Source organism: Mobula birostris, chromosome X (genome assembly GCF_030028105.1).
Source record: "Mobula birostris isolate sMobBir1 chromosome X, sMobBir1.hap1, whole genome shotgun sequence".
In the NCBI taxonomy this organism is placed as follows: Eukaryota; Metazoa; Chordata; class Chondrichthyes; order Myliobatiformes; family Myliobatidae; genus Mobula; species Mobula birostris.
The window spans coordinates 20547779-20691957 of NC_092402.1; the positions used below are offsets into that span (position 1 = coordinate 20547779).

The 144179-nt window shown below is 42.7% G+C and overlaps 1 protein-coding gene, 1 long non-coding RNA gene and 1 other non-coding gene across 5 annotated transcripts; 2 read left to right on the plus strand and 1 right to left on the minus strand.

The window, feature by feature from the left end:
• The first annotated feature begins 23560 nt into the window (after positions 1-23560).
• trnac-gca (transfer RNA cysteine (anticodon GCA)) lies at positions 23561-23632 on the plus strand. Its single transcript has one exon. It is a non-coding gene; the product is annotated as a tRNA-Cys (tRNA).
• Positions 23633-52805: 29173 nt separating this feature from the next.
• On the plus strand, positions 52806-61578 carry LOC140191330 (uncharacterized). Its single transcript, XR_011883814.1, has 3 exons — positions 52806-52975; positions 55065-55260; positions 61407-61578. It is a non-coding gene; the product is annotated as an uncharacterized lncRNA (long non-coding RNA).
• A 2217-nt stretch (positions 61579-63795) lies between these two features.
• On the minus strand, positions 63796-110738 carry arl5c (ADP-ribosylation factor-like 5C). 3 transcript variants are annotated; one of them, XM_072248629.1, is made up of 7 exons: positions 110341-110351; positions 109082-109166; positions 87997-88057; positions 85422-85569; positions 75061-75144; positions 70175-70326; positions 63796-69178 (listed from the first exon to the last, which is right to left on the minus strand). In XM_072248629.1, the coding sequence occupies exons 2-7, from the start codon at positions 109131-109133 to the stop codon at positions 69130-69132; spliced, it is 546 nt and encodes a 181-aa protein (XP_072104730.1). In that variant the 5' UTR covers positions 109134-109166; positions 110341-110351; the 3' UTR covers positions 63796-69129. The 3 variants fall into 3 exon arrangements, with proteins under 3 accessions (XP_072104730.1, XP_072104731.1, XP_072104732.1); XM_072248630.1 differs by lacking the exon at positions 109082-109166 and having other exon boundaries at positions 110341-110738; XM_072248631.1 differs by lacking the exons at positions 87997-88057; positions 109082-109166 and having other exon boundaries at positions 110341-110400.
• Between the last annotated feature and the right edge of the window lie 33441 nt (positions 110739-144179).

Genomic DNA, 144179 nt, shown 5'->3' on the forward strand with positions numbered 1-144179 from the left:
CTCTATGATCCTATGACATAAATTATGTGAGAAAATGGAAAATAAAGTGCCATGCAGTCCCACCACCAGAGAGATCTGACAGGGTATTGTTATTGATTTACTATTGTCACAGTGAAAAGCTTGTCTTGGCTATTGTTCATACTGATCAAATCATTACACAATAAGGCAAAGCAATAACAATACAGAATAAAATGTAAAAGCTACTGAAAAGCGTAGTGCATGCAAGTAAATGAATAGGTGCAAGATCATATTGAGGTAGATAGTGAGACCAAGAGTTGATCTTATCTTACAAGAGGTCCATTTAAGAGTCTAACAACAGTAGCATAGAAGCTGTCCTTGAGCCTGTTGGTACACGCTTTCAGGTTTTTGTATCATCTGTCCAATGGGAGAGGGAAGAAGAGAAAATGTCTGGGGTATTGGACTGAGAGGGCTTTGCATCATTCATTCTGACTAGAAAGGTGGCAGCTCAATCAATGAGACACCCTGTTAGTACTGAACTTGAACCAGAACAGAACGGAACACTGGCTTTTGTACACAAACCTCTAACTCAGTGCAAAGTTTTCTACAAACAGAGGAAATGCAGACGCACAGTGCAAGACTTTGGCCTTTTCTACGTTCTGCAACTAATTTACACAAATGACTCTCCTTGAGAACCACCCCGATTCTGTCAACATAATTAGTTTGGTTTATGACAAATATTAGCCATGACAGGAACTAAACACTGGATTCAGCTGTTCACCTGGAACATGTTTGTCAGATGACACTGTCGATTTCTTTTGAATGCACTGAAAGTCATTGCACAGAAACAGGTGGTTCGGCCCACCTATTAGGCACCCTTCCATATTAACCCCAGATTCCAGTACTTGGCCTTCAGCCATTTACAGGATATGTGTCTCGATCTGAATTATCTCTTACATCACATGTGAAGTTAGAGGCTAGTTGATTAAGGAGGGACTTAAAGTAACTTGCCAGCTTTTAGGATGTAAATCTGGTTTTAATGTGATGTTATCTAACATTATAGTCACTTGTCACATATGACCAATTAAGGGTCCAGAATATTTCTGCTTGGTTAAAAAAAATGAGTACAGGAGTTGGGATGTTATATTAAAGTTACATAAGACAGTGGCGAGGACTAATTTGGAGTACTGTGTGCTATTCTGGTCTCCTACCTACGAGAAAGATATCAATAAAATTGAAAGAGTATACAGAAAATTTACAAGGATGCTGCCGGGACTTGCAGACCTGAGTTACAGGGAATGGTTGAATATGATAGGGCTTTATTCTCTGGCGCGTAGGAGAGAGAGGGGAGATTTGATAGAGGCATGCAAAATTATGAAGGGGTATAGATAGGGTTACTTCAGGCTTTTTCCTCTGAGGTTGGAACTACAGGTCATGGGTTAAGGGTGAAAGGTGAAATGTTTAAGGGAACATGAGGGGGAGCTTCTTCACTCTGAGGGCAGTAAGAGTGTGGAATGAGCTGCCAACAGAAGTGTTGGATGTCCTTTTAGAACAGAGATCAGGAGGAATTCCTATAGCAAGAGGGTGGTGAATCTGTGGAATTCATTGCCACAGACAGCTGTGGAGGCTAAGTCATTGGGTATATTTAAAGTGGTGGAGGTTGATTTATTCTTGGTCAGTAAGGGTGTCAAAGGTTACAGGGAACCTGCAGGAGCATGGGGTTGTGAGGGATGATAGATCAGCTGTGATGGAATGGTGGAGCAGACTCGATGGGCCAAATGGCCTAATTCTGCTCGTACGTCTTATAGTCTTATGGTTTTATGCTCCAAGGAGGATGATCCAACCTTCTCCAATCTTACAATATAGTTCATCTCCCTCAACCTAGCTAATAAAGGAATTGTTCAACCAGTAACTCCTCCCAGCTAATAAACTATGTGCTGGAGGAGCTCAGTGAGGCCAGTGGCACCTGCGGCCAGGAAAAGATTGTAAACATTTTGGGTCAAAGCCCTGCATTAGTTTTTAATTTGAAACGTTGACAATTCCTTCCCTCTTCACAGAGGCTGTTCGACCTGCTGAGTTCCTCTAGCAGGTTGTAGCTCCAAATTCCGGCATCTGTAGTCTCCAGTTCCTTCCAGCAGACGTGATGTCCAGTGGCCAATGCCACCGTGCAGCAAATCTCTCCTCATGTAACAGCAGGTAGCTTGAAACTCTGTGAGGTAAACTTCTGATAAGAAGTGCAGCTTTGCTGAAACCCTCCCTGTGTACAGTACCGAGGAATGTGTTTGGGCTTTGTGTTTCAATCTGCAGATTAGAATCTTCAAATCTTCTTGAGTTTTTGTCTCTGTCAAAATGAAGATTATAAGGGATAAGGCTCACTGTGACTGGGATTGCAAAGAACTTTGCTTCATGCCAGTAGAGAGCAAAGAGCCTCTGTAAAAAGTTTCCCCAAGGCCTGTGGAAGCTTTGGAGGTGCATTACATCCATTTATCATAACCCCGTTAATTCATTTCACTGTGTATTTGACATTTTTCTTCCCTTAATTCTATCCATTAGAGCTGTTTAAAATCTTGGACAGTCACTTTCCTCTTTCTGCATCTGCTCCATCCTCTCAGCATTTGACTCAGAGAGAACCCCATTTGTTTCCTTTCTTCCCCCTGACTCTTTCTCTCTTCCTGCTTGTCGGCAGCTTTCTCTTTCCTTCCATACTTTGCTTTTCTCATGGTTAAATCCTGGTAAGATCATCCCCTTTGCCATCTTTGAACCCAGCTCAATCCATGTCCATAGATCTCTAAATGTTGCAGTGCAAGTTGATAGGATGGTTAAGAAAGCGTATGGTGTGTTGGCCTTCATTGGTCAGGGGACTGCGTTCAAGAAGAATGAGATAACGTTGCAGCTCTATAAAAACCTGGTGAGACCACACTTGGAGAATTGTATTCAGTTCTGGTTGCCTCATTATAGGAAGGATATGGAAACTTTAGAGAGGGTCCAGGATGCTGCCTGGACTTGAGAACATGTCTTATGAAGATAGGTGGAGCGAGCTGGGGCTTTTCTCTCTGAAGCGAAGGATGAGAGGTGACTTGATAGAGGAATATAAGACGATAAGAGGCATAGATAGAGTGGACAGCCAGAGACTTTTCCCCAGAGTGGAAATGGCTAATACGAGGCAGCTTAATTTTAAGGTGATTGGAGGAAAATGTAGGGGATGTCAGAGCTAGTTTTTTTTAAAAAAGGTTGGTGGGTGTGTGGAACACACTGCCGGGGTGGTGGTAGTTTAGAAACGTTTAAGAGACGCTTAGATAGCACATGGATGGAATAACACTGCTCTAAGTTCTTTCCACCCACCTCCTTTAATTCTAACCCTCCTCCTCCAGTCTTTTATACACAATTGCCCTTGCTTTGACCCAGTAATGATGGCTGGGCCTTCAATCGCAGAGGCATCACCTCCTGGAGTATAGATTCTACCTTTTTCTAACTCTCCACCTCACTCTCCTGTATTAAGAGTCCAGTTAAAACCACCCCATAACCAAGCAGTAGGCTACCTCTCTCAACGTTTCTTGCTTTTATTTGGCAAATACTTTTTCCTCATAATTTCCAAGTAACTGATTTGACATTAAAGTACTTTGGGGCATTCTGGATTTGAGAAAGGCTCTGCAGAGGTGCCTGATTTTGTAAAACATATTCTGCTATTGGGCCACTGAAGTGTAAGGGGGATCCAGGAAGGGGTCACACCTCCTGTGAAGGGGCTTGTCATGTCCATTCTGGGGCAACTCATTCATCTTTGGTCCCCAGTGGACACTCAGATCTCACCTGTGGCGGCAAGTAGCTGTTTGCACGTGACAGCGGCCACACCCCGGTACACTGCTTTGACAGGCGGGCTAAACCAGGTGAGGGTGGCGCTGGGCCTCATACCCCGATGAAATAAGGACATGCTTGTCCTAGCATGCAAAGTCAGCACCAGCAGACTGGGCAGATGAGGTCAACAGTGAGATCCAATGGTTCTGCAACACTTTGTGGAGAGCAGAGGGCATGACAAGACACAGAAGAAGTCATGGTCATCCACTGCAACCAAAGCAGACCCCAGTTGTGACGACTACTCATACCACTGGACCTGGACTTTCAAGGTTGAGAGAGTGGAACTGGGCCAGTGCAAAGGATTTTCCACTTTGAAAACTCCCCTGCCCAGGTTTGAAGCTGTCATCGTCGGATAAAGTGGACCACCAAGTCAATCAATCATTGTGATAATTCAATAATTTGAAAGCAGTAAATAAATGCAGAGTTCCTCCATGCTTCTTTCTGTCTTCTTTTCAATCAATATTTTGTCCTTTCCTGTTAACTTTTTTCCCACTTTCTCCCTCTTCTGTGTAGTCAAGCACTCTTCTTCAGGATGGAACACTGATAGTCACCAAAGACTCCAGCAAGTTTTTACAGAAGAACCGTGGAGAGCATTCCAACTGGTATGAAGGAGCCACTGCACATGCTCATAAAAAGTTGCTGAAGGTTGCAAACTCATCCAGCTCCATCACAGGCACTATTTTTGTTCTCTTTTTGCACTACTTATTGAATTTAATTTTAATATATATTTCTTATTGTAATTTATAGTATTTTAAGTATGCACTCTAATGCTGCTGCAAAACGATAAATTCCATGACATCTGTCAGTGATACTAAACCTGATTCTGATTCTAATTCCCTTAACGGTGGGATTGCTGCCTAATTGTTCCTACAAGCTTTTGCCTCTTAAAACAAACAGCCAGAGATTGAAGTGTTTGAGCAGCTGTTTCCTTTGCTAAATATTTGCAACTACAGTTAATTTCCTCTTGTGTTGGTCTGTAAAAGCTTTGGGATGAGAAACAAGGATTCTGTGAGGGGCTTGGTGGTGGTCTGAACCCCCATGGTCTCACCAGACCTGTGGTCTGGAGTGCCTCTGTGGCTAACACTGTATCACTAAAGTGTGGTAGTTAAGTTCTCCTCAAGGGACTTGGTCAGACGAATCTTGTCTGATAGTCCAGCTTGGTACTGAGCAGTATAGCACTGAGGGCACCCTGCGGCGTTGACAGTGCTGTCTTTTAAATGAAGCTTTGCATTGCTTTGTTCTTCTGATGGACATAAAAAATGCCAAAGGACCAGCAGAGAAGATATCTCAAAGTCCTAGTAAGCATTTATCCCTTATTCAGCATTACTGAAACATCACTGCATGCAACATCCCCCAACACAGCCATTGTCCTATGTTTTCATATGCCTTGCCAAGAGTCACTTTGTCATTTTATCATTTCCTTTCACAGTCACCTTATGTACACATATTCTTTATGTATATACAGTCAGTCTATGTATATAATCTAATCTGATGTATATAATGTCACAATTAATTACTTGTACTTGTACAGGGTGCTATAGCAGTGTAGTGGTTAAGGTGACACTATTACAGCTTGGGGCATTCAGGAGAACGGAGTTCAATTCTGGCGCCGTCAGTAAGGAGTTTGAACGTTCTCCCCATGAACTGTGTGGATTTCCTCCCACAATCCAAAGACCTACCATTTAATTGCAAATTGTCCTGTGATTAGGCTAGGGTTAAATCAGTGCGCTACTGGGCAGTGCAACTCTAAATAAAAATTAAAATAAAAACATCATGTTTGATAGGATTGCTTTTACACAGTATTTATATTTATTGTGTTTTCAATGCTTATTGTGCTTTCCTATGCTGCATCGGATCTCGGGTAAAAACCTTTCTGTTCTCCTTTACGCTCGTACTGAAGAATAACAATAAACAGTCTTAAATCTAGCATCTTGAATAAGAAAGATCAGATCATCTGATCATTCCTCATTACCCTTTGTGGGATCTTGCCTATTGTCAGTAGTATTGGCTGCAAGATATTTCAAAGTCAAGCCCTCCCCACCACGGAGCACTGAAAAACAGCCACAAGAAAGCAGCATCCATTATCAAGAATGCCCATCATTCGGGCCAGGCTCTCTTCTTTCTGCTACAGTTGGGAAGGAGGTACAGGAGCCTATAGTCCCACACCACCAGGTTCAGGAACAATTATTACCCCTCAACCATCAGGCTCCTGAACCAGTGTGGAAAATTTCACTCACCTCAACACTAAACTGATTCCACAACTTATTGACTGACTTTCAAGGACTCCTTAACTTAGGTTCTCAGTATTATCTATCTATCTATTCACAAACAAGAGAAAATCTGCAGATGCTGGAAACCCAAGCAACACACACAAAATGGGAGGATAGGCAGGTGATAGAGAAGGGATGCGCTCAGACGGACGGTTTGAGATGTGTCTATTTCAACGCAAGGAGTATTGTGAACAAAGCAGATGAGCTTAGATCGTGGATCAGTACTTGGAGCTATGATGTGGTGGCCATCACAGAGACTTGGATGGCTCAGGGACAGGAATGGTTACTTCAAGTGCCAGGTTTGAGATGGTTCAGAAAGGACAGGGAGGAAGGCAAAAGAGGTGGGGGTGTGGCACTGTTGATCAGAGATAGTGTCATGGCTGCAGAAAAGGTGAACGTCATGGAGGGATTGTCTACGGAGTCTCTGTGGCTGGAGGTTAGGAACAGGAAGGGGTCAATAACTCTACTAGGTGATTTTTATAGGCCGCCCAATAGTAACAGGGCGAGGAGCAGATAGGGAAACAGATCCTGGAAAGGTGTAATAATAACAGAGTTGTCGTGATGGGAGATTTTAATTTCCCAAATATCGATTGGCATCTCCCTAGAGCAAGGGGTTTAGATGGGGTGGAGTTTGTTAGGTGTGTTCAGGAAAGTTTCTTGGGCACAATATGTAGATAAGCCTACAAGAGGAGAGAATGTACTTGATTTGGTGTTGGGAAATGAACCTGGACAGGTGTCAGGCCTGTCAGTGGGAGAGCATTTTGGAGATAGTGATCATAATTCTATCTCCTTTACAATAGTATTGAAGAGAGATAGGAACAGACAAGTTAGAAAAGTGTTTAATTGGAGTAAGGGGAATTATGAGGCTATCAGACAGGAAATTGGAAGCCTAAATTGGGAACAGATGTTCTCAGGGAGAAGTACAGAAGAAATGTGGCAAATGTTCAGGGGATATTTGTGTGGAGTTCTGCATAGGTATGTTCCAATGAGACAGGGAAGTTATGGTAGGGTGCAGGAACTGTGGTGTGCAAAGGCTGTAATAAATCTAGTCAAGAAGAAAAGAAAAGCTTACAAAAGGTTCAGAGAGCTAGGTAATGTTAGAGATCTAGAAGATTATAAGGCTAACAGGAAGCAGCTTAAAAAGGAAATTAGGAGAGCCAGAAGGGGCCATGAGAAGGCCTTGGCGGGCAGGATTAAGGAAAACCCCAAGGCATTCTACAAATATGTGAAGAGCAAGAGGATAAGACGTGAAAGAATAGGACCTATCAAGTGTGACAGTGAGAAAGTGTGTTTGGAACCAAAGGGAAAAGCAAAGGTACTTAATGAATACTTTGCTTCAGTATTCACTATGGAAAAAGGTCTTGGCGATTGTATGGATGACTGACAGTGGGTTGAAAAGCTTGAGCATATAGACATTAAGAAAGAGGATGTGCTGGAGCTTTTGGAAAGCATCAAGTTGGATAAATCGCCAGGACCGGAAGAGATGTACCCCAGGCTGCTGTGGGGGGCGAGGGAGGAGATTGCTGAGCCTCTACCAATGATCTTTGCATTATCAATGGGGATGGGAGAGGTTCCGGAAGATTGGAGGGTTGCAGATGTTGTTCCCTTATTCAAGAAAGGGAGTAGAGATAGCCCAGGAAATTATAGGCCAGTGAGTCTTACTTCAGTGGTTGTTAAGTTGTTGGAGAAGATCCTGAGAGGCAGGATTTATGAACATTTGGAGAGGTATAATATGATTAGGAATAGTCAGCATGGCTTTGTCAAGGGCAGGTCGTGCCTTACAAGCTGGATTGAATTTTTTGAGGATGTGACTAAATACATTGATGAAGGAAGAGCAGTAGATGTAGTGTATATGGATTTCAGAAAGGCATTTGATAAGGTACCCCATGCAAGGTTTATTGAGAAAGTAAGGAGATATAGGATCCAAGGGGACATTGCTTTGTGGATCCAGAACTGGCTTGCCCACAGAAGGCAAAGAATGGTTGTAGACGGGTTATATTCTGCATGGAGGTCAGTGACCAGTGATGTGCCTCAGGGATCTGTTCTGGGACCTTTAATCTTTGTGATTTTTATAAATGACCTGGATGAGGAAGTGGAGGGATGTGTTAGTAAATTTGCTGATGACACAAAGGTTGGAGGTGTTGTGGATAGTGTGGAGGGCTGTCAGAGGTTACAGTGGGACATTGATAGGATGCAAAACTGGGCTGAGAAGTGGCAGATAGAGTTCAACCCAGATAAGTGTGAAGTTGTTCATTTTGATAGGTCAAATATGACTGCAGAATATAATATTAATGGTAAGACTCTTGGCAGTGTGGAGGATCAGAGGGACCTTGGGGTCCGAGTCCATAGGATGCTCAAAGCAGCTGCGCAGGTTGACTCTGTGGTTAAGAAGGCATATGGTGTATTGGCCTTCATCAATCGTGGAATTGAATTTCGGAGCTGAGAGGGTAATATTGCAGCTGTATAGGATCCTGGTCAGAACCCACTTGGAGCACTGTGCTCAGTTCTGGTCACCTCACTACAGGAAGGATGTGAAAGCCATAGAAAGGATGCAGAGGAGATTTACAAGGATGTTGCCTGGATTGGGGAACATGCCTTATGAAAACAGGTTGAGTGAACTCGGCCTTTTCTCCTTGGAGTGATGGAGGATGAGAGGTGACCTGATAGAGGTGTATAAAATGATGAGAGGCATTGATCATGTGGATAGGCAGAGGCTTTTTCCCGGGGCTGAAATAGTTGCCACAAGAGGACACAGGTTTAAGGTGCTGGGGTGTACGTACAGAGGAGATGTCAGGGGTAAGTTTTTTGCGCAGAGAGTGGTGAGTGCGTGGAATGGTCTGCCAGCAATAGTGGAGGAGGCGGATACGATAGGGTCTTTTAAGAGACTCCTGGATAGGTACATGGAGCTTAGAAAAATAGAGGGCTATGGGTAACCCTAGTAATTTCTAAGGTAGAGACATGTTGGGCACAATTTTGAGGGCCGAACAGCCTGTATTGTGCTGTAGGTTTTCCATGTTTCTATGTTTCTAAAATGCTGGAGGAACTCAGCAGGCAAGGCAGCATCTATGGAAAAGAGTACAGTCAACGTTTCAGGCCGAGAATCTTTGGCAGGACCCTTCTATGTACCTATTTTTATTTCCACGATTTCTCTCGTTTTGCACATTGTTTGCCAGTCTTTATGTATAGTTTTTCATAAATTCTATTGTATTTCTTTACTTTTCTGTAAATGCCTGCAAGAAGGTGAATATTGATGTAATATATGGTGACATATACATACTTTGATAATAAATTTACTTTGACTTTGAGGAATGTGCAGAAGTTGGTACATAAATTCATTTTATTTTCTCAAAATCCCGCAAAATTGTAAACATGGCATTTGTACTGTCCGACCAATTGTTGAACATACAATGCCAAGGACTAATTTTGGAGCTGACACATTGATGATTGCACAAGATTGAAACTCAGTTCAGGAAACAAGGTCAGAAACTCAGCTTGATATACAGTGACGCGTTGAACAAAAAATAACTCAGAGGAATTTCCCTGAGAGGAAATTTTTTGTCCTGTTGCGTCAAAGCAACATAATTTGCTTATAACTGATGATGTTTGAAGCTGTTTAATGGTGTGCATTGCTCACCCAGTGTATAGTGGTTGGTGTCAAGATAACAATTAGGAATGGGACTTCCAGTTTAATTTTAACTCTCTCCAATGTAGGACATCAGTGGGTAATGAACCATGTAAGTCACAATGCTGATTAAGATCTGTAAACATTTCAACGTACTTTACAGCTCTCTGACTGTTTGTCTTGCTTTGCAACACCCTCTGTGTCTCAGAGTGATGGAGCAGAACAATGGTGAAGCCCCTGAGGCTAAAAGACAGGTATCTGTTATGAGCCTCCAACTGGATCCTTCTCATAGAATTATATGGAGCCATCAAAATTCACTGAATATCATTAGAATATTCAGCCATCTTAGACTTCAAAGCTCAAAGTAAATTTATTATCAAAGTATACATATGTCACCATATACTACTCTGTTACTCATTTTCTTGTGGGCATTCACAATAGAACAAAGAAAGACAATAGAATCAATGGAAATCTACACAGATGGAGAAACAACCAATGTGCAAAATGAAGGCAAAATATGCAAATACAAAAAAGCAAATAATATATACAATAAATAAATAACACTGAGAACATGAGTTGTAAGACCTTGAAAATGAGTCCATAGGTTGTGGAATCAGTTCAGCGTTGAGGTGAGTGAAGTTATCTATGCTGATTCAACTAACTCTTCATGAACCTGGCTACACACATGAAAGTTGCTGGTGAACACAGCAGGCCAGGCAGCATCTCTAGGAAGAGGTACAGTCGACGTTTCAGGCCGAGACCCTTCGTCAGGACTAACTGAAGGAAGAGTGAGTAACAGATTTGAAAGTTGGAGGGGGAGGGGGAGATCCAAAATGATAGGAGAAGACAGGAGAGGGAGGGATGGAGCCAAGAGCTGGACAGGTGATTGGCAAAAGGGATACGAGAGGATCATGGGACAGGAGGTCCGGGAAGAAAGACAAGGGGGGGGGGACCCAGAGGATGGGCAAGGGGTATATTCAGAGGGACAGAGGGAGACAAAGGAGAGTGACAGAAAGAATGTGTGTATAAAAATAAGTAACAGATGGGGTACGAGGGGGAGGTGGGACATTAGCAGAAGTTAGAGAAGTCGATGTTCATGCCATCAGGCTGGAGGCTACCCAGACGGAATATAAGGTGTTGTTCCTCCAACCTGAGTGGCCACTGGGAGACCCTGCTTTCACTGACGGACAGAGCGTAGGTGTTCAGCAAAATTGTCTCCCATTTTTGCAAGAGACAGGATGAGAAGAGGAATAGTCCAGATAGCTGTGAGCAGGATCTCCCAGTGGCTACACATTTTAATTCCACATCCCATTCCCATTCTGACATGTCTATCCACGGCCTCCTCTACTGTAAAGATGAAGCCACACTCAGGCTGGAGGAACAACACCTTATATTCCGTCTGGGTAGCCTCCAACCTGATGGCATGAACATCGACTTCTCTAACTTCCACTAATGCCCCACCTCCCCCTCGTACCCCATCTGTTACTTATTTTTATACACACATTCCTCCTTTCACTCTCCTTTTTCTCCCTCTGTCCCTCTGAATATACCCCTTGCCCATCCTCTGGGTCCCCCCCCCCCTTGTCTTTCTCCCCGGACCTCCTGTCCCATGATCCTCTCGTATCCCTTTTGCCAATCACCTGTCCAGCTCTTGGCTCCATCCCTCCCCCTCCTGTCTTCTATCATTTTGGATCTCCCCCTCCCCCTCCAACTTTCAAATCTCTTACTCACTCTTCCTTCAGTTAGTCCTGACGAATGGTCTCGGCCTGAAACGTCGACTGCACCTCTTCCTAGAGATGCTGCCTGGCCTGCTGCGTTCACCAGCAACTTTGATGTGTGCTGCTTGAATTTCCAGCATCTGCATAATTCCTGTCATGAACCTGGCTATGTGGGACCTAAGGCTGCTATACCTCCTGCCTGATGGTAGCAGTGAGAAGAGAGCATTGTTTGGATGGTGGGGTCCTTTGATGATAGATGATGGACATTAAGGCAAAGGAGAAAAAATAGATCATTTGGCCCATCGAGTCTGCTCCTCTATTCAATCATGAATAATTCATTTTCCTTCTCAATCCCATTCTCCCGGTTTCTCCCTGTAACCTTTGATACCCTTACTAATCAAATAGGGTGGCATGGTAGGTTATCAGTTAGCACAATGCTTTACAGTACCAGCGACCCAGGTTCATCTCCCACCAGTGTCTGGAAGAAGGTTGTACATTCTCCCTAAGACCACATTTGCTTCCTCCAGGTGCTCTGGTTTCCTCCCACATTCAAAACATGTATGAGTTTGGTTTAGTAGGTTGTGGGCATACTATGTTGTTGTCTGAAGTGTGGCGACACTTTGGATTGTTTTTGTTGTTGATGCAAACAAATCATTTCAATGTATTGGTGTACATGTGACAAATAAAAGCTAATCTAATTTAATTTAAGAACTTATCAACCTCTGCTTTAAATAGACCTAATGTCCTGGCCACCACAGTTGTTTGTGGCAATGAATTCAACAGATTTACCAATCTATGGCTAAAGAATTTCATCCTCCTCTCTGTATTCTGAGGCTGCGCCCTCTGATCCTAGACTCTCCCACTATTGGAAACATCCTCTCTACATTGACTCTATCTAGGCCTTTCTTGTCCTTGCTGAACTTAGGTGAATCTCACTTTCTGGTTCTTTCCATGCAGGGCACAGCTCAAATTTTCATCCAGGTACTTAGCCATGGAGTCTTAGAGATATAGCATGGAAACAGGCACTTTGGCCCATTGGGTCCACACTGACCATTGACCCATCCTCTCCTAACTCATACTCTCCACAATCCCAATAACTATCCCCCAGATTCTACCACTCACGTACCTACTAGGGGCAATTTACTGGGGCTAGTTAACTTGCAAATCTTCAGGATGTAGGATGAAACTGAAGCACTTGGGAAACCCAAATGATGTGGGGGGGAGGGGAACATGTATTGTAACTCCACACAGGAGGCTTCAGAGGTCAGGATTGAACCCATGTCTCCAAAGCTGTGAGGTGGTGGCTTTACGAGCTACATGTCTCTCCCAATTGTAAATATAAATGTAATTTCAGAGTTTCAGAGCCCATAACTCTTTGAGTGGATAAAGACAATGGATGTTGGCCCTACTCAGCAGGTCAGGCCACATCCATGGTCTGTATTTCCAGCGTTTTCTGCTTTTATCTTAGATTTCCAGCATCTTCAGTTTTTCTCTTATCTTTTTTGATCAAAACACCTGTCACTGTGCTGTACTGATCTATCAACAAGCAGGGAAGCCATACTACTTAATTTGCAACTGGTTATCTCTGGTGCAATCATGCATCTATCTTTCCAATGTAGCCAGCCATTTCTGCTCTTTGTTTATTTATGATTATTATCACCTGGTACTTGTCGAATTTTTGCTTTTTATTTTAAACCTCGAACATCTCTCTGCGCTTTTTTTGTTGTCTTGGGTTCTTTTAAAACTTACTTGTCACCACTGATATACAAACCCCATTTCCAGAAAAGTTGGGATATTTTCCAAAATGCAATAAAAACAAAATCTGTGATATGTTAATTCACATGAGCCTTTATTTAACTGACAAAAGTACAAAGAAAAGATTTTCAATAGTTTTACTGACCAACTTAATTGTATTTTGTAAACATACACTAATTTAGAATTTGATGGCTGCAACATACTCAACAAAAGTTGGGACAGAGGCATGTTTACCATTGTGTTACATCACCTTTCCTTTTAATAACACTTTTTAATCATTTTGGAACTGAGGATACTAATTGTAGTAGATTTGCAATTGGAAATTTTGTCCATTCTTCCTTGATATAAGACTTCAGCTGCTCAATAGTCCATGGTCTCCGTTGTCTGATTCTCCTCTTCATGATGTGTCATACATTTTCAATAGGAGATAGATCTGGACTGGCAGCAGGCCAGTCAAGCACACGCACTCTGTGTCTACAAAGCCACGCTGTTGTAGCCCGTGCAGATTGTGGCCTGGCATTGTCCTGCTGAAATAAGCATGGACGTCCCGGGAAGAGACGTCGCCTTGATGGCAACATATGTCTCTCTAAAATCCTAATATACGCCTCAGAGTCAATGGTACCTTCACATACATGCAACTCACCCATGCCGTGTGCACTGATGCACCCCCATACCATCACAGATGCTGGCTTTTGCACCTTTCGTTGATAACAATCTGGATGGTCGTTTTCATTCTTGGCACGGAGAACTCGAAGCCCGTTTTTTCTGAAAACTAGCTGAAATGTGGACTCATCTGACCACAGCACATGGCTCCACAGTCTTTTGGTCCACCTGAGATGAGCTCGGGCCCAGAGAACTCGCCGGCGTTTCTGCATAGAGTTGATGTATGGCTTCCTCCTTGCGTAATACAGTTTCAAGTTGCATTTCTGGATGCAGCAATGGACTGTGTTGAGTGACAATGGTTTTCCGAAGTACTCCCAAGCCCAGGTGGCTATAATTGTCACAGTAGCATGATGGTTTCTTAGGCAGTGCCGCCTGAGGGCTCGAAGATCACGCGCAATCAACAGTGCTTTCCGACCTTGCCCTTTACACACTGAGATGTCTCTGAATTCTCTGAATCTTTTCACAATATTATGTACTGTAGATGTTGAAAGACCTAAAACCTCTGCAATTTTGCGTTGAGAAATGTTCCTTTTGAACTGACTAACAATCCTCTCACGAATTTTGGCACAAAGAGGTGAGCCACGACCCATCCTTGCTTGCAAAGACTGAGCCTTTGATGGACGCTACTTTTATACCCAGTCATGATACCTCACCTGCTACCAATTAGCCTGCTTAATGTGGAGTCTTCCAAACCGGTGTTACTTGAATATTCTGTGCACTTTTCAATCTTATTTTAACTCTGTCCCAACTTTTGTTGAGTGTGTTGCAGCCATCAAATTCTAAATTTGTATATATTTACAAAATACAATTAAGTTGGTCAGTAAAACTATTGAAAATCTTTTCTTTGTACTTTTGTCAGTTAAATAAAGGTTCACGTGAATTAACATATCACAGATTTTTGTTTTTATTGCATTTTGGAACATATCCCAACTTTTCTGGAAATGGGGTTTGTATTTTGTAACTCCAAAACATAAAACTGATTGCAAGAAAAAGACGGGAGCCCAGGAGAACGGGTCCTAGCTTCATTTTTACTTTAAGTGAGGCATGCAATTATGATGTGGTGGCATGATGACATATGCCATTCACATATTTTTACATATAACTCATAATGAATTATTTAAATGAACAAGAATGCTTAATCAAACAATATATTAACAATATTGTTCAAGTACTTTTGAAATTTAAATACACAGCAGTATACCAGACACTCAGAGGTGTCAGGGAAGAGAAGTGTGCACAGTCACAATTACGACAGAGAAAGTCCTCAAGAAGCTGAATAGTCTAAAGTTAGATAAATCTCCCGGACCAGATGGAATGCACCTGCGTGTACTGAAGGAAGTAGCTGTGGAGATTGCGGAGGCATTAGCGATGATCTTTCAGAAATCGATACGATTCTGGCATGGTTCCGGAGGAGTGGAAGATTGCAAATGTCACCCTGCTATCTAAGGGGAAGCAAAAAGGAAATTATAGACCTGTTAGCTTGACATCGGTGGTTGGGAAGTTGTTGGAGTCGATTGTCAAGGATGAGGTTACGGAGTACCTGGAGGCATATGACAAGATAGACAGAACTCAGCACGGATTCCTCAAAGGAAAATCCTGCCTGACAAACCTATTACAATTTTTTTGAGGAAATTACCAGTAGGCTAGACAAGGGAGATGCAGTGGATGTTGTATATTTGGATTTTCAGGCCTTTGGCAAGGTGCCACACATGAGGCTACTTAACAAGATAAGAGCCCATGGAATTACGGGAAAGTTACATACGTGGATAGAGCGTTGACTGATTGGCAGGAAACAGAGGGTGGGAATAAAGGGATCCTATTTTGGTTGGCTACCGGTTACCAGTGGTGTTCCATAGGGGTCCGTGTTGGGGCCGCTTCTTTTTACATTGTACATCAACGATTTGGATTATGGAATAGATGGCTTTGTGGCTAAGTTTGTTGATGATACGAAGATAGGTGGAGGGGCCGGTAGTGCTGAGGAAACAGAGAGTCTGCAGAGAGACTTGGATAGATTGGAAGAATGGGCAAAGAAGTGGCAAATGAAATACAATGTTGGAAAGTGTATGGTTATGCACTTTGGCAGAAGAAATAAATGAGTAGACTATTACTTAAGTGGGGAGAGAATTCAAAGTTCTGAGATGCAACGGGACTTGGGAGTCATCGTACAGGATACCCTTAAGGTTAACCTCCAGGTTGAGTCGGTGGTGAAGAAGGCGAATGCAATGTTGGCATTCATTTCTAGAGGAATAGAGTATAGGAGCAGGGATGTGATGTTGAGGCTCTATAAGGCGCTGGTGAGACCTCACTTGGAGTACTGTGGGCAGTTTTGGTCTCCCTATTTAAGATAGGATGTGCTGACGTTGGAGAGGGTACAGAGAAGATTCACTAGAATGATTCTGGGAATGAGAGGGTTAACATATGAGGAACGTTTGTCCGCTCTTGGACTGTATTCCTTGGAGTTTAGAAGAATGAAGGGGGACCTCATAGAAACATTTCGAATGTTGAAAGGCCTGGACAGAGTGGATGTGGCAAAGTTGTTTCCCATGATGTGGGAGTCTAGTACGAGAGGGCATGACTTAAGGATTGAAGGGCGCCCATTCAGAACAGAAATGCAAAGAAATTTTTTAGCCAGAGGGTGGTGAATCTATGGAATTTGTTGCCACGGGCAGCAGCGGAGGCCAAGTCATTGGGTGCATTTAAGGCAGAGATTGATAGGCAATGAGTTGCCAGGGCATCAAAGGTTATGGTGAGAAGGCGAGGGAGTGGGACTAAATGGGAGAATGGATCAGCTCATGATAAGATGGTGGAGCAGACTCGATGGGCCGAATGGCTGACTTCTGCTCCTTTGTCTTATGGTCTAACAGTCAGCACAGACACTATGGGACAAAACGCTTGTACTGATTGTTCCATTTCTAACTGCCCTCCTCATATCCTACTAATTAACTTCAGCCTCTTCAGTCTGATTTATATCATTTTTTCCAAGGGAATCAAAACCCTTCTGTTTATACTCTTATCTAAATACACCTTGATCAAGTTTCCACTCAGTCTGTACCTTGACAGCTTCTTTGCAGAGCTAGAATTCTCCAGCTTTGGCCACATCTTCAAAACACACTCTATGGGTAGATGCTGCCTGACCTGCAAAGTTCCTCCAGTATTTTGTGTGTGATACTCTGGACTTCCAGTATCTCAAGTTCAAGTTCAAGTTCAAGTTTATTGTCATTCAACTGTACATGTGTATACTGCCAAACAAAACAATGTTCATCCGACCAAGGTGTACTGCACAATACATAAAGTTTAATTTATTACACAAATAAATTAACAAGTAATTAATTACATATATTCTAGAAGATTGATAATTAGCAGAAGTTACATATACAATATAAGTTTAAACATACACAGTTTAACGTTACTGGTGCTTCATACATGATGAGACCTAGGTGGTGGCAGGGAGTTCAGTAGTCAGAAATGGAGCAGGTAAATTTGAGGGCAGAGTGGAACTTGGAGACAAAGTCGATGAAGTTGACAAGGTCAGCATCAGAGTCACTTTCATACTCTGGCTTCTTATCTCCTCCAGTCCTGATGAAGGGCCTCGGCTTGAAATGTCAACTGTTTTCTCTTTTCCATAGATCCTGCTTGGCCTTACTAAGAGTAAGTTCTCGACCAAGTCTGGGTCATTAATAGCACCACTTCACGTGAGCTACTAGAATTTAATTGGTTCCTCTATGCCTCCCTCTTAGTCCTCTAACTGCCCAATTTCCCCTTGTATGTTAATCCAGCCATCCTAGGAATCAGTATACTTGCCTGTTTTTTAATCCAGGCATTGGCATTCTCGGTGACAGACTGTGGTTTATGGAGCTTAATGATCATCTTGGTCACTAGACACTCATCCATAATGTACATCAAGTCTGGATTTTGCTGCAAAATTGCAGTCCAGAGTATCTCAAGGACATGTAGTGGTCTGGGTAGCTTCACAGAGACCTTAGGAATGATAATGATCAAAAATGGCCTATTGGTGGCATAGCAGGCTGTAGCTAAGTTATAAAGCAGTAGGGCACATCATATATGCTTAGATTGTATAAGACTCGGGTCAGGCCACAGTGTACAGCTGTGGTCAGCACATACTACAGCAGAGGTTTCTCACCTCACTCCCCTTTCTTAACCTCTCTGTCTCAATCTCTGGAGTCACTTTATCTACTGATATCTTTTATAAACCCACTGATTCTCGCAGCTACCTGGACTATACCTCTTCCCACCCTGTTACTTGTAAAAATGCCATCCCTTTCTCTCAATTCCTCAGTCTCCACTACATCTTCTCTCAGGATGAGGCTTTTCATTCCAGAACTAATGAGATATCTTCCTTCTTCAGAAAAAGGGGCTTTCCTTCCTCCTCCATCAACACTGCCCTCACCCGCATCTCTTCCATTTCACACACAACTGTTCTTACCCCATCCTCCCGCCACCGTACCAGAGATAGCGTTCCGCTTGTCCTTACCAACAACCCCACCAGCCACTGTGTCCATCACATAGTTCTCTGTAACTTCCACCATCTCCAACAGGAGATGTACAAGATAATGAGAGGCATTGATCGTGTGGATAGTCAGAGGCTTTCTTCCCAGGGCTGAAATGGCTAGCCTGAGAGGGCATAGTTTTAAGGTGCTTAGAAGTAGGTACAGAGGAGATGTCAGGGATAAGTTTTTTACACAGAGAGTGGTGAGTGTGTGGAATGGGCTGCTGGCGGCGGTGGTGGAGGCGGAAACGATAAGGTCTTTTAAGAAACTCCTGGATGGATACATGGAGCTTAGAAAAATAGTAAGCCTGGGCAGTTCTAAGGTAAGGACATGTTCAGCACAGCATTGTGGGCTGAAGGGCTGGTATTGTGCTGTAGGTTTTCTATGCTTCTATGTTTCTATGTTTCTAGGATCCCACCACTAAGCACATCTTTCCCTCACCCCACTTCTGCTTTCTGTAGGAGTCATTCCCAATGCAACTCCCTTGTCCATTCTTCCCTCTCCAATGATCTCCCTCCTGGCAAGCGGAATAAATGCTACACTGCCCTTACACCTCCTCCCTCACCACCTTTCAGGGCCACAAACAGTCCTTCCAGGTGAGGCAACACTTCACCTGTGAGTCTGTTGGGGTCATCTTCTGTATCCAGTGCTCTCCGTGTGGCTTCCTGTATATCAGTGATACCCTACGTAGATTGGGAGACTGCTGAGCACTGACACTCTGTCCAAGAGAAAAAGCGGTGGCCACCCATTTTAATTTTACCTCCTATTCCCATTCCAACATGGCCTCCTTCTCTGCCGTGATGAAGCTACATTCAGGTTGGGGGAGCAACACCTTGTATTCCGTCTGGATAGCCTCCAACCTGATGGCATGAACATTGATTTCTCAAATTTCCGGTAATTGTCTCACCCCCTCTCCTTCACTATTTCCAATCCCCATTTCCCTCTTCAACTATCTCCTTACCTGCCCATCATCTCCCTCTGATGCTCCTCCCCCTTCCCTTCTTTCCATGGCCTTCTGTCCTCTTCTATCAGATTCCCCCTTCTTCAGCCCTCTATCTCAATCAACTTCCGAACTCTTTACTTCTCTTCTCCCCCTCCCCCGGTTTCACGTATCTCCTACTACCTTGTACTTCTTTCTCCCCTCATCTTCTTACACTGACTTCTCATTTCTTTTTTCCAGTTCTGATGAAGGGTCTCCACCCAAAATGTCAACTATTTACTCTTTTCCATGGATGTTGCCTGGCCTGCTGAGTTCCTTCAGCACTTTGTGTGTGTGTGTGTGTTGCTTGGATTTCCAGCATCTGCAGATTTTCTCTTGTTTGTGGGCATGCTATGTTGGCATTGGAAGCGAGACGACACTTGTAGGCTACACAACACAATTCTCGCTGATTATATTTGAAGGAACAGCACACTTTACTGTATGTTTCAATGTACATGTGACAACTAATGCTAATCTTTAATAATCTTTTCCATCAATTCCCCATAGATTCTACCATTCACCCACACATTGCAGGGGGGGGGGTTAATTTCCAGCAGCCAATGAAATTACCAAAGACACGTGTCTTTGGGATGTGGGAGGAAACCCCCGTGCTCACAATACGAGCATGCAAACTCCACACAGACATAACGTCAGAATTGAACTTGAGTCACTGGAGCAGTGAGGCAGCAACACTTTTAGTTACATCACTCTGCCAGCTAGCAAATTCTTAATTCTTTGTTATTTCCTCCTTGGATTGAGGGTGACTTTCTTCCTGTGGAGTCATAGGGGTCTGATGAGATCAATGTGGGAGCTATGGGTTCCTCCACAGACTGGTAGCATAGTGGTTAGTGCAACACTATCACAGCTCAGGGTGTCGGAGTTTGGAGTTCAACGAGACTCTGTAATGCATCCCTATGGCATGCATGGATTTTCTTCAGGTGCTCCAGTTTCCTCCCACAGTCCAAAGGTCTACTGGGTAGGTAAATTGGTTATTGTAAATTGTCCCGTGATTAGGTTAGGGTTAATCTGAGTTGTCAGGGGTTGCTGGGGTGACATGGCTCAAAGGGCCAGAAGGACCTACTCCACACTGTATAGATAAATAAAAAATGTATATAAAAGATAGGAGGGTTGGGTGGGTAAGGATGGGTGAGTAGTTTGTGTAAGGGGCTCCTTTTGTAATTTGTGTTGGACTTCTGTGTGTTCAAAGTTCATGGATTCAAAGATCTGTTACTTGATTGTTCTATTGGAGAGTTTGGATAAGTACATGGATGGGAAGTGATATGGAGGGCTATAGTCCAGGTGTGGGTCCATGGGACCATAAAAACCCACTCTCCTGCCTTCTCCCCATATCCCGTCATGCCCTGACTAATCAAGAATCTATCAACCTCTGCCTTAAATATAACCAATGACTTGACCACCACAGTTGCCTGTGGCAACAAATTCCACAGATTCACCACCATCTGGCTAAAGAAATTCCTCCTCATCTCTTTTCTAAAAGGATTCCCCTTTATTCTGAGGCTGTGTCTCTTAGTCTTGGACTCCCCCACCATAGGAAACATCCTCTCTACATCCACTCTCTCAAGGCCTTTCATCATTCAATATGTTTCCATGAGGTTACCCCTTCAGAATTCTAGTGAGTACAGGCCCAGAGCCATCAAACACATGTGACAAGCCTTTCAATCCCGGAATAATTTTTGTGAACATCCTTTGAGCCCTCTCCAATGTCAGGACATCCTTTCTTAGATAAGTGGCCCAAAACTAGTCCCAACAATCCAAGTGAAGCCATAACAGTGCTTTATAAAGCCTTAATATTACATCCTTGCTTTTATATTCTAATCCTCCTGAAGTGAATGCTAACATTCTATTTACCTTCAAGCAACACACATAAAAGTTGCTACGTTCACCAGCAACTTTTATGTGTGTTGCTCAAAATTCCAGCATCTGCAGATTTCCTCGTGTTTGCATTTTTAAATTCTATTTACCTTCCTCACCATCAATTCAACTGGCAAATTTACCTTCAGGAAATATTGCATAAGGACTCCCAAGTCCCTTTACACCTCAGATTTTTGAATTTTCTCACCATTAAGAAAATAGTCAACCCTTTTATTTCTTCTACCAAAGTGCATGGTCATACATTTCCTGTATTCCTTCTGCCATTTCTTTGCCCATTCTCCAAATCTGTCAATTTTTTCTGTAGCCATTCTGCTTCCTCAAAACTACCTGCCACTCCACCTATCTTCATATCATCTGCAAGCTTGGCCATAAAGACATCAAGTCCGTCATCCAAGCCATTGATATATAATGTAAGAAGAAGTGGTCCCAACACAGACCCCTGTGGAACACCACTAGTCACCGGCAGCCAACCAGAAAAGTCTCACTCCTACCAATATGCCTCCTACCAATCAACCTCTGCTTTAAGTATGCTAGTATCTTACCTGTAATACCATGGGCCCTTAACTTGTTAAGCAGCCTCATGTATGTCAAAGGCTTTCTAAAAATAAAAGTACACAACATCCACTGATTTTCCTTTGTCTATCCTGCTTGCTATTTCTTCAAAGAATTCCAACAGATTAGATAGTCAAGATTTTCCGACTATGGCCTATATCATCATGTGCCTCCAAGTGCACCGAAACCACATCCTTAACAATCCACTCCAACATCTTCCCGACCACTGATATCAGACTAACTGGCCTATACTTTCCTTTCTTCTGCCTCTCTCTCTTCTTGTAAAGTGGAGTAAAATTTTCAAATTTCCATTTCTCCAGAAGCATGCCAGGATCAATTGATTCTTGAAACATCATTACTAATGCCTCCACAATCTCTTCAGCCACCTCTTTCATAACCTGAGGTGTATACCATCTGGTTTTTAAAAGCTTCCCAATCCTCTACCTTCCCACTACCTTTGCTGTTATGTGCCCTCTGTTTGGTTTTTATGTTACCTTTGACTTCTCTCATTAGCCACAGTTGTGTCATTCTGCCTTTAGAGTACTTGTTCCTCTTTGGGATGTATATTATCCTGCACCTTCCGAATTGCTCCCAGAAATTCCAGCCATTGTTGCTCTGCCATCTTCCCTGCCAGAGTACTTTTCCAATCAATTTGGCTAGCTCCTTTCCCGTGCCTCTATAATTCCCTTTACTCCACTGTAATACTGATACATCTGATTTTGGCTTCTGCTTCTCAAATTGCAGGGTGAATTCTATCATATTATGATCAATGCCCCTAATGGTTCCTTTACCTTAAGCTCTCTCATCAATTCCAGTTCATTGCACTACACCCAATCCAGAATTGCCTTTCCCCTAGTGGGATCAACCATGAGCTGCTCTAAAAAACCATCTCATAGGCGTTCTAGAAATTCCCCCTCCTGGGATCCAGCACCAACCTGATTTTCCCAATCTACCTGCATATTGAAATCCCCCATGACTATTCTAACATTGCCCTTTTGGCATGCATTTTCTATCTCCTGTTGTAATTTGTAGACTCTATTTTTACGACTATTTGGGGGTATGTATATAACTGGCCAGAATAATAGTTTGGCACAGAGTAGATGAGCCAAAGGGTCTGTTTCTGTGCCTTAGTACTCTATATATCTATGACTCTATTGTGAAATCAAGAGTCCATCCTATTTTAAGAGATAAGTAAGAGGATGTTTCCCTTCTAGAACTTCTATAATAAGCTCTTATTAACATTTTGATTGTGAGGTAAAAAGTCCATTTTATCATTCAAGAACTCCATTCAAGTGTCTGATAACAATGAGGTAGAAGCTGTCCTTGGGCCTGGAGATTTGTGTTTTCAGGTTTTTGTATCTTCCACCCAATAGGAGTCGGGAGAAGAGAGAAAGTCCGGGGTGAATTGGTCGTTGGTTATGCTGGCTGATTTATTGAGGCACTGAGAAGTATAGACAAAAGTCAATAGTACTGAGCTAGATAGCCTTCCCAATGCTGCTCCTTTACTCTGAACAACACTGGGCCCAGGAGTCAATGGAAAGTTGTTTCTTTTTCCAGGATGATTTGAGAATACTCTTTGATCTTTTCCCTCTCGGCCCGATAATTAGTGACTAAGAACCATTGGGGAAGGGCACAACTCTGCAAACAGCTCTGTGATAGTGTGCATTCCACTGAACAGCAATGTAAACACAATCTGCCACACAGCAACACAATTAATACTGTAAACTTTGGCAATTAGATTGTAATCGTATCTACTGTTTATTTAAAATACAATAGTTCCTATTTCATAAGGGGGTATAGCTCAGTGGTAGAGCATTTGACTGCAGATCAAGAGGTCCCTGGTTCAAATCCAGGTGCCCCCTCTTTTCATAAATGAAATTAAAACTGAAGAAGGCTACTCAACCTTTCAGACCTACTCCACTATCCTCTTCAGTCCCTTGTTCATCCTTTCTTTGAATAACCCCAGATTTTCTTTCATACTTTTTTCCATTTACCCCAGAATATGTTGGTACAATTCTACACTGTCATCATATAGAGCATCCTCACATCACTCATTACTGTGGTTTGATGCAGCACCCTCTCACAAAACTACAGTGATCTGTCGGGTCAGCAGAAAGGGTCATTGGCTGCAGTCTACCATTACTGCAGGAGTTGTACGTGTCCAGGACAAAGAAACAGGCAGAAAAAAATTATTTTGGACACTATCCACTCAGCCAACTGCCTTTTCCAATGAGCGTTTGGGTATTAAAACAAAAATCACATTTCTTAAAAGTTTCTTCCCCCAGGCAGCTAATGTGATCAACCATTCTAGTTAGCCGGCCACCCTATCTAATACCCCCATCACTGCACTGCACTGTCTGTAGATGCTTTGAACTATTTTTTATAACATTGCTTACATTGTAGATACTCACTGGTATTTATGCACATCTTATTCCATACTTGTACTTTAACCTCTCACTTTATTTTTTATGTAATTCTTTATTCTTTATGATTTATTTATTTATTTAGGTATACAGCACAAAATAGAACCTTCCGGCCCAACAAGCCGCACCACCCAGCAACCCACCTATTTAACACTAGCCTAATCACAGGACAATTTACAGTGACAAATTAAACTACTAACCGGTACATCTTTGAACTGTGGGATGAAACCAGAACATTCAGAGTCATGAGAAGAACGTACAAACTCCTTACAGACAGCGCCAGAATTAAACTCTGAACTCCGACGCCTCGAGCTGTAATAGCGGCGTGCTAAACGCTACGCTACCATTTGTTGAATTTTGTTGCATGTTGCACCCTGACCAACACACCACAGCAAATTCCTAATCCATGTCAATGCATACGGCAAATACAGTTGATCCCTGATCTCTCTTTAACATGAACAATTATAGCTCCCTCCTGGAAAGCATGAAGCGATATGGCTAACACTGACTTTTGTGGTTCCAACTCGATGTGTGATCTTCTGGATCTCTGATTCACCATTTTCAGATCCAACAGGTAACATCCTCCCTGTTGTGTCTGTACACTTCCTCCCCCTTCAGATTAACGTAACATAAAACTGTATATGTAACAAAGCATTACTGAGCAGCCAGTGTCTGGTCCACATGATGTCTCCATGTCTGATCTCCAATATCCACTGTGTACAGCAGTGGTCCAGTTCTTGTAGCTATCCTATTGAATGTCCACTTGTCTTCTCGGTAATCACGCACTAGGACTTCTCGTCCAACCTTGAAATTCCTTGCTGATTTAATTGACAAATGGCTGAACTGTTTATTTGGTAATTTCCTCCTTAGGTCTGGTTTCAGGAGGTCTATGTGAGATCTCAGATTCCTGTTCATGAATAGCATTGCAGGTGTTTGATTTGTCGTCACATGAATAGAGCTCAGATACACAAAAAGGAAATTGTCCCCCTTGTGCTGTAGAGAAATGTCCTCCTTGTCAATAGCTTTAATGGACTTCTTGAAGGTTTGGATAAACCTTTCAGCTCACGCATTCATTGCTGGGTGGTGAAGAGCTGACTTGAAATGTCTGATGCCATTTTTCTTCAGAAGTAGTCTGAACTTTTCTGATATGTATTATGGTCGGTTGTTTCTCACAATTTGTTCTGATAAGCCATTTCTGGTGAAGATAGTCCTCAGGACAGAGGTGGTCTTTTCTGATGTAGTTGACTTCATTGGTATGACCTCAGGCCATGTTGAATGAACATGCACAGCACCCAGAAACATGGAGTTCATGAACTGCCCAGCAAAGTCATTAAATGTTCTTTGCCATGGCTAAGATGGCCACTCCCATGGGTGTAGCAGTACCTGTGGGGGTGCATTTTCAACTTTTTGGCATCCCGAGCAGCTTTTGGTCATGTCTTCAATCTGTCTATCTATTCCCGCCCACCACATGTAGCTCCAAGTGAGACTCCTCATCTTGACTGTACTCAAATGTCCTTCATGTAGATTCTCTAACACTCTAGTGCTCAGTTCAGAGGGAACCACAACATGAGATACACACATCAACGGTCTTTGACATACAGACAGTTGGTCTCGTCTCACTGAGAACTCTGGAAACATAGGATTACCATGAGCTGACCATCCTTGCATGGGGACGTCACAAGATTTTTAACAATGTTGGGTCATTCCTTTGTATTTCAGGATTTGTTGTCAAGCGCTGTGTGGACTCTGCTGGGTCTCAAATGCTGTGTGGGGTCTTCTTCAGTTGCCAACAGTAGAAGACATGACAAGCTGTCAGCGTTGCTGTGTTATTTGGTATCCTTGAGCTCTATGTCATAAGAGCGGGCTCCTAGGAAACGTGCCCAACATTGCAACTGGGTAGTAGACATCACTGGGTTCCCTTCCTGGGATTGAAAATGAACACAAGGGTCTGTCACTAGAGTAAACTTTTGTCTGTAGAGGTACTGGTGGAACTTCTTTATTCCCCATACTAGACTAAGGGCCTCTCGGCTGATCTGTGCGTAGTTGCGTTCTGTGCTTGTCAGTGATCTTGAAGCAAATGTAATCGGGCATTCAGATCCACCTTTCACAGTGTGTGACAAAATGGCACCAACGCCATAAGGGGACACATCACACGTCAGTCTGATGGGCAGGGATGAGTCATAATAGGTGAGCAGTTCATCTGATGTTACTAGTCTCTTTGTTTCCTTGAATGCTTTTTCACATCTTTCTGATCACTTACACTTTGCTCCTGTCTGTAAAAGTGCATCTAATGGGTTTAGCACTGTAGCAAGATTTGGGAGAAACCAGTGGTCGTAGTTTACAAGGCCCAAGTATGACTTGAGCACATTTTCCTGCTTGAGTGCCTGCAGCACTGCTTCAGTCTTCTCTTGTGACTTACTGTATGTAAGCCATACTTGTCAATGACATGTCCACAATATGAGATTTCATTCTTGAAAAACGCATTTCTCTCTCTTTGCATGCACACTATACTCACTCTGCTTGGTAAGCACGTTACCAAGGTTCTGGAGGTGCTCTTCATCATTCTTGCCAGTCACAATGATGTCATCAAGGTATCATTGCGTTCCCGAGATATCTTGGAGCACTTGGTCAATTGCTCTTTGCCAAATTGTTGGAGCTGATGCAATGCCAATGATGAGACAATTATACCGGAACAGTCCCTTGTGAGTGTTGATTGTGAGGAACTTCCTGCTTGACTCCTCAATTTATATTTGCAGATAAGATTGTCAATCTATGAAAACCTCGCCCCAGCTGCCAAAGACACAATACTGTCTTCTATTCATGGTAGAGGATACTGCACAGTATGCTGCACTGGGTTGATGCTCATTTTGAAATCCCCACATATGCGAACAGCTCCAGCCTTCCCTTTCTTGATCATCAGGACAATGGGCGTGGCCTAATTGCTCCACTCAACCTTGGAGAGAATGCCAGATGCCTCCAAGCTTTGAAGTTCAGCATTCACTGTAGGACGTAATGCGTAAGGCACTGGACGTGCTTTATGGAATCCTAGTGTTGCTGCTTCATCTGGTTCAATTCTGGCCTTTGAGCCTTTGAGTTTACCAATATCCTTCCCAAATACCTTTTCATTAGCTGTGGCAGTCTCTGGTTAGTGGTACCATTTGGGCTGCCATTGCCTATTGATGAAACATTGAGAGCTTTGACTGTGTTCCATTCCTGTTGTATTTTTCTCAACCGCTCATGTATGAAAAGTGCTGGCCCTCCACTTTTCAACACCTAAACCTCTAACTGCTGTGCTTTGCCTCCATATGTTGCATTCACTTTCAGTTTGTCTTTGAGAGGCACTTTTTCAGCTGTGTAGGTCTTTAGCATCACCAAGGTCTTTTCTAATGGCAGTTTAGAAAACAGTCTGTTGTAGTCAACATCTGAAATTGTAGACAAAGCGGACCCTGTATCCAGCTCCATTTTTAGTTTTACGCCAGATATGTCTGTTGTGATCCACATGATTTTGTAATCTGCTTCAGTAATGCTATGCACTTCTAAGCATGACAGCTCACATTTGTCAGACTCTGTGTTGTCTGATCCAGTTTCACTTTCAGTCACTTTATGCATTTGTTTAGTATTGCGTTTGAAACTTTTCATCCAGTGTGGTCTTTTTCCTTTGGTTGTGCTCTTTGTCTGCCTTGCACACTCTCTCAATGTGACCTTGTCTGTGACACTTTCTGCAAATTTCTTCTTTGCATCATGAGAGGATTTGCCACATTGATAACATTTTTAGCTTTTGCACCATTCAGGGACACTTTGTGCTTTTCACATTCTAAACTCTTTTTCTGTAGTTCTGACGCATCCTTTGTTGCAATCTCCATTCATATTGCAATGGTCAATGCCCGTTCCAAGGTTAGGTCTCTTTCTGACAGTAGCCTCTTTTGAGTCCTATGATTATGCATGCCACATAGAAGCCTGTCCCTTAATGCATCAGAAAGTCTATTTCTAAAGTCACAGTATTTTGAAAGTTTGCGTAGTTCTGTAATGTATTCAGAAATACACTCATCCTTGGGCTGGTTACTTTTGTGAGATCTAAATCTCTCAGCTATTACTAACGGTTTTATATGTAAAATTTCAAAATCTCAAGTGATTTTGTAAAATTTCAACAATTTTGTTGAATGTCTTGCTTGCTGGCTTTTCAGGAGTTACTAAGTTACATAAGGGACTGTACGTTCTAGCATCCAATAAGCTAAGAAGTATAGAGAATTTCTGTTCCTCATCCATGTTGATAGAATTACAATGCAGTTCACTCCTCTTGACATACAATTCCCAGTCCCCATTAGCACTATCAACTTTGTCAGCTTGCCTGACTAAGGTCATCATCACATTATTTTCACTTTAGCTTTGCTAGTTGTGCGTCTCTCATTGTTACTCACGTGCCCTTTTCTAGCATCCATGACCGCCTTGTCTGTATTGGTTGACTCTTCCCACTCACTGTCTCTCTCCCTTCCTCCAAATTCTGTCGTCTCGTAACTGTTGGTGCAGTTGGTGATATTCACTGATATTCAGGTTCGTACTCGTCACCAATTTGTTGTGTCTGTACAATGGCATTCCCTACATCTAATCCTTCTTGTTCTTTTAGAATGATATAGATTGCTATGAGTTCCTTTTAAATGCATAACTTAGGCGTAATTGACCCAATCTCGAGGTAGAAGCCTGGTGGTACATGCTTTCAGGCTTTCGCATATTCTACCTGATGGACGTCTGGGATGAGGAATATTATGTTTTGTAACTCCAAAACCTAAAACCTAAAAGCAAAACAAAAACAAGGGAGCCAGGAAATAATTCATTTTTACTTCCAGCGAGGCACGCTCATATGACGTGGTGATGTGATAATGCATGTCACATACTTTTACATATAACCAACAATGCATTATGTAAACAACAAAGAGTGCTTAATCAAACAATATATTTACAATATTACTCAAGTAATACTCAAGTAAAACTCTGGTTAGGCCACACTTGGAGTACTGTGTCCAGTTCTGGTCACCTCACTATAGGAAGGATGTGGAAGCATTGGAAAAGGTACAGAGGAGATTTACCAGGATGCTGCCTGGTTTAGAGAGTATGCATTATGATCAGAGATTAAGGAAGCTAGGGCTTTACTCTTTGGAGAGAAGGAGAATGAGAGGAGACATGATAGAGGTGTACAAGATAATAAGAGGAATAGATAGAGTGGATAGCCAGCGCCTCTTCCCCAGGGCACCACTGCTCAATACAAGAGGACATGGCTTTAAGGTAAGGGGTGAGAAGTTCAAGGGGAATATTAGAGGAAGATTTTTCACTCAGAGAGTGGTTGGTGCATGGAATGCACTGCCTGAGTCAGTGGTGGAGGCAGATACACTAGTGAAGTTTAAGAGACTACTAGACAGGTATATGGAGGAATCTAAGGTGGGGGCTTATATGGGAGGCAGGGTTTGAGGGTCGGCACAACATTGTGGGCCGAAGGGCCTGTACTGTGCTGTACTATTCTATGTTCTATGTTCTATGTATTACTGAAATATGAAAAACCCAGCAGGTGCAGTTGTTAATTTTGCTGGCTGCGTAACTGAGACAGTGAGAAGTATAGACAGAATCCATGGAGGGGAGGCTGGTCGTCACTGTTATAAGACAGAATGGTCTCCTAGTATGATAAATTGCACTCTTGACCTCACAATCTACCTTATTATGATCTTTCACCTTATTGTTTTCCTGCACTGCATTCTCCCTCAAATAACTTGGCCTCCACAGTGGTCTGTGGCAATGAACTCTACAGGTTCACCACCTTAAACTCTAACAAGTACAGACCCAGGGCCCTCATATATGCTCCTCATACACTTACCCTTTCATTCCTGGGATCATTCTTGTTATCCTCCTCTGGACCTCCTCTTATGCCAGTACATCCTTTCTTAGGTATGGGAATGTGGGGAGAATAAAATGAGATTTGTGCAAATGGCTGCTTGATGGGTGGCACAGACTCACTGGGCTGAAGAGCCCAGTTCTACACTTTACCTCTCGTTGACTCTATGCATACTAGCGGTTTGGGGGATATGAGGGGAAGTCAATCAATAACAGCAGTGGAAAATGTTAAGAGCAGTTGTGAACAGCAACATTAGTGACTGGAAACTGTGTATTCTGGGTCTCTATAGGGCCAGGTTCTTTGTTCCTGCTGTTTGTATACAGGAGGTACCTAATAAAGTGGCCACTAAATATATGTTTGTGGTCTTCTGTTGCTGTAGCCTATTCACTTTACAGTTGTCCATTCAGAGATGCTGTTCATAGTTGCAACTTGTATTACTTGAGCTCCTGTCACCTTCCTGTCAGCATGAACCAGTCCAGCCATTCTCCTCTGTCCTCTCTCACGAACAAGGCATTTTCACCCACAGATCTGCAACTCACTGGATGTTTTTTTTTGTTTTTCTCACTATTCTCTGTAAACTCTAGAGACTGTGTGTGAAAATCCCAGGAGATCAGCAGTTTCTGAGATACTCAAACCACCCCGTCTGGCGCCAACAATTATTCCACGGTCAAAGTCACTTAGATCATATTTCTTCCCCATTCTGATGTTTAGTCTGAACAACAACTGAACCTCTTGATCACGTCTGTATGCTTTTCTGCACTGAGTTGCTGCCACATGATTGGCTGATTAAATATTTGCATTAATGAGCAGGTGCACAGGTGTACTGAATAAAGTGGCCCCTGAGTGTAAATGATTTGGCTTAAGTGTCAAGCCACATTTTGCAGGTATTACCAACAATCACAGTTTGGTCAGAAGTGAGGAAGGAAGTTCTACACTGCAGAAGGATACCAATATTTTGGTCGGATAAATAAAGAAATGGAAATGGATTATATTTTTAAATGTTGATTTTATGGATTGCTGAAAAAGCCAGCATTGTACCTACACCTCACTGTCCTTAGAAGGGGCTACTCTTCACTGTATCGCTAAATAAAATAAGTAAATTACACCTGGTGCTGTAAAGTGTTATGTTACTGCTATACCACCATGCCGCCCTGCATTCATCCAGGTAAGTGGAAGGTATTTCATCACAGTGCTGACTTGTGCTTCGCAGGTGATGGAAAGGCCTTGGGGTGTCAAGGTGAGTCAGTCGCCACAGGATACCCATCCTCTGACCTGATCTTGACTCATGCCAGTAATGTGGCCAGTCACAGAGACATTGAGTAATGCAGCACAGAAACATTTCCTCTGTCTGGTCTTTGGCCCAACTGGTCCATGCTGACCACAGTGTCCTCCCTGCTAGTCCCAGTCGCCCGCACTTGGCCCATAACCCTCCAAGCCCCCTGCCTCCATGTTCCTATCCAAATGTCCCTTAAATATTGCAGTAGTATCCATCTCCAGCCATTTCCTCTGGTAGCCCATTCCAGGTACACACTATCCTGAGTATCGAGGGAGTGTTGACCCCCAGGCTATTGATCGGCAATGGTAATGGCTTTGAATGTCAAGAGTAGGTCATTCAATTATCTCTGTTGAAGATGATTACTGCCCAGTGTTTCTTGGGGCATTTGTTCTTTGCAGTTTATCAGACCATGCCAGAATGTGACCTCTGACGTTATGACGAAAGGAAGGTCTCTGACGAAGCAGGTGTTTGAGACAAGGATACTGCCCAGAGAGGTGTGAAGCAAAACACTGGGGAAGGCAAACAAGGCAAGGGGATGCGCTGTAACAATAGGATACTAATTGGAATCAGAATCAGAAGCAGGTTTATTTGTTGAGAAATTTGATGTGGCAGCAGTACAGTGCAGGCATAACAAATTACTATAAGTTACAATAATAATAATAATGATACAATAATAATGGTTATATAATTATACTTTATAATTGTTGGATTTTGTTTTTTATTGCATGTTGCACCCTGACCAAACAACACACAACAGCAAATTCCTAATACATGTGATGAATAAAGCTGGTCCTTGATCGTTGAATAAAAACAAATAAATAATAGTACAAATGTGCAAATCAAGAATAGTGAAGTCAAGTTCTTGGGTTCATGGACCATTCAGAAATATGATGGCGATAAGAAAGAAGCTGTTCCTGAAATATTAAGAGTGCGTGTCTTCAGGTTCCAGTACCTCTCCCTAATGTAGCAATGAGAAGAGGACATGTCCTAGGTGATGGGGGTCCTTGAAGATAGATGCTTCCTTTTTGGGCATCACCTTTTGAAAATGACCTTGATACTGGGAGGCTTGTAACCATAATGGAGCTGGCTGAGTTTACAACTCTCTGCGGCTTTTTCCGATCCTGCGTCTTGGTACCTCTATACAAGAGGGTGAAGCAACCAGTCTAAATGCTCTCCACCATACATCTGTAGAAATTTGAAAAAGTGGAAAGTTTGTCTTGCATGCTGTTCATACCCATCAGATCATTACTGAGTGTATTGAGATTAGTACAAGGTAAAACAATAAGAAAATGCAGAATAAAGTATAACAGCTACAGAGAAAATGCAGTATAGGTAGAAAGTTGTTTGATTTTAATTACTTGTTTAGTACATGCTGTGTCTGGATAATTAATAGTTCTGTTATTGCAGAATCCCTTTAATTGATACTGGCCTTAGGTTGAAAAGTACACAAAAATCACTCAGTATGAGAACAATACTTCCACAGTATTGTAATGAGCAATTCTTTTGCACATTGGTTGGTCTTCTGCACTTTGGTTGTTTGCACGTCTTTGTGTGTAGTTTTTTTATTGATTCTATTGTATTTCTTTGTTCTACTGTGAATGCCTGCAAGTAAATGAATCTGAAGGTAGCATATAGTAACATACTTTAATAATCAAGTTACTTTCAACTTTGAACTTAAACTTTCAATGGTATCAAAAACACAAGACTGAAAAGAAAGAGCAATTACTAGATGTGGAAAGAGAAAGGTAACCAGGAACTACAATATGCATGTGCGTTGAACTTTTAATAATACTATGGTTGCTTGCTCATATGTACAGGTGACCATGAATCGTGTGTTACTAACCTGGGGTTGGCCCGTACTGATAGAATGGACATCTCTGAACTGGGGTTTCTATCGAAACCTCAGAAGTGCCATCCTCCACACTCTCTCTTCTACTTTCATAGAAGTTTGCACAGATTCAGCATGTCATCTCAAACTTTGACAAACCTCTATTGATGCACAGTGGAGAGTATCCTGATTAGTTGTATCATGGCCTCGTGTGGAAACAACAATGCCCATGAATGGAATAGACTACTAAAAGTAGTGAATACAGTCTAGTCCATCTCAGGAAAAGCCCTCCCGACTATTGAGCACATCTACAAGGAGCACTGCTACAAGAAAACAGCATCCATCATCATGGAACCCCCCCCCCCCCCCCCCCGCCATTCAGGCCATGCTCTCTTCTTGCTGCTGCCATCGGGAAAAAGGTTCAGAAACCTTAGATCCCACACCACCAGATTCAGGAACAGTTATTACCCCTCAACCATCAAGCTCCTGAACCAGGTATATAATTTCACTCACCCCAACTCCGGACTGATTCCGCAACCTATAGACCCACTTTCAAGGACTCTACAACTCATGTTCTCAGTAACATTTATTTATTTATTGTTATTATTTTTTGTCCTTTTTTGTAATTGCAAAACTTGTCTTTTTATGCATATTGGTTGTTTGTTCATCTTTGTTTGTGTGTAGTTCTTCTTTGATTTAATTGTGTTTCTTTGTAGCTACTATGAATACCCACAAGAAAATGAATCTCAGGGCTCAGGGTAGTATATGGTGACATATATGTGCTTTGATGATAAATTTACTTTAAACTTTGAAACATCCTCTCCCTCTCATCAGTGTCTTTACTCTTTCCCAGTTTCTCCATCCACCAGCTTTTTCCAACGACCTTAAACCTATGGAATTCCCTCTGTTCTCTCTCCACCTCCAGTCTCTAAGAGTTTGAAGGTTTATAGACTCACTGATGCATTTCAACTGTTGGGTGTATTGTTTGCTGCTTCACAATTGTGTGAATCTATCCAAATTAACTGAACACAATTTGCTGAAATCAATCAATTTAGTGCAACTAAAATTGGAGAATACCATCCTGTTAAATCAGGAATGTAGTGGAGATTATGTGGCATTGTCTTCGGGAGTGTTGGTATTAAGCTTGGAGAGAGTTTAGTAAATGCATATGATAAGCCTCCTGGCAAACGTGAGTATTAAGAGTGATAGAAAAACATTAGCAAACACATTTTATTTGCAGACTATTAGTCCCTTGGTTAAGATGATCAAATCTGCATGAGTAAAATTGAGGCGGCACTGCAAGCAATGATTGTACAAATATTGTTGAGCAGACAAGGAGGAGACAGAGAGATACCAATGATCCATGTTGTCTGTTCCTAGAATTACTTAAGTCTACTCTGTGTTTGCCGTCCCTGTCCGCAATTACCCAATTAGATTAATCTGGATCATTGTAGTTAGTTAGCTGTACTAATTTACAATATGACAATCAAAGAATTGGAACAAATCCTGGTCTTATCTCATTATTTAATCTGTTAACCGGATAATTATTGTCAGGACATTAAATCTATCTTTGGTGTATGATGCAAACCTATTTAAAAGAAATGTAATCCATACAGAAGTATACTGCTTATTTCACAGTTCCTGTTGTGAGAGATACTTTTCTGACAGACTGTAAATTATAGGAGCAAAATCAGGCCATACGACCCATCGAGTCTTCTCTGCTATTCAACCATGGCTGATTTATTTTCCCTCCATTTTCCCTGTAACATTTGACGCTCTTGCCAATCAAGAAGCCATCAACCTCTGTTTTAAATAATAGCGATGAGTTGGCCTCCACAACAATCTGTAACAATGAATTCCACAGATCCGCCACCCTCTATTCCTCCTCATATCTGTTCTGAAGGAACATTCTTCTATTCTGGGGTCGTGATCTCTGGTCCTAGGCTTTCCCACAACTGGAAATATCCTCTCCACATCCACTCTATCCAGGTCTTTCAGCATTCAGTATGTTCATAAGTGAAGTTGTTCTGGGTTACACTGGGGCTCCCACCTATGCTGTGGGAATACAAAACTACAACGTGTGTTTCTGCTCACTGGGTTCAACAACCGAGAAACAGCATTTCTAAAAACTTAGCTTTAAGGTGAGAGAGGTAAAGTTTAAAGGGAATATGGAGGGAATATGCAGTCCTGATGAAGGGTCTCAGCTCAGAACATCGACTCTTTATTCCCCTCCATAGATACTGCCTGACCTGCTGAGTTCCTTCAGCATTCTGTGTGTTGCTCTGGATTTGCAGCATCTGCAGAATTTGTTGTGTTTATATGTGCTGGGAATGTTTTCTTACAGCGAGTGGTGAGTGCCTAGATAATGCTGCCAGGGACAGTAGTTGAAGTAGATAAAATAGACGCATTCAAGAGGCTTTTAGACCAGCACCTGAATATGCAGGGAATTGAGGGCTGTAGGTCATTTGCAGTGAGAAGGTATTAGTTTACTTTGGCAACATGGTTGGCACAACAGCCCTGTTTGAATGGTGTACTGTTCTACATCCCTCAACAGCAACACACATCAAAGTTGCTGGTGAACGCAGCAGGCCAGGCAGCATCTCTAGGAAGAGGTACAGTCGACGTTTCAGGCCGAGACCCTTCATCAGGACTAACTGAAAGAAGAGCTGGTAAGAGATTTGAAAGTGGGACGGGGAGGGGGAGATCCAAAATGATAGGAGAAGACAGGAGGGGGAGGGATGGAGCCAAGAGCTGGACAGGTGATTGGCAAAGGGGATATGAGAGGATCATGGGACAGGAGGCCCAGGGAGAAGGAAAAGGGGGAGGGGGGAAAGCCCAGAGGATGGGCAAGGGGTATAGTCAGAGGAACAGAGGGAGAAAAAGGGGAGAGAGAGAGAAAGAATGTGTGTATATAATTAAATAATGGATGGGGTATGAGGGGGAGGTGGGGCATTAGTGGAAGTTAGAGAAGTCGATGTTCATGCCATCAGGTTGGAGGCTACCCAGACGGAATATAAGGAGTTGTTCCTCCAACCTGAGTGTGGCCCTCAACAACAGCTTGCATTTAAATGGCCAAGGAAGAGTGAGCCTAAGGAGAGGTGAGAATTTTAAAAGCTCTGCTTTGTAACCAATATTCCTTTCTTAATCTAGACACTAATTTATCCTACTTTCCTTCCTACGAGGCTGTTGTTAACTCTCTAGTATTCTTACCTGTGCTGGTGCTTTGAATTTTATCATGGATCTTTGTCTTCACTGAGAGCAAGATCTCAAAATACAGGAAGCAGTGAGCCTTCATCCTTCACAGCCTTTAATTCTATTGGGGAAAAGGATATTTGAGGGTCAGGAGCTCAGAATTTACCCAGACAGCATTGGTCCCTGCCCTCCTGACACCTAGACTACCTCTCAAGACAATATTTGGTAGGTTTCAATGAGATCCTCCCCCACCCCCATTCAGGATGGTATTGAGAACCTTGGGTCCATGTATAATGAGCACACAGAGGCACTGTGTAACTGGCCGAGAGGACACACCACTTCCCATACATCTTCTCGTCAGGCAACTCCTGCCTCATCTACAGAAAAAGATAGGTCATTATACATTACAGCACAGCACAAGCCCTTCAGCCTATGACCTTGTACCAACGTCTTAACCTACTCTAAGGTCAATCTTAACCGTTCCCTCCTACTTAACCCTCATTTTTCCATCACTCATATGCCCATGTAAGAGTCTCTTAAACGTCTTTAATGTATCTGCTTCTACCACCACCCCAGCAGGATGTTCCATGCACCTACCACTCTGTGTAAAAAAACCTACCTCCAACACTCCTCCTATACTTTCCCTCAATCACTTTAAAGTTATACCCCCTGGTATTGGACACTTACACCCTGGGAAAAAGTTTCTGACTGTCCTCTCGATCTATGCCCCTTATCATCCTGTACACCTCTAACAAGTCACCTCTCATCCACCTTCCCTCCAAAGGGAGAAGCCCTAGCTTGCACAACCTATCCTCATAAGACATGATCTCTAATCCAGGAAGCATCCTGGATTCATAACGCATGCATTACTAAATGACAATAAAAGAGGACTACGTGTCTTCATAATCTAAATCTCCTCTGTGCCCTCGCTAAAGCCTCCATATCCTTCCAGAATGGAACACAGTATTCTAAATGTGGTCTAGCGAGAGTTTTGTGGAGCTACACAGTTTTATAGAGCTCACAAATTTCACACTGGTATCATTGGTTACCTCAGAACCTACAAAACTGGAGTGGAATCAAATCATACTTAATCCCTAGGGGCTGCCAAAGAGAATGACTGCTTTGTTTAAATAACTTTTCCTTATGGGTCAGTTTATCTGCTGATTACTAACAAACTATCTGTCAGTGGAGTACATCACAGTTCTTGTAGATTGCCTTGGATTGGCAGCCCCTAGGGATTAAGTATGATTTGATTCCACTCCGGTTTTGTGGGTTCTGAGGTGACCAATGATGTCTGTGTGGGATTCCTGAAGAAACCTTCTTTTCCTTGACTGTCATAGAGTCACATGGCCTGGAAACAGGCTCACTGAGTCCAACTGATCATAGCACACATTTACATTAATCCCTAGGTGGGTTAGGTTAGGTGGGGCAGTGCAGTCGTGACACGGTTAGTGTAATGCTTTACAGAACCAGCAGTTAGCAATCAACGTTCAATTCCCACCACATCTGTAAGGAGTTTGTACATTCTCCCCGTGACAATGTGGATTTCCTCCAGATGCTCCAAAGATGTACAGGTTAGTGAAGTTAACTAAGTTGTAGACATGCTACATTGGTGCTGGAAGCATGGTCACACTTGCGGGCTGTTCCCAGCACATCCTCAGACTGTGTTGGTTGTTGATGCAGATGATGCATTTCAGTGTATACTTTGATGTGCGTGTGATTAATAAGTCTAATCTAATCTTTCCAAAATTCCATTGAATTAAACAGAAGTGTATTTCAAAAGAAGAGTACAAGACACAACCATTCTTACTGGTGGATGTAGATATTTTTTGACCACTCTTGGATTTAAACCGCAATTGGATTATTTATTTATTTACTGTATTTTATTTAGAGATACAGCATGGTAACAGGTCTCTCTGGCCCAATTACACCCATATGACCCATTAACCTACTAAAGCGTACGCCTTTGGAATGTGGGAAGAAACCAGAGCACCTGGAGGAAACCAGGTTAAAAGGCTGGCCAAAGGGCCTGTACTGTGCTATATCTAATCAAGCTCTGAACCAAGTGCTAGTAAATGGGATGAGTATAGATAGGCATTTGATGGCCAACATGAACATGGTGGGTTGAAGGGCCTGTAGTAATTGGATAATTGCATGTACTGAGAGACAGTGAAAGGTTTGTATGGCATTGACACCCAGACAGATCATTCCAAACAAAAGTACATCGAGCTAATATATATATGGTAAAAACATAACCCAAATATAGTTACAGTTACAGAGAATGTGCAGTGCAGAGAGACAATGATGCGGTACTGGAGAGATCTTTGAGAGATTAAAAACATACAAGATGTTTGTTCAAGGGTCTTGTAAGAGCAGGATAGAAGATGTCCTTAAGCCTGGTGGTGTATGTTATCAAGCTTTTGTATATTCTGTATGACTCTTATGTCTTTTAATGGAACACAGTCTTGAGTCTGTATTCCATTGATAAATTGAGGATGTTTGTCAATTTACTAAAAACTCTTGCAGGAAAGGCTACATAGACACAAAAACAGTTACTTCCCCTAAGCCATCAGGCTGATCAACACCTCCACCCATTAACCCACCTCACCACCCCCCCACCACCACCACTACATCCACATCAGCAACTCCTCCCCACAGGCCTTCAGCACCTTCACCCCCTCCCCATGAACTTTATGCTTACGCTCCACATCTCAGACCTACACTGACACAGTCACTCTCCTACTGTGCTTTCATATGGCCTGTGTTCTTTATGCTTATTGTGTTTTTAAATGCTGCATTATATCTGGAGTAACAATCATTTCATTCTCCTTTACACTTGCATACTGAAAAATGACAATAAGCAACGTTAAATCTTGAACAGAGGAAAAACAATGAATGAAAGTGTAGCAGACCGACTGTTTGCATTTCCAGTAGGTAGAAGCACTCATTGGCTTGCCTTACTGTTCAGTGGAATGTTGCTTTGTGTTACCTTTAATCACAGTTGTACTGTTGTCAGGAATTTCCATACATTCAGGTCATGCTCTCTTCTCGCTGCTGCCATCAGGAAGAAGATACCAGAGCCTCAGGACTCACACCACCAGGTTCAGGAACAGTTATTACCCCTCAAATATCAGACCCTTGAACCCGATGTGATAACTTTACTCAACTTTACTCACCCCATCACAGTCTATGGACTCATTTTCAAGGACTCTTAATCAAGGACTTGATATTTATTATTATTATCATTTTTTCCTTTGCATTTACTGTGAATGCCCACAAGAAAATGAATCTCAGGGTAGTATATGGTGACACATATGTACTTTGATAATAAATTTACTTTGAACCATCATTGAACCTTTGAGGTCTAGAACTCTGCATTTACTTTGTAGAGCAAAGTAATACAAGAATATTCCTAAGCAAAAACAAAATGAAAGAATCTACAATTAGATGTGCAACCGAACAAAGTCTCATCAGACTGGGGAAGAAAGTTAATGAGTACTTTCTATTAATGGGATAATGTTGAGTCTGCTAACCTTTCATACAACTTTCTGTAGTAGAGCTTATTAAGAAATAGAAGCAATGAAATCATATGTGGTGAACTGATGTAAAAAATTAAACTAGGTTAAAAATGCTAAGGAATTAGACTAAAAAGGACAGTGTTAAAAAATTGCCAAAAAACTTAAGTAGCATTGAGGATAAGGGTCGGTTTTAGGAACATAATGCTGGAGGAACTCAGCAGATCAGGAAACGTCTATGGAAAGGAATAAACAGTCGATGTTTTGGGCCGAAACCCTTCATCGGGACTACAAAGAAAGGGGGAAGAAGTCAGAATAAGAAAGTGAGGGGAGGGGTGAGGGTGAGGGGAAGTAGTACAAACTGGTACATGAACTCTCTCTTGCTCTCTCTCTCTCTCTCTCTCTCTTTCTCTGTCTCTGTCTCTATCATTTTGATAGGGCAAAATCGCAGTCAGTAGGATGAGTTGCAATGTAAAAGGTGGACAAAATCAAAAAGGGTGATGAAAACGGGTCTGAAGATGTTATATTTGAGTGTATGCAGTACATGCAATAAGGTAGGTGAACTTGTAGCACAGGTGCAGATTGGTAAATATGACGTTATGGGCATCACTGAATCATGCCTGAAAGATTATAGCTGGGAGCTTAATGCCCGAGGATACACATTGCATTGAAAGGGCAGGCAGGTAGGCAGAGGGGGCGGGGTGGCTCTGTTGGTAAAAAAGGAAATCAAAACATTAGAAAGAGGATCAGAAAGTGTAGAATCATTGTGGGTAGAGCTAAGAAACTGCAAGGGTTTCTGATGGGAGTTATATACAGACCTCCAAACAATAGTAAGGATATGGTCTACAAACTACAACGGGAGGTAGAAAATGTTTGCCAAAAGGCCAATGTTACAATAGTCATGGGGGATTTCAATATGCAGGGTAGATTGGGAAAATCAGGTTGGTGCTGGATCCCAAGAGGGGGAGTTTCTAGAATGCCAGCAAGATGGCTTTTCTGAGCAGCTTGTGGTTGAGCCCACTAGGGGATCAACTATTCTGTCTTAGGTATTGTGCAATGAACTAGAATTGATCAGAGAGATTAGTGTAAAGGAACCGTTAAGAGGCAGTGATCATAATATCATTGAAAATCAACCTGAAATTTGAGAAGTAGAAGCTAAAGTCATATTTATCAGTATTACAGTGGAGTAAAGGGAATAACTGAGGCATGAGAGAGGAGCTGGCCAAAACTGATTGGAAAGGAACACCAGCAGGAATGACAGAGTTTCTAGAAGCAATTTGAAGGTGCAGGATATATACATCTCAAAGAAGAAGTATTCAAAAGACAAGATGACACAACTATGGCTGACAAGAAAAGTCAAAGTCAACTAAAGAGAGGGTATATAATAAAGCAAACATTAATGTGAAATTATAGGATTGGCTTTTAAAAACCAATAAGCGGCCACTAAAAAGTCATAAAAAAGGAAAAGATGGAATTAGAATGTAAGCTAGCCAATAATATTAAAGAGGATACCAAAGGTTTTTTTCTGATATATAAAATGTTAAGGTAGATATCGGACTTCTGGAAAATGATGCCGGAGAGGTAGTAATGGGTGCAAGGAAGGTAGTAGTGGGTGGCAGATGACCTGAATAAGTATTTTGCATCTGTCTTCACTGTGGAAGACACTAACAGTATAGTGGAAGCTTGAGAGTGTCATGGAACAAAAGTGTGTGAAGTTGCCATTACTAGGGAGAAGATGCTTGGGAAAATGAAAGGTCTGAAGGTAGACAAGCTGGACCAGATGACCCACGCGCTAGAGTTCTAAAAGTGGATGAAGAGACTACGGAGGCATTGGTAATGATCTTTCAAGAATCAATGGATTCTGGCATGGTTCTAGAGGAATGGAGAATTACAAATGCCACTCCTTTTGGGGAAATCTTGCCTGACAAATCTGTTGGAATTCTTTGAAGAAATAACAAGCAGGATAGACAAAGGAGAATCAGTGGATGTTGTGTACTTAGATTTTCAGATGGTCTTTGACAAGGTGCCTCACATGAGGCTGCTTAACAAGTTAAGATATGATGGAGATGGAGAAGAACAGTTATCTCCTGTTCCTGGACATTTTAATATGACTGAAACCGGATGGTATCCTCGGACATGGCATCTATTGGAAACCCACTCACACGGACTCATACCTCAACAATAACAGCCACCATCGGTTGATGTTGTGTACTTTGATCTTCAGAAGGCCTTTGACAAGGTGCCTCACATGAGGCTGCTTAACAAGTTAAGAGCCCATGGTATCACAGGAAAGATACTAGCATGGATAGTACATTGGCTGATTGACAGGAGGCATAAAGTGGGAATAAAGGGAGCCCCTATTCTGGTTGGCTGCCAGTGACTAATGATGTTCCACAGGGGTCTGTGTTGGGACTGTGTCTTTATACATTATATATCAACAATCTGGATGAAGGAATTGATGGCTTTGTGGCCAAGTTTGTAGACAATACAAAGGTAGGTGGAAGGGTAGGTATTTTTGAGGAAGCAGAGAAGCTACAGAAGGACTTAGGCAGATTAGGGGAATGGACAAAGAAGTGACAGATGGAATACAGTGTCGGGAAGTGTATGGTCATGCAATTTGGTAGTAGAAATAAAAGGGTTGACTATTTTCTAAATGGAGAGAAAATGCAAAAAAACTGAGGTGCAGGACTCCCTAAAGGTTGATTTGCAGGTTGAGTCAGTGATGAGGAAGGCAAATGTGATGTTAGCATTCATTTCAAGAGGACGAGAACATAAAAGCAAGGATGTAATGTTGAGACTTTATAAAGCACTGGTGAGGCCTCACTTGGAGTATTGTGAGCAGTTTTCGACATGTTAAGGATGTGCTGACATTGGAGAAGGTTCAAAGGAGGCTCGTGAAAATGATTCCGGGATTGAAAGGCTTGTCATATGAGGACTGTTTGATAGCTCTGGTCCTGTACTCAGACTGTATTCAGAAGAATGGGGGGGGGGGTGGAGGGGGTGGGGAGGAATATCATTGACACCTATCAAATGGTGAAAGGCCTTGATAGAGTGGATGTGGAGAGGATATTTCCTATGGTGGGAGAGCCTAGGACCAGAGGACACAGGCTCAGAATAGAGGGATGTCCATTTAGAATGGAGATGAGGAGAAATTTCTTTAGCTAGAGAGTGGTGAATCTGTGGAATTTGTTGCCACAAGCAGCTGTGGAGGCCAAGTCTTTATATATATTTAAGGCAGAGGTTGACAGAGGTTGATAGATTCTTGACTGGTCAGGGCATGAACAGTTACGGGAAAAGGCAGGAAATTAGGGTTGAGTGGAAAATTAAATCAGCCATGATGAAATGGCGGAGCAGACTCAATGGGCCAAATGGCCTAATTCTGCTCCTACATCTTATTGTCTTATTATCTTATGAAGTACAATGGTGCAACCAAGACAAATCTTGAGAACATGTACCATCAGAGTCAATGACAGCTTCCATCATTGTTATGAAACCCTTGAGTGAACCTCTTAAACTCTAAAGATTAACTCTTCATCTCTCAATCTACCTTGCCAAGACCTTTGCATTTTCTCTGTAACTGTAACACTATATTGTGAATATAGAACAGTACAGAACACTACAGGGCTTTCAGCCCACGATAGTGTGCTGGCCTTTTAACCTACTCCAAGATCAATTTAACCCTTCTCTCCCACATAGCCATCCAGCTTTCTTTCTCCCACGTGCCTATGTAAGAGTTTCTTAATGTATCTGATGTATCTGCCTCTACCACCACGCTCTGTGTAAAAAACCTATCTCTGACAGCTCCAGTCACCTTAAAATTACACCCTCTCATATTCGTCATTGCTGCCCTTGGAACAAGGCACTGTCTATTCACTTTATCTATGCCCGTTATCATCTTATACACCTCAATAAAGTCACCTCTCATCCTCCTTCACTTCAAACCCCTTGCTTGCTTAGACTATCATCATTAAACTTGTTCTTTAATTCAAGCAGCATCCTGATAAATCTTCTCTGCACCCCTTCCATATCCTTCCTGTAATGAGAGGATCAGAACTGAACACAAAATCTCCAAGTGTGGTCTGACCAAGGTTTTATAGAGTTGCAACATTACGTTGTGGTTCTTACATTCGATCCATTGACTAACAAAGGCAACACACCATACGCCTTCTTAACCACCCTATCAACTTGTGCAGCAACGTCGTCAGATCTTTGCACGTGGACCCCAAGATTGTTCTCTTCCTCCATGCTGTTAAGAATCCTGCCATTAACCTTCAAGTTTGACCTTCAAAAGTGGATCACTTCACACTTTTCGCCATCTGCCACTCCTCAACCCAGCTCGGCAGCATATCAGTGTCCCATTGTAACCTATGATAACCTTCTACACTATCCACAACACCATAAAAACTTCTGTGCATACTGTTGATGTATTTCCTTATAGAATTATCTGTCTGGAAGGCATGCAAACACAGGAATTTCACTGTATGTCAGTACATGTTACAATAAAATCAGATACCAATTACCAACACTTCACTTCCCATCATCTGCTACTTCTTGTGCCCTCTTAATGCCATCTGAATTCTGTCCATTGTCCAACTTTTATCTCTATTGGATGATACTTGTATTAGTAGTAGTAGTGCGATCACTGGAGTTGAGTATGATATTCGTTTAAGGGTTTGTCTATTGGTGGGGTCCTCAAGTGGCTGTAGAGGCCAATCTGGGATCCACAGAGCTTGAGTGGATTCCCTTAATGGAGAACACGAGTTAGATTTTGTTAAATATAAGGAGGCTGACGCACGGTCCTTGACAGGTTTGGATCAAGGTCCAGTAGCATGGTATGCAAGATAACTGGGGACCATTCACTGATGCAGCGTTCCTGTGCCTTCACTGCCAGTGTGATGTGTCATCATCTTCTGCCAGCTCCACTGTGAGGTCTTGGTTGGATCGCTCTTTGTCTGGAGCCTCCCCCTTGACCTTACCGCTATGGGTGACCCTACCAGGAGCTAAGCTCCAGATGGCTAAACTCCAGATGACATTGCTCTCAGAATCTCAGGAACTTACAAGCCTCTCCACTGCGATAAGGTGACGATCTATTAGAAGGACACTTATCTGTCAACCGTGCCAGCACCCAGGATGATTGGTAGTGAAGGATCTATGTGTCCTTGTCTCTGGGGTACAGGTACAGTGGATTACAGTTAATTGGGCCATCGGCTAATTGAGATAGCTGCTTATTTGGGCCAACTCTTAACAAACAAAAACTAATCTAGAAAATAGCTGGGATTCCCTTCGTTTATTTGGGACACTATGGCACAATTGAGGGAGGAGACTGTTGCCAAACAACTTTTAACTAACATCAGTCACGTACATTTGCGTGGCTGTTAGACACTACACCATGCTTCGGGTGAACAGTTTTTAAATAGCATCACTTGTGAGTGTTTATGTTCGAAAAGCAGCGATTTTTGTCATTGAGCATTGGTGAGAAATAAGCTGTAAGACAATTCAGAACTATTTTGCTCACTGTGGTTTCAAGCATTTAGGCTTAGAGATGCCAGAAGTGGCTGGGAGTGAAAATGAAACAATTTTACAATTTCAACAAGTTAAGGACTACAAAGAATTTGAAGGTATTGACAATCAGCTTGAATGTTACAATAAAAATGAAGTTTTGGAGGATGCAAATGCTAAAAGGTTTGTATGAAGGCAGTTCATTATCTACACCAGAGGCTGCTTTTGTTAATTTACAGTCATTCAAAAGAACACAGCAGCATACACTGGATTAATTCCTCTGTTGATAACTATTAGGAAATAATACACAGCTTTATAGTGCTGTAGTAGTGTTGGTAATGTTCTAATTTGTTCTGTTTTTCATTTTAAATGCATAATTGGTTATTCAGATATACTTTTATAATTATTTACATGAAACTTTTTGGGGCTAATTGGAGCAACTGCTTCATTGGATCAAAATGTAATGGTCCCTATGTGTCCCATCTCAGTGGTATGTCTTAAAGGAAATTATATACAACATCCCCAAATCGAGGTTTTGAAGGGCCAGCCCCGTGCTGTACTCTTCCATGTTTTATTTTCTGATCAGTGAATAAAAGTCAATATGTAAAATGCACAGTTACAGAACCTCACTGGTCTAATTTCTAATGATGTCCCCGGCACCTGAGAAGAGGGTGGACCACTGTGAATCCCCTGGGTTAGAGATTGAGATGGGTATAAAAGTTGTTGTCAGTGTATAGTGGAGTCAAGCTGTCATTCTTAGAACCGTTGACCACCAATGCATTGAAGAAAACTATTTAGCCCATCATGCTAATACGGACTTATTTAAAAGAGATATCAGACTTGTCTCTATGTTTGAACTTTCTTTGAGACCATAAGACATAGGACCGGAATTAGGTCAGTTGGCACATCGATTCTGTTCAATCATTCCATCATGGATGATTTATTATTCCTCTCAAAACTATTACTCTTCTATTATTCAAGAAGCTAGCAAACTCTGCTTTAAATATACACAATTACTTGGCCTCCGAAGAGTTCTGTGCCAATAAATTCCAGACTCATCACCCTCTTGCGAAGGAAATTCCCATCTCTGTTCTAAAAGGATGCCCTTGAATTCTGAGACTGTGCCCTTTGGTCCTAGACTCCCCCACTACAGGAAACATCCATCCAACACTCATTCTATCTGGGCCTTTCAATATTCGATAGGCCTAAATGAGATAATTCTTCTAAACTCAAGTGAGTACAGGCCCAGAGCCATCATACGTTAACCTCTTTCATTCCTGGAATCGTTCACGTGGACCTCCTCTGGACTCTCTCCAATGCCAGCACATATTTTCTTACATACGGGACCCAAAACTACTCTCAGTACTCCGAGTATGGTCTGACCAATGCCTTATAAAGCCTCAGCATTACATCTTTGCTTTTATATTTGAGTCCTCTTGAAATGAAAGCTAACATTACATTTGCTTCCTTACCACTGATTCAAAGTGCAAAATAATCTTTAGAGAATCTTGCACAAGAACTCAAGTCCATTGCACCTCTGATTTCTCAAATTTCTCTGGAAAATAGTCTATGTCAGGGGTTCCCAACTTGGGGTTTACGTACCCCTTGCTTAATGGTATTGGTCCATCGCATAAAAGAAGTCGGGAACCCTTGGTCTATATTCCTTCTACCAAAGTGCATGACCATACTTCCCAACACTATTTTGTATCTGCCACTTTTTTGCCCATTCTCCTAATCTGTCTATGTCCTTCTGCTGAATCCCTGCTTCCTTAGCACTACCAGACCCTTTATCTACTTTTGCATTGTCTCAAAGAACACTGAGGCTGTCTACAAGAAGAGTCAGAGCCGTCTCTATTTCCTGAGGAGACTGAGGTCCTTTAACATCTGCCGGACGATGCTGAGGATGATCTATGAGTCTGTGGTGGCCAGTGCTATCATGTTTGCTGTTGTGTGCTGGGGCAGCAGGCTGAGGGTGGCAGACACCAACAGAATTAACAAACTCATTCGTAAGGCCAGTGATGTTGTGGGGATGGAACTGGACTCTCTGTCGGTGGTGTCTGAAAAGAGAATGCTGTCTAAGTTGCATGCCACCTTGGTCAATGTCTCCCATCCACTACATGTGGGCACAGGAGTACATTCAGCCAGAGACTCATTCCACCGAGATGCAGCACTGAGCATCATAGGAAGTCAGTGGCCATCAAACTTTACAACTCCTCCCTTGGAGAGTCAGACATCCTGAGCCGATAGGCTGGTCCTGGACTTATTTCATAATTTACTGGCATAATTTACATATTACTATTTAACTATTTATGGTTCTATTACTATTTATTATTTATGGAGCAACTATAACGAAAACCAATTTCTCCCGGGATTAATAAAGTATGACTATGACTATGACTAAACTTGGCCAAAAAGCCATCAATTCCGTCATCTTTATCATTAACATGTAACTTGAAAAGAAGCAGTCCCAACACTGACCCCTGAGGAACACCAATAGTTTCCAGCAGCCAACCAGAAAAGGCCCCTTTTGTTCCTGCTCTTTGCCTCCTTCCAGTCAGTCAATCTTTGATGAAGACACAATAGGTTGCAGATATCAATGTCCTTGATATTTTTAAGGCAAATTCTTGAGAATTGGCGGATGAAAGTTTCAGAGGTTAGCTGGAAATGAGTTGTGATAACAGTCAGATCAGCTGTGATATTATTTGATGGAGCAGGCTTGAAGAGCGAGTATTCCTGCTCCTAGTTTATATACAAGGTGTCATTTCCCATTGCCCACACATAATGTTCATCAGATAGTTATCCTGTTCTAAATTTAAATCTATTCCCACTGTTCTCTGAGGCAATGTGTCACAGATACAAGAGATTCTGCTAATGCTGGAAATCTTCAGCAAGACACTCAAAATGCAGGAGGAACTCAGCAGGTCAGGCAGCATTTATGGAGAGGAAGTAAAGGGAGAGAGAATTTTGTTTTATGCAGAGAAGTGAAGTACGTTAAGTCAGGTAATATCTATTGAGGGGAATAAACAGTCAACGTTTTGGGCGGTGACCTGATGAAGGATCTTGGTCCGAAATGTCGACTGTCTATTCTCCTCCATAGATTCTGCCTGACTTCAGCTTCCAGGTAAGTTGAGTTCTCTGGATTTCTGCCACTGTGCGGAATTTGTATTCTGTCAAAACTTCTTAAATTATTGCTGCCTGTAAGATCTTCAAGGTCAGGTTCATTGTTTTATGCATAAGGACATGTATGCACAGGTGCAATGAAAAACTTACATGCAGTGTCACAGGCACACAGCATTCACAAGAAAAAAACAGTTAAATATAAATTATATACAATTTCAAAGTTCAAGGTAAATTTATTGTCAAAGTATGTATATGTCACCAAATACTATCCTGAGATTTATTTTCTTGCAAGCATTCACAGTAGAACAAAGAAGTACATTCCAATCAATGAAAAACTACACACAATGACTGACAAACAACCAATGTGCACAAGTCAAAAAATATTGAGAACATGAGTTGTAGAGTCCTGTGAGTCCACAGTTTATGTTCAATGATCATTTCAGCGTTGTAGTGAGTGAAGAGGTCCACGCTGGTTCAGGAGCCTGATGGTTGAGGAGTAATAACTGTTTCTGAACCTATGGTTCCTGTACCTCCTTCATGAATGGTAGCAGCAAGAGAGAATAGATTCTTCCCCTCTGCCATCCAATTCCTAACTAGACATTGAACCCTTGAACACTACCTCACGTTTTTTACATATAGCATTTTTTGCACGATTTTAATCTATTCAATATACATATACTGTAATTGATTTAATTTCTATTTATTATTACTAATTTTTCTTCTATATTATGTATTGCATTGAAATGCTGCTGCTAAGTTAATAAATTTCACGACACATGCCGGTGATAATAAACCTGATTCTGATTGATTTTACAAGAACATAATTGGAGCAAAAAATGTTTAAATTACAAATTGAACTTTACAATGTTGTCAGCATGGAAAAGCAGAGTGTCCCACATTAAGCGAGTATGTGTCAGCTTTTTGCCTTCTGACCCCTCACTATCTGCAGGGTGATAATTGCACTTAATGAGGTGACATTTTTCACCATGAATTTACAGCGATTGCACAGTTTGAGCTGACTTGAGGGTTGTAATTGTTGCCAGCAAAGAATGGAGCTGATAATATTCATTAGTCTCTACAAACAAGTAGGGGGCAGGGGTTGCGATGATGGAGTGGGGGGTTGCTTGGTGTTTATAAATCATGAATAATGGAAAACCTCAGCCACTCTCTCTGTCTGCAAATAAGATAGAAGGCTTGGGGTAGAGAGTTTCTTTGTTGATTCAGTGTCAGTTGGGTGGTACATCTCATTAACTTAAAGCTGTTAACAACTAATTGTCCCTCCTTCCCATTACCCAAACAAACAATTTAATCAGCCAAGGATTATATTGGAAACCTTAAAAAGCCAGGCCAAAGGAGTTTGGAAATCTTCATCCACAACACAACGTGTGATCCACCATTTGCAGCCTTTATATCTTCATCAGCGGATTGTGCTGTTTTTCAGCGCTGTGCAAGATGGTAAAACTGATCCTATTTTCCCTGTGTTCCTTGGGGTTTGTACCTGCTGTAAGCAGCTACATCTGGGCCTGGATGCTGTCGCTCCCTTACAAAGGGTCTCAGGAGATCTCAGCCAAGAGGAACGCAGCACCCCAGCCAAGTGACCTGGAGAGTGCCGTGAGTACATGGGAGAGGGTGCAGATGGTTTGAAAAATAGATTTATTTATTTATTTAGTTTTATTTAGAGATACAGAGTGGAACAGGCCCTTCCGGCCCAACGAGCCACCACCAGCCTAATCACAGGACAATTTACAATGACCAGTACGTACGTGAGTTTCCTTTGGGTACTCTCTGGTTTTCTCCCATCACATGGTTATGGGGAGAACATATGAACTCCATACAGATGGTGCCAGAATTGATCTCTGAACTCCAGAACACCCTGAGCTGTAACAGCATTGTGCTATAATGGCAAAGAGAATCACACCACAGAACCAAGCTCTTCGACCCATCTAATCCTTGCCAAACTATGATGCATAGCCCCATCGATCTGCACCTGGACTCTCCAATCCATGTACTTATCCAAACTTCTCTTAAATGTTGAAATCAAACCCACATTCACCACTCCTGCTGGCAGCTCATTCCACACGCTCGTCACCCTCATGTTCCCCATAAACATTTTACCTTTCACTCTCTCATGAATAACATTCATTGCTTCTATACATTCCAAAGTCTTTACAACCATTTTGTTTAAACATACTCACTATTGTAAAGTAAGAACCATTGGATGGGAACTATGTAGCTTGGACTTTTGCAGTTCCAATCTCTTTTCTCTCCTCTCTTTGGGAAGCCTGAAAGAACATACCACTTCTACCCTGCTGTTATCGCACTACTGAATGGTCCTCTTGTAAGATAAGATGGACTCCTGACCTCACAGTCTACCTTGCCATGGCCTTGTACCTCATTGTCTGCCTGCCCTGGACTTTCCCTATAACTGTAACACTTTATTCTGCATTCTGTTACTGCTTTTCCCTTATACTACCTTGATGGGCGGCTCAGTAGCATAGCGGATAGCATAATGCTTTACAGAGCCAGCTGTAAGATCAGGTTTCAATTCCCTCTGCCATCTCTCTCCCTATGTATGTGTGGGTTTCCCTCGAGTACTCCAGCTTCTTTCCACAATTCACAACGTACAGGTTAGGTTTGGTAAGTTATGGACATGTTATATTGGTACCAGACGCTTGGCAACACTTGTGGGCTGCCCCCAGCACATCCTTGATGTAAACATATTGCACTGTGTATGTATACGTAACAAATAAAGCTAATTTTTTTATCTTTTTGTACTGATGTAATGACATGTTCTATATGGATGGCATACAGAACAAGGATTTTCATTGTCCCTCAGTGCATGTGACAGTAATAAACTAGTTTACCAGTTTTATTAGTAACTCCAAGCTGATTCTGTCTTCTCAACCCCATTTCATAGCCATTAGTGTTTATTCCTTAAAGGGTTTGGAGAATTAACTCAATAAATTTGTTTATTAATCAAAGCAACTTTAATAAACCATAAAGGAAGTGCAAGAATAATCATTTCACCAAGTTCATTGCATCAAATTATATTCTATTATTTGCTTAAAATATAGGAAGTTAAATTGTTAACCATACTTTTTATCTGAGGCATGAAACAAATGCCTATAAATAATTCCTTGAATATTTAACCAAGAGTTAACGTAAAACTCAGTTGATTTCTTAGAAGTGAGAAAACGTAAGCCAATGTTTTTAATTTAAGTTCTTTTTTCCCCCAGAGAATAACTTGCATGCTTTGTTGCCAGGATTCAGGAATAAAATACTGATGAGGGTAGACTGAGCCAGAGTGACTCATGTTAGGGGTGGATAACAGTAAGTGGATCGACTGCCTGAAAGAGTGTGTAGTCAAGACACCTTCACTGTCCTAGGCTCAGACCAGGCACGGTCAGTTTGTATGGACTGGGCTCGTTAGTGGAATTGTCACCAACCTGATTTCTAGGATGTTATAGTTTGTTGTAGTTAAATTTTATATTTCTCAATGAGAATTTATCCGCAAAGTCTCATTCAGTGAAATTATTTCATATTAAAGCAAGGTGACTTTTGTCACCTCTGTTCCTATACCCTTAATGCTGCCTAATTTTTCTTTGGTTCATCCAAGAGGAAATATTTAATTGTAAAACCATAAGTTAAGAGTTGAATTGGTTTGTTCAGTCTGCTCTGGCATTCATTCATGGCTGATATATTTTCCCTCTCAACCCCATTCTGCCTTTCCCCCATAACTTTTGATGCCCTTACTAATCGAGAACCTTGTACGTTCCAGGTTCCTGTAACAGTGCCAGGTTCTTGAGTTTGTACGTTTTCCCTGTTACCTTGTGTGTTTCCTCTGGGTGATCCAGTTTTCTCCCACATTCCAAAGATGCATTGGTTAGTAAGTTGTGGGCATATTATATTGTGCCGGCGGCCCAGTGACACTTGTAGGTTGCCCCAGCACATACTTGGACCGTGTCTGTTTTGATGTACACATGACAAATTAACTAATCTTTATCTTTATTAAAAATGGGATCCGTGTAGATGACTGCTGGATGGGCTCAGTGAGTCAAAAGACCCGTTTCCATGCTACATGCCTCTATGACTCTGTACGTTGTTGCTCAAACCAGCCACTGCACTTGCAAGCCACTAGGGGAAGTTTACAAAACAGTTGAGAACTTCTAAAGATGTTAATATTTACAATTAATTACAATCATTCATTTATTTTGCAGAACTGACAAAATCTATGCTCAGCTGATGATAAATAAGCCTTTAAATGATACTTATATTTGGTTATTTTGTTTTCTGTAGACAATCTGTGAAAATGACCAAGGCTGTGGTGTGGGATTTTTTTGTGACAAGCATTTTGGGCAGTGTGTCCCTTTAAGAAACCAAGGTCACTACTGTCGGCAGGATAGTCAGTGCTCCAAGGGTCTAAGCTGCATGTTTGGCCGGTGCCACCTCACGGTCCCTGAGAGACACGAAGGTAAGAATAAAGTAACAATCGGAAACTATTAATACACAGAGAGGTGAACAAGGAGAATAAAGTTAATGTAATACACTTTGGAAAGTCGAACTTTAAGGCAGAGTATAGGGTTAATGGCAGGATTCTTAGCAGTGTGGAGGAACAGAGGGATCTTAGTGTCCACGTCCATAGATCCCGCAAATTTGTTGCACGAGTTGCTAGGGTGATTAAGAAGGTGCATGATGCTTTGGCCTTTATTAGTCAGAGGATTGAGTTTAAAAGCTGCAAGGTAATGTTTCAGCTTTATAAAACCCTGGCTGGACCACACTTGGATTATTGTGTTCAGCTCTGATCCTCTCATTACAGGAAGGGTATGGAGGGGGTACAGAGGAGATTTATCAGGATGCTGCTTGAATTAAAGAGCAAGTCTAATGATTGTGGATGATGAGGTAGGTTTTCAAAGCTTGCAGTGAGATATAGGACAATTAGAAGAGTGGGCTGAAAGATGGCAGATGGAGTTTAATGCTGAAAAATGTGAGGTGCTACATTTTGGTAGAACTAATCAAAATAGGACATACATGGTAAATGGTAGGGCATTAAAGAATACTTTAGAACAGAGGGATCTAGGAATAATGGTGCATAGTTCCCTGAAGATGGAATCTCATGTGGATAGGGTGGTGAAGAAAACTTTTGGTTTGCTGGCCTTTATTAATCAGAGCATTGAGTATAGGAGTTGGGATGTAATGTTGAATTTGTATAAGGCATTGGTAAGGCCAAATCTGGAATATTGTGTACAGTTCTGGTCACCGAATTATAGGAAAGATGTCAAGAAAATTGAGAGAGTACAGAGGAGGTTTACTAAGATGTCCTGACGAAGGGTCTCGGCCTGAAACGTTGACTGCACCTCTTCCTACAGATGTTGCTTGGCCTGCTGCGTTCACCAGCAAGTTTGATGTATGTTGCTTGAATTTCCAGCATCTGCAGAATTCCTGTTGTTTACTAAGATGTTGCCTGGTTTTCATCTCCTAAGTTACAGAGAAAGGTTGAACAAGTTAGGTCTTTATTCTTTGGAGTGTAGAAGGTTAAGGGGGAACTTGATAGAGGTGTTTAAAATTATGAGGGGGATTGATAGAGTTGATGTGGTTAGACTTTTTCCATTGAGAGTGGGGAAGATTCAAACAAGAGGACATGGATTGAGAATTAGAGGACAAAAGTTTAGGGGTAACATGAGGGGGAACTTCTTTACTCAGAGAGTGGTAGCTGTGTGGAACGAGCTTCCAGCAGAAGTGGTTGAGGCAGGTTCGATGTTGTCGTTTAAAGTTAAATTGGATAGATATATGGACAGGAAAGGAATGGAGGGTTATGGTCAGAGTGCAGGTCGGTGGGACTAGGATAGGGTAAGAGTTCAGCACGGACTAGAAGGGCCAAGATGGCCTGTTTCCGTGCTGTAATTGTTATATGGTTATAGGATAGGTTGAGTGAGCTAGGGCTTTTCCCTTTGGAATGAAGGAGGATGAGAGATAGAGGTGATAAGGGGCATAGACAGAGTGGACAGGCTGAGACTTTTTCCCAGGGTGGAATAGCTAATATAAGGGGCTGCAATTTTGAGGTGATTGGAGGAAATTGTATAGAGGATGCCAGGGTTTGTGTTTTTTTTACACAGGGAGGTGCATTGAATGTGGTGTTAAGGGTAGTGGTAGACACAGATACATTAGAGACATTTAAGAGACAGGCACATAGAGAGTCATGAGGAAGGGAAGGGATAGATTAATCTCGGAGTAAGCTAAAAGGCCAGCACAACATTGTGGGCTGAAGGACCTGTACTGTTATGAATTGTTCTGTGTTCTAACACAGTGGCTCAGGCAGCATCCCCAGTCTCTATCCAAATTGTCGAATGTCCACTTCCCTCTGCAGATGCTGCCTAACCCAGAGCTCCTCTAGCATCTTTGTGTGTTGTTTTCTTGCAGGAGTTTTGTGAGACAGTAGCTAGGAATCCTGACCCTTGACCTTCTCAATAGGCATTGATGTATCCGACAGTCAACCTCTGACTCAACTTTACTTACTCCTTCAGGTTGAGTATATTAAACCATTAATGCTTCCATTATTGTAGGGGCCCGCTGTAAACAGGACCAGGACTGTAGTGCCTCCATGTGCTGCGCAAGACACCACGGGGAGATGATTTGCAAGAGGAAACTGACCTTGGGAATGGATTGCTATGTACCTGATGGAGGGCTGGCCTACAGCATTAACCAGCTCTGTCCCTGCGACAAAGGGCTCGTTTGCAGAAACAACAGGATTACTAGAGAGTAAGTACAGTCTGTGTAAGGTTGAAGCACTGGTTCAGAACAGAGCAGGCAATGAGTCTCCTCTGCAGAGGCTGCAGTTTATTTGGGCCAAGGTAATGAGAATGCTGGTCTTTGACAGGCCATTGGCTTGGTTTTCCAATAGGCTGAGGAGTCTCACATCTAAATTAATCACAAGAGCTAGCAGCTGTAGTCAGGTCTCTGACACTATGTCTGGCTGTGAAAGCATGCAGAGAGACGGAGCGATAGTGAGGGGGAGCAGACAGCAGATTCTGACCATGAGACAAAGGAGCAGAGTTTGCCCATTCGTCGTATCAGGTCTGCTCTACTATTCCATCACGGCTAATTTATTATCCCTCTCAACCTCACTCTCCTGCCTTCTCCCCCTAACCTTTGACGCCCTATCAAGAACCTATCAACCTCTGCTTTAAACACACCCAATGACCTGGGCTCCACAGCCATTCGTGGCAGTGAATTCCACAGATTCACCACTCTTTGGCTAAAATAGTTCTCCCTCATCTCTGTTCTAAATGAACATTCCTCTGCTCTGAGGCTGTGCCCTTTGGTTTAGACTCTCCCACCATAGGAAACACCCTGGCCATGTCCACTCTGTCTAGCCCTTTCAATATTCAATAGGTTTCAATGAGATCCCCCCTCATTCTTCTAAACTCCAGTGAGTACTGGACCAGAGTCCTCAAAAGGTCTTCATATGTTAACCCTTATTTTCCCAGGATCATTTTCATGAACCTCTTCTGTGCCTTCTCCAATGCCAGCACATCCTTTCTTAAATAAGGGGCCATAGAAAAAAATGCTAAAATTATAACAGCGTCAAGGATGTCTGTGTGGCTGCAAAAAAACATTCGAGGGAGAGGTCACAGGAGATTACACAGTAACTACAGTGGGCCTTTCTATCCCATCCAGAGGCTTGTGGAGGATTAGGACTGGTGCTATAGGAAATTAAGAATGCATCCCCATTGCTGAAGTAATTAAACAAATATTTCACTTTGACATAAAGGGAATATTAAAAAATAAAAGTGAAGCAGCGGTAGATTATTCAAACTCTTGAGTCTACTCTGTCATATACCTTATCACCAGTTTCCTAGAGGAACTCGTATCATCCCCACCACTCCACATCCCTATTCCCTTAAGACCTAAACATCTATTTGTGTGTCTTGAACATTCTCAGCTGTGAGTCTCCATTGCTCATTGAAGTAGAAAATTCCAAAGATTCACCATCATCTGGATGAAGAAATCTCTTTTTGCCCTCAAAGTAAAGTTATCAAAGTATGTAAATGTCACCATATGTTACCCTGAGATTCATTTTCCTGTAGGCATTCACAGTAGGACAAAGAACTACGATAGAATCAATGAAAAACTGCACACAGGCTGACAAACCCTGACCTGATTGGCCAAACCCTCAGAAATGTGATGATTACTTTGATAAAGAACCCTTTACGAATCATGTAGTACTTTATCAGAGGCGATCTGAAAGTCCAAATATACCACATCAATCATCTACTTGTATCCAACACTACTGGTTACAACCTCAAAAACTACTTGCCCAACATGTTTTCTCTTTCACATATCAAATGAAATCCAATCAAGTTTAATTATCATTCAAACCAGACATGGATACAGCCAAACAAGACAGCCTTCCTCTGGGGCCAAGGTGCAAAAACATGCATGCACATTCAAAATAATGAGAAAAAGAACATAGTCATGCAAGAAAACACATTTTTAGTCCAAGACCCTGAACGACAAGTCCTGCAAATTGATGGTTCCCAGCAGTCCAGCCTTTAATTCCACTGATTTAACACTGGAGAGCAGCACCAATGGGAGAGGCTACCCCCAACTGAGCACGGACACCACACTACGCTGCCCCCGGCATCACTTTCTCACCTGGACTGCAGCAGCAGGCAAGCCCATGGCTTGAGGCCTAGTCCTCACGACAACAGAGGCAGTATTGCTGCCTTGCCTCCTGTGTTCCCACCAAATAAGGGAAACAGGCCTGCTGCAATCAATGTCCAACAGGACCTTGCAGTCGTAAAAGAAACATCCAAGACAGTCAATCATAGTTTCCCTGTGTGTCAACTTCATGCACCAGTTTCAGGAAGCAGGCAGCAGCACGGCCCGCACCCAGGTCAGCTCCTCTGAACCCAATCTGACTCCTCCTGTGGCCTGATGGCCTGACTCTGCTCCTGCAGCCTGCTGTCCCAGCTCTCCCATCACAGCCCAGCAGCCCAACTCTTCTCCCATGGCCCAACTGCCAGCTGCCTTGAACAATGAGCAGCTCACGAATATGTATCTTCTGTACCACTGACTCAACCTGCTGTACTCATAGCTATTGGAGTCCAGTATAGTCCTACAATAAAAAAACACATTTAAGCAAAGAAAAAAACACCTTTGGTCGGCCCCCAAGAGGCCACTGCCGCTACACGTGCCACTATCTTACCGGAAGTAAGATATTAATGTTTACTCTGCCAAATACCCCATCATCATTCTGATAAAAACACTTTGTTAAGTAGTAGGGTTATATATAGTTACTTCAGTCTGTAGGAACTGTTCAGGGATGTACTAGATCATAAGAACCAGTACATCCACCTCTACCTTCGTCTAAACTTTCACCAATATTAATTATTTTGTTACTAAGAGGCCAGGAAAATAATTGAATTAAATAATTGAATTAAATGATTGAATTAAATCAGCTACAATGTTATTGATTGACAGGTGAATTGAGAGCCAAAGTGACCTGATGGAATATAGTGTGGGGAAGTGAATGGCCATGCACTTTGGTAGAAGGAATAATGTCAAAGACTTTTTTTAAAATGGACTGTAAATTCAGAAATTGGAGGTGCAAATGGACTTGGGAGTTCTGGTGTACAAATTCCTAAAGGTTAATTGCAGTTTGAGTCAGTGATACAGAAGGCAAATTCATTTCCAGAGGACTGTGAATATGAAAGCAAGGATGTAATGCTGAGGCTTTACAAGACATTGGTCAGACCACATTTGGAGTATTGTGAGCATTTTGGGACTCTTATCTAAGAAAGGAAGTGTTGGCATTGGAGAGGGTCCAGAGGAGGTTCACGAGAATGTTCCCAGGAATGACAGGGCTCTGGGCCTCTGCTTGCGGGAGTTTATAAGAATGAGGGGGAAATCACACTAAAAGGCCTAGAGTGGACGTGAAGAGAATGGTGGGGGAAGTCTAGGATCAGGGCCTCAGAATACAAGAATAGACCTTTCGAACAGAGACTAGGAAGAATTACTTTAGCCAGAGGGAGATGAATCTCTGCAATTCATTGCCTCAGGGGGCTGTAGAGGCCAAGCCACTGGGTACATTTACGGTGGAGGTCGATAGGTTATTGATTAGTAAGGGCATCAAAAGTTACAGGGAGAAGACAGGAAAATGGGGTTGAGTGGGAAACATTGATGGGCTGAATGGTGTAATTTTGCTCCTATGTTTTATGGCTTTCTCCAGGTTCTCCACATCTCTATTCATGCATACAGACATTGGATTAATTTCTCTACCATTTCCTATTTCCTTTCACAAGTTCTCCTTTACTGCAATTCAGTAACTTCTGCTACTTTTTTTTTAACGTATCTACACAAACTTTGTATCTTTGATTCAAAGTATTTACATCCTCTACTTCCCCTTATTATCAAAAGCATAACGGTACTATTTTGGAGCTAATACTCTTTTAATTGGTATATTGAGAATGATTTATGTCTCCTCAGTTCCACCCTTCCAAATGAGTGCACGGCAAAGCTTAAACCAGACTCCAAATTTTTAGAAAGTAAATCACATTGGTTGCATTTTCCCACCTTCATCTTGACAAGGGTAAATCGGAAAATAATGGAATTCTCTTTCTACTCATTAAATGCAGCTTGGCATCTTTAGACATCATCCTGCTCAGTATGGTTTTAGAACATAGAACACTACAGCACTGTACAGGCTCTTCAACCCACGATGTTGTGTCAACTTTTTAATCAACTAACCCTAAGGGTTAGATTGATCTAACCCTTCCCTCTTATACAGCCCTCTATTTTTCTTTCATCCATGTTTGTTTCTAAGAGTTTCTTAATGTCTCTAATGTTTGGATGACGATTCAGACACCAGGCCAGATTGAAAAGGTCAGGGTGTCAGGGCCCGAGGCAAGGGATGGGCCAATTCAGCTCACTACTCTGCTCTGAACATGGCTCTCTATTTGGACTTCAGTTCAGAACACTATTTGCTTGCGATTGTTTGCATGGTTTTTTTCTTTTCTCTGTACGTTTGGATCTTTTATTTTAAATGGGTTCTTCTGGGTTTCTGTTTCATGACTGCCCATTAGATGAATCTGGCAGCGCATTGCAAGCACTCACCATTGTGTAAAACACCTCTGATATCCGCCCCCCCCCCCCACCTTGCTCCAATCAGTTTAAAATGATATCTCATATCAGCCTTGGAGAAAGTGCCCCACAAACCGCCCCCGCCCCCGACTTTCTGCTTTCCACAGGGATCGCTCCCTACACGACTCCCTTGTCCATTCATCCCTCCCCACTGATCTCCCTCCTGGTACTTATCCTTGCAAGTGGAACAAGTACCACACCTGCACCGGCCCCTGCCCCTACACCTCCTCCCTCACTACCATTCAGGGTCCTAAACGGTCCTAAACAGTCCTTGGTGAGGTGACACTTCACCTGTGAATCTGTTGGGGTCATATATTGCTCCCGGTGTGGTCTCCCATATATCTATACCTGTTTCTATGCTGTATCACTTCGTGACTATAACGTCACAGTCCTAAATATTCACATTCCAGAACTAACTAAGCATCCATCTAGCTATGCTCTGGAATATTAACATCTGCCAGAGAAAGTGGAAACGTATGCTCAGCTACATTCTGTTCTTGACTAATCCAAACTAGGCACTCACTCTCCTGTTGGTACACTCAGCATAATCAACAAAGTGTTGCAAGTAATGTTCAGTAACTGATTACACAAGCACATCGACTCTGCCCAGACAGATGAAATCCAAGCACCTACACTCTGATAGCCAGAAGAAGCGGGATCCCCCAGTGGCCACCCATTTTAATTCCACTTCCCATTCCCATATAGAAACATAGAAAACCTACAGCACAATACAGGCCCTTCGGCCAACACAGTTGTGCCGAACATGTCCCTACCTTAGAAATTACTAGGCTTACCCATAGCCCTCTATTTTTCTAAGCTCCATGTACCTATCAATGATAGGTACGTGGTACCACCTCTATCAATGTCCATCCATGACCTCCTCCACCGTCAGGATAAGGCCACACTTAGGTTGGAGGAACAACACCTTATATTCCGTCTGGGTAGCCTCCAACCTGATGGCATGAACATCGATTTCTCAAACTTCCGGTAATGGCCCCTAACCCTCCCTTCACCATTTCCTATTCCCTTTTCCCTCCCACCTCATCTCCTTGCGCACTCATCGCCCCCCTCTGGTGCTCCTTCCCTCTTTTCTTTCTTCCATGGCCTTCTGTCTCTTTCACCAATCAACTTTCCAGCTCTTTACTTCATTTTTCCCCCTCCAGATTTCACCTATCATCTGGTGGTTCGCTCTCTCCTCCCCCCACCTTTCAAATCTACTCCTCAGCTTTTTTTTCTCCTCCAGTCCTGCCGAAGGGTCTTGGCCTGAAACGTCGACAATATTCTTTTCCATAGATGCTGCCTGGTCTGCCGAGGTCCTCCAGCATTTTGTGTGTGTTGCTTTGGATTTCCAGCATCTGCAGATTTTCTCTTGTTCGCACTTGATGTATGCCTTATTATCAAAGACCATAACACATAGGTACAGAATTACACTATTTGGCCAATCGAGTCTGCTCCACCATTCAATCATGGCTGATTTATCTACCCTCTCAACCCAATTGTCCCCATAATCTTTGAAACCTTTGCTAGTCAAGAACCCATCGATCTCTGCTTTAAATATACTCAATGACTTGGCTTCTGCAGCCACCTGTATCAATTAGTTCCACAGATTCACCACTGACTAAAGAAATTCCTCTTGTCCTTGTACTTTCCCCTACTTTAATGACTTATAATATTATATTGTGAATATAATAACATTTGAGAAACATTGTCAACCTTAGAATTGTCAAAACATGAACTTGAATTTTTTTAAATTATTTATATAGGAGAGAGTTTGACTACTGGGGACATACCAACAGCTGGCAATGTCTGAGCCCTGACCTGCCCTAACCAGAACAGACTGCACATGGTTGTATATTTTTTTATGTTGTAAATACTTGATGTTATTTAATCCTATTAAATAGACACTTCAAATGATTCACTGTAAATAATGGCTGGTCAGACCCAAAGCTCTGTTACTGAATGCAATAAAATTCTGTAGTGTTGATTCCCACTGTTTTTGCATAAGTGGATCGCTAGCTACACTATTTTCCCGAGAGTAAGAGCGCTGCAGCACAGAAACAGGCCTTTTGGCACGCTATGTTGGTGCTGGAAACATTTGTGGGCTGCCCAGTACGATCCTGGCTGACTTACTTTGACATAAAGGGCATTTCACAGTATGTTTCATTGTAAATGTGACAAATAAAGCTAATTTCTAGTCTGTGCCAACCGTTATTGTCTAATCTCATGGACCCGTGACTGTACCATAGCTCTCCAATCCATGTACTTACCTAAACTTTTCCTAAATGTTGCAGTCGAATCCACATCCATCATTTCTGCAGGCAGCTTGTTTCACACTTGCAGCACTCCGAGTGAAGCTCCCCCTCAGATTCTTCTTTAATATTGCACCCTTTCACTTTTAACCTATGATCTCCAGTTGTCACCTCACCCAACCTGAGGGGGAGAAAGCTTGTATGGTTCAACAGTAGCTTATCATTTTTTTGCCTGAATATTTAAACATTTTAGGACAAGGTAAACTTCACTCAAGGTGGAAAGCAAGTGTAGCATGCGTGGAAGAAAAGCTTCCCAAAGCCTTCCAGCACAGTGGCACAGCAAGTAGAGCAGCCTCATTCCAGTGACCAAGATTCAATACTGATCTCTGATACTGGGTGGAGTCTGCACATTGTTTCCTGAGGTTATGTAGGCTTCACTCCATGTCCCTAAGAAATGTTTGGCATGCAAATTAGCTGTATAATTGCCTCTAGTACATGGACGAGTAGTCATGGTGAAATCTAGGGGCAAGTCAACAAAAATGTGGAAAAATAAAATTACATTATCATATAAATGGGTTTTTGGTCAATATGGCCATGGTCAAGCTCTTCTTCATATTTTGGTCACCAGTGGGAAGGTATTGCCATGATTTGTCCACCCTATCAGCATCATGTAACAAGAGGTTGATCAGTTATTATCAATTTCTATAGGTTAAGACAACAAGTGGCAGGAAATCAGGGATGACTGAACAGAGATGAGCTGAGCATCATTTGGATTTGCAGATTTCAAATTATTTTTAATGAGATTAGTTTTATTTGTCACATGCACATAAAAACAGTGAAATGCACCATTTACTTCAGATGATGTGCTGGGGGCAACCTGCAAGAGTCACCATGCTTCCAGTGCTAACATAGCACAACTTATTAACCCTAACCCATGTCCTTGGAATGAGGGGGGAAACCAGAGCACCCGGAGGAAACCCATATGGTTGCACAGAGATTGTACAAAGTCCTTGCAGACAGCAGCAGCATTGAACCCAGGTTACTGATGCTGTAAAGTGTCATGCTAAGCACTATGCTACCCCACTGGGAAACAAGGCACGAGTAACATTTGATGCACAAGACTGATCAACTGTGCAACAGTTACCTTGAGTACTTTCCAGTCACAAATGCTGAGGAGCAAGGTAGGTTACTGATGTTTGAGGTGGGTTTTAAAGCTGAAAAGCACCCTAGTTGTACTGCTGCATTCAGTTATCCATACCAGACATCTGGGGCAAGTTTGCTTACCTGAACTGGAGGGCAAGCAGATAAAAGTTAAAATGTTAGAAATATCCTCCAGCTAAGGCAGCATTTGGGAGTGAAATATGGTTAACATTTCATGGATGGACATCAAACTAACACACCTGAAGGATGCTTTTCTCCCCCCAGATGTTCTGACCTAATGAGGCTTTCCAGCATCTTTATTATGACTTTAGATTTAGTCAGAGCACTACAATAAAGAAACAAGCCATTAGGCCCATCTAGTCTACGCTAAGCTGTTATTCTGCATCATTCCACTAGCCCTCGCTGGACCACAGCCCTCCATATTACTCCCACCCATGCACTTATCCAAACTTCTCTTCACTGTTGAAATTGTACCTGCATTTATCACTAACGGTAGCAGCTTGCTCCAAACTCTCACCAGTGGATTTGGTGACATGGCAGTGGATTTAGTCATACAGCATGGAAACAGATCCTTCAGCTCAAGCTGGCTAAGATGCCCATCTAAGCTAGTCCTTATGCCTGCATTTGGCCCATATCTCTGTAAACCTTTCCTATCCATCCAATTCTCATTTAAACGATGTTAATATTTCTTTTTAAAAGCATTAGTCACACACACACAAAATAATGATTATAAAAATCTCAAAAAGTTTATTTAAAACACATGCTGCATCACATGTCCTTGGAACGAAATGTTTCATATTCATTTACAGTTTGAGCAGAGTGCAACATTGTCAGTAATATGACCTTTTCAATACTGGCTTATTCTCACTTTTGAGGCGAGTCCCCTGTTAAATATTAATACTTAAATAGATCAAAAACCAAAGAAAACTGATGATGCTGACAACTGAGGGTCTGGTGCCAGTATCACCAAATAAAGCTACGTGACCCAAGGTCTCAAAAACCAAGACAGTAATCATGCTTCCAAAAAAATGGTCTGTCAGGAACCAGGAAGAAAAACACATAACGAATATACAGACAGCACAGTCTCTATTCAGATTAAGTTCACATTTGGTGGAGGTAGAGTGTTTTCCAAATCTGTTGGGTCAATTTGAACTACAAAAAGATGCCTGAAATCTTAAAACTTCATCTATGCTTAAAGATCTAAAGGAGCATTGTTCGAACCATTGTCCCACAGAGACAACCACTTGACAGTGATTTGGTTCAGGGAAATGTACATAATACAAGCTGATAAAAGGTCCCTGAAGGTATTGTACCATTCTGTTGGCATCTCAATAAATAAATCACACTACCGAGTGACACATTGGTATACACTTCAGCACCAGGTAATTACTGGGTTCCAACAGCATTTCATTAAAATTTTACTTCAAAAAAATATACCATCCTAAATTTGCTAAGGCAGGTTAAATATCAGTAAGACCACGATTTCCCTTTTTTGCAAGGGTGTCAATCCACTCCCCAAACCATCACAGCCACTGTGAAAGTAGTAATTTTAAAGAGTGCATTCTGCTAGTTTAAGTTAATCATTAATTGGCTGAAAGCACCTCCAGCAATGTGGCACTTAAATATTTGAAAAGCTTGGAAAGAGTTTACCATTGTTTGCTCTAGGATTTTTTAAACAATTCTCTACAACCACTCACAATATGTCTGTAGGTTTGCCCTTCTCAATGACAAAGGAAATGCTTATGCAGATGCAAGACCAAAATGAAATTCTAACTATTCTCCACAGACACTAACTGACATGGTCAATATTTTTCATGCAATGTGATCAGGAGCAATTTAGCATGAATACAAGTTGATGACATTGGCATGTTTACTCCAGCCGTGTCGCAAACTCTTTCTCCTGTCCCAAGGAAGAGTGGCAGCAGGCAGTAACTTGTAAAAGCTCCAGCCCAGAATGAAGGACCTTGACCGAAGCAGGAGTTCTTCATGTACTGGTCATCTTCATGCATTCAGCCATCCTGGATATGACTCAAAGGTATTTACCGTTACTGGTCTTACATGTCCAGATATCAGAGCTTTTGAGTTTAATGGCCTGTTCTTCAGATACAAGTTGCCTACTAACTGAAAGTTCAACACTTGGCAGCCTTCCCTGGAACTCCAGAAAATAAATAATGCAGATCTCATCTTACCACAAACCGAGGCAAAACCTCATGGCCATAGACACTACTCTAAACTAAACCAACAGGACAACTCATTTCCAAAAACAGCAAAGCCTCAGAAAACCACCAGGTGACACTTCTAGGTGCACTGTTTTTCATATTCCATGAGACCAGTAAACAGAACAATGTAAACCATTGCATACACAAGAATCAATGACATCTGCACACCTAAATGGATGATTTTAAAAATACACAATTTGCACAGTGACAGACCTTTGCATTGAAATCATTGCATCTCAGAGGGTCAAAGTGTTAAGAAACCTTTCTACTTTTAGGAATGAAAGAAGGGAGACAGTGAAACAAAAATCTTTTGATATAATCTCCTCAAGACCTCATCATCAACCATCTCCAATGAACCTATTCACAACACTTACCCTCAGAACCACCAAATTCAGCTAAACATTTATTGAGGAACTATCAAAAATCCACGAAGCCACAAGATTTAAGATGTAGGTGTTGAGTGAATAGCCTCTTGAATTGTGATGCAAGGAATCACAATAGCTGGGAGCATATAACAAAACCTATCAATGTAAGGCAGGGATTTATGCGAATCCCTGAGTACCAAACGCTTCCACAATGAATCTATTTACTGTATGCAGCAGTTTCTGACTGAACAATTGAAAGAGGACTTGCTCAATCCCGCTGCCCATTCTTGGCAAGAACTCACCGACCAGAATGCCCTGCCCTGTCTCGTCTCCATTTCCACATCTCTGTTCCCTTCCAACAAGGCACCATTCCAAGTGTTCAAGCTGCGATGACAAGTCATTTCAGCAGATAACAAAACTTACAGCAATTCCATCTTCGTTGTCAATAAATTCCAGCTGCAGTCACTAAATGAGTGGAACCGTGGCAATACTCAAGGATGCGAAGGAGAGCCTGGAGTCTGAGGCAGGAAAGGAAGGTTCCTGCTTTTTGAGACTATGTTCACCCAATGGTGCCATGCCCCTTTAAAACCTGAAAGGAACCTTTATCTCTAGGAAACCTTTAACACATTGATCAAGTTGGCAATTTGTGTTTAAAAGGCAACAGCAATATTAAAACTAAAATATTCAGGCAGATGTAAATTGTGATGAGGTAGAATCAGACAGTTATCCCGATATTCTGATTCAATATTGTTTACAAAATGAGTGGGGTTATTTAGTAAATTTATCTCAGTTAGATGTGGCCGAAGTGGTTTCAATGACATTCACATGATGCTCAACACTTGCAAGAGATGCTGTACAGTAATGGGATTCCATTCCAGATGCAGCCTTGTACACCCCTTCATGTTAAGGGTTGCAACTGGTCGATGTAGTGTTTTGCTCCAAAATCTGCACTTGTAGTTCCTATTTCAGCATCCATGCAAGTATAGACATCGTAAGTGACCCACTACTTATAAATCAACAACATTAAAGAACCAAAGTAACTCCCCCTGCTGGAAGTTTGTCTAAACTCTTTGACCTGATTTAAAACTTGGGAGTTCTGCAGGGTGCCACATTGAAATAAAGTTAAACCCACATCAGACTGCAAATGTAACAAAACTAAGTGCAGCAATTTAACATTACAGTATCCCCAGTGAGCTGATGATACAAGCACAATACCTTTGAAACCCCACTCAAAATGCAACCAAGGGTTAAGAAATATAATTGAATTGTATGAGCTTTATGGATTAGTTTGCAAGTTTCATGCATGCTACTATTCACCCATTATCCTACAAGCTGTGTCACCCCTTCCATTATGAGTGCATGAGCCTGTGGGAGGCTGGGGAGGAGGAGAAAATGGATTTCAACACAAAGTGAAAATTTCTCATGCAAGGGTTAAAAAGGGTAGAAAGGTTAAATCATGCTAAATTTTCACTTTTGAATGGACCAGACTGTTGTCAAGTTAGATGCTGCACAGATACTGGGTTCATAAAAGGAAACAGCTGAATGCCTGAAGTTTGGAGAGGTATTCTCTCTGTGCACCCATAAAGCAGAGGCACATAAAGTCACAGAAAAGAAAATAGATGGAAATCTTAGCTGTGGGAATACATCTAAGAGTTCATCTACTAAAGTCTGACAGTCAGTCTGGTAGTGACGCAACACCGAAATTAGGAGCAGCATCCAATTTTGGACAGAGGCGCCAATTCATCCATTCTGCCACTGAGGTACAGGATCACTTAATAGATTTACTGGAGCTTTCTGAATTATCAACTGTTACAGAACTGGAGGGCAAACAGAAATATTTAAATCCAATTGTAGTGTTAGCAAGTTAGGATGTCTGCTCTACAGAAATGAAACACTGATATCAGCTTTACAAGACAAACTAGATCCACCCACCCACCTCTGCCGATACTGTTTTAAAAATAATCATATTTTACAGTTTTCTCACAAGGCATTAAACCCAAAGCCAGGAGGACTGCAGCTCTTATTTTTGGTGCTTGAGATATGAAGGAAGTCCACAAGTATTCCCAGAAGATTAGCACATTAGACAGAGAGACTTGCAGTCATGCGAGGTTAACCACCAATTTCTCCATATGAAAGAACTATGTATTTGGTAGCATAGTTATACTGATGTGGTTTCCTTTCATTTCTATCCTTCAAAGTTGGAATTTGGGAACTATTATTAGAATAACCACAGTACGATATGCTGTGAGGTTATCTTTTCTCAAGTGGATTCCAATTTAAATAGGGAACGAATTCAGATTGTAGTTGATCCAGTAAATTTGTTTTTCCAAGTCTCTCTGACTAATGCCTCCCATTGCTTGATTACTTAATTCCAAGCTATTATCAATGTTACTTGCCTGCCTGGGCTGAAGGTTAACGCAGCACTACACAGAAACCCTGGCACAAAACCTCAACTATCAAACCTGTTTAAACAGATAGCATTAGGGTAGGATTTAATTGTGAGTAACAGTAAGTGGTTCTGCTGGGGTGCTTCATCCAACCAATGGGAGAACCAGATCTTGATGAAATGCGCTCTATAAATGGAGCAATTGAAAGTCTGCTGTCCCACACCAGCCACTATATTCAAGAGGTCTGCTCCAAGCATTTCCATTAATGAGCCAATAGAATGCAGCAATTGAAACCCCTCCCATCCTTCTAACTTTGAGGTACCTTTTACACTGGAAAAATTGAGCTAACAGAGCATGCTGAACACTGGGACAGTTTCGTAGAACCTACTGACGTTAGCTTTGAACTCAGGAGCAAAAGTATATAAAAGTATCAAAGCTTTTCAGAAGCTTCAAAGCTCCAGTTATTCAAGCCCTAAAACAGACTAATACTGATCAGTGATCTAATGATATGCCAATCGATAGGATAAAACTACAGCAAATTAAAAAGAAGCATTTCCATTCCTGAGGTTCAAAATAATTAAATATTCTTGGTAGTCAGGTTGGGAGTAAAATGCATATCCCAAGGTTCAGGCCACACACGAGTCCTGAAGCTGCAAGCACAGTTACCAACCTAACTCAGTGCTGCTTGAGTACTCAAGGTTACGCTGGAGACTCTGGAGGTGCAGACTGCAAGCAGCCTTATCGTTTCACTTTTCTGTCTCAGTCCATATGGATCCATGGTTAGCATTTGGCTTCCTGGAGAATTCAGTGAATTAATTTGTTCTGCAACTTGGACTGCAAGAGGTTAAAATCCAGCACATTCGGTCAGGGCCAACATGCCATCACTCTTTCCAGCAGCTTTCGCCCACCAGGATGGTTATCCTTCAGTTTTTGTGCCAACAGCTTTGAATAGAAGAACTCTCTGGGCATCGGAATTCAAGTGCCCCAGGTTGGGGCCACCTTCCATGTGTTTCAAGAACTGTCTTCTAAGAACAAGGCATAGAGCCAATACACCTGGTGACAGAAGAGTCAATTCCTTCCAAAGGCCTTTTCTGTTGGCAGGCATCTACTTTGCTGCTGTTTTCATTGACATCCACTCCAGCCCTTGACCCAACCTGAAATTATAAGAAATCAAGTAAGCACACAACAATCGGAGTCAGAAATACATAGCTGGGATCGCTCAACATCACTGTGTCTAAATCCTGACTGATAAAGCATCTCTTAACATGTCTACAATGGGTAGTCAAAACTGTCCAATGCATCACTGGCATCAGCCTACCCACCATCAAGGACACAGAGACAGAAAGGCGCTGGAAAAGGGCCAGTAACATCATGAAGGACTCCACTCACCCTATTCGTGGTGTGTTTGTCCTACTCCCATCAGGGAGGAGGCAACATAGCACCCACACCAGGACCACCAAACTCAAAAACAGTTACTTTCCCCAAGCAGTACAGCTGATCACACCTTCACCCAATAACCGAACCCTCCACACCCCCCAACCATCACTTTATCATTTCCTGTCAGTCATCTTATGTACAGACACTCACTTAGTGTCACTTTATGGATATACAATTAATCTAGACATACAAGCTGTGTTACATATTTATTGTAATTTTTTTATTGTGTTCTTTATTTTACTGTGCTTTTTTGTGTTGCATTTGATCTGGAGTAATATTTGCTTGGGTCTCCTTTACACTTGCATACTGGAAATAACATTAAACAACGTTGAATCTTATTGATGCTACATGCTTTTAAGGCAATTACTTGCTAATCCTGTTATGCAGCACTTGTCCCACTAACTGTTTTAATGCTACTTCAGCTCTGTTTTAAAGCCGGGCTGTTAGAAAAGCTAGATATTAATTTATAAAGGAATATTTAATTGAGCAAATTCTTTTTAACCAATTCAATACCTTTCTCAACAGATGAGACTAAATGCGTTAATGGTAAATAGCTCTACTCCAGGATTCGACTGGAACTAATGCAAACATTAAAATGGATTTTAGATCTTCAAAATTTTAATTGTCAGCCACAGCCGAAGTCAAACTGAGATGAAAAATTGAAACACCCTTCACCATAATCAGGCAGAATCCCAGCCCATTGTAATACTAACCCTTCGCCTGTGAGTGCACAACAGGCCTGTATGTGCCATGGGTGATCTTTGATAGAAGTTAGCGTTAGAAACTTGGAAATTTCAGCTGCTGACATGGAGTTCTTCATGTCTTGCTTATTGGCGAATACCAGCACGGCGGCCTTTCGGAGGTCCTACAAATGAGAACAAGCTAGTATCACAAGCCTTAGTGAAGAAAGCAATACCATAAAGAGCATTTCATCACCAACAATGCAAAACGGAGCAAATCACACCTGGTTATGGGTGGCATGGTAGCATATAGCAGTTTGTATAACGCTATTACATTGCCAGGGACCAGAGTTCAATTCTGCCTGCTGCCTGCAAAGAGTATATACATTATCCCCATGACTATGGGTGCTCCAGTTTCCTCCCACATTCCAAAGACATACAGGTATCCCCACTTTACGAAAGTTTGCTTTACGCCACTTCATTTTTACGAAAGACCTACATTACTACCTGTTTTTGCTAACTGAAATAAATCCGAAGAGGATTTTCTCTTTTACGAAAAAAGGCCAAAAGCAAAAATAGCGTTCAGCATTTGTTCTGCAGCGCGCACCTCGAGCAACGAAGTGAAAATAGCGTTTGTTTGCTTTGCAGCGAGCCGTTATAGAGGCAGCACGCACCCTGAGCAGCAAGTGGCAAAAAGCAAAAATATCATTCAGCGCCTCTTTTGCAGCGAGCCGTTATAGAGGCAGCGCTCACCCCAAGCAGCAAGAGTGGCGCCGCCAAGCTCCTTCCGTGGGAACGACACTCAGCATCAAGCTGCCATAGCTTTGAAATGCGTGAGACTTTCGCTACAATTGATAGTGCTGCAATGATTGCAGAAAAGTATGACTTTAATCTTGAAAGGGCACATAGGTTTAGGGCGGGTTTGCAGGATGTTTTGAGTGCGTACAAAGAACTGTATGATAGAAAAATGTGTGAACCTTCCAGTGTGCTCGGTGTCTTCCTGATTCTGGTAAGTGAAACTACACTGTACATACATTATTTCTACTTTATATAGGCTGTGTATTTATCATATCATTCCTGCTTTTACTATTTGTTAGCGTTATTTTAGGTTTTATGTGTTATTTGGTGTGATTTGGTAGATGATTTTTCGGGTCTGCGAACGCTCAAAAATTTTTCCTATGTAAGTTAATGGTAATTGCTTCTTCGCTTTACGTCATTTTGGCTTACGAAAGGTTTCATAGGAACACTCTACTTTAGGATAGCGGGGGAAACCTGTATGGTTAGTAGGTTAATTGGTTGCACAGGAGTAATTCGGTGGTACGGGATCATTGGGCCAGAAGGGCTTGTTACTGCATTGTTGGTTGGTTGGCATTTGTCAAAGGACAATGGGTGATCATTACAAACCTAGGTGAAAGGTATGGAAGTCCTAAGATGCCCAGTTGTCAAGACCCCCCTCTCAGCCTCACCAGTGTAGTTCAAAGGAAAGCTTATGAAGCAGTATGTTTGGCACCAGCTTAGAAACATAGATAGAAACATACAGCACAATACAGGCCCTTCAGCCACAATGCTGTGCTGAACATGTACTTACTTTAGAAATTACCAAGGGTTACCCATAGCCCTCTATTTTTTCTAAGCTCCATGTACCTATCCAGGAGTCTCTTAAAAGACCCTATTGTATCTGCCTCCACCACCATCACTCGATCTATTCTCATAATGCATGCTCCCCAATCCAGACAACATCTTTGTAAATCTCCTCTGCACCCTTTCTATAGTTTCCACATCTTTCCTGTAGTGAGGTGACCAGAAATGAGCACAGTACTCAAGTAGAGTTTGACCAGGGTCCTATATAGCTGTAACATTACCTCTTGGCTCTTGAACTCAATCCCACGGTTGATGGCCAATGCACCGTATGCCTTCTTAACCACACAGTCAACCTGCACAGCAGCTTTGAGTGTCCTATGGACTCGGACCCCAAGATCCCTCTGATCCTCCACACTGCCAAGAGTCTTACCATTAATACTATATTCTGTCATCATATTTGACCTACCAAAATGAACCACCTCACACTTATCTGGGTTGAACTCCATCTACCACTCCTCAGCCCAGTTTTGCCTCTTATCAATGTTCCACTGTAACCTCTGACAGCCCTCCACACTATCCACAACACCAACCTTTGTGTCATCAGCAAATTTACTAACACATTCCTCCACTTCCTCATCCAGGTCATTTATAAATATCATGAAGAGAAGGGGTCCCAGAACAGATCCCTGAGGCACACCACTGGCCAGCAACCTCCATGCAGAATATGACCCGTCTACAACCACTCTTTGCCTTTTGTGTGCAAGCCTTTTCTGGATCCACAAAGCAAGGTCCCCTTGGATCTGCCTTCAATGTGTTCAGTCACATCCTCAAAAAAATTCAATCAGGCTTGTCAGGCACGACCTGCATTTGACAAAGCCATGCTGACTATTCCTAATCATATTATGCCTCTCCAAATGTTCATAAATCCAGCCTCTCAGGATCTCCTCCATTAACTTACCAACCACTGAAGTAAGACTCACTGGTCTACAATTTCCAGGGCTATCTCTACTCCCTTTCTTGAATAATGGAACAACATCCAGAACCACTCCCACCCCCATTGATGCAAAGATCATTGCCAGAGGCTCAGCAATCTCCTCCCTCGCCTCCCACAGTAGCCTGGGATACATCTCGTCCGGTCCCGGTGACTTATCCAACTTGATCTTTTCCAACGACTCCAGCACATCCTCTTTCTTAATATCTATATGCTCAAGCTTTTCAGTCCACTGTAAGTCATCCCTACACTGCGTGGATTCACTCCCGTAACCTTCATCTCTCCCTGAGGCTGCCCACAAGGCAGTGGGGCTATTTACCCATAGCTGGGCATCAGGTTCACAAGCACCAGGGCATCTCCACATACTGGTGGGCCTGTGTGCTATGTGTGCAGGGCCCAGAGCTCTTCCCAGTCCTCTGTAGCTCAGGAGTTCAGTTTCCGTATGTTGCCAGTGAGGAGGCACTACATGAGGCTTGCTGTTGGAGAGGCTATGTACCGGTAGGGAGAGAATTACACATTCAGCTCTCCTTTTTGCAAGACTGCTAGCCAGCGGTGGAAGTGGAAAGTGAGAACGACAAGCACTACCCACTACAGCAGTGTATCTCGAAAACTAAACTAAAAATCTGGTTATGCTTCTGTATTCCAACATCAGTTTTCAAATCGCTTGGAATGTGTTCAATCCTGACCTCTGCTGCTGTGTGCAGTTCCCATGTTCTCTGTGATATGTGGAGATCCTCTGCTCTGATTTCCTCCAACAGAATGCCCATTTCTAACTTCTTCAGAACTTTGTGGTACACATCATCTCCTGTTGAAAAGCAGCTGGCACATCCACCCTGATCCAGTGGCTTCTAAACACACTGCCACTACCCAGTACAGAAGTACATCTTATTTGATTGCCTTCCGCCACGCCTCCACGACTTCCCAACTCACACACACTCATCCTATACTGGTCAATCGTCATCATTTATTGCTGCCATTTCACATATTTATACAACTGCTTGTTTTATTATAATAGTGTCAGTAACATTATACTGTCTTACACAAACATGCACCTCACACTTTATGTCACCCTGTCAACCTTCAGGCCATGCTACTCGGGGACGTGTGTTATTATTTTGTGACTATATGTGCTGAATTGTAACTATGCACATACATTGTGTTTTGCACCAAGGCCCAGAGGAAATAATGTTTCATTTAGCTGTATGCATATATATAGTTGAATGGCAATTAAATTTGAACTAATGCAGCAGTTCCATCTTTTATAATAATGTTAAGCAATGGTTTTCAGAATAAAAATGGAGGGCTACGTAGGAGGGAATGGTTGGATTGGCCTTGGAGTAGGTAAAAAGAACTGAAACCTTTTTGTATGGAGGAATGGTTTAAAATTCACCATTGTACAAGTCTGATCATCAGCTACAGGAAACGTTTGGTGGAGGTTATTGCTGCTAAAGGAGGTTCTACCAGTTATTAAATACAAGTGTTCACATACTTTTTTCCAGCCTGGACTGAGTGATTAAACAATGTGTTTAACAAAAACATAATAAGTACAATTGTTTGTGTGTTATTAGTTTAGGCAGACCATGTTTGTCTATTATTCTGACTTAGATGAAGATCAAACCATATTTTATGAGTAATGCAGAAAACCAGATAATTGCAAAGGGTTCACATTTTCTTGCCACTGTATGTATGCACGTTCTATGTATGTAATTTGCAGTTTGTCTTTTCCACGTTGGTTGTTTGACCATCTTTATGTATAGTTTTTAATAAATTCTATTATATCTATTTTCCTGTAATGTCTGCAAAAAAAGAATGCCATTGTAGTATATGCTGACATAAATGTACTTTGATAATAAATTTCCTTCAACTTTAATGAGGTAGTCTCTACTACTTGCCCGGGCAGTGAAACAGACAGATTCAGTACTCTCTGGGAAAAGCAGTTCCTCTTCACCTCCATCTAAAATCTACTCCTCTGAAACTTGAGGCTATGTCCCCTAATTCTAGTCTCACCTAGCAGAGGAAAAGACTAACCGATCTCTATCTCATCTTTGAGGGTGTGATGACAAAAGCACTAAAGAGTTGAATGTCCAAAACTTGGGACCTTGGAAGCTGTAGGAGTTATTCCCACTTGTGAAGCAAAATTGAATATCTACAAAATGATAGAACTGACTGGAGGAGACAGCGAGAGAGCAAGCTTGGTTTGTATGGCTTGGAAGGTTACAGAAATGTATAGAATATACAAATATGATAATGGATTGAAAGCTCTTGGTGATGTGGTATTTGTTGTAAATTAAATTTTCCTCTTGCATTTCACAATTTGCACGATTCCATTTTAGGAACAAATAGTTACCTCATGTGCCAGCATTTTGTAGAGTTCTTCTTTTGTCAGTGTGAGCCGCTCTCTATCTGTGCTGTCGACAACTAGAATAACGAACTGCAAAGAAATATACACATAATAATTCCATCTGCTGACCAGTTTTATTCACCTTTAGCTTCTCATACTCTTTTTTTAAACAGTTAATGGGGAATTAATACTATTCAGGTCAAAATCAGGTATGGAACTTTAAAAGATATACTCCAAATTAATTGTACAACATCCATTTGGAAAAAAATCTCTTAAACACGAGAGTTCTTCAGATGCTGGAAATCTTGAGCAACACACAAAATGCTGGAGGAACAGCATTCTCATCTCTCCTTAGCCTCCTTATCTGGCCATTTATATGCAAGTCGCCATTACTTCTGGTAAGATGGTGACATGTGCAAACACATCGGACTGTCGGGGCCAAAGGTGCCTTTCGCTTTGTAAAATTTGTTTTTTTTTGTATAAACGATCCAAAGACAATTCTACTTCAAGAATTTTGGATACTGGAGGGCTACTTCAGTGAGCTGCTTGTCAATCCAGAGTAGCTGGACTGGTGTTGGCCACGGGACCAGCCGGGATGTCAGAGGAGCCGGTTTGAGTACAGAGGACTTCGCTGCAGACCATGATGCTACCTGCTATTCAAAGGCTTTGAAGCTGGTGTACAAAGGTGGCATGCAGTATAACCGCGGGAGATTGTCTCGGACATTTCACTTGTGATCGCAAGACTCTGCTGGACAGTGACAATGTAAGTTGCCGCAGGCCAGTTACCTTTGTCTGGTAGCGCAACAGGTGATATGGGAGCTGTGCAATGCCAGTTGCAGCGAGCACTAGGCCTCAAGCCTCAGGTTTGTCTGCTGCTGCAGACCAGGTGAGGAGAAGCGCAAGTGTTACGGTGTCTCACCTGTGCTCAGGTGGGGGCTGACCTCTCCCTTCGGTGCTGCCCTCGCATGTTTGAGTAATGGAATGAAAGGCTGGATTGCATATGTCTGCACACTGCCAGAAGACTGCACCATCGATTGCCGGACATTTTCACTCAGGGTCTTGGACTAAGAAATATACATGTGGTATATATGTGTGCGTCTGTCTCGTGAATAGCTAAGCGAATAAAAGATGGTCTGATTTCCAAAAAGCATAAAGTTAAAGATGACACATTTCTTTAATATTTTAAGATTACTTTTTTATTTCCATCTTTTACAGTTTCAAAATAACAAAAAAGGAAAAGGGCCCGAAGCAAAAGTTTGGGCACCCTGCATGGTCAGTACTTAGTAACACCCCCTTTGGCAAGTATCACAGCTTGTAAGTGCTTTCTGTAGCCAGCTAGGAGTCTTTCAATTCTTGTTTGGGGGATTTTCGCCCATTTTTCCTTGCAAAAGTTCTGTGAGATTCTTGGGCCGTCTTGCATGCACTGCTCTTTTGAGGTTTAGCCACAGATTTTCGATGATGTTTAGGTCGGAGGACTGTGAGGGCCATGGCAAAACCTTCAGCTTGCGCCTCTTGAGGTAGTCCATTGTGGATTTTGAGGTATTTTTTGGATTATCCTGTTGTAGAAAACTATCCTCTTTTCATCTTCAGCTTTTTTTAAAAAAAATAAACAGACTGTGTGATGTTTACTTCCAGAATTTGCTGGTATTTAATTGAATTCATTCTTCCCTCTACCAGTGAAATGTTTCCCATGCCACTGGCTGCAACACAAGCCCAAAGCATGATCGATCCACCCCCGTGCTTAGCAGTTGGAGAGGTGTTCTTTACATGAAATTCTGCACCCTTTTTTCTCCAAACATACCTTTGCTCATTGCGGCCAAAAAGTTCTACTTTAACTTCATCAGTCTACAGGACTTGTCTCCAAAATGCATCAGGCTTGTTTGCAAAGTTCTGACGACTCTTCCATGAAGGTCATAGTTGTGCAGGTGTTGCTGCACAGTAGAACAGTGCACCACCACTCCAGAGTCTGCTAAATCTTTCCAAAGGTCTTTTGCAGTCAAACGGGAGTTTTGATTTGCCTTTCTAGCAATCCTACGAGCAGTTCTCCAGGAAAGTTTTCTTGGTCTTCCAGACCTCAACTTGACTTCCACCGTTCCTGTTAACTGCCATTTCTTAATTACATTACGAACTGAGGAAATGGCTACCTGAAAACACTTTGCTATCTTCTTATAGCCTTCTCCTGCTTTGTGGGCATCGTTTATTTTAATTTTCAGAGTGCTAGGCAGCTGCTTAGAGGAGCCCATGGCTGCTGATTGTTGGGACAAGGTTTGAGGAGTCAGGGTATTTATAAAGCTTTGAAATTTGCATCACCTGGCCTTTACTAACAATGATTGTGAACAAGCCATAGCCCTAACAAGCTAATTAAGGTCTGAGACCTTGGTAAAAGTTACCTGAGACTTGAAATCTCTTGGGGTGCCCAAACTTTTGCATGGTGCTGCTTTCCTTTTTTCACTCTAAAATTGTACAAAACAAAAATAATACACTAATCTTGCTTAAAATGTTGAAAAGAATGTTTTATCTTTAACTTTATGACTTTTGGAGATCAGTTCACCTTCTACTTTCTTAAATATTCAGTAACAGAAATTTTGACTGGGGTGCCCAAACTTTTACATACCACTGTGTATGTATGCGCGCGCGCGTGTGTGCGTGTGCACACACACACATCTATCTATATAGATATATATATCTTTGAGTGCATATGCTTCTTCACTCGCTATTTTGAATGTTTTGCATCTTGGTCCCAGAGGAACGCTGCCTCGTTCAGCTGTATCTCTGTGTGGTTGAATGATAATTAATCTTGATTTGATTTGAAAAGTACACCATTAGAACAGGGACACTGTGGCTACCATGATGCCAAATTCATCTAATCTCCTCTTGCTGCACATGATCCATATCGCTCCATAATCAGGTGCCTGTCTAAAAGGCTCTATTGTATCTGCTTCCGTTACCACCCCTGGCAGCATCATTCAGACACCCACCACTTTTAGTAAAAAAAAAACACAAATACAACTTTAGCGTAGTGATTAGCATGACGCTATTACAGCTTGGAGGTGTCGGAGTTTGGAGCTCAATCCCGATCTCCTCAGTAAAGTGGTTGTATGTCCTCCACATGGAATGCGTGGGTTTTCTCCGGATGCTCAAGTTACCACCCACAGTCCAAAGACATACCGGTTAGTAAGTCTATTGGTCATTGTAAATTGTCCCGTGATTAGGCTACGATTAACTTGGGAGTTGTCAAGGGTTGCTGGGCAGTGTGGCTCGAAGGGCCTATTCTGCACTGTATCTCCAACTAAGTAAATAAATAAACAAACAAATTCTGCAGGTGGTGGAATTCCAGAGCAACACAAAATGATGAAGGAGCTCAGCAAGTCACGGAGGGGAAAAAAACCCAGTAGATTTTGGACGTGTGTGTTGTTTGAGCTAGTCATCAAGGTGAAGTGCAGGTGGAGAGGTGACATGAGCATTTACAGGAAGAGTATCACTTCATTTCACTAAAATAACAGTGCATTGTTCTGGTCAAAACAGGCCTACTGCCAATGCTTACTTCAAGTATGTTTAATAAATAGCCTGCAATTGAGCTGAATTAAATACCACCAGCACTGCCAGAAGAAAATAAGCATTCATCAAGGACCTCTATCATCCGCTTACTTCTCCAGCGATTTGATCGGGGCACAACTGCACAAGCGCGTGGACATCAGCCAGGTAGAACAGCAAGAAGAGTTTAAAAGGAGACAGCTTTATAGAGTGGGTGAGAGTAGAGGGAGACAGTAGGAAGGCTTTGGCTTAATGGGGCTTAGGTGATATCAGGTCGAGGCGAGGTTGGTTGCCTGAGGAGAATACAGACAGGAAGAATGTGTGAGGCTGGTGTTCTGTGCACAGTGTCAGATGTCGGAGGTCCGGAAGACTCCCAGCCTCCAGGACGGCCACATCTGCACCAGATGCATTGAGCTGCAGCTCCTTAGGGACAGTGTTAGGGAACTGGAGAAGTAGCTCGATGACTTTCGTCTGGTCAGGGAAAGTGAGGAGATGATAGATAGGAGCTATCAGGAGGTAGTCATACTGGGGCCTTGGGAGACAGATAAGTGGGCCATAATCAGGAGAGGGAAAGGCAGGAGTCAGAGGCTAGAGAACACCCCTGTGGCCGTACTCCTTGACAATAAATACTCCTGTTTGAGTACTGTTGGGGGAGACGGCCTACCTGGGGGAAGCAACAGTGGCGTGCCTCTGGCACAGAGTCTGGCCCTGATCTGGGTCGACATTTACGTACTGGGCTGAACCTAATTAATTAGCTTGTTTATTTCAGCTTTTTTCTTAAAGGTGTGCCGGGTGCGTTCCGACTACCGCTGCATTCTTCGCGGATGGGTATCCGGCCGCGGCCCGGAGGTTGGGAACCACTGGTATATGGCACTTGCTCGTGATATCCTGATAGCATGGCGGAGGTTCCACGAAAGAAGGCGAATACATACAAATTCTATCCAGAATGGGAAGAGGAATTTCTATTCACCTTGGTGAAAGACAAGTGTGTATGTATGTTGTGCCACCAAACACAAGCACTGACTAAAAGAGGGAATCTGGAGCGGCACCACAACACCAACCACCAGGAATTTAAAGACACCTACCCCACAAAGAGCGCAATTCGTGCCAGGAAAGTTGGAGCTGAAATCAGGGTTGAAGGCCCAGCAATTGTTTTTCACAAAACATGCTGCTCAAAATAAGGCTGCTATTGAAGCATCATTTCGTGTAAGTCACCTTTTGGCTAAACACAAGAAGCCTTTTACAGATGGCGATTTATTCAAGGAAGCAATGGCCATTACCGCAGAGACTGTTTTTAATGACTTTAAAAACAAAAACGACATCACAACCGCAATACATAACATACCGCTTGGCCCTGCAACAGTGACAAGGAGGGTAGAGTCACTGTCAGAGGACTAGGATCGACTTGTCACTCTGTGAATATTTCTCACTACAGTTCGATGAATCCCTGGATGTAATGCAAACAGCTCAGCTTGTTGAATTTGTCAGAATGGCTTTCCAGAATTTTACAACAAATGAGGACTTCCTCACTCTTTTGCAATTAAAGGAGAGAACGAGAGGTGAGGATATTTACAATGAGTTTAAAAAATATGTCTGTGAAAATGACATCCCCATTCATAAACTGGTGACAATTACTACTGATGGGACCGGACCGAGCAATGCCTGGTGTGCGTGTTGGTTTTATATCACTAAAAGTCAGTGCCTACTTCGGGTCAACTTATCTATGTGAAATTGCATTTTCACAGATGAAAATGATTAAATCTAAGTGCAAGAGCTGGCTGTCTGTAGTTATGAGTCAAATCTCAGGGAACTAGCAAAAAGTGTTCAGCCCCAGTCATCACACTGAGTACAACAGTCAATTTTTATTCATTTATTTTTCGTGTTGAAATAAAATTAAATAATGAAACTTAGAATTAAAGGTGTGAAGAATTGCAATGTTCTTAAAGAACGACAGCTATGGCCTGTTTGATATGCTAGTTACTGTTTTCTTGTTTGAATTAATTTGAAAGTTTGACAAAAGTATTTTGTGTAATTCAAATACAATTAGCCCAAATAAAAGGCCTCAAATTGGAAGTACAATCTGACCTGTTTTTTCTCTAAACAATTTAGTAGGTAGATCTTGCCTTTCACTAAGGTCGAGGTAGGGGATCTTGGGCTTAAAAAGGTTGGTAACCACTACCCTACATTACACAATTACAGGATAGAAAACTAAACAGAGGAAAGATATTGGTTAAGAGGTTAATAATGAGCTGATCATACAACACTGAAGTCTCAGCACCCTTTACACACTCCACAGTGATCACTCCCTTGAATGAGATGTCCACCTGACTTTCAACGACAGCCAGCTTCCCAAAGTGAGGATGTCACTGGATGGCCACCATCCTTTTCAAGAATGGGCAGACGGATACACTTGTGGGGAACTGAAACACCGGCACAGACCAATTGCATGACATGGCCTATTCAGTGCTTTGTGGAAAAAGTCATGTAACCCGAGCATAGTAAAGGTAAATACAATAAAAGCGACATTCATCTCATTTACAGTAGCAAGCAGACAGTGCTGAGGGCCAAAGAAACCCACAACCTATCCTCCTTTGCTGAGTAGATAAGGAAGGGGTGGAGGAGGTAACAAGGAAAGGTATAAAGAATGATTAGGTTACTTAAGGGGATGAGATACCTGTGGTTCAAGAACAGTTATTACCCCTCAACCATCAGGCTCTTGAACCAGTATGGATAACTTCACTCACCCCAACACTGAACTGATCACACAACCTATGGAGTCACTTTCAAGGACTCTTCATCTCATGTTTTTGATATTTATTGCTTATTTATTTATAATTATTTTGTTGGTTTTGGAAAAATTTGTCTTTTGCACATTGGTTGTTTGACCATCTTTGTTGTGTGCGGTTTTTCATTGACCATCATGCTTCTTGGTACTTACTGTGAATGCCTGCAAGAAAACAAATCTCAAGAGCTGTATATGCTGACACATACATACTTAGGTAATAAATTTACTTTGACGTTCGGTCATTCAGCAGCTTCAGCATCACGCTGTTCGGCCTTTCTATATAATGCAGGTTATCCACTGAATCCTCATATGAAGTGGATCAGCTGACTACAACTGCAACCCAACCAGGCACAAGGGCAAACATGGACCAATCACATGAGCTGTTCACTGTCCCACATACTGGGATTAAGGCAACATTATTCATTTTGTTAATTTAATTTTAAATTATTAAAATTATTGGGGTGGAAATGAGTGCAGTATTAGCTTAAGAAGAAACAGTAATAAACCTACAAAAATGACTTGGACTTTACAGTTCTTCGGCTTGGGTCAGGAAACAGCAACAGCACATTTGCTTTGTTAAATTCACTCACGAATGAGGAACTGGCTGTGGCCAACTCCAATTTGCTGATATAGGCACATTGCTATTTTAGTGACTAAACCACCTTGATAGAATTGAATGGAATTTTGGGTTTTATTCCAGGAAACTCTGTCCCTGACAGTAGGTTAAGATTCTGACTCCTTTGCGGATTCACAATAATATTGCAGTTAAAGCAAAGACTGTTTGTACAGAGTACATTAATATATTTTAGTGAAATCTGAGCTACTTGTGAACCCAGCTCCAATTAGGCAAAAATTAAAATTATCTATATCAATTTTTCACAGAATGCTTGATTTTGCACTTATGATCTAATAGGCTTTTCAACTGACTTTGATGAAAGGACATAGGTTTAGCCCAAAAGGCAAAATGTTTAAGGAGAACATGAGGGAACTTCTTCACTCAGAGGGTGAAGGGAGTGCTGGATATGGGTTCAATTTCAATATTTGGTCAATAGGTCTAGGCAGCATAACAGTTTAGCATGGACTAGATGGGCTGAAGGGCCTGTTTCTGTGTCCAATAACTCTGGTTCTAATCATATCAATTTGACTGCCTAAATCCCAGAGCATGGGAGGCTTTCCTTGGCAATTACAAAAAAAAGTCAAATATGATTAGAATTGCAGCAAGTGGCACACCTGATAAGTCTCTTAAGGTCAGAGCACTGCTCAAAATTTCCACACAAAACCAACGAACAGTATTATAAAAAAAATTGTTTCCAGCACATTCTGCTGCAGACTTGGTTGATCGGCCAGAGGTGCCACTGCTAAATAGTTTAAGCAGAGTGAAGGTAAATACAATAAATGTTATATTCTAGGTTCAAGAACAACTATCACCCTTCAACCATCAGGCTCTTGAACCTAGCAACACACACAAAATGCTGGAGGAACTCAGCAAGCCAGGCAGCATCTATAGGAAAAAAGGTATAGTCAACGTTTCGGGCCGAGACCCAATAGCAGGACTGGAGTAAAAAACATGAGGAGTACATTTAAAAGGTGGGTGGAAAGGGGGGGAGAAATGCAAGGTGACAGGTGACACCGGGAAGGGGAGTGATGAAGTAAACAGCCAGGAAGTTCATTGGCAAGAGGTACAGGGCTGGAGAAGGGGGAATCTGATAGGAGAGGACAGAAGGTCATGGAAGAAAGGAAAGGGGGAGGGGGGAGAAGAGCGCCAGAGGGAGGTGACGGCAGGCAAGGAGTTAACGTGAGAGAGGGAAAGGGGGATGGAGAATGGTTGGGGGGGCAGTGCAGGGCATTACCAGAACTTTGAGAAATTGATGTTTATGCCATCAGGTTGAAGGCTACCCAGACGGAATATAAGGTGTTGTTCTTCCAACCTGAGGGCAGTCTCATCATGACAGTAGAGGAGGCCATGGATTGACATGTCAGGATGGGAATGGGACGTGGAATTAAAATGGTGGCCACTGGGAGATCCCGTTTCTTCAGGCTGACGGCAAATCAGTCTCCCAATCTACATCAAGCCTCTCCGATATACAGGAGGCCACACCAGGAGCAGCGAACACAGTAAATGACCCCCAACAGTCTCACAGGTGAAGTGCTGCCTCATCTGAAAGGACTGTTTGAGGCTCTGAATAGTAGCGAAGGATGAGGTGTAGGGGCAGGTGCAGCACTTGTTCCGCTTACAAGGATAAGTGCCAGGAGGGAGATCAGTGGGGAGGGATGAATGGACAAGGGAATTGCGTAGGGAACAATCCCTGCGGAACATGGAAAGTGGGGGGCGGGGGGGGAGGGGTGAAGATGTGTTTGGTGGTGGAATCCCATTGGAGATAGCAGAAATCCAGAGAATTATGTGCTGGATGCGGAGGCTGGTGGGGTTGTAGGTGAGGATGAGGAACCCTATCCCTGGTAGGGTGGTGGGAGGACAGGGAAAGAGCAGACGTGTGCGAAATGGAAGAGGTGCGGTTGAGGAAGCCCCTTTCTTTGAAAAAGGACACCTCTTTTTTTCTTGAATGAAAAGCCTCATCCTGAGAGCAGATGCAGCGGAGACAGAGGAATTGAGAGAAAGGGGTGGCATTTTTACAAGTAACAGGGTGGGAAGAGGTTATAGTCCAGGTAGCCGTGAGAGTCTGTGGGTTTATAATAGACATTAATAGATGACAGAGTCGAGAAAGGGGAGGGAGATGTCAGAAATGGACCAGGTGTGTTGCTTGGATTTTCAGCATCTGCAGATTTTCTCTTGCTTGTGATAGGCTCCTGAACCAGCATGGATAGCTTCACTCCAACTCTGAACTGACTCCATAACCTATAGACTTACTTTCAAGGACTCTACAACTCCTGTTCTCAGTATTATCCTGTATTTTTACAATTGATTCTAAAGTCCTCATTCTTGTTTTTAAGTTCGCAGTGGTCTAGGATCCTAGTATATCAGAGTCACTTTTGTTTTATAAACCTTAGGTCTTCTTCTGCCCGTTGCTTAAATTTAAACTATTTCCCTCAAAAAATAATTGTCAGGACAGCTGTTTTGAACTACACTCCTAAACTGTGGAATTTGATATCTAAATCTATAAGGGATGCAGACTCAGTGAAGACTTTCAATGTTTATTTTTTATTTTATTTTCATGTTTGCACTTTATCCCACTGTAAAGCACTTGAACTACATCATCTGAATGAAAAGTGCTCTCTAAATAAATTATTAATTCACTTATTTATATATTATTGTTAGTTGCATTTGTAGAATTTCTCTTATTTTGCACATTGGTTGTTTGTCAATCTTTGTGTACAATTTTCATTGATTCTACTGTACTACTTTGTTCTACTATGAACGTCTGCAAGAAAACAAATCTCATAAATTTGAGCTTTGAACATTTGAATCCTCTGTAGTAGACAAGCAAGTCGCCCCAAGGACCAAAACAATCCACACCCTATCCTCCTTGGCTGAGCAGGTTAAGGAAGGGATGGAATTGCAGAGCTGTCAAAAGAATGATTAGGTTACTGAGGGGGGGGGGGGGGGGGGGGAAGAGGTGCCTGTGGTTATTCAGCAACTTGAGCATCATGCTGTTGTTCAGGCTTTCCATATAATGCAGGTTATCCATTGGATTCTCGTGTGAAGCGTATCAATTGCCTATAACTGTAACCCAACCTGGCACAAGGACAGACATGGAACAGTCATGAGCTGCTCTCTGGCCAACAGTTTGATTAAGGCCAAACTTCTATTTTCAAATTCTTTAACCATCAATATACCACAATTAAGATTTCCCCAGCACAAACTGTGACATAACACTGTTTTAATGTACATGTGGCAAATAAAGCCAATCTAATCTTTTGCTTTTACAATGCAAATTTACTCTATGTAAACCAGTCTTCTTGATTTAACCAGCATCGTTTTGGTTAATCTACCTGGCTTCCTACCATGAAGTTTTCATTTCTGAAGCAGAATGGGACCTAACCAGTTTCTTATAAAAACTACACTTTGGGCCCACATCCAGTGTTTGCATACCTCTGTGTTTGTGTAGTACGTACTCCATGTTGAACGCAGCATGTCCTGTCCACCAATGTCCCACATTAAGAAATGAGTGTTCTTTACAACTATTTCTTCCACATTGCTACCGATTGTGGGTGACGTATGAACCACCTCATTCATCAGGCTGTGAAGGAATCACAAAGGCAATTAGATTTGCAGATCGATGTCACCATTATACTGTTTCTCAAACAAAATACATGACGAACTAAAACTCAGTTGTAGAGGATGGATCACCCTTGGGATTACAGAATACCAGAGCAAATCATTTTCAACTGATTGTCTAGTAACTGGTACTAAAATTCTTTACAAATGCCAGTGCTACTCAAGAATTATTCCTTACTGGTCAGTCAGGAAAACCTGGGACTATTTCACTCACAAGAGCAAAAATAAAAAAGCAATTTAATCCTTCACCTGGACCTAAAACTTAATCAATAACCCAAATAACCTTACAGAAAGATCCGAGTAAATGTGACAAGGCTGTAGTGATGCATCAAACTGTAGTGAAGTTATAAACTAGACAACTGGATGAAGGACCAAAATTATTAGCTATTAAAATGAAATGTACAAGTTTAACCTTTCCTGTAATGAAATACAGAAAAATGTCAGAAATATTCATGTTAGATGGCATCTGGGGAGAAAACTAGCCAGTCAACAATTCAGATCGATGTGTTCCGATGAAAGGTTATCAACTTGAAACTTCGACTAATTTTCTCTCTACAGATGTTACCTGACCTGAAACATCTGAAACATTTTTCAAAATCTGACACATTTTCAGATTTTGATTTCAGCTCCCAAACAACTGGTGTACTTTTCTGGATTCCAATTGATTGAATTATGGCATCAACTAGGAAAATGGCCGTATACCACACACACTCCAGGCACCCGGCTGAATGTAAACTTTCAAAGTAAATTCAATACACTTAAGTGTAAATTAATAGACCATGTAAAATCATTTAAAAATCTATCATGTCAACATTTGAGTGTTACAAGCATTATCTAAGTCAAACAGAGGAGTAAACAGTAAAATGCTTCACTGATCAGTCTGGTCACCATTGATCTCCAGTGACAGAAAGATTTTTAACCATACTGTGCCACTTCTAGCTACAACGCAGAACTTCTATATAGAATGAGCTGCCAGAAGTGGTGAATGCAGGTTTGATTTCAAGATTTAAGAGAAATTTGGATAAGTACATGGATAGGAAGGGTATCAAGGGCTATGGTCCAGGTATAGGTCGATAATACTAAGCAGAATAACATTTCAGCATGGATTAGATGGGCCAAAGGGTCTGTTTCTGTGCTGTAGTGTTATATGACTTGGGTTATGGTAATTAGGACCAGGCATAAAAAAATGGTCATAATCTTTGAGAACATAGCTATAAAAGATTCTGGAAGATATTGAAAAATACAAGTAGAGGTAGTCATGGTTTTTTGTTCAATCATTTAGTCGAGTCCCACTCTTCCGTGTCCTCATGGACCATAGAGTCCATAGGGTTTACATGGCAAGATATGGAAGTAGATTGCCAGGCCTTTCTTTGAGATAGTCATGGTAGGGCTAACAATCATTGGTTTAAGGTGAGAGGAAAGGGGATTTGAGGGAAATGATTCTGCACGTAGAACAGCGGTCCCCAATCATGAGGAAACGATATGAGTCAAGACTGATTTATACTTGTGTGTATGGGCTACGCATTAGGCCTGATTTATACTTTTGTGTAGTCCTACGCCGTAGCAAGCATGCGTAGTTGTGTCTGCGTCGCTCTGCAATTCACTGCCAAAATGCTAGTTGGCAGTGGGGTTTCTCTGGCATAGAATCTATGCCACTGTGTTGAGTTTCTTCATAAGAGACATGGACGAGGAAATACATTTCAAATACTGTCGACCGGTCCCCAAGAATATAGTCATATTGTCAATATTAAACCAGCCCGCGGTGCAAAAAAGGTTGGGGACCACTGACGTAGAAAACAGTGGTTGACATCCGGAACTCACTTCCAGTAGAGTCCACGTTTCAGACATTTTGACTGGCACTTAAACAGTCAAGGAGCAGAAAGACACAGATCTAACATAGCCAAATGGGATAGTATAGATGGGCAGAAAGGTCACAGGCATATGGGTTGAAGGCCTATTCTGTGTTAAATGACGTTGCCTCTATAAAAACAAGATCCTGACTGCTTGTGAATACAGATACATTGCAATGTTTTACAGCTGAAATACTGAAATCCAGTTTCTGAAACTAACATACAGTGTCCAAAAGGACACAATTTAGTCTGGATGAACCAAGTCTGGCACACCGAAAGAACTTAAGAATTCAAAATATCACATTTCAGAAAACAAAGCCTTGGTTTCTGGCACCAAATACATACTGCTCTTGAATTTTTTGGTAGAGTACACCAAACCCTGTCTAGCATGAAACTTCAACAAGTTTATGCATGTATAAAACATGGGCCCAGAGATTTTCCAATGGAATCTATTTGCAGACAAGTGATAATATCCTATTTTAGAGCATACAGAGATAAAGTGGCTACCCAGAGAAAGATAAATGCTTGAGAGTACTCACAACTGATAAAGGATAGTTGTTTTCCCTGCATTATCCAGCCCAACGATGATAACTTTGTGCTCTGGTGAAACAAAAACACACCCACCATGATTAAACTTCACATGGACCAAAATCCTAGACTCAACAGTATGACCTCTTTATCACCTCAGATTTTTACAAATGAAAGAGCATAAACTTTCTCTGGTATCATCAAAATTTCCAAAAACAGTTTGTACATCAAGAACAATCACTGTGATTGATCACTGACCCAAAACACTTTGCATTCTCTTTACCTTCCAGTATTTCTGGTTTTGCTTCAGATTTCACCATTTGCAATTTTATTTATTTGCCATTAACATGGTAGTCTAGCGGGTAGCTATTACAGAGCCAACGATCTGGGTTCAATTTTGCCACTGTCTATAAGGAGTTTATATGTTCTCCTGGTGACCGTATGGGTTTCCTCATTTCAAAGACGTGCAGGGTTAATAAGTTAATTGATCACATGGGTGTAATTGCATGGTGTAGGCTTGTTGGGCCAGAAGGGGCTGTAACATGCCATATCTCTAAATAAACAAAAATAAATGCTTAGCATCATCTGTCCATGTGTTCAGGCAAAGATATTCAGTGCAGAGATATGCTTAGTAAACATTTTTCTTCCCCCTCTCTTGGACTGGGGTGTAAACACAACTTTCTTGTGCATTATCACATGCACAGGTACATTTATCAGGATTAATTCAAGATTGCTTAATGTCATTTCCAGTACAGAAGTATAATTGTTACTCTGGGTCTGATGCAGCACAAAAAAAACCCACAGTAAGATAAAGAACACAATAATAAAAAACATAGCAAGTATAAATGTATAAGATAGCTTATATACATTGATTGTATATCCAAAAAGTGACACTGTGTACAGGAAGGTCTGTACAGAAGGTGATTGACAGGAAATAAAGTAATGGTGCTGGAGGTGTTGATCAGCCTTACTGCTTGGGGAAAGTAACTGTTTCTGATTCTAGTAGCCCCGGTGTAGAAGTGGGGCAAGCAGTACATGAGCAGGGTGGGATCCTTCATGATATTACTGGTCCTTTTCCATACACATGTCCATGATGGCAAGTAAGCTGGTGCCAGTGATGCACTGGGCAGTTTTGACTACCTGCAGTTTCCATACCATGCAATAATGCAGCTTGTTAGGACGCTTTCTAATATGCATTTATAGAATGAAACGAGTACAGGTTCCCCCATTATCCTAAGGTAGAGCATTCCTATGAAACAGTTCGTAAGCCAGAATGTCGTAAAGTGAATAAGCAATTACCATTAATATGGGAAAAAATTTTTGAGCGTTCCCAGACCCAAAAAATAACCTACAAAATCATGCCAAATAACACATAAAACCTAAAATAACAGTAACATATAGTAAAAACAGGAATGATATGATAAATACACAGCCTATATAAAGTAGAAATACTTTTCTGCAGCACTGTCTAGTGAAAATCTCGCAGAAGCGCTCTCGGCAGAAACATGGCACGAGCGCTCTCGGCAGAAACACTCTCTCCAGTAACCTTTAAGCTATGAAGCTGCTAAATCACACCAAATAACACAAAAATACACAGCCTATATAAAGTAGAAATAATGTACAGTGTAGTTTCACTTACCGGAATCGTGAAGACTCCAATAAATTACAGTTTCGTCACAGTTAAACACTTGCTTATACGAATAAGCACCTGACGCAATGGGCAATCGCCTCTGATCTGGGCTGATATTTACGTGCCGGGTGGCACCTAATTAATTAGCTTGTTTATTTCAGCTTTTTTCTTAAAGATGTGCTGGGTGCGTTCCGACTACCACTGCATTCTTCACGGCAATGTATCAGGTCAACGGCCCGGAGGTTGGGGACCACTGCTTAAACTATGAGGCTGCCCTCGCCTCAGAAACCGATCAAACCACCCATGACTACCTTTAAATTCCACTTTCGCAACACTTTTATCACCATCGTCCAGTGCTTTCTGTTTCAGCTTGTGGAAAAGACTGACTGATTTCTCCTTAAGTATAAGAAAACTTAACGGAACACCACGTTTTGTACACCCATCAATCCACTCAAGCAATAGACTTTCCATTTTATCCATTATTGGATGCCAACTAAGAGACCACTTTGCTACGAGCAGAACCAACAGTAACATCGGCAGCTTTCAGGATTCTCTCCCTCTGCATATAAGTGGTGCGAATGGTGGACGCAGGCAAGTTCAATGCACGGACAATGTCCTTACTTCGTTCACCACGATCAAGACGCTTAATCATGTCTAGTTTTACGCTAAGTGTAACGACCTGACAAGCTCTTTTAGGCTTTTCCGATACCTTAGAACTCATCTTGCTAACGGATGCACAAAATAAATCGAGATAAAGCACGTGTTTAAGCAATGCCAGCTAGAAAGCAGTTCCAGGGGAGGAGCTTGGCTGTTCGGGCACGCGCTGCCTTTTTTCTGTAACAGTGAAACTAATGTAGGTTTTTCGTAACAGCGAGGTGTCGTAAAGCAAACGTTCTGAAAATGGGGGCCACCTGAGAAAGTAGAGGTGTGGTGAGCTTTCTTGACTGCTTTGGATGTGTTCTGGGACCATAAGAGGTTGTGTGAGATGCGCATGCCCAAGCCTGCAACTGCTTACAGTTTCCATTGCTGAGGGGGTTGTGAATGGTACAGTTATCCTGAAGTTAATAACCATCTCTTTAGACTCGTTAACATTGAGGAAGAGGTTATTTGCCTGGTATCAGGCCTCGAGCTCTTCCACCTCTTCGCTAGGCCATTTCACCATTGTTAACTGTCTCATTAACATTTTTATGTAATCACCTAAACACGTGATAGTTCAATGAGCTTTTTAGTGGTTACAGTTGCCTCTTTTTCTTGAAACTTCTTGGTTTCAGTGACGAGTGTTATCAATGGAATGTCTGAGTGGTAGTTTGGTATGAGAAGACCTCACTACTTTGGAGTCTAAAATCTCACCATGCTTCTTCCCTCTCCTCCTCTACACTTAATAAAAAATCATGAGCAACAAGAACCTTTGGATCACAAAAGCATCAGAATCCAAAACCACAAAGCTGTTACTTTGTTTGAAGTAGAAGTATTCTCTCTCCTCAACTCTACCTGGAGTGTTCTCATGCTGTGATGGGCACTGCTTAAAATGCAACACACCTCTCCCTGTTAATGCCCCAAGGCCCAGACAGGACAAATCAATAGAAACCCAAGATGTGCTGCTGTTTGTATTATTTGCCAAATATGAGCTCAAAATGTCTGTGGTTAGCAACTGTGAGTAATTAGCAGTTGCATCTACTTTCTGATCACTGAGCCGATCCAATTTTACCAAAACCACCAGCTGAACTGAAACTACTCAGAACCCATTGCCTCAATCAACAGAGGAAAACCTGTACATATAGCGCATTTATTTAATAGCTACGTCACAGGTAGATGGGGTCATAAGTGCTTGTGGCACATTGGCCTTCATAAATCAGAGTACTGAGTACAGGACTTGGGATGATATTTTGGAGTTGTATAGGATGGTGGTGAGACTAAATTTGGGAGTGTTGCGTGCAGTTTTGGCCACATACCTACCAGAAATATATGTGAAGATTTTATTCCCTGGAGTGCAGGAAAATGAGGGACATTGGATAGAAGTATAAAAGGGTAAATGCAAGCAGATGTTTTCAACATAAGCAGTGGGGGGGAGGGGGAGAAGGGGGAGGAGAGAACCATTAGGAGGATAGAAACACCCCTGCCCTATCATTCTGCCAAAAGGTAGGCAATTTAAAGATCAGCATCATGAAGCTATGTCCATGACAGGAATCTGTTTAATTTCCCCCTTGAAAAGCAGCCAAATTTAAACCCCTGTAGTGACTACACAGAGTGCCAGTGAACCTCCCTATCAAATGGAACCTGCTTCATCAGGCAAGCAGAGTTAAGTCAAATTATCTGACATACAACTTCCTGACCTTTATCACAGTGTTGTTATTGAAGTGTCTCTGTTTTGCAGCTACCCTTGTGAGTTTTTTTGCTAAGCTTAACTCTTGAGTTATGGGGAAGTTAAGAAGACTAGTGTTGAAATTGCAGGGGCCCTGGCAGAAATGTTTAAAGTGTCGCTGTCCACAGGTGAGATGCCGGAGGATTGGAGAGTGGCTCATGTTGTTCCGTTGTTTAAAAAAGGATCGAAAAGTAATCCGGGAAATTATAGGCCGGTAAGTTTAACGCCGGTAGTAGGTAAGTTATTGGAGGGAGTACTAAGAGACAGAATCTACAAGCATTTGGATAGACAAGGACTTATTAGGGAGAGTCAACATGGCTTTGTGCGTGGTAGGTCATGTTTGACCAATCTATTGGTGTTTTTCGAGGAGGTTACCAGGAAAGTGGATGAAGGGAAGGCAGTGGATAGTGGATAAGGCCTTTGACAAGGTCCCACATGGGAGGTTAGTTAGAAAAATTCAGTCGCTAGGTATACATGGAGAGGTGGTAAATTGGATTAGACATTGGCTCAACGGAAGAAGCCAAAGAGTGGTAGTAGAGAATTGCTTTTCCGAGTGGAGGCCTGTGACTAGTGGTGTGCCACAGGGATCAGTGCTGGGTCCACTGTTATTTGTCATCTATATCAATGATCTGTATGGTAATGTGGTAAATTGGATCAGCAAATTTGCTGATGATACAAAGATTGGAGGTGTAGTAGACAGTGAGGAAGGTTTTCAGAGCCTGCAGAGGGACTTGGACCAGCTGGAAAAATGGGCTGAAAAATGGCAGATGGAGTTTAATACAGACAAGTGTGAGGTATTGCACGTTGGAAGGACAAACCAAGATAGGACATGCAGGGTTAATGGTAAGGCACTGAGGAGTGCAGTAGAACAGAGGGATCTGGGAATACAGATACAAAATTCCCTAAAAGTGGCATCGCAGGTAGATAGGGCCATAAAGAGAGCTTTTGGTACATTGGCCTTTATTAATCAAAGTATTGAGTATAAGAGCTGGAATGTTATGATGAGGTTGTATAAGGCATTGGTGAGGCCGAATCTGGAGTATTGTGTTCAGTTTTGGTCACCAAATTACAGGAAGGATATAAATAAGGTCGAAAGAGTGCAGAGAAGGTTTACAAGGATGTTGCCGGGACTTGAGAAACTCAGTTACAGAGCAAGGTTGAATAGGTTAGGACTTTATTCCCTGGAGCGTAGAAGAATGAGGGGAGATTTGATAGAGGTATATAAAATTATGATGGGTATAGATAGAGTGAATGCAAGCAGGCTTTTTCCACTGAGGCAAGTGGAGAAAAAAACCAGAGGACATGGGTGAGGGGGGAAAAGTTTAAAGGGAACATTGGGGAGGCTTCTTCACACAGAGAGTGGTGGGAGTATGGAATGAGCTGCCAGACGAGGTGGTAAATGCGGGTTCTTTTTTAACATTTAAGAATAAATTGGACAGATACATGGATGAGAGGTGTATGGAGGGATATGGTCCGTGTGCAGGTCAGTGGGACTAGGCAGAAAATGGTTCGGCACAGCCAAGACGGGCCAAAAGGCCTATTTCTGTGCTGTAGTTTTTCTATGGTTTCTATGGAAAGGTTGAACAGGTTACGACTTTATTCCCTCGAGTATAGGAGAATGAAGGGAGATTTGACAGAGGTGTACAAATAGGGGTATAAATAGGGTAAGTGCAAGCAGGCTTTTTCCACCAAGGTTGGGTGACTCTGGAACTGGATTTTATAATTTAAGGGTGAAAGGTGAGTTATTTCAAGGGGAACCTATGAGGGAACTTCTTCACTCAGAGGATAGTGCAAGTGTGGAATAAGCTGCAGTTGCAGTGGTGTTTGCAAGTCCGATTGCAACATTTGGGGGTGGGGGCGGGGGGAGAGAAGAAATGTCGGACAAACAGTAAGTATCTTGCATCAGTCTTCACCGAAAGACAATAGAAGTATGCCAGAAAGTCACGAGTGTTGGGGGCAGAAGTGAGTGTAGTTGCTATCGCTAAGGAGAAGGATCTTGGGAAGCTGAAAGATTTGAAGGTAGAGAAATCATCTAGACCAGATGAACTACACACCAAACATCTGAAAGGTAGTTGGAGATCGTGTAGACTTTAGTCATGATTTTCAAGAATCACTAGACTCTGGCATGGTTCCACGGGACTGAAAAATTCCACTCTTCAAGAATGAGGCAGAAGAAAGGAAATGATAGGTTAGCCTGATCACTGGGATTGAGAAAATGTTGGGATGCATTAAGGATGAGGTTTCGGAATACTTGGGGATGTATGATAAAATAGGCCAAAGTCAGCATGGCTTGCTTCAGGGGAGAACTTGCCTGACGAATCTGTTGGAGTGATTTGAGGAAATAACAGGCAGAATAGACAAAGCAGAGTCTGTGGATGTTGTTTACTTGGATTTTCAGAAGGCCTCTGTCAAGGTGCCACACATGAGGCAGCTTAACAAAAACTCATGGCATTACAGGAAAGATACTAGCATGGGTAGAAGACTGGCTGACTGGCAGGAGGCAAAGAGTGAGAATAAAGGGGACTTTTTTGGCTAACTGCCAGTGACTAGTGGTATCCTGCAGGGGTTGGTGTTGGGACGGCTTCTTTGCATGTTATACAGTATGTCGACGATTTGGATGACAGAACTTCGCAAACGATACAAAGATTGGTGGAGGGGCGGGTGGTGTTGAGGAAACAGGGAGTCTCCATAAAGACTTGCACAGATTGGGAGAATGGGCAAAGTGACAGATGGAATACAGTGTAGGGAAGTGCATCGTCATGCACTTTGGTAGAAGGAATAAAGGTGTAGACTATTTTATAAATAGGGTTAAAATTCAGAAATCAGAGGTGCAAAGGGACTTGCAAGTCCTTGTGCAGGTTTCCCTGTAGGTTAACTTGCAAGTTGGGTCAGTGCTAAGGAAGGCAAATGCAATGTTAGCATTTATTTTAAGAGGACTGGAATATAAGAGCAAGGCAGTAATGCTGAGGCTTTATAAGGCAATGGGCAGACCGCACTTTGAGTATCGAGAACAGCTGCTTATCTGAGAAAAGACGAACTGGCGTTGGAGAGGGCCCAGAGGAGGTTCAGGAGAATGATTCTGGGAATGAAAGGGTCAACCTATGAGGAGTGTTTGATGGCTCTGGTTCTGTACTCGCTGGAGTTTAGAAGAATGGGGGGGGGGGGCGAGGGAGAGAAAATCTCATTGAAAGGCCGAGATAGAGTGGATGTGGAGAGGATGTTTCTTATAGTGGGTGAGTCTCGGACCAGAAGGCACATCCTCAGAATAGAGAGATGTCTACTTAGAACAGAGATGAGGAGGAAGTTTTTTTTTAGCCAGAGTGTAATGAATCTGTGGAATTCATTGCCACGGATGGCTACAGAGGCCAAGTTATTGAGTATTTAGAGCAGGGGTTGATAGGTTCTTGGTTAGTCATCGCTTCAAAGGTCATGGGGAGAAGGCACAGGAGAATAGGATTGAGGGGGATAATAAATTAGCTATGATAGAATGGCGGAGAAACTCGATGGGCCGAGTGGCCTAATTCTGCTCCTATATCTTATGGTCTTAAATCCTTCGATTCTTGCAGACACCCCCAACTGCAATTACATGATTCAATGGAGGACCTCACTGAACTTACTGAAATTAAAGGTTTTGCACCATTTGCAACATATAGTCAAGCATGTACAGACTCTGCTCCTTTAGTGAATATATTATCATTTAGATTTGCTTGACACCTCATTACCCTGAAGTTTATTGGATTATCTAAGCAGCTTCCAACCCTTCAAAGTTCATGAAGGGCTCACAATGTTGTGCCAACCTTTTAATCTATTTTGACATAAATTTTAAATTCAATTCTGGAGACTATGCAGCACAGACATCCACTCTTGTACAGACTCAGCTTTTGCAACACTGTCTAGAGCAATTAAAAAAATTCTTAACTTTTAGAATATTAACTGCTTATCCTCAAATGCCTCGAAGTGACAGTGAGCTTTTTTTCCCAAAATGCTGCCGCTCTTTTCATGATGGTGTATCGGAGGAGTTCCAGGATTTAAACCCAGTGATGAGGGAACAGAGCTACACTTCCAAGACAGAAAGGTATTTGTGTCAATGACTACAGACTTTAAGTGTCACTATGCTTCTGGCATCAACATAATATGCCAGCAACTTACTAACACTACCCTATACATCTTTGGAATGAAGTAGAAACCTAGAGCACCCAGGGGAAACCCATGTGGTTATGGGGAGAAGGTACAAACTCCTTACAAATAGCAGCAGGAATTTAACCATGATTGCCAGTGCTGTAAGGCGCTATGTATCCGCGACACTACTGTACCGAGGGCAATTTGCAGGTTCCCATGACATGTTGTCCTTTGCCTCATCATTAGAGGTCATAAGTGGGAGGTGGCTCAAGGGTAGTTTGGATGAGTATCCAGTGCATTCTGTAAATGGAATATACTGTAGCTACACTGCAGTGTTGTACAAAATGAATGATTAGGGTAGTGAACAGGATGCCAGTCAAGTGGGTTACCTTGCCCTGGGTGACATCAAACTACTTTCTAACAAAAGCTAATGCACAGGCTCTACTCTGGCAAAAAATGCAGTAATATTTAAAATAGAACACAACGGAACAGGCCCTCAGCCCGCAACATAGGCTGACCTCTTAACCTATTCTATTAATCTAACCCTTCCCTCCCACAAAGTCCATTTTTCTATCATCCATGAGCCCAAGAGTTTCTTAAGTGCCCCTGATGTATCTGACTCTACTGCCACCCCTGGCAAGGCATTCCACACACCCCCGACTCTGTATTTAAAAAAAATATACTTTTGACACCCTTTCTCAAAACTTTCCTTCAATCTCCTTAAAATCGTGCCCCCTTCCACCCATTTCCACCTTTTCCACCCTGAGAAATATTTTCTGGCTGTTCACTCCTGTTTGCTCTCTAGTCCAGGCAGCATCTTGGTAAATCTCCTCTGTCTAAAGCTAAAGCAAGCTAGATTTTCAAACTGACAACACCAACATGCACATTCAATTCACACCGATGTTGCCATAAGTGAGATCCTGCTATGCGCAAACATGCTGTAAGGTCTCCCCCATTACAATAGCATTAAGACTACAAAAAACCACAATCACCTTGAAATGCCATATTGTCCCTACTGTCCCAACTTCCTCCCACATCCTCAAAGAAAAAGAGTAAGGGACAGATAACAGAAAGGTGCAGAGCTATGGTACAAATTGGGAATGGGATGGTAGTTTATTCAGAAAGCTGTCATGGACCCAATTAGCTGAATGGTAGACACCCTCAGATCATGAAACTTTGCTAAAGAAATGCAAGCTTAACTTGCATCTTACTTTAAGAGACAGCACCAAATAGACCGCAAGATATAGGAGCAGAAGCAGGCCATTCGGCCCATTGAGTCTGCTCTGCTATTCAATCATCGGCTGATCCAACTCTTCCAGTTATCCCCACTCTCCTGCTTTCTCCCCATACTCTTTGATGCCCTGGCTAATTAAGAACCTATCTATCTCTGCCTTAAATGCACCCAATGACTTGGCCTCCACAGCTCCTTGTGGCAACAAATTCCATAGATTGATCACCTTCTCACTGAAGTAATTTCTCCACATCTCTGTTCTAAATGGATGTCCTTCAATCCTGAATTTGTGCCCTCTTGTCCTAGACTCCCCTACCATGGGAAATAACTTTGCCATATCTAATCTGTTCAGGCTTTTTAAACATTCGGATAGTGCTTCACCTATTGCTTGCCTGGACTCTATGTGCTCGGTGGTTGTCTCAGCTTCTCTCTGAAATAGCCCAGCATGCCCATCAGCTCAGGGAGCTATTAAGCTGACCTCCTCAGAGACTTAAATAGTGTAAAGGTATTAATTCCAAAATACCCCAATTAAATGAGAATTGATATTAAAATTCAAAGTTCAAAGTAAATTTATTATCAAATTAGAGATAAGTCATGATATACTAACTAGAGGTTAATTTTCTTGCAGGCATTCACAGAACAAAGAAATACAATAGAATCAATGAAAACTACACAAAAAGCAAAGACCGACACACAACCAATGTGCAAAGGAAGACAATCTGTGCAAATACAATCAATATAAATAAATAGTACTGAGAACATGAGTTGTAGAGTCCTTGAAACTGAGATCATAGGTTGTGGAATCAGTTCAAAACTTGACAGACGAATCTGCAAAAGGTCACGACTTGGTGAATGTTTGCAGGGGGCTGTATGTTTTGCCTACATTGAAGTCACACAACCATCTGTCACCACAAACCCCACTGCAAAATGTAGAAACCATAGAGCTGGCATCCTGAAACACAGCTCTGCAACAACATCTGAGGATTCCACTTCATCTTCCATGTGAAAGGAGGCCATCGGCATTCAAATAGCAGCTGTCAGCTTTATAGAAACACGTCAAACAAAACCCAAATAGTAACAGCTGCAAGCCTTCACACACACAATACATAGGTTGAAAAACTCGACTTTCTTTTTCACTCTTTAGGCTCTCACACAATTAAACTCCCAGAAACACTTGTTTACTGATATGTGCCTTTTACAATGCTTCCCATTCAAAAATGTACATCCAGTGTCACAAGCCCTCCCTGGCAATAAGAAAGCATGGACGAAGAACCAAAAAACAGGATTGGCAATTAGGATGTGGCTTCAGTCTCTCAACATTTAGTGTTGTAATCAGGGAATGCTTCTTATCTAAGATGTCTTTATGATGAGATGGGCAGCATGGAAGCATAACACTATGACAGTGCTAGCAATTGGAGTTCAATACCCACCGCTGTCTGTACCTCAATCAGAATCAGGTTTATTATCATTGGCATGTGACGTGAAATTTGTTAACTTAGCAACAGCAGTTCAATGCAATACATAATCTAACAGAGAGAGAAAAAAAATTAAAAATAAAATATCAATTATGTATATTGAATAAATTATTTTAAAAAGTGCAAAAACAGAAATACTGTATATTAAAAAAGTGAGGCAGTGTCCAAAGTTTCAAAGTCCATTGAGGAATCGGATGGCAGAGGAGAAGAAGCTGTTCCTGAATCATTGAGTGTGTGCCTTCAGGCTTCTGTATCTCCAGGTAGTATATCAGACAGAAACTGAGTACATGGAGGAGCAACTCTCAGACGAGTTCAAATTCTACTAGGGAATGTAGAACACTAAAGCACAGTACTGTACATGCCCTACAGCCAAGATGACCTTTTAGCCTCCTCGAGGAGAATCTAAACCTTCCCTGCTCCATTTTTCTTTCATCCATGTGCCTAAGAGTTTCTAAAATGCCCCAAATGAATCTACCTCTACCACCGTCCTTGGCAGTACATTCCACGCACTTACCACTGCGTGAAGAACTTACCTCTGTCAAACCTCACTTTCCTTCAATCACCTTAAACTTAACCATTTCCACCCTAGGAAAAAGTCCCTGGCTATCCACTCAGTCTAAGCCTCTTATCATCTTGTGCACCTCTACCAAGTTGCCTCTCATCACCCTTCGTGCCAAAGAGAAAAGTCCTAGCTTGCTCACCTACGTGCTCTCTAATCCAGGCTGCATCCTGGTAAATCTCCTCTGCACTCTCTAAGGCTTCTATATTCTTCCTCTAATGAGCCAACCTGAACTGAACGAGCTGGAGAATTTGAATTTAAGCAATGAAGTAAATCTGAAATGTAAAGAGCTGGAATCAGTAGTGGAGACCATTAAACAACCAAATAGTGGTAAATACAAATGTTTCACCTATTGCTTGCCTGGACTCATGTTCTCGGTGGTTGTCTCAGCTTTTCTCTGAGATGGTCCAGCATGCCCATCAGCTCAGGGGGCTATTAAGCTGGCCTCCTCAGTGATGTCCATGGTGGCATTTAGAGGTACATACACAATTGCTGGAGGAACACAACCAGTCAAGCAACATCTATGGAGAGGAATAAAGAGCTGGTGTTTCGGACTGAGACTATTAATCAGGACTCTGGTCTCACCCTGAACCATTGGCTCTTCACTCCATATCGTAGATGCTGCCTGACCTGATGAGTTCCTCCAGCATTTTGTGTGTGTTACTCTGGACTTCCAACATCTACAGAATCTGTTTATTATTAATAGAGATAAATCAGGGTGTTCTCTGAAAAGGGCCTTTGGGACGTCAGGGTTCTCTTGTTTGGACAAAATGGCAATGCCACCACAATCCAGCCTGAAGTTACCTGCGGGTTTAGAATGCAAGTCCCACAGAGTCCCTGTGAATCCATACACTGGAACAAACCAGAGCAGCCAGGAAAGGAGAATACTTTTCATTCCAAAGCTCGGCAGATCCCACTCAGCAGACTACAGCAATGAAACAATCCAAAGTAAGAAGACTTAAAAATAAAACCAGATTGTTCAATTTACTAAGGTATGTAAAATAAAAGCCTAGCAAAAACAAAGGCATTGGTGTGTGGAAAAAATCTGGATGTAACTACAAAAACTGCAATTCTTTAGGAATTCATTCACTGTCAAAAAAAGAATTGGTTTGGATCAACACATACAAAATGCTGGAGTAGCTCAGCAGGCCAGGCAGCATCTATGGAAAAGAGTAGTCGAGTGTAGATGATGTAACGAGGTGGTATTCAATCTAAAACATTAATGGTTGATCTTTCAACAACTGTTGCTTGACCCAGAGTCTTTCCAGCATTTTCTGATTTCAGTTCAAATAATGCTCACTTTAAAGCAATCACAATAGAGAAATCAACAAACCAGCCAACAATCCCCATTTATCCGCTCTTCTGTCAGGTTATTACTCTTCAGATCCAATCCCAAGAAGCCCTTTGCCAAAAGTAAAAGCATCTTTGGCCCAATAACACCTAACCATCAAGGAAACTGGCTGAGTAATTCGATTGCAGCTTGTGCTTGGTAGTTGATTGATAACAATATGAAACTAATTACCAAAATAGGGCCGACCTATTACAACACATGGGATGGCTGTATATTATGCTGTATGCTAAAGATCAGACAGATCTTTCCACTTCAGATACATTAATGCAGAATTTGGGAAAGCCTCCTGAAACTCATGAAATCTACAAGGCACTCAATGGTCTTAGCCCCAGCCTTCCATCATCAATTTCCTGAACACTGGCCCTCATACCCTGGATTCCTACTCTTGTTCCTTGATGCCCCAATTATTTTATCGCTTATCCTCGATCTCTTATAGTTCTACAATTATCACATGATCCCTGCCTCTTGTACTCTGTCTCCAACTATAGTAAAAAAAAAACAAGGCTTCAAACAACCCTGTGCTCCACAATCCAGTTAGCTCTGAGTATCCATTTCAGGGAGAATGACCGTGCAAGGTTTAATCCACTATCACTGTCAGAGAAATCAGAACATGAAAAATCCTGGTTTAGAATTCCTTGGAGCAACAGAGGATAATAGGTGACCTGATAGAGGTGTATAAAATATTGAGAGGCATTGATCATGTGGATAGTCAGAGACTTTTTCCCAAGGCTGAAATGGCTGCCACAAAAGGGCACAGGTTTAAGGTGCTTGGGAGTAAGTAACGAGGAGATGTCAGGGGAAGTTGTTTTTTTTTTATGGAGAGAGTGGTGAGTGCATAGAATAGGCTGCCGGCAACGGTGGTGGAGGTGGTCTTTTAAGAGCCTTTTGGAGCTTAGAAAAATAGAGGGCCAGTAATTTCTAAGGTAGGGACATGTTCGGCACAACTTTGTGGGCTGAAGGGCCTGTATTGTGCTGCAGGTTTTCTATGTTTCTAAGTAATCCTCTCCTAGCAAGACACGAGATTTAGATTTACAAGAACTCCAATTCATACAGGTAAAAGAAAACCATAAAAATGATCCATGCTGAAGTTAAAAGTGCAGATTTGCATTCTATTCTCAGCAGTATATTCCACTTGTGATAACTTGTCCACCAATAGTGCCACTGATCTTATTTATTTAGAGATACAGCGCAGTAACAGGTCCTTCCAGTCCATCAAGCCCATGCCACCCAATTAACCTGTACAACTTTGGAATGTGGGAGGAAACTGGAGCATCTGGAGGAAACAAAAAGGTATAAGTTCCTTGCAGATAGCGCTACGATAGCTGTGACGCTACTGTGCTGCTAAGCCACCATCTTGCAAAATAATGTAAAACCACAGGGGCCATGGAAGCCCAGTAGCATACCAAACTACGAGCCTTGGAAAATCAGCTTGTATTGATGCTGTTAGTTTTAAGCTAACATATATAGAGCCAGGAGTGGTGGGGAGACTAACCAAACGCACAAGCATCTACATAACCAACCACTCGGAACTATTACTCAGGAGAGGAAACATGGGCAACAAGGTGTTTGTGCATGCTTCTACGTAACTGCTGAAATGGCAACTTTAAACATCTAAACAGGTATCTAATGAGTATCTTGAGGATGTTATGTGTGACGCCAAGCAGAGCTACCAGACGGATGATGCTAATGAGAGAAATAACGGAAGACAATGGAGAAACGTTCAAAATGTCAATAAGAGAGAGATTAACGAGGAAGAAACACAATTCAGATATTGACAGACCGTTTGCTTTGAACCTGAACTGTTTGAAGTTTGATGGACAGGTGATACCCCAGCAGGGGGATAAAAAGAGCAGGTTTGCTAAGGCACGAGACACACCACGAAACCCTGGAAAGAGCAGTGTGCCCCCACAAGTTGGTGGAAGTTTGGAGGACCGGTTCGCGGGAATTGGTCAGAGGCTCACAGGGTGTAAAGGTACGAACGGTGGGAACCTGGGGTGTGTCCCCGCCCTTGCCGGGGTGCCAGGTTCACCATGGAAGAACGATCGTATCCGGAACGGAGGGGTCACAGTCGGTGACCACAGCGGGATCAGAAGACATCAAAAGGTCTGCCTGAAACCAACTGCATCTCTCACCCTCTCTCCCCAACGGTACAACAACAGCGATTACTTCGAACAGCACTAAACTGAACTGAACTTCATTTAAGACTGATCATTTTACCCCTAGACTGTGATACAGCTTGATTGATTCCTATTACCCTATTTCTGTGTATATGTGTGTATTATCATTGCTAACCTGTTACATTTATATCCTTGCCATTAGTGCACTGTATTACTTATTTCTTTAATAAAACTTTGTTAGTTCCTAGTAATCACAGACTCCAACGAGCGTTCCATTTCTGCTGGTTTGGCAATCCAGTTATGGGGTACGTAACAAGGAATATAGCTGTATGATATGACTGGCTCTTCAAATGTACTGCATTAATGATCAAGCACTGTGGGACATCCTGAGATTGTGAATTTGCAAGCCTTCTTTCCTGGTCACTACTACAGAGAATGAAGTTCAAGGTGAGGCAGAGAGAGAAGAAACCATAATTTGACACAAAGTTCCAGTCGTCACCACTTAAACCCTTTCACCTCTGCTGATTCATGTAATGGTAAAGATGGAGTAGTTGCAGCTTAAAGATGAATCCTGTTGCAATGCTTTTCTGGATTTTTCCTTGCACAAATTAAAAAAAAAGTACTTTTGAAATGTATTACTGTAGCAGAAAATCTGTGCCTTCCATTCACTCCAAATAACCAGAGAAAATGACATCAAAAGTTGAACTGGCTAGAAGTGTACATGAAGAATCTCGTCCAACCCAATTCCTTTACATAAATCTCAGCCTATGCAATCTTCCTCTCCTTCACCGTCTTGTACCAAATAGTAAAATTGAAACTACAGCTTCAATATGATTTTAAAGTTTTGGAAATTATACCAACAATCATGGAATGATATTGCTTCTAGCATGCTTTAGTACTTGATCACATTCACATGATTTTTTTTTGAAAATTTTTTGAGCAGAATATTCTTGCCTACTGATGCACTTCAACAGGTGCAGAAATGGGAATATACTAGACCAGAAAAAGACAAAGGATCTCATGAACAACCCTTTGTCAGGCATCAATAGCCTGACTGCATACTCCCAGAACACTCACATATTCTGTCCTCACACCAACAGGCAAACACGCATGGTCAATTTGACTTGAAATCACAAAAATCACAAAAAGCTATGGATTTGCAACAGGTAGAAACTATTGTGATCAAGGAATTATCTGGTTTACTAGTGAGGGATAAGTACTCTCACACAAGTGAGCAGACTTGGAACATGCAATTTCAAATTTCGAGCATTGGTCATTTCCACAGATGCTTGTATCATCGATACAAACTGAGATGTTAAATATGAATCTCGTGCCATGCTAGATATGGGTTATTTCAAAAACTGCTGGTCAATGAATTTAGGTAGCAGTAGAGATGTATGTCCATCATGGAATCAATGGAATTCATTGCCACAAATGGCTGTGGAGGTCAAGTCACCGGGTATAGTTAAAGCGGAGGTTGACAGAATTTATTATTTGCACAATTTGTCCTCTTGTACACATTGAATCTTTGTCAGTCTTTGCTATGCATAGTTTTTCATGGATTCGGTTGTATTTCTTTATTTTCCTGTAAACCAGGATTCAAGAAAATGAAACTCAAGGCAGTATTTGGTGACATATGTACGTTGGTAATAAATTTACTTTAACTTTGAGGCATCAGCTTACAAATCTTACCCTGGTAATCTTTGTGAATTTTAATTGAAATCTGACTCTGCATGCCAACACCAATGAAAGATCCCTTTACAATTTGGTCAAATGCATTTGCATCCTTCACCATGCTAAGTCAACAACTGCATTATTAGAAATCAGAGCAACATTCCTTAAAGCTCGACTTGTGCAAATCTGAACACTTAACCCCTTCATGTCAGTGCCATTAGATATGTAACATAAGCCCAAAGTAACCGCTGAAAGAAAACTAAATAAGCAAAATATTATCAAAATCATGAAACACGGTTCAGATGAAATGCCTACTTAAAGTGGATGTGAAGAGGATATTTCTAATAGTGGGAGAGTCTAGGACCAAAGGGCACAAACTCAAAATACAAGGACCTCCATTTAGAACAGAGATAAGGAATTTCTTTAGCCGGGGGAGATAAATCTGTGAAATTCATTGCCACAAACAATATGGAGGCCAAGTGATTGGGTATACTTAAAATGGCGGTTGATAGATTCTTGATTAGTGAGGGCATCAAATGTTATGGAGAGAAGGCAAGAGAATGGGGTTGAGAGGGAGAATAAATCATCTGTGATGTAAGGGTGCAGCAAACTCAATGGGCATTTTTTTTTAGAATGGCTTAATTCTGCTTGTCTTTTGGTCTTATTTAAGTTTGTCCCCTTCCCCGTTCACTGCAAGAGCACATGACAGGTCACCACAAAGTCCTTCGCTCCATTAATTGTGGAATTTATTCCATTGGTGCATTGCAAAGGATTGATACCTAAAGGCAGCTTCAAAGTATGTACCTCAGGTACAAAACCAGTTAGTTGATAATCCAAAGAACTGTATACATTACGAAGAACTGTGCAAAATGGGCCAATTGCATCATGATGTATCATGACAAATAGGACATGCTTGATGAGTCAATCACCAATCAAACTGTGATTAAGAAAAGAGACACAAAAAGAAATGCTTTGTTTTCTATTTGTCTCACATTTGACCACTGAGCACAGAAGGGAAATCAGTAACTTTTCCCAGAGTGAAAATGGCAAAGAACAGAGGGCATAGCTTTAAGGTTGGGGGGGGGGGTGGAGTTTAAAAATGAGGGGGGTAGGATTTTTTGGTGGTAGGTGCTGGGAATGTGCTGCTAAGAAAGGTGGTGGAAGCAGATATGAAATTTGAGAGGCATTTCACAGGCACATAAACATACAGGGAATGGAGAGATATGGATCACATATGTGCAGGTAGACAGCATGCAAACGGTGTGGCTAGCCCAATGTAGTATGATATCAATTGACCAATAACCAAGGCATGTACAAAGCAGGGCTTGAGACTCCGCAAGACATCCGCTCCTGGGTTTCAGAAATTAGCACACAGATTAGTGCACTTTGCTACCTTTCAGCAAACTTAATCAGTTTTGAACAGTTAGGAATCTTTTGTATATTTAGATTGCAGAGCAAAATAAAGCTCTACCAGAGAAAAAGCTCAAAAAGTCTGAATTGAAGGTGCTATGTCCTAGCATCTATTGTACTGGAACACTTCTTGCAGATGGTCTGATTTAATTTGTTAAAGAATGCACGGATTCAACAGTGAAAAAAACTAGGTAAGCCATGCTGTACCTTCTGGTCCTAGACTTCCCCCACTAGAACCAAGGTTCAGAGTGCTTGTATGTTTTCCACTGCCCATTAAAGTGACCAGGTTCACTGAAAAATTTAGTTTACTACAAAGCAACATGCAGAAAATGTATGAAATAAAAATGTAAACACAAGCACAAAACCAACTGCTGCAGCAGCTCAAGTCAGATAGCATGTCAAGAAGCAAAGGGCTCAGTTGATGTTTTAATTTGCGACCCTCCATCAAGAATTAAGAAAGTGCATTAAGATTTTTATTTGATTTAGAGATACAGCACAGTTACAGGCCCTTCTGGCTCAACAAGACCGCGTCACCCAATTACATTCACGGGACCACATAACCCGGACACCTTTGGACTGTGGGATGAAACCAGAGCACCCAGAGGAAACCCACTCAGTCATGGGGAGAACATACAAACTCCTTACAGACAGTGGTGGGAATTGAACAAGTGTTGCCGAGCACTATGCCACCCCAGATGTTCGATTAATAGGAGCAACATCTAAAGACATCAGAGCTTATTGTACTTTCTTCACACAGAGAGTGGTGAATCTGTGGAATTCTCTGCCACAGGAAACAGTTGAGGCCAGTACATTGGCTATATTTAAGAGGGAGTTAGATATGGCCCTTGTGGCTACGGGGATCAGGGGGTATGGAGGGAAGGCTGGGGCGGGGTTCTGAGTTGGATGATCAGCCATGATCATAATAAATGGCGGTGCAGGCTCAAAGGGCCGAATGGCCTACTCCTGCACCTATTTTCTATGTTTCTATGTAAAGCTTTCAGATGGAACTTCTATAAAGTAACATCCATGGCGCCATAGATTTATGACATGCTTGGATAAATAGAAATTTAAAACTAATAATCGCCTCAGCAACTCTGCTTTGTTTACTAGGCATTTTAGAATTCCGGTCCAACAAGTTGCACTGCCCACCAACACATCTACTTAACACTAGCCTCATGACAGGACAATTTACAGTGACCAATTAACCCACGAACTTTGCACGGACAGTCCCAAGCCTAGCTTCAAAAGGATGAGGGTGAGCAACCCCATCCAATGAAAACCCAGAGCTGCAGAAATGCCAACAGAATCTCTATAGACCTTATGCCTGGGAGAGGAAGGATCTTCACCGATGTATGAAGTCGTGTGGTGAAAGGGGACTCCATAGGGCCGATCAGCCTTCTAACAGCCCAGGACCAAGGATTCTGGTGAGCTGCTGTTGGCAGCCCTGACCCAGCAGGGGTGATGGGCATAAGATGAATTAACCTATTGACTGGTACATTTTTGGACTGTGGGAGGAAACTGGAGCACCTGGAGGAAGCCTACACAGTCATGGGGAGAATGTACAACTTTATTACGACACTGGAATTGAACTCCAGAACATGCTGAGCTGTAATAGCATCACCCTAACCACTACATGACCATGGCACCTACAATTACAATACTGATTAGGTTTAAGTACAAATTGTATTATACAAACACTTCACCTGAGTATTCAGTGCTCCACAGGCAAATCAACTTTGCTCCAATTACATCACAATTACAAAACTTTCCCTGTGAACACTGGCACAGTAATCTAGAACCTTGGGCTACGTCCACACTACGCCGTATAATTTTGAAAACGAAGTTTTTTCTCTTTGTTTTGACCCTCCGTCCACACTGAACCGGCGTTTTCATCCTCCAAAAAGGGAGATTTTCCATAACACTCTCCAGAGTGTGTAAATTTGAAAACGATTGTTTCGCGTTGTAGTGTGTACGGGGTAAATGGAAAGATTTTAAAATGTTGTCATGACAACACCACAACAACAATGCTTTTTCTGCTTCTACTTGGGACTGCGCAAGCACTGCCGGACCGCTGTTCTTGGTTCTTGATCCTCCAAAATATTCTGCATGGAATTTAAACTGGAGATGACTTTCAAGCTGGTCCCCTCAGTTTCTCTGTTTGCACCCTCTGTTCTTCTGCCTGTACCCTCTGGTCTCCCAGTCGTACCATCGATCTCCTGTACCCCGGGGTCTCCAAGTCGGCACTGTCGCTGACTGACAACCGCTGTTATAACGTGCAGTCGGTGTGAACAGCGTGAGTGTTAAATTGTAAAGTGAGCTTTTTTTAACTAGATCCCCTAAATTGATTTGATTGAGTCTATCTTTAAAAATATTAGAAATACTGTGCAGGTCTGGCAGCAGAAGATTCCACTCACTTGTTGATCTTGGGTAGAGGACGGCTTCATGCGTGTGTTGTTTGCTTTATTGTCTATGTTAATAGTTTGTTTGTAATTAAACATCTCCACTGCTTTGCTGACTTTGTAGTCCTTTGTAACTCACAGAAACAGCTCGACCTCATTGTCTGTCTAAACGGAGAAGTCCGGTCTGATTTTTCCAGCAGAGGTTTTCTTTGTATTCCTCGAAGACATTGTTGAAAACTTTCTTCCAATGCTGTTATTGGTATTCTAGTTTTATTCTATGGAAATAGCACAACGCCGCCGCGAAAACGTAAATATTATATCGTTTCCTCTTCGCTTGTTTTCTGTAGATGTATCTGCGCATGCACAGTAGGAGTAGATTTGCCCAAATTTCCGTTTTGGTGTGGACAGAGATATTTTGAAAAACGCCTAGTGTAGACGCCTGTCGTTTTTACTCGAAACCAGCGTTTTCAAAATTATCTGGTGTAGTGTGGACGTAGCCTTGAATTAGCATCCAATAGCATAGAACTGCCCAAATAAACACTTCAACCAGGCCCCTACAACTCATTTACATATCCTCCAATTCACTTTGAAAGAAGAATCCCAGACCTCAAATGTTAAGGTAAAAAGCCCAAAACAGAGCAATAATGCCCGAGCAATATAAGAGACAAAAAGGTAGCATAGTGTTACTGGTGCCAGGAACAAGCCTCATTTCACGTATCTGAAATGGATCAAGATAGCAGAAGTTAATTCTTTTACTAAAGATCCTTACCAAGGATGTACTTTATAGTCGCCAAACAATTGATACTAGAACGTACAATCATCACAGCGATATTTGATTCTGCGCTTCCCACTCCCTGGAGTACAAATTGATAGTAAATATTAAAAATTTAAATTATAAATCATAAATAGAAAATAGAAAATGTGAAGTAAGGTAGTGCTCTCAAGTCCCTTTTCCATTGGATCACCTCAATCATTACACTAACTTGCAGACGGGGACAACTCACAAATCTACACTTTCTTTACAGATAAAAGTCTAAGCTTTTAAAATTACATTCCAAGCAATGGGACAAGTAATAAAATAAATAGAGACACAGTGAAGTTTAAGTGTGTACAAGAGCGCAGTAGAAAACAATTTTGTAATCTCAACGATTGGTGCTTGAAAAAACTGTCACTGTCAAGGGAGAAAATGCTACAAGTCGCAATTATATTGTTAAGCACCTGGAAGAGTCTCCAGGCAGCTCAAGTCGCAATTTTCACTGGAATTCGCATAGGAGCCCTTTATCATGCATTTAAAGTGAGAGGGGGTAAATTCAAAGGGGATATGAGAGGCAAGTCTTTTACTCAGTGGCGGATGCCTGGAATGCGTTGCCTGGTATGACGGTAGAGACAAATGAAGAGACGTTTAGATGGGCACATGGATGTGAGGAAGATGAAGGAATATGGACATTGTACATTGTAGAAGGGATTCGTTTTGGGGTTTTTCTTTGATTTGCTTTTTAGCTGGTTCAGCATAACACTGTGGGCAGGAGGGCTTGTTCCTGTGCTGTACTGTTCTATGTTCTATCCATTCCGAAGAACCGTAAATGTTGGTGAAACCTCAACCGGTTCAAACGGTCGCAACTTGTCTAGCCTGAGTGCGCACTCAACTCTTCCTCACCCCCACCCCATGCAGACGCGCACTCACAAAGCCCCCTCCACCTAAAAAACTTGTTTCTCCGGGCGCGCACTCGTACACCCCCCCCCCCCAATGCTTGCACACGCCCGACCCTGGACGATGTTGAGTGCAGTGTAACCAAGTCTACACTACCCCTTTCCCACCACCCAGGTCCCAATTACACCGGACCCGGGAATCTGCCCTCCCCCACCTCCGTCGGCCAGGACCCAGCTCTCTCACCACCACTTCCACCGCCAGCCAGGACCGTGGTCTCTCCCTCTCTCCATCGAACCGGGGCTTGGGTCTCTCTCCAGCGTACCATGACTTGAGTGGTCTCCTCCCCCTCCCTCCACCGGCCCAAACCGGTGCCTTACCTTGGTTACAGAAGAGTCCCATCAGCTTGGTCAGAAACATCCCCATCTTCCTGCGTTCCCTCTGAGTGTCTGGTCCACAGATCCAAATAGCAGAGTCAAATGAACCCCGGGTCGTCGATCACCCGCTTGCTCACTCCGCGGCCTGTTTCAGCACCAATCCACCGAGGTCGATTTCCACCCTCCCACAGGGTCGAGAGCGTCAGGGGGCGGCCGCGGTGCCCACCGAAATCCGGGGATCGAGGAACAGAAACTCCAGGGGAACAAAAACCTCTCAATCGCTGAGAAGCTATAAACAACCTCGGGCCTTTTCTTTTAAAGGGCACTAGCCAGCGGAATTTAACTAGACACCGATATTCTGCCGATTCGGCAACAAAACCGGACAACCACTTGACGGGGACTGCCCAGCATGCCGCCTATACCTTGTATTTATACCCTCCGTCCCTTTCTGCGCATGCCTCCCGCTACAGCTACCAATCAAAATCAGCAAAGGCCCACCCGTCTCGGGAGTTCAGAATGTTGTGCGCTTAATGTTTATCCTGAACGGAAAATAATCAATAAAATGGTCCTCTCTGTGGAGAGCCATAAATAACAGGGAAGTAAACAATTTTGTTTTAAGAAAATTAAAATCTTCCTGTTTTTAAAATAAACTGTACCTTTCGTAAACTGTTAAGTAAATTCCTGTCTGATTTTGACACTTGCACACTTTAACCAATAAACTTACACTTTTAAATCAAAATATTTCCCTTAGGATCCAGACCTTATGTATTCCAAAGTACACATAACATAAGTACCTAAAATTAGTAAGGAGTGAGGGGTTTAGAGGGGATCTGCGGGAGAACCTTTTTCATAGGGATGTTGGGGGGAGGGAGTCGGTGCTGGGGGGTGGTAGTTATATCAACTCCTGCCTGAGAAACGAATTGGATTTGCTCCAATTTGCCTAATGGACCATTAGGTCCACAGCAAATACCATTTCATTGGCTCTTCACTCAACCCTGGACAGCAAAGATGCATACATCAGGACGCTCTTTATCAATTACAGCTCAGCATTCAATACTATCATCTCCTCAATACTAATCAATAAGCTTCAAGACCTTGGCCTCAATATCTCCTTCTGCAATTGGGCCCTTGATTTCCTCACTTGCAAACCCTAGACAGCTCAGAGTGACAACAACATCTCCTCCACGATCTCGATCAGCACAGGTGCACCACACGGCTGTGTGCTTAGCCCCCTGCACTAGTCACCTTACATTTATGACTGTGTAGCTAAGCACAACTCCAAAGCCATTTTCAAGTTTGCTGATGACACCACTGTCGTAAGCCAAGTCAAAGGTGGTGGCGAACTAGCCCATGGGAAGGAGATTGAAAATCTAACTCATTTTCAAGGACTCTTCATCTTATATTCTCTATTTTTATTGCTTATTTATTTATTATTATTATTTCTTTCTTGTCTTTTATACGCTGGTTGAACACCCAAGTTGGTGCGGTCTTTCATTGATTCTATTATGGATTTATTGAGTATGCCCACAAAAAATGAATCTCAGGGTTGTATATGGTGACATATATGTACAGTACTTTGATGGTAAATTTACTTTGAACTTTGAAATTGCCACTCACTGCCTCAGTGACAATTAATATGTAACATGCAATAATAAATATAATATTTAACAATATAATTGAATAAGTTTAGATAAGAGGATTGTGGAGAATACAGGGTTACATGGTTGTTGGTGGTTGTAGAATTGAAGAAACTGTGATATAATGTTTATTTTATTCACTCAAAGTATCTAAGTTACAGTTACTAAATATTTTCTGCATCAAGTACAGTAGTGAAGATGCTAACATTGAAAAATATTTAATCATTTGAATTAATCTGGTGTTTTATCACCTCACAGAAACACAACTGGATACCAACTTACAAATAGCCAGTTAAGAAATATTTTAACTGGTGATCAAAAGTTTTATCAAAGAAATGTGAGCAAGTTACTTTAATGAAAGGGAGAGTTGTGGACAGACTTTCAGGTTAACACTTCCTTAAATGGGATGTGAAAAAGTAAAGTGAAAATTAAAATTGCTTCTTTTTCTCCATAACACAAAGGGGACATATGGGATATGTTAGGCTGAAAGGATTTTATTGAACAATCCAGAGATAGGATTGAAGAATAATATGAGGTGGAAGCCAAGTCATTGGGTCTATTTAAGGTGGAATTTGATAGGTTCTTGATTAGTAAGGGTGTCAAAGGTTATGGGGAGAAAGCAGGAGAATGGGGTTGAGAGGGATAATAAATCAGTCATGATTGAATGGCAGAGCAGACTCAAAGGGACGAATGGTTGAATTCTGTTCCTATGTTTTATGGTCTATGAGAAGGCAAGACTGATCAGCCTTTTCTGCTCCAAGGAAACAAAACTTATATCTTTCCATGTAGCCCAGATGAAGGACCTTGGTGCAAAATGTTGATTGTTTATTCCTCTTCATAGATGCCGCCTGACCTGCTGAGTTCCTCCACCATGTTGTCTGTGTAGCCCTGAATCTCTACACCATTCTTCGAGTACTCTGAGTCAAGACAGCCTTAAAACTGCTTCAAAGTCAGTTCAAAACTCAGGAGTGCACCATTTATTTGTGTTATAGAAGATTGTCAGAATGATAAAAATTCCCCAAAAATTGACAACTCACATTATGCAATTTCTTTTAAGCCTTTGAGATTTACAGAGGTGTTGCCTTCTCTCTGCTCAAGGCTCTCACACATGGAGGAAGTCATTGTTGAATGTGACGGGCAAACTGGTTTATTGTCAGGGTTTCCCCTGCTTCCAGGAAAGGTGTAAGCAGAGATTCCTCTGGTCCTGTCTGCTTCTATTTATGGTCAATACTGTCACTTTCACATTGGGAGGTTTCAGATTAACTCCTCTGTCTCAATGGAAACACTAAATTAATGTGAAACCACAAACAAGAGAAAATATGCAGATACTGGAAATTCAGGCAACACACATCAAAGTTGCTGGTGAACACAGCAGGCCAGGCAGCATCTCTAGAAAGAGGTACATTCGACGTTTCGGGCCGAGACCCTTCATCAGGAAGGAAGAGCTAGTAAGAGATTTGAAAGTGGGAGGGGGAGGGGGAGATCCAAAATGATAGGAGAAGACAGGAGGGGGAGGGATGGAGCCAAGAGCTGGACAGTTGATTGGCAAAAGGGATATGAGAGGATCATGGGATAGGAGGCCCAGGGAGAAGAAAGGGGGGGGGGGAACCCAGAGGATGGGCAAGGGGTATAGTCAGAGGGACAGAGGGAGAAAAAGGAGAGAGAGAGAAAGAACGTGTGTATAAAAATAAATAATGGATGGGGTACGAGGGGGAGGTGGGGCATTAGTGGAAGTTAGAGAAGTCGATGTTCATGCCATCAGGTTGGAGGCTACCCAGATGGAATATAAGGTGTTGTTCCTTCAACCTGAGTGTGGCTTCATCTTTACAGTAGAGGAGGCCGTGGATAGACATGTCAGAATGGGAATGGGATGTGGAATTAAAATGTGTGGTCACTGGGAGATCCTGCTTTCTCTGACGGACAGAGTGTAGGTGTTCAGCAAAATTGTCTCCCAGTCTGCGTTGGGTCTCGCCAATATATAGAAGGCCACATCGGGAGCACTGGACGCAGTATATCACCCCAGCCGACTCACAGGTGAAGTGTCGCCTCACCTGGAAGGACTGTCTGGGGCCCTGAATGGTGGTAAGGGAGGAAATGTAAGGGCATGTGTAGCACTTGTTCAGCTTACAAGGATAAGTGCCAGGAGGGAAATCAGTGGGGAGGGCTGGGGGGGACGAATGGACAAGGGAGTCGCATAGGGAGCGATCCCTGCGGAAAGCAGAGAGAGGGGGGAGGGAAAGATGTGCTTAGTGGTGGGATCCTGTTGGAGGTGGTGGAAGTTACGGAGAATAATACGTTGGACCCGGAGGCTGGTGGGGTGGTAGGTGAGGACCAGGGGAACCCTATTCCTAGTGGGGTGGCGGGAGGATGGAGTGAGAGCAGATGTACGTGAAATGGGGGAGATACGTTTGAGAGCAGAGTTGATAGTGGAGGAAGGGAAGCCCCTTTCCTTAAAAAAGGAGGACATCTCCCTCGTCCTAGAATGAAAAGCCTCATCCTGAGAGCAGATGCGGCGGAGACGGAGGAATTGCGAGAAGGGGATGGCATTTTTGCAAGAGACAGGGTGAGAAGAGGAATAGCCCAGATAGCTGTGAGAGTCAGTAGGCTTATAGTAGACATCAGTGGATAAGCTGTCTCCAAAGATAGAGACAGAAAGATCTAGAAAGTGGAGGGAGGTGTCGGAAATGGACCAGGTAAACTTGAGGGCAGGATGAAAGTTGGAGGCAAAGTTAATAAAGTCAACAAGTTCAGCATGCGTGCAGGAAGCAGTGCCAATGAAGTCGTCAATGTAGCGAAGGAAAAGTGGAGGACAGATACTAGAATAGGTTCGGAACATAGATTGTTCCAGAAAGCCAACAAAAAGGCAGGCATAGCTAGGACCCATACGGGTGCCCATAGCTACACCTTCATTTTGGAGGAAGTGGGAGGAGCCAAAGGAGAAATTATTAAGAGTAAGGACTAATTCCGCTAGACGGAGCAGAGTGGTGGTAGAGGGGAACTGATTAGGTCTGGAATCCAAAGAGAAGCGGAGAACTTTGAGACCTTCCTGATGGGGGATGGAAGTATATAGGGACTGGATATCCATGGTGAAAATAAAGCGGTGGGGGCCAGGGAACTTAAAATCATCAAAAAGTTTAAGAGCGTGAGAAGTGTCACGAACATAGGTAGGAAGGGATTGAACAAGGGGGGATAAAACCATGTTGAGGTATGCAGAAACGAGTTTGGTGGGGCAGGAGCAAGCTGAGACAATAGGTCGGCCAGGACAGGCAGGTTTGTGGATCTTGGGTAGGAGGTAGAAACGGGAAGTGCGAAGTGTTGGAACTATAAGGTTGGTAGCAGTGGATGGGAGATCCCCTGAGCGGATAAAGTTGGTGATGGTGTGGGAGACAATGGCCTGGTACTCCTTAGTGGGGTCACAATCGAGGGGTAAATAAGAGGAGGTATCCGCGAGTTGTCGCTGTGCCTTGGCAAGGTAGAGGTCAGTACGCCAGACTACAACAGCACCCCCCTTATCGGCGGGTTTAATAGTAAGGTTAGGATTAGTGCGGAGGGAGTGGAGAGCAGAGCGTTTGGAAAGAGGAATGGGGACAAGGTGTGGTGAAGTCGAGACGGTTGATGGCCCGTCAGCAGTTAGCAATACAGAGATCCAGAGCAGGCAGAAGACCAGAGCGGGGTGTCCATGAAGAAGAGGAGGGTTGAAGATGGGAGAAGAGGTCATCGGTGGGGGTGGAAGAGTCCTTGCCGAAGAAGTAGGCTCGGAGGCGGAGACGGCGGAAGAAGAGTTCCGCATCATGGCGAACACGGAACTCACTGAGGTGTGGGCGAAGGGGGACAAACGTGAGGCCCTTACTGAGAACAGAGCATTCTGCCTCCGACAGTTGAAGGTCGGAGGGGATGGTAAAGACCTGGCACGGATGAGAGCTGGGATCAGAGGGGGGAGGGGGGAGGCTGGGGGTGTCAATGGAGAGGGGAGGGTTGGGGTGAGAGGAAGATGGAGCCTCTGAGTACCCAGTAGTTGACGGTGGGATCTGAGGAAGACGGGGCTGCGGAGTGGTGGTGGGGGAAGGGGAGACGGGAGTCACAACAGCAGCACATAAAGACCCGGCCTGGAGTTCAAGGCTGGAGTTGCGGTTGTTGGTTGCGCAATCGCTGTGAAGGTGTCCACAGTTGTAGCTGGAGTCCGGGTTTTGAATATGCCCTGAGGTGTTGGAGCCACAAACAAACACACACAAAATGCTGGAGGAACTCAGTAGGCCAGGCAGCATGAGTCCTGCAGAAGGGTTTCAGTCCAAAACATCAACTGTACTCTTTTTCTAGGGGATGCTGGCTGGCCTGCTGAGTTCCTCCAACATTTTGTGTGTGTTGCTCAGATTTCCAGCATCTGGAGATTCTCTCTTATTTGTGATTAAATTACTACTCTGCAGTTTCTTCCAGGGATGCTTATCCTGAAGAAGCTTAAATGTTCCCTTTGACGGGAGTTCAGTGAAATCCTCTCTCACTGCTCCCCTGCTGTGATCCCTGTTGCTCTCTTGAGTCCTGCCGAAGGGTTTCCGCCTGAAACGTTGACTGTACTCTTTTCCTAGATGCTGCCTGGCCTGCTGACTTCCTCCAGCATTTTGTGTGTGTTGCACAAAATAAATGTGTGCAGTTCTGGTTGCCCCAGCACAAGTAAGGATGTGGAGGCTTTGGAAATGGTGCAAAAAAGATTTACCTAAATGCTGCCTGAGTTAGAGGGTACATAAGGAGAGGGTGGACAAACTTAGGTTGTTTTCTCTTAAGTGTCAGAGGTTGAGGGGAGAGCTGATAGAAGTTTATCTCTTTTACCAAAACACATTTTATTCATAATAAAAACATTTTTCCAAGAATAAACTGCAATGCCTTTTCATTCTTATATTCACAGACATCAATTACATTTCTTAACACCAATAACACTCTTGCAGTCCCCTGGGATAGTACACTACTACAATAATCAGTTTAAAATCATTAATAATTATAATAATTATTTAATTGAAGGGACTTCCTCAGCCAATCTGGCCTCTCCTCATCCAGTAGGGTAAGAACTCTATGCTGTGGCCCTTCCTCACTGATATTAGTTTATTAAATTGGCTGAGGCATCAGTAGGATGGACAGACAGAATCATTCTCCCAGGCTAGAAATGTCAAGTACTAAAGGACATGCATTTAAGTTGAGAGGGAGAAAATTTAAAGATGTACGGAGCAAGTTTCTTATACAAAGAGCTGCTGGTGCTTACAACAGGTTGCCAGGAGCAGGTGTGGAAACAGAAATGAGAGGAAATTTAAGGGAGATACAGAAAAAGCTATCCTCACCATTGAGCACATCTTCAAGGAGCGCTGCCACAAGAAAGCAGCATCATGGACTCCATTAACCAGGCCATGCTCTCTTCTCACTGCTGCTATTGGGAAGCAGGTACAAGAGTCTTAGGTCCCACACCAGAGTTCAGGAACAGTTATCATCCCTCAACCATCAGATGCCTGAACTGGAATGGATAATTTCACTCACCTCAACACTGATTCCACAACCTATGAACTCACTTTCAAGGACGCTACAACTCATGTTCTCAATATTATTTATTATTATTATTTGCTTTTCTTTTTGCATTTGCACAGTTTGTCTTCTTTTGCACATTAGTTGTTAGTCTGTTTTTGTTTGTGAGTAGTTTTTCACTATTTCCATTGGATTTCTTCGCATCTACTGTGAATGCCCATGAGAAAATGAATCTCAGGGTGATATGCACCTACTTAAAATTTACTTTGAATTTTGAATATAAAGGGAATGTAGGGATATGGATCCTGTACAGGCAGAAGGGATTTAGCTTAATTAGACTTTGTGTTTGGGACAAGCATTGTGGGTTGCATGGTCTGTTCCAGTGCTGTACCATTCTACATGCCGTTATGCTACAGATGACTGAAGGCCTCTCAGCTCATGTAACTTCCAAGTTATTTAAACTTCAGTCTCCCTTGACCTCATTATTCCATGTGGAAATCACATTCCAGCTGACAATGTTCTGTTGGAAACTATGTTTAAACAAGACAGTTCAGGACTCAGGATGTGATGACGGGTTTCACAGTGAAACACGGGCATCACGATGGCACAGGACAGGCAGCATCTAATGTGTGCGGAGTTAGCTCTGACCAACACAGTGAGCTGCAGATTTCAATTGTTAAGGGAGGACCTCAGGAGTCCCCAGGATCATTCTCCTATCTTTATTGAATAGTATCAAGGGGTCTTCACATTTATCTTGAGGCCAGGCTGGATCTCAGTTTAAGTTTAGCCCCTCAGCTAAACAACATCCCCTGCTTCTGCCTCTCCTCCCTCACCGCCATTCAGGGCACCAAACAATCCTTCCAGGTGAAACAACACTTCATTTGTGAGTTTACTGCACTGACACTTGGAATGCACAAGGTGCTGCATGGTCTATTCCTGGTTCCATTCACTGAGCACCTTCACTTCATCTGCCACAATAACTGGGATATCCTAATGGCCACACTTTTCAATTTGGCTCCCCATTCCCATTCTGACAAGTTGGCCCAAGGTGTCCTCTACTGTTATGATGAGGCCACGCTCAGTTGCAGAAGCAATATCTCATATATTGTCTGGGTAGCCTTCAAAATGATGCCATTAAAAATGATTTCTCTAACATCCAATAATTTCTCCCCTCTCCCTTCTCTCTTTTTCCATTCCCCATTCTGGTCCCCCTCTCAACCATTCTCTTCTCCTTATCTGCCCACCACCTCCTTCTGGTGCCCCCCCCCTTCCCTTTCTTCTGTCTATTATTCTCTCCTACGAAATTCCTTTTAATTCAGCCCTCTCCAAGCTTCTTACTTCATTTACCCTCCCCCAACCAACCACCTTCCCCATAACCTGGTTTCACCTATTACCTGCCAACTTCTGCTCCTTCCCATGCTGCCCCCACCTTTTTATTCTGGCTTCTGCCTCCTTCCTTTCCAATCCTGATGAAGGGTCCAAAACATCAACTGCTTATCCCCCCCACCCCCCAACTGATAATTCCTGACTTGCTGAGATTCACCAGCATTTTGTGTGTGTTGCTCAAGATTTCCACCATCTGCAAATCGCTTGAATTTATAGAACATTTACAGGTATTTTAGAGTTTCCACTAATGAGAGACTGTTGAAAAAGGGGTCATTGCTACAAGATAAGAGGCGGTACATTCAAAACTGAGGAACTTCTTCTCACTTCTTATAAGGATGTTGCCAGGACTTGAGGGCCTGGGTTATAGGGAAAGGTTGAATAGGTTAGGAAAATCACAAAACACAGGAGAACAAGGGGAGATTTGATAGAGGTAAACAAATTATGAGGAGTACATGGTTAACTGCAAGCAGGCTTTTTTCACTGAGGTTGGATGAGGCTAGAACAAGAGGTTATGTGTTAAGTGTGAAAGATGAAATATTTAACGGAACCTGAGGAGAATCCGCTCAGAGGGTGGAGTAAGTGTGAAACGAGCTGCTACCAACTGCAACATTTAAGATAAACTTGGGTAAGTACATAGATGGGAGGGGTAGTGAGGGCTGTGTTCTACATGTGGGTCAATGGGACTAGGCAGAATAACAACTCGACATGGACTAGATGGACGGAAGGGCCTGTGTTTGTGCTGTAGTACTCTATAATAATATGATTCTATGACACCAAAGATGGTGAATCTCTGAAATTCTCCTCCAAGGTGGATTGTGGAGGCCAGATCTATGGAGCTGTTCCAAGAGGGAAAGGGGTAGATACATTTTTGATGGATCCAGGAATTAAGGGCTATGGAACCCGGCACAGAGGAGGAGCTGATAAGCCATAGTCATATTGAGTGGCAGGATAAGGCTGAATGGCCAAGAGCCCAACAGCTGTTCCTCTTTCGTTGTGTTTTGTTTTCTTAAACAGTGACAACTGAGGCTGACTGTGCATCACGCAATGTCAGTATGAGATGACTCACAGAAGGCAGCAAGTATAAACCACATCCACAAACTTGCTTGAAGTTTCTATTAGATAATTTCAGTTTTCTTCTTGTGGCATAATTCACTTGTGGTCATGAGATGCCGTCTTTCTGCTGAAGTCACGTGAACATTATATGCTTGAGCGATTGCATTGTCCCATGACAAGTATTTCCATTCCCATTAGTCAAGAAGAAAGGAAGAGCTTACGAAAGGTTCAAAAAACTAGGTAATGATAGAGATCTAGAAGATTATAAGGCTAGCAGGAAGGAGTTTAAGAATGAAATTAGGAGAGCCAAAAAGGGCCATGAGAAGGCCTTGGCGAACAAGATTAAGGAAAACCCCAAGGCATTCTACAAGTACATGAAGAGCAAGAGGATAAGACGTGAGAGAGTAGGACCAATCAAGTGTGACAGTGGAAAAGTGTGTATGGAACCGGAGGAGATGGCAGAGGTACTTAATGAATACTTTGCTTCAGTATTCACGACGGAAAAGGATATTGGCGATTGTCGTGATGACTTGCAGCGGACTGAAAAGCTTGAGGATGTAGATATTAAGGAAGAGGATGTGCTGGAGCTTTTGGAAAGCATCATGTTGGATAAGTCACCGGGACCGGACGGGATGTACCCCAGGCTACTGTGGGAAGCGAGGGAGGAGATTGCTGAGCCTCTGGTGATGATCTTTGCATCATCAATGAGGACGGGAGAGGTTCCAGAGGATTGGAGGGTTGCGGATGTTGCTCCCTTATTCAAGAAAGGGAGTAGAGATAGCCCAGGAAATTATAGACCAGTGAGTCTTACTTCAGTGGTTGGTAAGTTGATGGAGAAGATCCTGAGAGGCAGGATTTATGAACATTTGGAGAGGCATAATATGATTAGGAATAGTCAGCATGGCTCTGTCAAAGGTAGGTCGTGCCTTATGAGCCTGATTGAATTTTTTGAGGATGTGACTAAACACATTGATGAAGATAGAGCTGTAAATGTAGCGTATATGGATTTTAGCAAGGCATTTGATAAGGTACCACATGCAAGGCTTATTGAGAAAGTAAGGAGGCATGGGATCCATGGGGACATTGCTTTGTGGATCAAAAACTGGCTTGCCCTCTGAAGGCAAAGAGTGTTTGTAGATGGGTCATATTCTGCATGGAGGCCGGTGACCAGTGGTGTGCCTCAGGGATCTGTTCTGGGACCCGTACTGTTCGTGATTTTTATAAATGACCTGGATGAGGAAGTGGAGGGATGGGTTCGTAAATTTGTTGATGACACAAAAGTTAGGGGTGTTGTGGATAGTGTGGAGGGCTGTCAGAGGTTACAGCGGGACATCGATAGGATGCAAAACTGGGCTGAGAAGTAGCAGATAGAGTTCAACCCAGATAAGTGTGAGGTGATTCATTTTGGTAGGTCAAATATGATGGCAGAATATAGTACTAATGGCCAATGGAGGATGAGAGGTGACCTGATAGAGGTGTATAAGTTGATGAGAGGCATTGATCATGTGGATAGTCAGAGGCTTTTTCCCAGGGCTGAAATGGCTAGCACTAGAGGGCATATGTTTAAGGTGCTTGGAAGTAGGTACAGAGGAGGTGTCAGGGGTAAGTTTTTTATGCAGAGAGTGGTGAGTGCGTGGAATGGGCTGCTGGCAGCGGTGGTGGAGGCGGAAATGATAGCGTCTTTTAAGAGACTCCTGGATGGATACATGGAGCTTAGAAAGATAGAGGGCTATAGGTAAGCTTAGGTAGTTCTAAGGTAAGGACATGTTTGGCACAGCTTTATGGGCTGAAGGGCCTGTATTGTGCTGTAGGTTTTCTATGTTTCTATGTTTCTATAACTTTCGCACCTTAGTTTGATTTAGGTTCCAAAAGCCTGGGGACAGCACGCCAGTTTACTGTCTTTGCTTAATCTCAATCCATTCATGAGTGTAAAATTTTCTGGCATGCTAATAGATTAATATTGTGAACACTGGTCTCACTGCATATGAAGCCCCAGTAGTGTTATACTTTTTAACCTGTGACGTAAACTACGTTTAACTTGGGCACCTTATTACTTGCAGTCATATTGCTTTATGTGTTGAAATGTCTAATACCAGAGGGCATTTCATTTAAAGTGAGAGGGGTTAAGTTCAAAGGAGATGTGTGGCTAACATTGCATTTGTCTTCCTCATCACTGACTCAACCTGCAAACTAGCTTTAGGGTGTTCTGCACAAGGACCCCCAAGTCCCTTTGCACCTCAGATCTTTAGATTTTCTCCCCATTTAGAAAATAGTCTGCTCATTTATTTCTTCTACCAAAGTGCATGACTACGCATTTTCCAACATTGTGTTTAATTTGCCACTTTCTTGCACATCCTTCTAATCTGTCTGAGTCCTTCTGCATCCTACCTGTTTCCCCAGCATCACTTGCCCCTCCACCAATCCTCGTATCATCTGCAAACTTTGCAACAGTCATCTATTCCATCATCTAAATTGTTGATATACAGCATAAAAAGAAGTGGTCCTAACACTGACCCCTGTGGAACACCACTAGTCACTGGCAGCCAACCAGAAAAGGATCCAGAAAAGTAATGTGAAAGAACCTGATAGCCCATTTTTGAAATTTTGATTTAGAGAGCAATATTGGTCAGGACAATGAATAGCTCCTTGGTTTTTACACCACTAAGGCTGGTGGATTTGTGATGGTGTACAACAGGGGTTCCCAAGCTGGGGTCCGCACACCCCTTGCTTAATGGTAGTGGTCCATGGCATAAAAAAGGTTGGGAACTCCTGGTGTAGAAGGTTGTCCAGGTTTACAATGGGGCATTGATAGAATGCAGAGTTGGCAGATGGAGTTCGTCGTGGAGGTGTGAAGTGATTCACTTTGGAAGGTCAAATTTCGAGGCAGAATACAGGGTTAATGGCAGGATTCTTTGCAATGTGGGGTCCATAGATCCCTCAAAGTTGCCGTATAAGTTGATAGGGTTGTCAAAAAGGCATATGGTGTGCTGGCCTTCATTACTCAGGGGACTGAGTTCAAAAGACATTAGGTAATCCTGTAGCTCTGTAAAACCCTGGTTCGATCATATGTGAAATATTGTGTTCAGTTGTCTTCACCTCACAATAGGAAGAATTTTGTTTGTGCTTTTATCCTCATGCCTTTATGCCTGATGCCGGCCCCCTAGGCCTGAGTCGATGTAATAGTAGAAGTAGTAGTTCATTCTCATGACTTCTCTACAGGATATGAACCATGAGCTCCCTGACCCACAGGCAAATGGACTACTGCTGAAACCATAGAAAACGCTTTGTCACTTTGTAAGTGTTGGTGGAAGATATTTCACAACCTCTGCTCAAAAACTTAACCGTATCAGTAAAGGAAGTGAGGCTGTGCGATTTATTCTGTGTGGAGCAGTTGTAGAGGAAGTGGGTCTATTGCTTTTCAGCTTTGCATGTGTAGCAGTAATGCTTTCAAACACAAGTGCAACATCAATAAACACCCCTACCCTGACATTCTGACAAAAAGTAGGCAATTTAAAGATCAGCATGTCTGATGCTATGTGCGTGGTAGAAATCTGTTTAACCTGCCCCTTGAAAAGTGGCTAAATTTAAACCTCCATCATGACCACACAGTGTGCCAGTGAACCTCCCTATCAAATGGAACCTACTTGATCAGGCAAGCAGTAGAAAAAATTCAAATTATCTGACATACAACTTCCTGACCTTTATCACAGTGTTTTGTGTTATTGAAGAAGTGTTTCCATTCTGATGTTTTTGCCAAGTCTAACTCTGTCAAGCTGAGTTATGGGAAAGGTTGAATAGGGTCATGATGAGAGCTTTTGACACATAGGTTTTCATACATAGAGGTATTGAATACAAGAGTTGGGATGTTATGTTGAAGTTAAATAAGACACTGGTGAGACCAAATTTGGAGTACTGTGTGCAGTTCTGGTCACCTACCTACAGAAATATGTCCATAAGATTGAAACAATGTAGAAGAAATTTACAATTATATTGGTGGGACTTGATGACCTGACTTATAGAGGTAGATTGAATAGGTTAGGACTTTATTTCCTGGAGCATAGGAGAATGAGGGGAGATTTGATAGAAGTGTACAAAATTGAGGGGAATAAATAGGGTAAATGCTGGCAGTTTTTTCACTGAGCTTGGGTGAGACTAGAACTAGAGATCATGGGTTAAGGGTGGAAAATGAAATATTTAAAAGAAACCTGAGAGGTAACGTCTTTACTCAGAGGGTGGTGTGGATGTGGAACAAGCTGCAAGTGGAAGTGGTGGATGCAACATTTAAGAGAAGCTTGGATAAGTACATGGATGGGAGGGGGTATGGAGGGCTATGGTTCAGGTGCAGGACTTGGCAGGATAATAGTTTGGCATGGACTTGATGGGCTGAAGGGCCTGTTTCTGTGCTGTAGGGCTCCATGACTCTATGACTCTTCTACAGGGAGTTTAAAGTGTAAACTAAGTGATAGTATGATTAGAATGGAATATATTTTTCCACACCTAAAATTAAGGGAGAACTGATGAGTTGGGATTAGGAAACCTATGCCAATTACTAAATGATTTGCATAGCTCCCTAGAACACTAAACTTGACAGAGCATTAACACAGAGCTACACAGACAAGGGGTGTATGGGATGTCCAGGGAGGGGTAGCATCACTAGTGTAGGGCTTGTCGTGTCCATTCTGAGGCAGCTCACTCACCTTTGGTCCCCACCGGACACTCAGCTCTCACCTGTGGCTCCAAGTAGTTGTTTGCATCTGACAGTGGCCACATCCCAGTACACCACTTTGACGGTTATGCTAAACCAGGTGAGGGTAGCTGTGGCCTCATACCCCAGTGAGATAGGGACATAACTGTCCTGGCATGTGAAGTCAGCTCTGGAGTAGTGGGCAGATGAGATCAACAGATGAGAATGGCCAAGAGATATGTTGCTCAAAAACCATCTATAAATTTGCTGACAATACAATCATTGTTGGTAGAATCTCAGATGGAGATGAGAGGGTGTACAGGAGCAAGGTATGCCAACTAGTGGAGAGGTGTCGCAGCAACAACCATGCACTCAATGTCAGTAAGACGAAAGAGCTGATTGTAGACTTCAGGAAGCGTAAGACGAAGGAACACATACCAATCCTCATAGAGGGATCAGAAGTAGAGAGAGTGAGCAGTTTCAAGTTCCTGGGTGTTAAGATCTCTGAGGACCTAACCTGGTCCCAACATATCGATGCAGTTATAAAAAAGGCAAGACAGTGACTATACTTCATTAGGAGCTTGAAGGGATTTGGTATGTCAACAAATAGACTCAAAAACTTCTGTAGATGTGCTGTGGAGAGCATCCTGACAGGCTGCATCACTGTCTGGTATTGGGGAGGGGGTACTGCACAAGAATGAAAGAAGCTGCAGATGGTTGGAAATTTAGTCGGCTCCATCTTGGGTACTAGACTACAAAGTACCCAGGACATCTTCAAGGAACGGTGTCTCAGGAAGGCAGCGTCCATTTTTAAGGACCTCCAGCACCCAGGACATGCCCTTTTCTCACTGTTACCATCAGGTAGGAGGTACAGAAGCCTGAAGGCACACACTCAGTGATTCAGGAACAGCTTCTTCCCCTCTGCCATCCAATTCCTAAATGGACATTGAACCTTTGGACACTACCTCACTTTTTAATATGTATTATTTCTATTTTTTGCACAATTTTTAGTCTATTCAATATACGTATACTGTAATTGATTTACTCATTTATTATTTTTTTCTTCTTCGGTGTTATGTGTTGCATTGAACTGCTGCTGTTAAGTTAACAAATTTTACGGCACATGCCGCTGATAATAAACCTGGTTCTGATTCTGATTTCTGCAACGCTACGTGGAGAGTGAAGGGCGTGACGAGGCACAGAAGAAGTCACGGTCATTCACTACAACCGAGGAAGACCCCCAACTGTGCCGCTTGTTTGTGCCTCTGGATTTGAGAGAGTGAGATTACCTTGGTGCAATGGCTTTTCCACTCTAAGTACTCTCCTGCATAGGTTTCCTGTCATCGTCGCATACAATGGACAGCCACCACCACCATACAGACAAGAATATTCTTTATGAATCCAATCTAAAGCATTACACTCCTTGCCACCCTAGCATGAATACTTTCCATATATCAGGATGAGGGCAGTTCCTATAACATTCGAGAAGCTCCACACCATCTGGGACAAATCAGCTCCCTTGATTTGCATCCCATCCACCTCCCTGTGTACATAGTACATAGCGTACACCAGCTACAAATTACACTGCAGCATGTTACTGAGGCTTTAACAACAGTGTGGACAAAAATCCACAAACTCTATCATTTACAGAAACAAAATTCAAGATTGTTTCATGACATTTCTAGTACACAAGTGTAAAGGAGAATGAAATAATTGTGACTCCAGTTCCGATGAAGCACTAAAAAACAGAATAAGATAAGGAACACAATAACTAAAAAAAACACAATAAATATAAATACATAAGATAGCTTATGCACAGGAGTGTCTGTACATAAGGTGACTCTGACAGGAAATGATGAAGTAGTGGTGGTTGGGGGGTGTGGAGCAGTAGATTAGTGGATGGAGGCGTTGATCAGCCTTACTGCTTGGTGTAAGTAACTGCTTTTGAGTCTGTTGAACCTGGTGTGGATGCTCTGTAGTCTCCTCCCTGATGGGAGTGGGACAAACAGTCCATGAGCAGGGTGTGTGGACTGATGTTACTGGCCCTTTCCCAGCACCTTTCTGTATGTCCTCAATGGCAGATAGGCTGGTGCCAATGATGCGGAGAAACAACAAAAACAAGCTACAAATCTATTCTTTACTTTGCTCATACATTCATCACTGTGTGGGCAGATTTGGCTTTAACTCTATTTACATAACCTCAGATGACACCACCGTAGCGGGGCAGATCTCAAACAATGACGAGATGGAGTACAGAAAGGAGATAGAGAGAGAGCCTCAAAGCATGGTGTCAAGAGAGTAACCTTTCCCTCAGTGTCAGACTTCAGCAAGCAGGGTGGAGTACACACTTCTATTGAGGTGGAGATGATTGACAGCTTCAAATTCCTAGATGTAAACAACATCAGTAGCCTGTCCTGGTCCAACCATGTAGAAGTGCACCACAACTGAAAAAGTGCACCAGAGCCTCTATTTCCTCAGAAAGCTAAGAACATTCAGCATGTCCCCATGAATCCTCACTGATCTTTATAGGTGCACCATGGAAAGTTTCCTACCCAGATGCTTCACAGGTTGGTATGGCAACTATTCTGCTCAAGACCATAAGAAATTGTACAGAGTTGTGAACACAGCTCAGTACATCAAGAAAACCAGCCTCCTCTCCATGGACTTTGTCTACACTACTCACTGCCTCGGTAAAGCAGCCAACATATTCACTTACCCTGGATATTCTCTCTTCTCCTTCATCCCTTCAGACAGAAGATATAATAACTTGAAAATATGTACCAGCAGGTTCAAGGACAGCTGCTATCCTGCTGTTGAATGACTCTTGAACAGACTTCATTATGATGAGGTGTCTCTGAATCTCTGCAAGTCTGCTGGAGTAGTCGAAGTCCCAAATTCTGTGTGTCTGAGTCCAATTCCAAGGCTGCTGGAGACTGGATGTCCTTGCTGGTGGGTAGGCTGGTGTCAGCGTGGCCTTGGGTAGTTTTGACTACCCATTGTAGAGCCTTCCGGTCTGCCATAGTGCAATTTCCGTACCGTGCAGTGATACAGCATATCAGGATGTTCTCAACAGCACAGGACGTAAGCATGGATGTGCATAGTCCATCTCTCTTCTGCTTCCTCCGAAAGTCAAGACACTGGTGAGCTTTCCTGATTGTGTAGGATATGTTCTGGAACCCTGGGAGGTTGTGCGAGATGTGCACTCCCTGGAGTTTGAAACTGCTGGCATGTGTGAGCAGAGTGTACAGCAATGGGCTCAGCACCGGTGCTCAAAGGAGGGAGAAGAGATTGTACAGCCTGACTAAAATCTGTATAGATGACATGCAAAACCAAGCCTTTCACTGTCTCTCAATACACATACAATAATAAACTCACTACCTTGAATTAGAAATGTGATAAGGAGTATAATAAAAGTTATTAAAGTTTAACACTGAGCCATTATTAGGGTGGTTAACTAAGAGTTTGAACAGACGTAGATTTTAAAGGTGGAGAGTATGGTAGACAATAAGAGGAGAATCCCAGAGTTTAAGGCCTTACATAATAGTAGGCGAAGCTGCAGTCATGGAACTCTCAGCACTGAAGGAAGAGGGAGATTATAACAATCGTAGAAAGGCTGATAAGATTCTGAAAGAATGGGATAGAAAACAGGTTAAATCATCGAATCAGACACAATCACATAGAATGGTGGAGAAGACTCGAGCAACCTATTCCTATTTCTTATGTTCAGTGCCTAAGATTATTTGAAGAACAAGGACAAGAGTTTTGCAAGTAGATAGGCAAAAGCAACAGGGGGCATGGGACCTCCTGCAAAGATATACTGTACATTTTTCTGTGGGGGCAGCACAGTAGCGTAATGGTTAGCACAACGCTTTACAGTACCAGCGACCTGGATTCAATTCCCACTTCTGCCTGTAAGGAGCTTGTACGTTCTCCCTGTCACTGTGTGGGTTTCCTCCTAGTGCTCTGGCTTCCTCCCACAGTCCAAAGAGGTTGGTAGGTTAATTGGTCATTGTAAACTGTCCCATGGTTAGGCTAGGGTTAAACCAGGGGTTGCTGGGTGGCACGGTTCAAAAGGCTGGAAGGGCCTATTCCGTTATGTATCTTAATAAATAGATTAATAAAAAGTAATTACTACAGTCTAGTCTTTACACAATTTTTCTTTCTTCACTGCCTTGTATAATTTCTGTATAATTTATATTAAGTGTGTTGTCTGAATCTACATACTTGTGATGCTGCTGCAAACAGGTTTTTCATTGTACCTTTACCTCACCATACTTTGTGCACTTGATAATAAACTTGAAATTATTTCTGTGGTCTTTCATTCAGTTCTAGTCACCTCATTATTGGAAGGATGTGGAAGCTTTAGAGCGAGTGCTGAGGAGCTCTATTAGGATGCTGCCTGGTCTAGAGAGCATGTTTGAGCTAAGGCTTTTCTTTTTGGAGAGAAGGAGGATGAGAGGTGACTTGATAGAGCTGTACAGGATGATGAGGCACAGATAGAGTGGACAGCCAGAGACTTTTTCTCTGGGTTGAAATGGTTAATATGAAGGGTATAACTTTAAAGTGTTGAAGGAAAGTATAAGGAGGATGTCAGAGATAGGTTTTTTACACAGAGACTGGTGGGTGTGTGGAATGTGCTGCCAGGGGTGGTGGTAGAGACAGGTACATTAGGGACTTTTAAGGAACATTTAGATCGGCACATGGATGAAAGAAAAGCGGAGGGTTATGTCAGAGGGAAGGATTAGAATAATCCTAGTGTAGGTTAAAGTTAGAGCACATCATCGTGGATTGAAGGGCCTGTACTGTGCTGTAACGTTCTACATTCTATGTTCTGCGTAACCAGATCAAAAACTTGGAACTATAGAACTACCATCGAAACTGACTGGGCAGTTTAAAAAAATAGCTTATCAGCACCTTCTCATGTAAGATTGAGTAACAAGTAATGGCCTTGCCAATAAAACTACATTCTGTAGACTACAGCCCAGTCCATTACAGGCAAAGCCCTCCACACTATTGAGCACATCTACAAGGAGCGTTGCCACAAGAAAGCAACATCCATCATCGAAAACCCCTATCATCCAGGCCATGCCCTCTTCTCACTGCTACTATTGGGCACGGGGTATGGGAACATGAGATCCCACACTACCAGGTTCAGGAAGAGTTATTAATGTACAACCATCAGGGTCCTGAATCAGCATAGATAACTTCACTCACCTCAACTCTGAACCCACAGACTCACTTCCAAGGCCACTACAACTCATGTTCTCAATATTATTTATTTTGTTTTATTTACGCAATTTGTCTTCTTTTGCACATTGGTTGTTGTCAGTCTGGTTATGAATAATTTTTTAACATATTCCATTGTATTTCTTTATTTTCCTGTAAATGCCTGTAAGAAATTGCATCTCAAGGAAGTATATTGTAAGATATATACTGAAGGTACATACTTTGACAATAAATTTTCTTTGACTTTGACTTTAATAAAACAATGGATATTTGCTATTGATCTGTGCTAACTGGGAATCAGGATGTGCCTAGTCCTTTTCCTAGTCCTCAGATTGTAGGGTGTTTACTAGAATTTTACGTCCTTTGTGGCTTCTTCACCTACTGTTGCTTTGTCCCTTTGACTGAGAACTCAGAGACTTCAGTGACTGTGCAGGGACTTTCCACCAGAACTTCCCCTCTGTAACGAACGGGAGAGTACGAATGCAAGTGCAAGAACAGAACAGAAAGTAAAACCTGACAGGGAAGTACCAGAATTCCAGGTAAAATATTCAGAAACACAAAGTGGAGAAACTGTTCCAGTAAAGCAAACGTGATAGCAAAAAAAACCCAATGAAACTAAAGTACAGCAGGGCATTTTGAGAATTCCCTTTCCAAGTAAGGGCTGCTCCTCCCCTTGTTGTCATGTCTCTACACAAATATTACATGTATCCAGGAAGCTTTGTGAATATCAATGCCAACTAATTATAATAGTTGCAGCAAACACACGCACTTCAATCATGTCACGTGATCCATATTCAAAGAAAAATGGGGTGTACCTGAGAGTCAGAGACTTCATGCTAATAAATAAGTGGAGCACATTGGCTCTTCTTATGACAAGCCATTCAATCTTGGAATCATTTTCGTGGATCTCCTTTGAGCCTTCTCCAGTTTCTGCACATCCTTTCTAAGACAAGGGGCCCAAAACTGCTCACAATACCAGTGCTTTATAAATTCTCAACATTACATCCTTGCTTATATATCCTAGCCCTCTTGAAGTGAATGCTAACATTGCATTTGCCCAGGCTCATTAACCTTTAGGAAATCCTGCACAAGGACTCTCAAATCCCATTGTGCCTCAGTTTTTTGTATTTAGAAAATAGTCAACCCTTTCACTTCTTCTACCGAAGTGCATGACTATACACTTCCTGACACTGTATTCCATCTTCCATTACTTTGTCTATTCCTAATCCGTTTAAGTCCTTCCGTAGTCTCTCTACTTCTTCAAAACTACCTGCCCCTCCACCTATCTTCATATTGTCTGCAAACTTTGCAACAAAGACATCAGTTCCATCACCCAAATCATTGACACATCACATTAAAAAAATTGGTTCTCAACACAGTCCGCTGTAGAACACCACTGTAGAACATTAGCAGCTGATCAGAAAAGGTTCCCTTTATTCTCACTCTTTGCCTCCTGCCAATCAGCCTCTGCTTTATCCATGCTAGAATCTTTCCTATAATACCATGGGCTCATAGCTTGTTAAGCAGCCTCATGTGTGGCACCTTGTCAAAGGCCTTCTGAAAATCCAAAGACACAACATCAACCGATTCTCCTTTGTCTATCCTGCTTGTTATTTCTTCAAAGAATTCCAACAGATTTGTCAGGCAAGATTTTCCCTTGAGGAAACCCTGCTGACTACGGCCTATTTTATCATGTGCCTCCAAGTACCCTGAGACCTCATGCTTAAAAATCGACTCCAACATCTTCCCAACCACTGAAGTTAGATGAACTGGCCTATAATTTCCTTTCTTCTGCCTCTCTCCCTTCTTGAAGAGTGGAGTGATATTTGCAATTTTCCAGTCTTCTGGAACCATTCCAGAATCTAGTGATTCTTGAAAAATCATCACTAATGCCTTCATGTTAGGAGGCCCAACACATCCTCCTACTTGACCTCTAAACACACTAAATATACACTCAGTGCTGATCTCCTGGTTCTCCAAGTCCTTTTCCTCGGTAAATACTGAAGCAAGTTACTCATTAAGTACCTCACTCTCATTCTCTGCATCCAAGTAAATGTTCCCCCTTTTATCCTTGAGTGGTCCCACCATCCCCCTACTTAGCCTCTTGCCCTGGATGTATGTATAGAATGCCTTGGGAATCACCTTAATCCTACTTGCCAAGGACTTTCATGGCCCCTCCTGGCTTTCCTAATTCCCTTCCTTAGTTCTTTTCTGGCTTTTTATAATCCTCAAGTGCTTCGTTTGATCCTAACTTCCGAAGCTTTACATCCTTTTCCTTTTTCTTCTTGACTAGATTCATCACCTTCCTTCTAACAGGAACATACCTTTCCTGTACTCTGTGCAATTGATCTTTAAACACCCTCCATACGTCTGATGTGGACTTAGCAGAAAAACGGTGTTCCTAATTAATGCTTCTTAGTTCCTGCCTAACATAATGTGCCCTACTTCAATTCAAAATTCTCCTACAAGGACCATACCTATCCTTATCTATATCTATCCTGAATGATAAGGAGTTATGGTCACTGTTCTCTAACTGCTCACCCACTGAAAGGTGAGTCACCTGGCCAGGCTCATTACCCAACACCAGGTCCAGTACAACCCCTCCTCTTGTTGGACTGTCCACATATTTAAGAAATCCTCCTGGATAGACTTAACAAATTCTGCCCCATCTAAACCCCTAGCAGTAAGAAGTTCCCAGTTTAATTTAGTGAAGTTGAAATCCCCCATGGCAACAACCCTATTATTTTTACGTATTTCCTCAATCTAATACATATCTGTTCCTCAATGTCCTGGTGGCTATTAGGGGCTCTGTAACACAATCCCATCAGTGTAATTGTACCCTTCCTGTTCCTGAGTTCCACCCAAATGGACTCACTGTCTGAACCCTCTTTTATGTCTCCCCTCAGTGCAGCTGTGATATTGTCCCTGATTAGTAGTACAACTACTTCACCACACCCCCCCCCTTTTCCTTCCTCCTCTATCTTTTCCAAAACTTTTTTAACCACCCATTCCTGCCCCCCTGTCAACCAAGTTTCAGTAACGGCTACAACATCATAGTTCCATTGACTGATCCATGCTCTAAGTTCATCACCCTTACCCATAATACTCTTAGCATTAAACTACACACACTTCAAACAATCTGACCCATCATACCTGTTACTTTGATTTTGCCTTTCAATACTTCCCCTAACATCTAACTTCCGGTCTGATCCTTCACTTACTGACCTGGTGCTCCCATTCCTAGCCCACTGCAAAACTAGTTTAAACCCTCCCGCAGTGGCGTATCTAAGATATGGCAGGTATGGCACGTGCCCTGGGTGCCACTTGAAGGGGGCACCACTGAGCAGTTTCTATTAAAGTCAGACAAGCCATCCTCAGAGAGTGAAAAAAGAATTTTCTTCAGATGTATGATCTGTCTTTGATTATCATGGGTGAGAAGCACTAGGATGGCCTTGTGTAAAAAGACATCGTGTAAGAGCATTGTGTAAGAAGACCATGAAACATTTTTTCACGAAGAAGAAAGAAAGTGGAGCTGAAGGACGGAAGAGACGAAAGTTGGAGCGGAGGAAGCCAAGAAGTCGAGCAAGTTCTTCACGCCCTTCTTTGAAAAGCCTGGAACAAGTAGTTTGACATGTTCCATGGAGTTGCCTGCACCTGTTACAAGTTTGTTAGAATCCGAAGATGGATCAAGTAGAAATGCGTCACAAGCCGAGGAGGAAGTCAAGTCAGATAAATCTGAGTATGACGAGATTAAGAGTGAGGCTGCCACAGAGAATGTGGACATGACAGGAGGGGAAGATACTGGTGGTGGTGGTGATGTTGAGTTTATTGACGAGATTTTACCTGACGAGATTGAACCTGACGACACTGAACCTAGTGAACTGGATGGTGTCAAAGAGCCTCGAACTGTCAAACCAGAAGTGATTGAACAGCATGACATTGGACTTCTGAAGTTCGACAAGGATACTGGAAAAGCAATTCTGCCTGACGCGCTGAGAACAGAAACAATAAAGCTGGGTTTGAAGTATTTCCAGAACAGTGAGTGGCCTTTCCTACCAACAAATAACCGCTCGATGAACAAAACTTGATTCGAGAGGAAATTGGGAAATGGTCGTGGTGAGGAAGTGACTCGCTCATGGCTTGTCTATTCCCCTTCTAAAAAGTCTGCATTTTGTATCTGTTGTCTTCTCTGTTCCCGGTCATACCATCAATCCTCATTGGAGCAGGAAAGTGGATTCAACCAGTGGAAAGCACCTGAAAGGATTAGTGTTCATGTAAATGCCAAGAATCATCGGGAATGCTTCACACAGTGGAAAAAAATGGAAAGAAATTGAGCTGGAAACAGAGGAGTCACAGATTGAGAAGGAAAAGCAGAAGTGGCGTGATACCTTGACGAGAATCCTTCACTGCATAAAATTCCATGCAACTCAGAACCTGGCTTTGCGAGGACACAGGGAGTCACTTCAGCTAGACAATGACTCCAATGTGGGAAATTTCCTTGGCTTACTGAAACTACTGGCCATCTTTGACCCTGTCATAAAAGAACACCTCACTCATTTGGAAAGTCATCCCGGATCCACGTCTTATCTTTCACCGGGTGTCCAGAATGAATTCATCCACATGATGGCATCCACTGTTCGCCAGGGTTTACTGAGAAGCATTCGTAAAGTCAAGTACTATGGTCTCATGTCCCACTCCTCTGCCTTCTCACCATAACGTTTGATGCCCTGGCTACTCAGATACCTATCAATCTCTGCCTTAAATACACCCAATGACGTGACCTCCACTGCTGCCCGTGGCAACAAATTCCATAGATTCACCACCCTCTGACTAAAAAAATTTCTTCGCATTTCTGTTCGCAATGGGCGCCCTTCACTTCTTAAGTCATGTCCTCTCGTACGAGACTCCCCCATCATGGGAAACAACTTTGCCACATCTACTCTGTCCAGGCCTTTCAACATTCGAAATGTTTCTATGAGGTCTCCCCTGATTCTTCTAAACTCCAAGGAGTACAGTCCAAGAGCGGACAAACGTTCCTCATATGTTAACCCTCTCATTCCTGGAATCATTCCAGGGAATCTTCTCTGTACCCTCTCCAACGTCAGCACATCCTTTCTTAAATAAGGAGACCAAAACTGCCCATAGTACTCCAAGTGAGGTCTCACCAGCACCTTATAGAGCCTCAATATCACATCCCTGCTCTTATAGTCTACTCGTCTAGAAATGAATGCCAACATTGCATTCGGCTGCTTCACCACTGACTCAACCTGGAGGTTAACCTTAAGGGTATCCTGTATGAGGACTCCCAAGTCCCGTTGCATCTCAGAACTTTGAATTCTTTCCCCATTTAAATAATAGTCTGCTCATTTATTTCTTCTGCCAAAGTGCATAACCATACACTTTCCAACATTGTATTTCATTTGCCACTTCTTTGCCCATTCTTCCAATCTATCCAAATCTCTCTGCAGACTCTCTGTTTCCTCAGCACTACCGGCCCCTCCACCTATCTTTGTATCGTCAGCAAACTTAGCCACAAAGCCATCTATTCCATAATCCAAATCGTTGATGTACAATGTAAAAAGAAGCGGCCCCAACACGGACCCCTGTGGAACACCACTGGTAACCGGCAGCCAACCAGAATAGTTTATTCTCACTCTCTGTTTCCTGCCAATCAGCCAATGCTCTATCCACGTATGTAACTTTCCTGTAATTCCATGGGCTCTTATCTTGTTTAGTAGCCTCATGTGTGGCACCTTGTCAAAGGCCTTCTGAAAAGCCAAATATACAACATCCACTGCATCTCCCTTGTCTAGCCTACTTGTAATTTCCTCAAAAAATTGTAATCAGTTTGTCAGGCAGGATTTTCCTTTAAGGAATCCATGCTGAGTTCTGCCGATCTTGTCATATGCCTCCAGGTACTCTGTAACCTCATCCTTGACAATCGACTCCAACAACTTCCCAACCACTGATGTCAAGCTAACAAGTTTATAATTTCCTTTTTGCTTCCTTGCCCCCTTCTTAAATAGCGGAGTGACATTTGCAATCTTCCAGTCCTCTGGAACCATGCCAGAATCTATCGACTTTTGAAAGATCATCGCTAGTGCCTCCGCAATCTCCACATCTATTTCCTTCAGAACACGAGGGTGCATTCCATCTGGTCTGGGAGATTTATCTACCTTTAGACTATTCAGCTTCCTGAGTACTTTCTCTGTCGCAATTGTGACTGCACACACTTCTCTTCCCTGCCACCCTTGAGTGTCCGGTATACTGCTGATGTCTTCCTCAGTGAAGAATGATGCAAAATACTCGTTCAGTTCCTCTGCCATCTCCTTATCTCCCATTACAATTTCTCCAGCATCATTTTCTATCGGTCCTATATCTACTCTCACCTGTCTTTTACTCTTTATATACTTGAAAAAGCTTTTAGTATCCCCTTTGATATTATTTGCTAGCTTCCTTTCATAGTTAATCTTTTCCCTCTTAATGACCTTCTTGGTTTCCTTTTGTAAGGTTTTAAAAACTTCCCAATCCTCTGTCTTCCCACTAATTTTTGCTTCCTTGTATGCCCTCTCCTTTGCTTTAACTTTGGCTTTGACTTCTCTTGTCAACCATGGTGGCATCCTTTTTCCATTCGAAAATTTCTTCTTTTTTGGAATGTACCTGTCTTGCACCTTCCTCACTTCTCGCATAAACTCCAGCCACTGCTGCTCTGCTGTCTTTCCCGCCAGTGTCCCTTTCCAGTCAACTTTGGCTAGTTCCTCTCTCATGCCACTGTAATTTCCTTTACTTCACTGAAATAGCGACACATCAGATTTCGGCTTCTCTTTTTCAAATTTCACAGTGAACTCTATCATGTTATGATCACTGCCTCCTAAGGGTTCCTTCACCTCAATCTCTCTAATCACCTCCGGTTCATTACACAATACCCAATCCAGTACAGCCGATCCCCTAGTGGGCTCAACTACAAGCTGTTCTAAAAAGCCATCTCGCAGACATTCTACAAACTCTCTCTCTTGAGATCCAGTGCCGACCTGATCTTCCCAATCCACTCGCATGTTAAAATCCCCCACAGTTATCAAGAGGCAGAGATGCTGGCAAGAAGAGACTGCAGGGGAAAGGGAAGATGAGTTGCAGGAGATAGTAGAAGAGATATGAGAGGAAAAAAGAGGTGAGAGCAAGGAAGAGTATGAGGGGGTGTAGACTGAAATGGAAGCATGTTTGTATCTTGCTCTATAGCAAGGGCTCCCAACCTGGTGGCCATGGACCCCTTGGGTAATGGTGAGGGTCCATGGCCTAAAAAAGGTTGGGAACCCCTGCTCTGTAGGGATGGGTCACTGGGAACTGAGGCCCATGAGTGCCCAGAAGTTGAGGTCAAAAGTCAAATCTGCGATTGGCAAGTCCTGGGGTGAAGTTCAAAGTTGGAGCCTCAACGTCTGTGAGTCTGTTTTGTTGTTGTTGTTACTGCTGCTTGTGTTTTGTGCACATGCTATGTTGGCGCCGGAATACATAGTGACACTTATCCTTGGTTGTGCTGGTTATTAATGCAAATGCTGCATTACGCTCTATGTTTCCATTCCGATTCTGATTCAGATTTATTTATCACATGTACATGAAATGTACAGTGAAATGTGTTGTTTGTGTTAACAATCAACACACCTACATGTGATGCACATGTGATAAATAAATCTGAATCAGAATTGGCACGTGTATGATGGAAGAATGGAGGGCAATGTAGGAGGGAAGGGTTAGATTGATCTTAGAGTAGGTTAAAAGGTCGGCACTACCCTGCTGTAGTGTTCTATGTTCTATGAATTTGAAATCTGAAAACTGAGCAGCAGAAGCAGGCACTCGATGCAGACCAGTAAACCAGGACATGGGTCACGATCTCCTGTCTATGTCTTGTGCACTCCTCCTTGCATTCCTTCCATCTAATTCAAGGGACATTCCACTGTCACGTGTTTTGAGAGGTTCAGGAAGGGCAGAGAATTAAATAGTAATGCACAGAGTTGAAGTAGCAATGTCAAAGTTATTGTTCATGAAACAACTGAGTAACACAAAGCACATATGCACACACACACACAGCCAGCGAGAACATATTCCATTTCTTCAGAGGGTTCATAACGTTTTGCTGCGGCTGATGTCACAGTATGTGCTACCTACATCTGCAGCATTGCAGACTTCCTGCCCATTGATCAAAAGGGTACTGTTGGCAGGAAGAGATGGTGTGATACACACTTATAGCTGCAATGTGAATGGAGGAAATTGAACAATGTAACATCAGAGAGTCAGGGGTTAGACTGAGGCTGCCTCTGGCCTCAAAGCAAGAGACAAAAGATCCCATGACACAATGTGAAAGACCAAATGATTTCTGCTGGTGTGCTGGCCAGTACTGTTCTTCACTCAGACTCATTTAATTGCAACATGTACATTGAAACATATCATGAAATCTATTGTTTGCATTAACAACCCAGGGATGTTTTGGAGCAGTCCACAAGTGTACATTCTGGTGGCAACACAGCAGGCCCACAATGCTCGGCAGACCAACACAGAACACAATAAGCAACAGAATAACAACAGCAAAACAATCACAAACAAGAGGAAATCTGCAGATGCTGGAAATCTGAGCAACACACACAAAATGCTGGAGAAACTCCGTAGGCCAGGCAGCATCTAGGAAAAGAGTACAGTCAACGTTTCAGGCCGAGACCCTTCAGCAGGACTGGAGGAAAAAGCTGAAGAGTAGATTTAAAAGGTGGGGGGGATGGGAGAGAGAAACACCTGGAGGGGAAGGGGATGAAGCAAAGAACTAGAACGTTGATTGGTGAAAGAGATAGAAGGCCATGGAAGAAAAAAAAAGAGGGGAGCAGCACCAGATGGACGCAATCTGTGGGGAAGGAAATAAGGTGAGAGAGGGAAATAGTGAAGGGGGTTGGGGAGACATTACCAGAAGTTTGAGAAGTCAATGTTCATGCCATCAGGTTGGAGGCTACCCAAACGGAATATGAGGTGTTGTTCCTCCAACCTAAGTGTGGCCTTATCCCGACAGTGGAGGAGGCCATGGATAGACATACGGGAATGGGAAGTAGAATTAAAATGGGTGGCCACTGTGAGATCCTGCTTTTTCTGGCGGATGGAGTGTAGGTGCTCAGCGAAGCGGTCTCCCAATCTATGTCAGGTCTCACCGATATACAGGAGGCCACACTGGGAGCACTGGATACAGTAGATTACCCCAACAGGCTCACAGGTGAAGTGTTGTCTCACCTGGAAGGACTGTTTAGGGCCCTGGATGGTAGTGAAGGAGGACATGTAGCACTTGTTCCACTTGTAAGGATAAGTGCCAGGAGGGAGATCAGTGGGGAGGGACGAATAGACAAGTGAGTCACGTAGGGACCGATTCCTGCTGAAAGCAGAAAGTGGGGGTGGGGAGAAGATGTGCTTGGTGGTGGGATCCTGTTGGAGGTGGCGGAAGTTTTGGAGAATTATGTGCTGGATGCGGAGGCTGGTGGGGTGGTCGATGAGGACAAGAGGAACCCTATTCCTGGTGGGGCGGATGGGGTGAGAGCAGACGTGCATGAAGTGGAAGAGATGTGGTTGAGGGCAGTGTTGATAGTGGAGGAAGGGAAGCCCCTTTCTTTGAAAAAGGAGGACATCACCTGCATTCTAGAATGAAAAGCCTCATCCTGAGAGCAGATGCAGTGGAGACAGCAGAATTGAGAGAAGGGGATGATGTTTTTACAAGTAACAGGGTGGGACGAGGTATAGTCCAGGTAGCTGTGAGAGTCCATGAGTTTATAATAGATATCAGGGGATAAGCTGTCTCCGGAGAAAGAGACAGTAAGATTGAGAAAGAGGAGGAGGTGTCAGAAATGGACCAGGTAAATTTGAGGGCAGGGTGGAAGTTGGAGGCGAAGTGGATGCAGTCAACAAGTTCAGCATGGGTGCAGGAAGCAGCACCCATGCAGTCATCGATATAGTGTAGGAAAGGTGCAGGACGGTCACCAGCGTAGGCTTGGAACATAGACTGTTCCACATAGCTGACTAATGAGCAGGATAGCTGGGAGCGATGCGAGTGCCCATGGCTACACCTTTTGTTTGAAAGAAGTGGGAGGAGCCAAAGGAGAAATTATTTAGAGTGAGGACAAGTTCCGCTAGACGGAGGAGAGTGGTGGTAGAGGGGAACTGGTTAGGTCTGGTGTCCCAAAAATAACGGGGAGCTTTGAGGCCTTCCTGGTTGGGGATAAAGGTGTACAGGAACTGAATATCAATAATAAAATTAAGCCGATGGGGGCCAGGGAGCCTGAAATCTTTGAAAAGATCCAGAGTGTGTGAAATGTCACGGATGTAGGTAGGAAAGGACTGAACTGGGGTGGGAGGGGTGTAAAGCAGAGTTGAGGTGTGCTGATATGAGTTCAGTGGGGCCAGAATAAGTTGAAACAATGGGTCTACCTGGACAAGCGGGTCTGTGGATCTCGGGGAGGAGGTAGAAATGGGGAACTATGAGGTTGGTGGCGGTGGATGGGAGATCCCCAGAGCTAGTAAGGTTGGTGATGGTGTGGGAGACAATGGCCTGGTGCTCTTTAGTGGAATCCTGTTCGAGGGGAAAGTAAGATGAGGTGTCTGAGAGTTGTTATTGGGCCTCAGCAAGGTAGAGGTCAGTCTGCCAGACTACTACAGCACCTCCCTTATCTGCGGCTTGATGGTGAGGTTAGGATTAGTGCAGAAGGAGAGGAGAGCAGTGTGTTCAGAAGGGGTGAGGTTGGAATTGGAGAGAGGAGTGGTGAAGTCGAGACGGTTGATGTCCCGTCGGCAGTTGGCAATGAAAAAGTTCAGAGCAGGCAGAAGACCAGAGCAGGATGTCCAGGAAGAGGAGGACGATTGAAGAAGGAGAAGGGGTCAAAGGTGCGGGGTGGAGCGTCCTTGCCAAAGAAATAGGCTTGGAGATGGAGGCGGCGGAAGAAGAGCTCAGCGTTGTGGTGGGCGCAGAACTCACTGAGATGTGGGTGTAGGGGGACAAAAGTGAGGCCCTTACTGAGGACAGAACGCTCTGGCTCAGAGGGCAAGGTCCGAGGAAGTAGTGAAGACCCAGCACAGACGAAAGCTGGAATCAGAAGAGGGAAGAGGGTTGGTAGTGTCTGAGGAGCAGGGAGGTTTGGGGTGTTCAGGGATGGCAGGGTGAGATGGAGTCTTCGAGGGCTCAGGAGCTGGCGGTGGGACCTCAGAGAGACGGGGTTGCGGAGTGGTGGTGGGGGAAGAGAAGACCGGTTCCAGAGGCAGCACGTGAAGACCTAGTCTGGAGTCAGAGTTGGAGGTTGTGCAATCGGCACTTTGGAGATGCCCGAGGTCGTTGGAACCCTCATTGATGGCTGTGGAGTCTGGATCTGAATCTGCTCTGGATCATTGGAGCCATTGATATCAGTAGCAGGGATCGTGGTTTGGAGATGTCCGGGCCTGCGAAACAAGCCCCTTTCCTCCCACACACACGGATAGTCCTCCAACCCCGGCCTCTGGGCTTCCAGTCTCCAGGCCATCGGACTTCGACTTCCAGACTTCCAATCGACCTCCCAACTTCAACTTTTGGTATCTAACCCAGAACTAGCTGGTTATGGGACCCCGAATTTCAGGCCTCAAACTCTGGACTTGCCAACTCACTGGCCCTTGTGCCTTTTGCTCGCATAGACCCACTGGGACCCACTCACCTGGGACATCCCGACATCTATAGATGTCTTTTGTCACACATCCATGTCACTGGCCTCGGGCATGGTGCAGAGACCTGCACTTTGGTAGTTCCTCTTCTCAAGTCCATATCACTAGCCTTTGAGCTCAGAGTGGAGTCACAGACTCCGGATGTCCTTCATCACCCGTCCACTTTGCTGGCCTTCAAATGCAAAGCGTGGAGCAGGTGCCTCACTCTGGCCTGACCTCTCACTTCTCCACATCCTCGTCACTAAACTATAATGTGATCGCTATCTCCCGTCGCTGCCCATAAAAAATGACTGCGTGAGTCATAACCTTGATGGAGACCTCAGCTGGACGCCACCTTGACCAGAAGCCTCGCCATAGCTAGAGTGTCATATGGCTGCATGTGGCATCTTGCTGCCCACAAGGAACATTGTTGGTTTTGAAAGGCGCTAAAGAGATGCAATTCTATTTGACATCAAGAATCAGTGATGTTAATAGACAAGGTAGACCCTTCTGCATAGAAAGAGTGTAGAAAAGATTTACAAGGGTATTGTGAACCTGAGTTACAGAGAGAGTTTGTGCAGGCTGGGCCTTTATTCATTGGAGTGTAGTAGAATGAGGGGTGATCTTTTTCAGGTATAGAAGGTCATGAGGGACATAGATAGGGTCAACACAGCATAGTAGTTGATATAATGCTATTATCATGATAGCAATCACTGATTGGGGTTCAATTCCCGCCACTGCCTATCAGGAGTTTGTATGCGTGACTGCGTGAGCTTCCTCCTGGTGCTCCAACTTCCTCCCACATTCCAAAGACATACGCTTCAGGCTGCTGAGTTGTAGGCATGCTATGTTGGTGCCAGAATCATGGCGACACTTGCTGGTTTCCCAGCAGAATCCTCACTGATTTGATTTGATGCAAACGATGCATTTCACTGTATTTTTGATGTTTTGATGTACATGTGACAAATAAAACTAATCTTTAATCTTTAAAAAATATACACAGTCTTTTTCCTAGGGATGGGGTATCAAGATCTAGAGAGCAACACATACAAAATGCTAGAGAAACTCAACAGGTCAGGCTGAATCAATGGAGGGAAATAAACAGTCAATGTTTTGGGCCTGATGAAGGGGCTCTGCCTGAAACGCCGACTGTTTATTTCCCTCCATAGATGCTGCCTGACTTACTGAGTTCCTGCAGCATTTTGTGTGTTGTTCACGATTTCGAACATCTTCAGAATTCCTTGTGTTTAAGAAGGTATTGAGGGCATAAGCTGAAGATCTGTTAGAGGGAAGACTTAGTAGGAACTTGAGAAGCAACTTTTTGACCTGAAGGGTGGTCTGTATATGGAATGAGCTGCCTGAAGAATTATAATTTATATCTTATACTTTATTGTCACCAAACAATTGATACTAGAGTGTACAATCATGTGTGGGCATGTGGCCAAGTGGTTAAGGCATTGGACTAGTGACCTGAAGGTCGTGAGTTTGAGCCCCAGCCAAGGCAACGTGTTGTTTCCTTGAGCAAGGCACTTAATCACACATTGCTCTGTATGGGTCCTAATGCCCTTCCCTTGGACAACATTGGTGTCGTGGAGAGGGGAGACTTGCAGCATGGGCAACTACTGGTCTTCCATACAGTGAAGACTTTCCGGGCGCAGATCCATGGTCTCGCAAGACTAACGGATGCCTTTACTTTACTTTACAATCATTACAGGGATATTTGATTCTGCGCTTCACGCTCCCTGGAGTACAAATCAATAGTAAATATTAAAAATTTAAATTATAAATCATAAATAGAAAATAGAAAAGGGAAAGTAAGGCAGTGCAAAAAGATCGGGAGTCAGGTCCAGATATTTGGAGGGTACGGCCCAGATCCAGGTCAGGATCCGTTCAGCAGTCTTATCACAGTTGGAAAGAAGCTATTCTCAAATCTGGCTGTACGAGTCTTCGAGCTCCTGAGCCTTCTTCCGGAGGGAAGAGGGACAAAAAGTGTGTTGGCTGGGTGGGTCGTGTCCTTGATTATCCTGGCAGCACTGCTCCGACAGCGTGCGGTGTAAAGTGAGTCCAAGGACAGAAGATTGGTTTATGTGATGTGCTGGGCTGTGTTCGCGATCTTCTGCAGCTTCTTCCGGTCTTTGACTGGACAACTTCCATACCAGGTTGTTATGCACCCTAGAAGAATACTTTCTACGGTGCATCTATAAAAATTAGTGAGGGTTTTAGGGGACAGGCCAAATTTCTTTAGTTTTCTCAGGAAGTAAAGGCGCTGGTGGGCCTTCTTGGCAGTGGACTCTGCTTGGTTGGACCAAGTCAGGTCATTTGTGATATTGACCCCGAGGAACTTAAAGCTTTTGATCTGTTCCACTTGCGCACCACCGATGTAAATTGGGTCGTGCGGTCCGCTACTCCTTCTGAAGTCAGCAACCAATTCCTTCGTCTTGCTGACGTTGAGGGATAGGTTATTGTCATCACACCATGCCACCAGGTTCTTAATTTCCCCTCTGTACTCAAACTCATCATTACCCGAGATACGGCCTACAATTGTTGTGTCATCAGCAAACTTATATATTGAGTTTGATGGAAACTTGGCTACACAATCATGAGTGTACAGTGCGTACAGCAGGGGGCTGAGTACACAGCCTTGTGGGGCACCGGTGCTCAGAGTGATT

What these genes read in the sequence shown, in the direction of transcription:
- arl5c (XM_072248629.1), bottom strand. Translation starts at nt 109,133, where the DNA reads ATGATTGTACGTTCTAGTATCAATTGTTTGGCGACTATAAAGTACATC. An exon ending in ACAACTATCCTTTATCAGTT is followed by an intron (nt 85,570 to 87,996) that starts GTGAGTACTCTC and finishes ATTCCTTCACAG; the next exon opens with CCTGATGAATGAGGTGGTTC. An exon ending in TGTGCACTCACAGGCGAAGG is followed by an intron (nt 69,179 to 70,174) that starts GTTAGTATTACA and finishes TTATAATTTCAG; the next exon opens with GTTGGGTCAAGGGCTGGAGT.